Here is a 144179-nt window from a genome sequence, read left to right on the forward strand (position 1 = left end):
TTTTATATATTTATACACACACACACACACACACACACACATTATTGTTCAAAAGTTTGGGGTTAGATTTTTTTATGCTTCTGAAAAAGGTTTCTTAAGCTCATCAAGGCTGCATTTAATAAAAAAAGTAATAAATAAACAGTAATATTAAAAAAAATATTTTAATATATTTGAAACTAATTTAATCCTAAAAATCTTTCTAATATGCTGATATTTTTTTAAACTATGATGCATTTTTTTTTACGTGATTCTTTGATTAATATAAAGTTTAAAGAACAGAATTTATTCAAAATATAATTTATATATAATTAGACAATATATATTTTTTAGATTAAGATTAAGAAATGAAATAGAATTACAGGGCTTAAAGTTCATTATGTCACATGACTGATGGTCAACTTTCCATTCAGTGTACATTAGAGGGGGGCTGCTGGTAATTGAAGGGTAAATATTGAATTTTCCCTTGAAAGAACGGTGAAGCGCAAGAACAGGCTTCACTTCCCGGCACACTCGCACAGACAAACAACCAAGTGGACGCATGTCTACATATGCACACACACATACTCACTCTCTCTCTTATGTTGCTCAAACTGGTTAATTTGAAAACACATTAAATAAGTAATATTCCAAATGGCCAACCTTCTGTCTCCTTTCATGCCTCTCAAATAGAACATTTCTCTTCAAGTGCTTGGCAGAAGCATGTACTGTAACTAATGTGGCTAAATTGCTGCATCCCTTTAGAACAAAAATATTGCATCAGCCACTGTTTCTGTGAACAGGAAAAGTATAATGCAATCCCCAGAAAGAGCTCTGAAAGAGGCGGAGATGTGTCCTAGGCATTCTAGAAATGTCTGAAAAACAGCACTTACCCATGGGCCTCTTGGGTGAACTTTGACCCCAGAGTTTCTTCAACTGGGGGAAAAAAAAAGAACAGCTTATCATAGTAGATAAGAAATTCTGCTTTATTCTTACAATTTTGCTTACTTTAAAGGGCACACGCACAGGTCATGACATGAAAAGAGAGAGAAGTTTATCAGACATGGTTTATTTGTCAAATAGTGTCTTCATGCCAGGAAGAATGAGACATGCACACAAACATTCCCATTACATATTCTTAACTGTCACCATCTTTGGCCCAAACCACATGACTGATATTGATGGCCAACATGAACCAAGTGTATTGAGTGTATGAGGTGGATTTGTGCTGTTTGTGTTGGCCAACTAATAGAAGAAACACATGGACGCCTGCCATGGGTGACTGCAGAGGCAGTAAAAAATTACTCATAATGTTTATTACCCCATGAGACATAATCCAAATGTGCTTTGGAACAAAAAGAAAAGGAACAGAAAATGAAAACTGAGCAAAACGACACTGAAATATTGTGAAATGAGATGAGAAAAATTTTGTTATATATATATATATATATTTCATATTTTCACTTATTTTTTGAAATATGATCACCTGACTGCTTTAAAAAGTGTAAAAAGGCAAAAAAAGAGAGTCGATTACAGGTTTTATGTAGTGCTCTTGGTGGTCTGTGATTGGCTGACTCTGTTGTGTAGCCATGAGTCGTACTCTGCTTTGGGCATCTTTACCACATTCTGCCTCACTATCTGCAAATGACAGGGAGAAAGAGACACACACAGGGAGAAAGATAAAAGAGCACTTCTCATAATTACCAGCCTCTAGCACCCTAACCTCCCAATTCCTGACAATAGCTTATTACACACTGGATAATCCGTCATTATACGGCCCAAATGGCTGGTTGTTACCGGCATCCTGTCTGGACTTGATGTGAGGTCAGCAACATTTTGGCAGTTACAATTAAAGGAGAGGAATAGCTAGGGAAGCTGAGACACCTGAATTCTAAAACTTAAATTATGCACACATTATAATATGGATTAAAGGAAACTCAGCCAACTGTCCACAATGTGTCAGTTAAACTTTAAAAGAATGGTTAAATAAATAAATTGTCACATTTATGTTGTTTTAAGCCTGAACAAAAAAATAAAAGTGACATGAGGGTGAGTAAATAATGACAGGATTTTTGCGTGAAGTATCTCTTTAAATTTTGTGGAAAAACTTCCAAGAAAATAGTCCAAATAATCAGGTAAGCTACTGCTATTGGTAGAGGGCAAAATCATAGTGACGCAGAAACGAAGTTTGTGTGCTAAAGACACTTAATAATTTTGAAGCAAGCCGGTAGTGATATAACACCTCATAAAAATGATTTGATGTATTTATCCTTGACAGGATCATTATCACACTGATAAAAGGCCAAATGAAGTGCCATGCTGATCCGAAAGGAAGTCTTGCCAATGAAACTGCAGTTAATCTGTCAGAGTACGAGACTACTGCACTGAAAGACTAGATAACTGCAGCTGACAGTTCATTAGCTCCTTGTACTCTATTTATACCCGTCATTTTCTAATAAACTCAGTTTCCATGTGTGGCAAGAATTTACGCACAGGAGCTTCTCAGAAACTTATACCAGCCTATGTTGATATATTAAGAACTTTGACATTCAATTAATAACTTAAATCTTTAATTAGATGTAAGACAATTAACTTTTGAACAGTATATCTGTTAAAGGATTAGTTCACTTTCAAATGAAAATTACCCCAAGCTTTACTCACACTCAAGCCATCCTAGGTGTATATGACTTTCTTCTTTCTGATGAACACAATCGGAGAAATATTAATAAATATCCTGACACATCCAAGCTTTATAATGGCAGTGAACGGGACCAACGAGTATGAGCTGAGGAAAGTGTCTCCATCCACATCCATCTATCATAAACATATTCCACATGGCTCCGGGGGGTTAATAAAGGTCTTCTGAAGCGAAGTGATGCGTTTTTGTAAAAAAAAAAAAAATCCATATTTAACAAGTTAATTCACCTAGGATGGCTTGAGGGTGAGTAAAGCTTGGGCTAATTTTCATTTGAAAGTGAACTAATCCTTTAATATACACCACCGTTTAAAAGTTTGGGGACTGTAAGATTTTATAATGTTTTAAAAAAAAAAGTCTCTTACGTCTCTTTAGGCTGCATTCATTTGATCAAAGATACAGTAAAAACTGTAATATTGTTAAATATTATTACAATTGGTTACACTTTATTTTAAGGTGTCCATATTACAGTGTAATTATACATTTAAGTACTGAGTAATAACAATTAACTACATGTACTTACTATAGGGTTAGGATGAGGGTTTGGTTTAGGGCTAATTGCATGTAATTATGCATAATTTATAGTTAATACTACAGTAACTATATGTAAAATTTGTTACAATGACACTAAAGTGTTACATTACAATTTAAAATAACTGTTCTCTGTTTTAAAATGTAATTTATTCCTGTGCATCCTTTGTTCGAAATCCCCCCCTATACCCTCATTCACTATTCCCTACATTACTCCACTAATATAGTTCACTGGAAGGAGCGAATGAAAACGAGTGAGTGAATTCGGACACTGAGTGTGCTGGAAGGGCTGCTGCTTTTACATAGTTTGAGCTTGCGGTTTAATAATCATTTGAAACTTAGCAAACTAGAAGCTCCAGTAGTAATGAAAAGATTTATCTTTTATCTCTGTCATGGAAACTAGCATGTATAAACCTTAATTAAACAATTTAATAATCAATTAAGGAATTTATATCTGTATGATATTATCCTGTACCCACATTGGACCAGCGGTTTGGAAAATGGATGGATGGATGTTTCAGCTGCCAGCGCCATCTTCTGGTCAAACGCGGGAATTCATTCGACACGACCCTCACAGTAGCGTTGAGTGTACATCAGTTGTACACTTATCGTAGTTCACTCGATAACGTCCACTATGGTTTCGGACACCACTACAAATGGCTGTCCCTTCAAATAGTGCCAAACAGTATAGGGGGTGATTTCGGACATAGCCTGGCATGATTATTTTTTTCTGACACAGTGACTATCGTAGCAGATAAAAAAATATTATGTAGTCTGAACCCGGTGTAAAAGTGCTCAGTAACTGAGTCTTGTACCTCTATAGCCACACATAGATCCGGGCAGCACAGCTCCCACAGCTGGAGGGAGTTTAAGATCTTCAGGAAGTTGCGTGGGTGAAGTCGCAGCGTGTGGCATTCTGTAAATCGACTCAGCTTCTCCAGCAAATGTGGCACCCTCCTATCTGAGTGTTTGATGGGGGCTAGATCACTGAGCAACGCTGAGAGCCTTCAGTAGACACACACAAACACACACACACACACACACAAGGACTGTGTTGGTTTAATGTTATTGTAAACAGCAATGTTGAATGCATACACACACACTTGCACCTGCAAGCATCCTGTCGGGTCATTAACGTCAACATTTATCAAACGCCCACACACACACACACACACACACACACACACACACACACACACAGACACACACACAAGCACATTAAGTGGTTTTGCGTCAGTGTTCTCTAGAGGATTGGAACTGATGCAGACCATTAAGCATTCACTGAACACACACGCACCACTGAGTGCTGTATGGATCCTCGGTGCTGTCAGGGATTTTTGAGTCTTGCACTCTTGGAGAGGCCATTGAAGTTATGGAGGTCACAGCAGAAGGGATTCGTTTACCGGACACCATTTTACAAAGAGACCTGTATCTCTGGACCCCAAAATCCCATCTCTTCCTAGAAGAGAGAAAAAGACAAAAGGAGAGATATTCACATATATAATGTTACTATAGCTGAGATAACAATTTTCCTTGTTTTGTTGTGGCTGGATATGCAGTCTTCGAGACTGATTAGTTTTCTTGCTCTTACAACTTACTGTAAAATTTTTAGACTACAGGCACATAGTGCAGGGGTTGGTTTTTATCACTTAATTATTCAATCTTTTTTAGCTTTCTTTGTTCAACTTTTTTGTTAAATGAATGCCACATTAAAACTCTCTTGAATTTTTTCTTTGATTTTGTAACTTTTCAAATGTACAGATTTTATAGTTTTATCCTTATCCCAGATCTGCAATCTTAAAATATGAAAATCCATCATAAAAATATGAACTAATAAATGTTAACATCTATTAAAAATTTAGATGTTTTTGTGTAAAAATGATTTCTATTAATTTATAACGTCATTTTCATCACAACCAATGATTTTTTTTTTTAAATATGAAAATATGAAATATGAAACAGGTGATGTCTGAAGAAAACAAAAGAAAAATCTATGTAAATGTAAAATGTGAACAGAATATTTTTTTATCATGCATAATTTTCAACCATGCTTTAATTTTATTACATTATGTAACCAGTTATTTTAGTATAATTGAGATAATATTATAGTTTTTGTATATATTTTAAATTAGCTTATATTTTTGAATTTTCCATTTTAATTTTAAAGTTTTAGTAATTTTGTTTGTTTTTGTCATTTTTATTAGTTTTTTTTTTTTAATGTCTATATAGTTTTTATTATTTTCATTTCAGTTTTAGATTTAGTTATTTTAGTACATCAAGTTAAACTAAATAAAAATGAGAAATGTTGCTTTGGCAACGAGATGAAATAAATTAAGTACGTTCTAATCTTATTTAATTGTTTTTACTCTGTATGTAACAAGTGTATTTAGGTATTGAAAAATTATTGTATGTATTGTATCTACATCCATTACTGAACATTTTAGAACACAAATGAAATAAACTTACACAGTAAAAAGTGGCAACCTGCAATTATTACTTTAAAGAGCTATTATTGTAACCCATTACAATTAATTTTGTTGGTATAAATTAATGTATTTAGGTTTGATTCAGTGATGTTGAATAATAATTTTGTCTTGACTTCATTTAGATGATACCACTGATACCATAAAGGTGTTAGACAGTTAAAGAAACAAAGATCGCACTTTCACCGGTGTGGTTCCACCATTGAAAAATAACTTACTTGGCACAGTGGTCCAAAGCATCAGATAAATTGAGTGTTAACTCTTCTGCTTTGTCCACAAAAGATGCCGTTATCCCATCCAGCATGGCTTTCTTCTCATGGATGAGTTGGGTAGTGGCAGAGGTTCGCCTCATGGGGGAACTAGTAAAACACAAGGGAGCAATAAAGAGAAATATAATAGTAATTTCATTCTGTACACAACAAAGACGCCTTTACATGGGCTGTACACATGTGACAGACGTACAATGGTGCATTAATGACAACATGAGGATTGAACAGTAAATCTATGGAGCAGTATCATCTGGGATGACACCTCGTCTGCACGCTTTTGCACAAAAGCTTAGACAGGAGATGAGGGAGGAAGACTGTTGCACACTGATCTGTGTTGTTTACTTCCCTCAAACTGTGTCTGTAATCCATAGCATATTAGTAGGTGGAGTTTTTGAGAATAAAGTTCAATGCAAAAGGCCCTCAGCTGTACTAGGGCTTGATATGTGTATGAGTCACAGAGCAAGACCTTGTTTGGAATGAATGAGCCTGATGTTGTTCCAAACCTGTATGAGTTTCTTTCTTCTCTTAAACACAAAAGATAATATTCTGAAGAATGCTGGTAATCAAACAGTTGACGGTAGCCACTGACTTCCAAAGTAGGAAAAATAATACTATGGAAGTGAATGGCTACCATCAACTTTTTGGTTACCATCATTCTTCAAAATATTATCTTTTGTGTTCAGCAGAAAAAAGAAATTCATACAGGTTTGGAACAACATTTATGACAGAATTTAAATTTTTTAACTATCCATTTAAACTCTCATATTTTGTTAAAGGGTTAGTTCACCCAAAAATGAAATTTCTGTCATTAATTATTCACCCTCATGTAGTTCCACACCCGTAAGACCTTCTTTCATCTTTGGAACACAAATTAAGATATTTTTGATGAAATCCGAGGTTTCTAAACAACACATAGGCAGCAACGCCAATGCGCCTTTTGAGGACCAGAAAGGTAGTAAAGACATCGTTACTACAGTAGTTCAACCGTAATGTTATTAAGCGACGAAACTACTTTTTGCATGCAAAAACAAAACAAAAATAACTTTATTCAACAAATTCGTCTCTCCCCTGTCAAACTTGTATGCTATTTTCATTGCAGCACTTCCAGGTTCTATGTCAAAATGCCAGTTCAGTATTGGTCGATTCCTCGGATTTCATCATAAAAATTTGTGTTCTGAAGATGAACAAAGGTCTTACGTGTTTGGGATGACATGAGGGTGAGTAATTAATGACAGAATTTTCATTTTTGGGTGAACTAACTCTTTAAATCTTATTTAAGTAAGTCTGTTTCCATGCTCTTTAACAAAATGGCCTGATCATTTATAGTCATTTCTGGTGTTTCCAATGGTCACAATATCATCCCAGTTCCTAGTAATTCATAACATGGGAATTCTGGGAGCGGCAAACAAACCTCTTCACTTTTTGAGACTCTGTCTTCTCTCCATCTGTGCTTTGCTTGCTCTCAGGATGGACTTTAACTGTATTGCTGTATCATAATGGATACAATGGTCACATGAAATCCCACAATAAACACATCACAGCAATCAGGGGTCATCACATGCCGGTCAGGTGATATGATAACCAACAAAACTACAGACATCAGCCATTACATACAGCTATATTATTATTAAATTAACATTTTAAAAATATTATATTTAAAATTGTTTAAACAAATTAAATGTGACTGGTATCCCTTAATATAGTACAGTCTTATAATAATAGTTGCTAGTTCACCTGTCTGGAGCAGAGGTGAGCTGGTTATCAGAATTACAGCAGGTTTTAAAAACCCTCAGGTACAATTCCTGAAGGAACTTCTGGAGATCTGAAACACACACATATGAACACAATTTATATAATAAATACACGTTTTTCAAAGAGGCAAAACAATATTCCAGTCATGACAATTTAAGTACAAGTCCACCGTATTTCTCTAACTAGAAGGGGCATGGATGTGTAAATGATCCAAGCACGCCCTCTGCTGGACGATTGATATTTCACACACTGAAATTGTGACCCGCCTCTATATGTAAACAGAAGATGACAGCAGAAATTAACATTCAGTCTCTATATTCATCTAATAAGCATTCAAATCGATTTATCACCATGAAAATATCATCTCCCTCAAACACAACACTTCATTAACTGAGACATAACATATAAATCTTGAGTAAAAATGATTTATTATTACATAAAATAAACTAGGATGCTGTTGGAGACAGATGAAAAAAGACATAACTCTTGAATAAATTGGCTGGTTTCATGCCTCATAAATACAAACTATAACGATGTCATTTTCAGTTCTTTGGATTTATTATCTATTAATATTATATAGACTTATTAAATTGGAAGATTAATCATGTCTATGTAAGCTTACATAATAAATAATGAATGTTCACGCTGATTCTTCCCATCACTGATTATTCTCAAATACATTCTCAAGCAGCAGGTTTTATCCCAAAACCAATTAAACCGGTAACAATAAAACTCCAGTAAAGAGGGATATCTTCAGAGTCCAGCTCTTGGATTTCACTCTTAAATCGTTTGGATTAGTCTCTCGCTCGATTAATTGGCATGACCGAAAGAGGCTTTATTAGGCCCTTTGATTCCTTTTACAGGGAACGAAATAAACAGTAATGACTGTGAGAAAACAAAGGCAGTATCGCAGAGCCCAAGCTTTCATCAGGACTCAGTGCTTCACTCTCTGATCTACTCTGTGGGATCTACAGAATCTTCAGGCAAAAATGCAGGACACCTATAGTGTGCATTTGGCCCCTGTCACACGGTGGGGCCCAAACAGCTATGGGAGCAGAAAACAGCATCTGGGGTGCAGCAGATGCGTGCATTTTAAAACCCAGGGAAGGATTCTTCAAAGATTCATTGTCAGTGAGAGAACAGAGAAGAGAGAGAGATTAGCACTCACAAACTATCGAAGAATCACTGGGTATAGAAATGAAGCTATCATCCACACCAAAGAGCTTTCCTTAAAGTGCCCATGTCAAATCTAAAATCCAAATCTGATTTTTTTTGTCTTTCGTTGTCCTGTGAACCAAACAGCACAGCACTGAAGTGTATGGTGATGATGATGATGGCATACGCTGTTGCCATGACAATGTGCTACATGTGATTGTTAGAGCAAGGCAAGTGACAGTTCAGTTGGCAGTGAGATAGAAAAGAGATAACACTCGTTTTGTGCTCCACCCATCTAGAACCAGACATCAGCGAAAGTCACTCAGGCTGTGAATCAATGAGTGTGTTTATCTGTAACAATTTCACAGCAGCTGTGCTGTGTTGTAAATTTCTACAGAATATAATGTCGATTTGTCCCCCAGTTCATAAAAAATGTATTTTGGTTAAAGCACTTGCATGTTTTTTTTATCTAAAAACAATTACTTTTGTTACTTCAGTTGTATATTTGTCTAAATAATACTTTTGAGGTGGAACTACCCGTCTACCGTGAATGAACTACCCGTGAATTACAATTCAAAAGTTTGGGGTCAGTAAGATTTTTTAATGTTTTTGAAAAAAGTCTCTTATATTTATATTTAATTTCTCAATAGAGCTTGTCAACTTAATCAAAATATATCTTTATTCCCGTTCTCAATCTGTCAGAATTGACAATCATAATTCTAACTATCAACTGGAGTTCCACAGGGGTCTATATTGGGCCCAGTTTTCTTTAACATGTACATGTACATGATTTGCCTACTGTGTGTGAACAATGTAACATCTTAATGTATGTCGATTACACAGTTATTTTCACACATGGTAAAACTAAAGAAAAGGTGGTAAACAAGTTGACAGATGTTATGGTAAAGTTTACATCCTGGCTTAACCAATGTTGTTTTTTTTTTGTTTGTTTTTTTAAAAATAGAAATTTTTCTAAGATTATAAATGTGTTTACTGTCACTTTTGATAAATTTAATGTGCCTTTGCTGAATAAGAGTGTTAATTTCTTAAACAACAAAAAAATCTTACTGACCCTAAACTTTTGAACGGTAGACTCTATTGGGTTTATTGAAGATGGGTATTTTATAAACAGCTTAAAGCTGAAACTATCTATTTTATAAGATAAAGTTATTATAACTAGACTCTAGAACAGTTGAATGTATTAAATGTTATGTAACTGTTATGGGCATACTTTTAAAAAAGTTTAATACATTTATTTGTGATGCATGTTTGCATGTTTGTGATGATTTTGAAAACATCCCAAATATTCCTATAAAACAGTCAAACTGTGACATCTTCTTGTATGCCTTAACTGCTTAAAACATCATGGAACTTTGAAGAGCTCATGTAAATCAGAAAGATTCATGATTGAAGGTTGACTATTGTGACCTACATTCTGATGATGAAGAATCAGAATCGGATTCTTGTGCGCTCAGAGTCCTGATGCCCTTGGTGTAAACAGGCTCATCACAGGTGTGCTCTGGAGCCGTTGCCAAAGACAACAAGCTGCCCACTGATGACCCCGTTACTGAGGAGGAAAGCACACTGAGAGTGGAGGTCTTCCAAGTCAGATGACTCCCTGAAGAAACACGGAATGGCTTGGATGTGAGATGCCGTGCCTGTTGAAAAGGGATGGAGAGAAATGAAAACATGTCGAGGCAACATTTCAGCCTAAAATCAAAAGATAATTTTTTTTCTTAAAGAAAGTGAAGCCATTTTCAGGATTATTTCATTTTTTTTTTGCATTATGTCATTTTTTAAGAACATCCCTGACATAGACCCACCCCCAAATTCTCATTACTGTAATGAAAAAAGTAAAATAAATAAATGAAATCTAAAAGAATGTATATATGTATATATATATATATATATATATATATATATATATATATATATATAACATTATTTTGATTTTAAGGTGGAACATGACCTGGATATGTTCTTGGCAGGTTTCATGAGATCATACAAAAAGAAAGAAATTAAACTTTGAAAAAAAAAAAAAAAAAAAAAAGAGAGAAAAGAAATTATGCTCTCTATGTGTATAGTATATGCTCATTAGCCATTTAGCTGACACATTTATTCAAAACAACATACATTATACCTGGAGCAACATTTTGAAATCTATGTTCAGAATAGCATACTACCTAAAGACATTTTAAAATCTCCAATTTACACAATTGTAATTAGATTACAAATTCTTTTTTTCTAAGGTCATGTGACATGAACTGACACTATTACATGTTGTACTAGCTGCTTATACAGTATCTGAATTGAACTTGTTTGACGATTGATGAAATTTGCAATATTGACACATTTATTGAACTAAATTGAGCTGAATAAAAACACTATTATCTTCCGTAGAGCTGCTTTACAGATGAAATTGAATTTGTTTCATAATTGATAAATTTTACAACATTGAAGTGATAGTTCACCCAAAAATGAAAATTTTGTCATCATTTACTCACTCTAATGTTGTTCCAAACCCGACTTTCGTTCATCTTTGGAGTACAAATAAGGAAAAAAAAAAATATATCCATGTTTAATATAGAATAAAAGCCTAAATTAAATCTGTTCAGCATATAAAGCGTCTCTTCAGAAAATTTTGACGAAACAACTCAATACACATGGATTAGTCTTACGATCTCTTTATGAACTTTTTGAAGCTTCAAAGTGGTAGTTGCATAGCTGTCAATGGAGGGACAGAAAGCTCTCAGATTTCATTAAAAAACTTTGTGCTCCAAAGATGAATGAATGTCTTACAGTTTTGGAATGACATGAGGGTGAGTAAATGATGACAGAACTTTAATTTTGGGGGGAACTATTCCTTTAACACTGTTGATTTTCCTATGTGAAGTTGCTTTGAAACAATCTGTATTGTATAAATCACTATGTACATAAATGTGACTTAATAAAAAGTAGAATACTACTGTTTTAAATGTTTCAGTACTATCTTTTTCCACACATTATTTTGCATTATTAGTATAGAGTGTATACCATGCAGCATGCTAGTTTTCCATCGCAAACACACACAAAGTTTCTTGATCAAGGCCACAAATTATGGCGATGGCTCATAGCTCACCACTTGGTTACCAGCTCAGATCTTTAGCCATTAAGACACCCCACATAATTGTGCTAAATGTGTGTTTGAACGAGTTTCTTTCTGCAGACAGTGTAATTAGCCCTTTGCTTATTTACTGTGTCTTCCAGAAAGCAACTAATGTGGCACACTTGTCTAAACCCCACCGGCGTGCTCGAGGAGAACACATCACTTCACAGAGCTCCAGTGGAGCCGGAGAAACTCAAACATTCCAGCGAGAAAGAGCCGATTTGGAAGAGAAAACCTTTGGCGGAGCGATAAACTGCTCCCACTTGGCCTCTATTGCCTTTTCCTTATTCAGCCTCTTTATCGTGGTTCTGCTCCTTCCAGGGTCCCTGAAAGATACAGAGAGAGAGAGAAGGAGAGACGGAGACAGATAAAGAGATGTACAAAATTTCTTGACATATTAATTATTTGCGTGATCTCTCCATAATGTGCTCACCAAACCAGGAGTATTATCAAAATCGTATGTCACCTTGAGAGGACAGAAAGAAATAGAAGGATGGAGCAAAACAAGTGCGCACATCTCAAGCTCTCTCTCCTCCCGGCTTGGGTCTTAACGGCGGCTGATAAAGTTTCATTATTTTTTGTAATATCTGCTCTCTGCCGTGCTGTACCGTTTTCCCATAAAGCTTCACTTTATTGGAAATTGGATTCTGGGATGGTAGGAGCCCCTCCAGGCTCTTCTGGGAGACGTTTCTTACAATCTCTCTCCCTCTTTTTCCATTTGTCTTGGCCTCCCTCTCTCCGTCCTTCACTAGCACCAACCTGTAGCTCCAGGAGATGAAGGATTAAATTCTCTCCTCTGCTCGGTCTCTCTTTTTCCTCCGTATCTCTCTATTTAACACCACCTAAATTCGAAGGTCTCATCATTTCTCCATTAACTCTGATCCTCGTTGTTCCAGTTTGTTGTTGTTCCTGTAAGATCTCATTAGTTGTGATGGCTAAGGCGAGTATCTCTATTCTTATTGATCAAAGTTGAGCTTAGTGATTTAAACAAACCCTTAATAAAATAAATAAATAAATATTTAAGACAACATAAGATGATAAGTCGATATAAGATGACAGTAAACTTCTAGCATCTCTTTGTGGCCACCAGACCCCAGTTTAAAAACTCTCAAGTGAATCTGAACCATATTTCCAACATGCTTGTATCTTCAGATATCATTTAAAATTTAAAACACGAAAGGTAAAAAAAAAAAAAATGGAACAAATCTAATTAGGTCAGGGATGGAAATCCTGAAGACAATGATTAACTTGTTCGGGTGTTTGATTAGGGTTGGAGCTAAACTCTGCAGGGCAGCCGCACTCCAGGACTGAAGCTGCCTATTCCTAAATTAATGACTTCGGGGGACACAATCTGGTTGCCTGTATTAGTGTGGGTCAGTCCACACACACACACTACAATATGTTATACAGAGAACTTCTGCCCAGTCTTCCAGAATCAATGTCACTTTAACAAAGATGCACATATTGTGTTACATTCTCAAGTATTAAACTCAATTTTATGCATGAACAGACAGGTTTGCAATCACTACATGCACATGAAAGCAATTAAACTGAACCAGCATGCACTCTAGAAAGAGGTTACACCTTCCTAACACACACACACACACACACACACAAAAGAGTTCAGGCACACAGTAATAAACAAAACACTAAAGAGTGGAATAAAACATACTCAAAATTGCACTACAATGTACGAAATCCCACACTACCATTTGGTTCCATTTGTTAACATTAGTTAACTACATTAGTTAACATGAACTAACAATGAAAAATACTTCTAAAGCATTTAATAATCATAGTTTATGTTGATTTCAACATTTACTAATACATTATTAAAATCAAAAGTTGTATCTGTTAAAGGGTTAGTTCACCCAAAAATGAAAATTATGTCATTATTTACTCACCCTCATCTTCGGAACACAAATTAAGATATTTTTGATGAAATCTGACTCTGAGAGGTATATGACTCGTTCATAGACAGCAATTTAACCACCACTTTCAAGGTCCAGAAAGGTACTAAAGACATCGTCAAAACAGTCGACGTGACCGCAGTGGTTCAACCTTCATTTTATGAAGCGACGAGAATACTTTTTGAGCGCAAAAACAAAACAAAACAAAAATAACAACTTTATTCAACAATCTCTTCTCTTCCCTGCCATTATCCTTATGCATGTGACGCAGTAAGCACAGTGAAGGCTTCTGTGTTTATGTCCGAATGCCGGCTCAGTATTGGCCAAAGCTGATCACGTGACACATGCGTGTGATGCTGACGCAGGAGCCGGCGTTCTGACGTAGAACCTGGAGGCGCTGAACGTAAACAACATATGAGAATGACACAGAAGAGAGGATATTGTTGAATAAAGTTGTTATTTTTGTTTTGTTTTTGCACACAAAAAGTATCCTCGTCGCTTCATAAAATTAAGATTGAACCACTGCGGTCACGTCGACTGTTTTGACGATGTCTTTAGTACCTTTCTGGACCTTGAAAGTGCTGATTATATTGCTGTCTATGGACAAGTCATATACCTCTCAGATTTCATCAAAAATATCTTAATTTGTGTTCTAAAGATGAACGAAGGTCTTACTGGTGTGGAACGACATGAGGGTGAGTAATTAATGACAGAATTTTCATTTTTGGGTGAACTAACCCTTTAATACTATTTAATGGACCAGAGCTAACATGAACTAACAATGAACAGTTGTATTTTTTATTAATTAATGTTAACAAAGATTAATACATTCTGTAACAAAATGTATTGCTCATTGATAGTTAATGTTAGTCAGTGCATTAATGGGACTTTATTGTAAAGTGTTACCTTTTCTTTTAATGTTTTTTAAAAAAGTCTCTTATTCTCACCAAGGCTACATTTCTTTCATCAAAGAAACTATTAAAAAATTTAAAATAACGGTTTTCTATTTTAATATATATTAAAATGTAATTTATTCCTGTGACGGCAAAGCTGAATTTTCAGCATCATTACTCCAGTCTTCAGTGTCACATGATCATTCAGAAATCATTCTGATATGCTAATTTGATGCCCAATAAAAAATTTTATTATTCTAAATGTTGAAAACAGTTGTGGTCCTTAATATTTTTGTGGAAACTGATACTGATTTATTTTTTTTTTTTTTCAAAGTTAAAAAGAACAGCATTTATTTGAAATAGAAATCTTTTGTAACATTTTGCTGTCTCTTTTAATCAATTTAATTCATCCTTTAATAATCAACGATAAATAATATTGCACGCTTGGTGGACAAGTATATTTAAATTACGCTCTTAAAGAGTCTTGTTGACTATCGGGTTTGAAGCTGTATCACTTTATTAGCAATATTTTCTCAAACACAACTGAAAAAATGGCCGCTGACAAAAAACTGGAAAGTCTATAATGTATTTTGGAATGTCCCAACACATAAAAATCCTCACAAAACACCACTGGTGACCTAGTAGGGAATGCTCTAGGCTAGTAATTTTAAGATTGCAGGTTCAAACCGTGGAACAGGCAGTTCAAGTACTAGAACACAATTGTGCCTTTGAGCAAGGCAAAAGGTAACTTTTGTTCCAGGTTTTTCCAGTGGGGATGCCAATGTAGAAAGTACTCTGGAAGATGCTAAGGATAAAAACACTGCTGTTAAATGATACACTTTTGTAGTTTTTCCATGTTTTTTCCCATTGTCTCCCTCAGGTGTGTCTTATTATCTGGGTAAGCTTATTAGCCCCTGCGTATATATAGCCCTTGTGTTTTTCTTGTTGCTTTGTCAGTTGTTGTATGTTCTGGTAGACTGTTTGCTTTGTTTCTGTTCCCTTGCTCTCTGTTCTACTAGTTATTTGTTTATTTTCATTAGGTCTACTTTAATTAAAACCCTGCAGTTAGATTCTCTCCTCGGTCTGCCTTCTCATGCTCCCCGCTCATTACAATAAAAATGAATCTGACATTTACTTTATAAAAATCTAATTTTTAGAATACTAAAAGGCCTTTTTCTAGCTGAAAAAGTATAAACTATCAATCAGACAACAGAAGCATGTAGACGATTTTAGATTTGATTTTTCGGTAAACCATTTCTTTAGGATTTGGGATCAAACAGACAGTAAAGACATATAGTGTTACAAAAAGTTTCCATTTCAAATAAATGCTGTTCTTTAGACTCCACAAAAATATTAAGCAGCACATCTGTTTTCAAATCTAATAAGAATTTTTTCTTAAGCAGCAAATCAGCATATTAGAATGATTTCTGAAGAATCATGTGACACTGAAGACTGGAGTAATGATGCTGAAAATTCAGCTTTGAAAACAGAAATACATTCAAATATAATGCAATTAATAGCTGTGATCATTTTTCACAAAACTGACCCCAAACTATTGAACGGTAGTCTACATCTGAAATGATGGGCATGGATATGGATTATCATATGGATTAGTTTTACGATCTCTTTATGAACTTTTTGAAGAGTCAAAGTGGTAGTTTCGTAGCTGTTTATGAAGGGACAGAAATCTCTCAGATTTTATTAAAAATATCTTCATTTGTGTTCCAAAGATGAATGAAAGTTTTAAGGGATTTGGAACGACATGAGGGTGAGTGAATGATGACAAAATTTTCATTTTTTGGGTGAACTAACCCTTTAAAGAATGACTTTGTCCTAGAACACAAACTATATTATGTTTTTTTTTTCACTCACTTGGCATCCCAGCAGGAAGTAACAGGTTCAAATCTTCCAGAACGTTCCAGAGTCAGTGCCTCCAGCAGCCAATTCAAACAGCACAACTGATGATACACATACTTGCTAGGGAAAAAAAAGAAAAAAGAAAAAATATATCCTGCACACCATATTTATAAAGTAAAAAAATAACAATAAAAACCACCCCCAGTATGTAAATGCAATTATCCTTCAGGGCGCAACATGTAACCTTGTGTCAACAGCAATGTTCAGCTTTGAAATCCTGTATAATTGCTTAGTTTACAAGTTGATGTACAAAATAAGGCTTAAAACATGCTATTCCACAGAGAGCCTTTCTGACAGCTTTCTTTTCATATTTTTTTTTTTAAACACAATCACATCAGATACAGAATCAAAAGCTTTGTATATCTTGAAAGCCCTCTTGACAGCAAAACAGCAGCAGACTGAGGCGGTCTAGCAAATCTTTCATCCAGCAATTATTTTTTATAAAGAAATCTATATATTTTTATATGTTTGTGTTTCCGTGAGAGTCGGTTGCTTTTGTGAGGACTCCTTTAAGATATCGACAGAGACGTTTCATTTACTTTATTTGTGTCACCTGTGTGAACACACCTATAGGCACTTTGGTGGCATTGTCTGTGGAAACTGTGAAAATCAAATCCAGTGGTAATAGATTCAGTGTTTAATCTCATGTTTTAAGTTGAAAGACAAATCTGAACTAAATAAATAAATAAATAAGAAACAGCGTGAGAAAGATAGAGTTATTTGTTACAAGCTAACATTTCAAGGCCATCTCCATTTATAAATTAATTCCTCTCACTTCCTTTTCAACATGAAGTAGAGGCATCGCTTTGCTTTCTGCTTTCTGTTCAAACATCAAGGTTAAGATGTTTAATCACGCCTCCAATGAATGACATCCACCTACTCACTGTTATCAGACAACAAGCTTCTTGACATCACACAACCTATACAGTTTAGTTTGCCACAAAGTGATACGTGGGTTAAATATCCGGATTAAAAACACAAAGAAGAAGGAACAGGATTGCTATAACGATCATATTCAAGCACTGATGACCAGGCACTTTTTGTCAATAATAAGATCTTCATTCAAAAGTCCCAAAATGATCATTTTTACAGCTGTTACATAATACAACCACAATGAGATGCATTAATACAAGGGTCATAAATAAATAAATAGCCATTAATATATTTTAAATGCATATATGTGGTGTAAAATCTGCATTGTTTTTACTGGTCAAGTCTTTATAAACACTATCAATCAAAGGTTTGGGGTCAGTAAGAACAGCATAGAAATCTTTTGTTACATTGTAAATGTCTTTACAGTCACTTTGATCAATTTAATGCACACTTGCTGTATAAAACTATCAATTTCTTTCGCAAGTGCACTTAGGGCATGTCCGAATCCACTTTTGCTAGTTTAGCGCTGGGAATGGTCGGCGTGCCCGGTGGATGGTCTAAAAGGGTTGTCCCTATTCTCTTAATGAGTAATGGGTGTGTTTTGGGCTAGGGATGCACCGATCCGATACTCAGATCGGGTATCGGCTACGATACTGCCATTTTTGCCGGGTCGGGTATCGGCCGGATGGGACCGATCCAAATCCGATATTGTGCGTATACAAATCTGTGTTATTGTTAAGCCCCACAAAAGGCACAAAAACATTAAAAAGCACCATAAAGTTTCCGTGCACTATATTCCAAGTGTTGAGAAGCCATTCCATAGTTTAATTTGAGGTTCAGATAAATATTTAAGTGTTAAATTAAAGTTCACGTAAATGCCTCCCTCCGCTGCGGCTGTCAGTCATTCTCAATTCAGCATTTAAACTGCGAGTCGCGTTCGGTTACGACAGTCAACACAATGAAACTCTCTCCAAGATGATTCAATGTTTCTATTATTATACTTCATCTGTAGACAAAGATACCGGTAATACAATACGCATCAGTATATCTTCACTTTGTGCTTTTAACTTTTCAATGCTGCGCGCTGCGACTCCATGATGCTTCAAGCGCATCATTCTGCACACGGGATGCGCATAAGCGCTTTGTGCCGCTCTGTATGGGAGCCGTTCATATTATAATACTTTTGCGCAATGAAAGATTGTTAATAGCATTTTTTGTTCTGTCCTATATATCATATGTTGCTGCCTCATTAAAAAAACAAAAAACAAACAAAAAAAAAAAAACTCCGCTATAATTTTTAAAGAAGTTTATTTCATGTATGACTCAAACATTCATGAAAAACAAGCCATGAGTCATGGATGAAGGAGTCAGCTGGACTTCTGTTTATTTTGAATGTCTACCAAGCTAGTGAAGCTTGCACTGTTGCACTGATGCACAATTATTTAATAAATAATTCACTACATTTGTGTCTGTTTGTTATTTTGTTTTACAAAGTTAGGAAAGTAATGTTTAAGTCAAGCCTGATGCCTTGCACAAAAGAATGATCCCAGTTTCTTCCACACAGTGAGGCATACAGTTTATTAGGTAATTTCACACTTTTTTTTATTATTACTTGAATATCGGATTGGTATCGGCCGATACTGAATCCCAGGTATCGGTATCGGAAGCGAAAAAGGCGGATCGGAGCATCCCTATTTTGGGCATAACGTGCAATAAACCAATCAGAGTCTCATCTCCCATTCCCTTTAAAAGCCAGTTGCGCTCACGCCATGGCGGATTCACTATTTACATGGCGGAATTTGCAAGCGGAAAGACTGAACACTTCTCTAGCATGGAATTGGATCTGCTCGTCCGCGAAGTTAAAGTGCACGAGCTGACCATCTACGGGACAAGCCAGATTCCACCAAAGCATTTTTATCTTTATGCACACAATAATAATCTTTTATATTGTAATCCTTTTATTTTTAATATGTGGCATGTTTGTGTGCTGCTGCGCGTCCCTGTGTGTGTAATAAGCAGAGTGTATAGGCGCGTATTACTAACGCGCTCTTTAAATAACAAAATAAATATTGCGGCATTGACTTTAGACCAGGTTTCAGTTGGTCGATGGCGCAGTCGTTTTCAGTTGCCTCAAAATAGCAACACGCCAACAATGCGCCTGAACACACCTCGTTTTCAGACCAGCACGTCCATGGGCGCACAAATGGGCGCAAATGCATTTGCTATTTAAACAACGTGGCACAGGACGTGAAAATGATAACTGCGTCGGGCTGAAACTAGCAAAAAACACTCGCGTTGCGCCTTGCGCCAGGTGTATGAAAGGGCCCCATAAGTGTGTGTGTGAAGTACAATGCCCCACAAAATGTATCTGGACACTTTTAGACACATTTAAAGAGTTTATCAGTGTCATTGCATTAGATAACAAAATATCAAATCAAATGCCATGCCCTATTAAAGCAACTGCTTGGTAAATCATCTTGCACTGTTTATGAATGATATGGACAGCCTTCAGATCCAATAGCCTACACTCCTTCCTACAGGCTGCTTGAGGTAACTACAGTATAAACCCCATCAAAAAATGTTTTTCAAGTGCAGGCAGAAAATGCAAATAGGTTATCAAAGAAGTAATGATGCATCGAAGATGTACTTTCATTCCAGCATGACATTATATTCCATCAAGAGACACTGTAAATGAGCCATGTTTATTTTTTCTTTTCATTTTGCTGCATTAGATCCTTCTAGTCAGAGGGTAATCGCTCTATCCTGCTGGGCGAGACTGATGGTTGAATGAATTTTGTTTTTGTGGAAGCTGAGACCCTCACAGTGAAAACTCTCTCAGATTGCTGTGGCTCATTCCAGTAGAGAAGGGCATTATTTTCCTGTTTTCCTTCTTGTTTAATGAATTTTTTTTTGTCTGTGTGAACAAAATTTTAATGTCAGGGAGTTTATCTGAGGTGATGTGTCAGTATTCAAACCATCCGTGTGGACATGTGACACTCAGAAGTTATAAGGAATGTTTTAATCACATGTAGCCAGATTGTTAAATTATGGCATGAAGTCAGGTACTCAAGCAGCTTATTCTCAACAGGAAAAGACCACCTGACTGGCATGTAAAGTGACCAATTCTAAATCAAAATATGGATTTCTGTAAACTTTTGTAAAGAAGAAAAAAACCCCAGTAGAATAGAGAGTATAAGAAAGTGGTGCTGAGTGGTTTTACCCTGGTAGTAGATGAGGTGGTGTTGAGATCAATGATCTGTAGACAGGAGTAAATGGACGAGCAGCCCGCATTTTCCTCCTGTTGGTTTTCCATTCTGAAGAGGATGTTGCCGCAACATCACACCACCTGACAAAACAGCCGTGTTTGGTTTAGAGGGTGTGGAAAGGAAATATGGTAGATGTATTTGAGTGAAAATGCATCCCAGCTAACAGGAAACATTCTCAAAACTTTGGATAACATTCTGGAAAGGTTCTCTCAAAGTTATGAACAAACATTCTTCTAGTAATGTTAACAGAACATTCTTTTAAAGTTAACTAGTATTTAATAATGTTAGCACAAAAACATTTATACATCGTTCATAGAACGATTTTTTTTTCCCTGAAATGTTTTAGTTGGACGTTCATCTGATGTTCATTTAAATGTTATACTTGTTCTCAGAACATTCTGAAACATTCCCATAATGTTTGCAAAATGATAATATGGAATGTTCCCTTATAACGTTTGCATAACCAAGAAAAAACATTCTTTAAAACATTTTAAAAAAAAACTGGACATTTTAAACATTCAGAGAACATTCAAAAATAACCTTTTTAAAACTAAAATGTTTTTTTTAAGTTTATATAAAGATTTTTAACCGTTTATAATATTTTTATAACATTTTGGGAACATTAGCAAAACATTCTTAGAACATATTTTGTTAGCTGGGATGCCATCATGGTTAAAAAACATACAACTTCATCTGACATCTATGGCAGTTATGCAGCTGTTGGTTAATAATTAGGGTGAATTTATGTAAATTAGATTAGAAATTCATGTCAATGGCAAAACTTTTTGTATTTAATTGTTGTGACAGCATAATAACAATATCAGATATATCAAAGATTTTATCAACATTTTTTCCCACTTTCCTGCAGGCCCAATTTTCCTAAATTCATCCTGCATATATTTATTTATTACACTTGCAAAAATAAAGTTAGATAATCAAAATATCTCTTTTGTAATCATCTCACATCTTACCACCTCTCATCAGTATCACTGTCCTCATCTGAATCGAAGAGAGTGGGAGGTCGTAGTTCAGTGCGTCTCAACTCCTCCCTCCTCTGTCGCTCTCTCCGCTTCTCCTCCTGCGCTTCCTGCTCTTCCTTCAGGAGGAGGTGAAAGTATCCACAACCCTGCTTCACTGCACGAATGTGCTGCCTGTAGAAAAATATTTGGAAGAGCATCTGATTGGTTGAGACCACTAGTGACATGGTTAAATGCTGAAAATCACTGAATGTTTATAAAATATCAAGTTCTGTCATGAAACTCTAGATGGCGTAGGCTGATGGGTCCTTAACGCAAACTGCGGACAATTACATTGTTAACTACGTGGCACAAGCTGATTGGTTCCTGTTGCAGTGGCAGCCAATGAGCTTGCTGCTCAACATAGTTGGTCAGTGTTTGCTGTAACAGTTTCAAAGTTTCTCTGAAACCCTCCACCTTCCCCAGCTCCACCTGTATAGATCTGCTATTGGTAATTTTATTTATGCTATTTTTGCAGCAGCATGTCTTACATGCTCACAGCAGTGTGTTGTGTATGTATTGGCAGTAGCAAGTCTCTGTATTCCGCCAAGACCAAATACATTAACACTGTCATATCTATTACCATGCTAAACTCTTCTGAAAGCTGTCATGATATAAATTCATTTTAATAATCATTTTGAATAAGTTTAAAAGATATAGTCATATTGTGATACTCATTTAATATCATGTATGAAAAAGCAAATCACAAATGAGATCTCTTTAATGCCTCGTTCTCTAGATAATAATTAGGGCTGCACGATATTGGAAAAAACTGACATTGCGATATTTTGTTTTTCTGTGATATATATTGCGATATGAAAAAAAAAAAAATCAACAGATGACTTGAATAGCTCTATTTGGAAAGAATGAATCATTCTAGGATGATTGTGGTGATTTTGTAGGTGAGTGAATATGCACAGAAAATAATGAACAAATTACAAGCATAGATAAATATAATAGAACAAAGATACAAATGAAAGAAACAGTGTTTTATATTTTTCAGGTAAGCCTAACAGTATTCTGGTACAGAAATTGAATAATCAAGTGTAAAATAACACTTCATAGTCTTCACTTTATAAATTAAACATAATTAATCTGTGTCAAAACTACAAAAGTGATTTTTGTCATTCTGTTGTTTGACTAACATTCATGACACAGAAAGCAGCAGGGCTACTGTCACTTTTAAGACTGAATGCGCGGACCCAAAATACTGTTACACATCTGGTTTTCTTTCTCAACAACTGTGTTTACGAGGATTCTCTATGTTTTACGTGTATTATGACCCTTTTTTTGTTGCATGTTTGCGTTTACGTGCATCTGCACGGCTCTGTGTGTGTGTGTGTGCGCGCACGCGAAACAGCCGCATGTTCAGAATATAGATCTCTTTCGCATCTTCGTGCACCAAAATGGTTTAAAATCGCATGAATGTTTAAACTGACACTGTCAAATGATAAACTTTAATTGTATGATGGTCAAACTTCGCAATTAATCTGAGAATCGGGTGGGTTTTGAACCGTGGTGTCTGGTCCGTACGGATTAATGATCCCTATACTTGACATCGCACATCCTGCGATGTGACTATCGTGGATGCGCACATCGCGATTTCGATGCTAAAACAATATATCGTGCAGCCCTAATAATAATGCGATTAAATGGGTAGCTAATGGACACATTTGCTCAAGTCTCTGGACTGTCAGACCCTAGTGATCTAATGTTTTCTCAAGATCTCAAAAAGGTTAAAAGGTTATCTAGCAGATATATAGAGTGCTGCAAGGATGACATTTTTGTAGGCCAAAACCTAGAAACCTAAACCTTTTTTAGTACTTCTGGTTCCATTGTCCAAAAGTTAATGGGTTTTTTGATTGAAGTTTTAGTTAAATGCCTGAATTAAGGTCTTTCTTGTTTTATTCTACCACATAAAATATATCAGTAACAACTCCTGTGATTTTTTTAATGAACAGGTAACATACACTGAACAGGTAAACTATTCTAACTCAAACATACCAACTTGTAGATTTTAAACAAAGACTGAAAAAGCTTACTGATGGTGATACTGAAGTCATGCAACCATAGTGTAGTTGGTTTATAGCCTACATTTAACTTTTAACTGCTTGCGATTGTATTTAAGCTTCAAAATTCATAACAATCCCTGCAGCACTCTATTAACAATAATAAGTTGTTTTTTTTTAAATGACTACATCAGCTACATATTTTATCAAGGCCAAAAGTAGAAATAACAAAATAACTAAAGCAATATTGAACCAAAAAACACTTGAAATGTGTGTGTGACCTCATCCTCTTGCGACTCTTTCATTGAATGCAGCCACAATAATTGCATTTTTCCTTTAAAAAATGCCAGTCTTCATGAGAATGAGTATGAATATTTCAGCACGCTTGGCTAGGGTCGTGTCTGTCATAAATGTCAACCATTTTGTGATGCACAAAAAGAGGAGGAGAGAAAGAGAGTGAGACAGAGACACACAGCTCTCTTGCCTGTGGTGAGACCGTGTTAAATTCCCCACAAACAAAATGCCATTGGTGATGCCTGCCAGGTTTGAAACCATAGCCGCTGGGCAAGACGCATAAGACGCTGAGAGTGGGGTGGAGAGGAAGGACAGATAATAATAGGTCTTGCTGCAAGGACTCACAGTTTAGCATTGAAATTACTGGTTACATATGAATTAATCACAGCTGTGCTGGTGTCATCAGATAAATGAACTCAAACATTATACTAAAATGCCAGTACTGGCATTATGACTTCAGAATTTCATTATTGATAGACTTTTGTGTTCTTTTGTGCAGGTGTTCTTTTTGTGCTAAATTTTAAAGCTTCTGTCAAAATGTTTTGTTTGATTAAATGATCAATGTAAATAAGGATTTCTATGTAGGCACATGACTACAAAAAAGCTATTGAACATTTCCAGCATTATTGCATATAGGACAAAAAGATATTGTTCTTTGAATACACATAAACACCTAGAGGGGCATGTTGTCTATAATGTCTATAATGACAGTGTCTTAATTACTAAATATAAGAAATACTGTATGTATGCTATTTCGGGATTTGTAAAGTCATTAAACAAATCTAAAAAGGCATAATCATATTTTATGAAAACATACATATTCATTATACATACAGTAAGCAATCAAGTGATTTGGCAGCTCTTAACTAGAGCATCTGTGAATGCTGCTTTCTGGAGATAAACTGCACCAGCACATTGATGCAGACATAAACAATAATTATGCACAGTAGGAATCCCAACCTTGTGCGGCATAAATGTTTTCGAAGAACCGTGTCCTCTCTTTTCCGTGACCGAGGACACTTTGGTACCCATTTCTAGGGAAAAAACGAAACAAAAAACAATAAGATTGCTTATAAATTGTTTACAGATACATAAACAGCTCTCAACATAGGGATTGTTATGTCATTGCTTTTTTTTTTTTTTGGCCTAGCCAATATTATCACTGATCCACCACAAAAAAAATAAATAAAAAAAATCCCTTAATCATCCATCACAATGGGTAAAACCAAAGAATATAGTTCTAATGTGCAGCAAAATATTGTTGAGCTTTACAAAACAGAAAATGGCTGTAAGAAAATAGCTAAAGCATTGAAAATTACCATTTCCACCATCAGGGTTATAATTCAACTGTTCCAATCAACTGGAGAAGTGGAGATGTTACAAATCTGCCTAAAAGAGGACATGTGTCTATATTGTCTTAAGGATCTCAGTCTCCAAGGATCACAGCTGGAGAATTGCAAAAATTAATTGAGTCTTGGGGTCAGAAAGCCTCAAAAAATAATATCAAACAGCACTGTCACGTGTAGTCAAACACACATGAGTCAAAGATGAAACTAAGAGCTTTTTGGCAGCAAACACACAAGATGGGTTTTTTTCTGAACACAGGTATAAAAGAGTACCCCAATGCATAATTTTGTGGGCCTATTTTTCTGCTGGAGGTCCTGGACATCTTGTTCAGATACATGGCATCATGTACTCTATTAAATACAAACCGATAAAAACTCAAAACCTGACTGCTTCTGCTAGATGCCATGGCCATCCCAGTCCCCTGACCTAAACCCTATAGAAAATGAGTGGAGTGAACTGAAGAGGAGAAGCACCAACATCGATCTGGGAATCTGAAGGATCTGGAGAGATTCTGTGTGCAGGAATGGTCTCTGATCTCTTGTCAGGTGTTCTCCAAACTCATCAGGCATTATAGGTGAAGACTCAGAGCTGTTATCTTTGCAAAAGGAGGTTGCAAAAAGTATTGAATAAAAGGGTGACAATAATTGTGGCCAACGTGTATTAAAGAAAACATTTATTTTATGAGATCCTATATATAGAGATTCTATGAGATATATATATATATATATATATATATATATATATATATATATAATGTTATATATGTTATATAACAAAAATATAAATGTCATGTCTTTTTCAAAAAACTTTTACATTTGCTGTAATATCTAGACATAATGCTACCTTTATATCTTCATGACTGCTATAAATATACATAAATACACTTTTAAACTTAACTTGAATAAATACACTTAATAAACTTTACCTTGATGATATATTTAAATCAACAAAATTGCCAACAAAAGTTTTCAAATTTTTTTAATTTTCTCATTTTCAATGCATACAAACCTATAATCATTGTGTGTAAGATGTACTGACACAACACTGGCCTGATGGTCCAAAACTCTTTGGCCATTCTTATTGTTTAGCCCTTCTAAAATTAAAATATTTTAGCAACAGCTCATAAATGCAAAATAGGCAAGCAACCATAAAATGAGGGCATGTGCTCTAAAATGACCCCTTGAAGTTAATGTAATGTGACCAGCTAGAGATGGGCACAATTCTCAGAACGTGACATTCCACATCGAACTTGCACCTATTCGCACAGCGAATCAGCTGACTTTAATTAACATGTTTGTTTGCACCTATGCTGTGTGCCGTCTCATACTTTTCACTCAGCTGCAGAAAGAGGACCAGTGTGTGGAGATATAATCATTGGGTATGTGTGAGAGTATGGCTGATAAAGCCTCACACCTCGTTTTCCTGTGAAGAATGTGGAGGGGTTTCGTGAACGAGATTGTCATCAGCTTCAGAGTTCTCCTCCTTTGGTGCCTAATAGAAAAAACACAAGTCATTTCAGGATGATTTTACAGCCAGCACAGTTGCATAGAAATGAGAATTAAAATACAGCCCACAAATCCAAAGATGTGACATTACGACACAAGAGTTCATTACAGACAAAGTGCTTAAAGTTTTTCCTCACTTAGTGATAATGAAGTTCTGAGAAAATTATCTCAGGCTTTGTCAGAGATGTTGTAAAGGGAGTTAGCTGCAGTTTTCCAATTTAATACAAAATCATTCACCACAAATTATATAATAAGCATAACAGCTGAAAAATCAACATTAATTTCAGAATCTTAGGCCCAGTTTCACAGACAGGGCTTAGATTAATTCAGGATTAGGCCTTAGTTCAATTAGGACATTTAAGTAGCTTTTATAAATGTGCCTTAGACAATAACATTACTGCAACAAGCCAATTATGTTTAATAAGCCGACAACGAACGTGGTCATGTAAACGCGGTAACCCGTTTTCTTTTATCGGAGTAAGGTCATAAACGGCTTAAGCATAAACTGGTCGGAACAGGTAGTTTTTTGCCTCTTACCCCAATTTCGTGCTGCATGTAAACGCATTAACCTTATTGAAGTGGGTGATACGTGACAGAAACGCATCCCTAGTGCAGATTTAAACGTATCCAGACAGAGCGAGCGTTTTGCAGGAAAGGAAGAAGGAAATATCACAAACGCAGACTCTTTCAAGACCCAGAAAATTGTAAAAATGTCTTCTCATCTCTCATGCAGCAGAAGTAAAAGTGGTTCAGTCAAAACGCTGCATCTGTAACTGCATGAGAGGATAATACATGAGCCGTAAGTTTCTCGCTAACATATTGCAAGCTTTATTTAACATCACAGCTGACATAACATATGGAATACTCGGAGTCAGATAGGCAAATTATTATTTTTGACATCACTACAGGGAAATAACCCGATTTATTAATAAAGTCATGTAAACGCGGTTTACTTGCGTTGTCAGTTTACTGGTTTGCATGTAAATGGGGAAAACTAGTTATTTCAATAAGCTGATATTTGTGAGTTATCAGCTTACTGGTGTGCATGTAAACATGCATATTTTTCCCAAATATCTTCTTTTTGTGTTCAGCAGAACAAAGATATTTATACAGGTTTGGAACAACTTGAGGGTGAGTAAATGACGACAACTATCCCTTTAAATGAACATCTAACAAAACATTTAAGTTAAAAATAGAATTTTTGCACTAATGTGTTGAGAACATTATTAAAGACCATATAAGTTTGAACAAACTTTTAACTAACTTTGAACGAATGATTAATGTTACTAACTTACTGATGAATGTTTGTTCATAACTTTGAGAGAACCTAGCCAGAACGTTAGCCAAAGTTCTGAGAGCATTTTCTGTTAGCTGGGTTTAAATCTCAGATTTTGACTGTGGTCTCAGACTTTTGGACCCCAGTGAATACTGTGGCATTGTGCTCCCCTTCTCAGTCTCTTTTATCCTATCAAATTCTGTCTATATTATCTCTGGAACAGAAGTAGAAAAAGAGACAGAGTTTAGAGACAGAGGCTGAAAGAACGTGTCCTTTCTCGGGCAGAGGTCTCTGCTCCGGCTGCTCCCTCACTCATGTCCTCCATGCCCTTGTCCACATCCTCCCTCTCCCCTGCTGATAGATGATCTCATTTGCAGTAAATCTGCTTGTGTCTGAGCCAGACATGCCAGAGAGCTCTGCCTCCACTGACGGCATACTGTTCTACCCCTACTGGGCCTAAAGCCACAACATTTGAGCCGCATTTAAACACAGTTTAAGGAACTGTTTCCTTAAATTTTCCTTAAGAGCAAATCAACTTCACACTGACCATGCTTGGTCACTAAAAACAACATAATATGTTCAATAGGACCATAATCAAGAATGGTTTATGGATTATGTTGACACAGTTAATGCAATTTGATATTTAATCTATAGCTTTGTGGAGCGGGATTTTGAACCAATGAGACTATTCATGAGCGCTGCTCATAGTGCAATGTACAAAAAACTCAGATATACATGGAAGAGAGAGTTTTACAGCTTTTATTTATCTTTTTATAATTGGAAGTTGAAGTCCAACAACAAATAATTTGTCTATCCAGCCTGAAAGCCAGAGGGCTGAGGAATCATAACCAATCAGAATATAGGCCTTTTTGATGTACAATATACACCAAAGGTGGGTCGCAAGCTTTATAGGCTTAACTTCTAAAAGAGAGGATGGATCAAGGACGGATTACGGACCATGACGATGGAACCAGAGCCCTTGGGCCTCCAGCTGAGACACTCTATTGCAGCTTTACTGTGGTAGGCCTACAATGATATCTCTTTTAGAAAGTATTACACACAAGGTCATGTTCATTCTCTAATGTTGATTATTCTGATTCAGTTAAATTATTTTGTTTGCATGGTTCATGCAAATAAACGATTCATTGATCAAATAAACGATGGCTCTACAGTGCGTGCGACTAATGATAAAATATTTGGACAGTGCCATGAGTGACCTGACTGAAGCTCATGAATACAACTCCCAAAATGAAATCTACACTGTGCAACTGTTGCATTTAGCATTGCTTGCCTTTAGTCAACAGAGAAAGTGTGAAAAAAAGTTGTGTGCGACAGACTACACTTCATAGACATTGTGTTTTTGTGTATTTATGTTTACAAGGTGACAGGTTAAGATGGGATGCTAATGTTTCTTTGCAGCCTGTGAAATAAAAAACTGACTATCAGAATTAAGGTGTAAGGGCTGTAAATTAATGGGACTTTGGCCAAAATTGCCGTGAAAATTTGAGATGTGAGGGCAAAAATATTCCACTTTGAGTTCTTGTTTTTTATATTTATACATATGATAAAGTTATGCAATATTAAACAAGCAATAATGCTGTTTTTCTCAAATATAAGCACGATTCCAAATTTGATATTGATTTTATACAATACTTCAATACACAAGAAGTTAATATTAGTGACTTACATTTTAGACACAATATTGGTATTTTTGCTCTATTTCACCGACAAAAATAGTTCCAAAGCCAGAGCAGAACTGATGCACATCTCCAAGCAAAACACAGCGGTATTTCGTTGCTGAATAAAAATAATAAATTCAATGTCAATGATTCAATGACCCAAGACAGTGGCTGCATCCAAAATCGCATACTTCCCTACTATATAGTAGGCGAAAAACAGTATGTGACAAAAGAAGTATATTTCTATATGCAAAATTCATGCCACCTCTGAGCTGCATTAAACAGTTTAATGCCACTTCAGATACAGCTTCTTACAATGCAGACGGATTTATTTGAGACTGATTTCATGTATTGGCTCAGCTTTATAAATTAGTATAATTTTGTAAATGGTTTTAGTTGTATTAGCTGTATTTGATTTGTACAGTATGCAGTTCAATGCTGTCACGTTAATTTATATCCATATTGTTTTATGCCAGATAAACAGTTAGCAGTATCTATAGCTAAACATTTATAACGATACTGTCTCTATAGCTTCTTTTTCAAAAGGGTAGCTTTACTGTAGTTGAATTACTCTTAATGAGTAGCTTGTATACTGCCAAACTACAGTCTGAATGCTACACTACACTATAGGAATACTTTAACTTTATGCTTTAAAAACAAAATCATCTCCCTCTAGAATACATCAAAATACTCCTTTAGCAAATACAAACATGCATATGTTTGCTTCATTGCTTTTGAAAAATTAGCACACAGGTGGCAAATAAAAGCACACCACAGGAGCACAAAGGACATTTGTTTAGTCTATCCTTGGAGAAGCCTCACGCTACTCTGTTTCAACGCAAAAGGAATGTGTACAACAACGATTATGCAAGTAGAATGTTAATCAGACCATCTGGAAGAATGGTTTAAGAGCACTGCTGGAGTTGTCTGAAAACGCATGGTGGAAATATCATGACAGCAGCAGCACTACTTATAATCAGATAACAGCATTCCTTGCGTTACCGTTGCCATGCTATCTAATAACAATTCACATCACTGAGAACACTCAAAAGGAACCTGCCTCTACATGCCTAAACATATAATGATAATAAATGCAAAGCTCACAGCTCTAGCACTCATTCGACATTGTACATTCCAATGATGCACTAGGCTCTTTGCAGATCAGCGCGCTTTGCTTTACTGTTTAAGGCATGTAGTTATAGGAAGTGATGGCATTGCTCTGGCCCACTTCACAGGAGGAGTAATTGTGTTTCAAACGACAGGCTCTGCGTCACATTCATTACATCTGCGACGGTTGTGTAAAGCCACTGGGAGAAACACAGAGCCGTGCTGAACTCCTCAGCAGGACTGGAGAGCATCCTTCACTCTTTATAGCTACAAGACTCTATGGAACAGTCTGTCTCAACACAAGAGAAAGGAAGTGGGAAAGGGTGATGCCCTTATCACAGGTGATGCTGTCAGTGTCATTAATTTGCTCTGTATCCATGTCCAATAAGAGTAATTGGAGTACTTTAGGCCGAGGAACAAGACAGATGTGTATGGCCTACAGAAGTAAGGAGAGCTTGGACATTGTGCCATGGGAGAAAAAGTCTACACTAATCACATCAGAGTTAAAAAGGAAGGTAGTTAAGATTAAAAAAGGCTGAAACAGTGGGGAAAAACAGTTGAACTGATTTAACAAAAAGTAACCTAAGATCTGTCATGACAACTCTCTGAGTGTTTGGCATGGTAATGAATATGACAATGTTGATATGTTTGATATTGGTGGCTGGTACAGGACTTGCTACTGCCAATACAAACACGACACACTGCTGTGAGCAAGTAAGACATGCTGCTGCTGTACAATATAGCATACATGAATTACCCGTAGCAGATATATACAGGTGGAGCTGGGGAAGGTGGAGGGTTTCTGAAAAACGCACTGCAACTGCTACAGCAAACGCTGACCAGTATTTGAAGGTTAAGGAGTGAGCTCATTGGCTATTGATACAGCAGGAACGAATCAGCTGTGCCCTAAAGAGAATAATGTGAATGCAAGCAGATTGAGTTAAGGACCTATCAGCCTGCGCCATCTAGAGATTCATGACAGAACTTTGTGTTTACCTAAATAAGCAATTTTCCAAGAAATAATTTGTCCGTCCACACTGAAAGCAAATTTTTCGCCACTAGAAGTCGCCTAAACAAAGGCGTAGCTTGGGTTTGAGCATGGAATCTTGGGAAATGTCATCTTCACCTCACAGTCAGTGGAAAGAATCGGGATGGGACTCGAGCAGAAATCATGTTCATGGATGAGATTATTAACAGTACTGTAGTATGAAGCAGCGCAGGGCCACGTGATGTTGGAGCTGAACGAGGCCGCTGGAGCGAATGCTAATGAGACGAGCGTGACACACGTTTCGCAAGCAGCAGAACTTTTATTATGCCGCAGTCGCCTGCGCCACTTCTTCCGGTCAAGTGTATGAGGTAACACAGCGCTGTTTATCATATTAGATACATTTGACTGTGTTGAAAATGATGTTATAACGTTACTCTGTGCGTTCGCTCAACACACTGCAGTAAGCTAGATCAATTTTAGAATATCACATTAATAATGCTGGGTGGCTTGTGTTGATAAATGACATGCAATTAATTTTAAAGCGTATTGTATGATGGAGAAAAAGCTGCATTACTTAGCTACTTGACAAAGTATTGTTTTTCCCTGAGGCATGGTAAAAGCATGGTACTTTCGGAAAATCAAGAAAACTAGATTTAAACAATAAGACTAAACGTGTTGAGCTATATAACAATAATTCGTTTTCTGTCTATAAATGTAACCAAACAGTTGTTCCCTTCTGTAATAAAACATGTAATATATTAAAGCGCCTTTGGTGTTTCTATGGTTTCTACAAAATAAAAACGGAAACCTAGGGTAACGCAGATATGACGACATTGACAGGCGACTCCCGGACACATCCCATATCCTTGGTTAAAATCGTGATCTTGTCACCAATTATGAGCTATGTCGCGTTTTCTTTTTGACAAAAAAATAAATAAATAAAAAAATACTGACTCTGTTCAGCGTTTTTTTTTTTTTTTTTTTTAAACGGGTGATCATTCGCAGGTTTGGGGTTTAGCGTGTTGCATGTCAACCTTTCTCGCTAGTTACTAACCTATGCCACTCCCACACCATACATGCGTGACGCTTCAAAGTAGCTGGAGCAACTGCACAATTATCCAATTTGCCGGGAAAACCATCCCGTCAGGTCTAAAATATAAACACTTATAATAGGCTTACCATAGTGAATCAGGGAAAGACACATTTTGGAAGAAGGACTGATGATGTATTGACTCATTTAAATTGTGTTAATTTTGAACAAAAAAAGTTACAGCATTTACCTTTAAATTTTACCCTACATTCCACAGTCTTATTAGTATGCTTGTTATGTCTTGCATAAACCGCACTACCTTCTCTTCTTGTCCCAGATAATTCATGATAAGTTTCTTTGGTTTCAGGTGAAGTGACTCCAACACATCCTCATCGCAGCTCTGTCTGACTGAACTGTAGACTCTAGGGGTCAGTGGTTCCTGTCTGCGATGAAATCTCTCCCAAAACATCTCAAATTTATACGGTTTGTCAACCACACATGGTCCAGAATCTAAAGAGACATCGCTCTGAACTGCCATTTTCACTGTTTTAGGTTGAAAGAAGAAGATTCATCAGTCCATCAAAATTATAATGCATTATATACTATACATTTTGCAGTCAGAAATTATTGTTTATATAGCAATGATGCATTAAATTGATCAAAAGTGACAGGAAAGACTTTTACAAAAGATTTCTATTACAAATAAATGCTGTTATTTTAAACTTTCTATTCATCAAAGAAACCTGGGGAAAAAAATGGTTTCCACAAAAATATTAAGCAGTAACTTGTTTTCAACATTGATAATAAAAAGAGCAACCAAATCATCATTTTAGAATGATTTCTGAAGGATCATGTGACACTGAAAACTGGAGTAATAGCTGCTGAAAATTGCCATCACATGAATAAATTAGATTTTAAAATATATTAAAAAGGGAAAAAGCTATTTTAAACTGCGATATTATTTCACAATATTACTGTTTTACTGTATTTTTGATCAAATAAATGCAGCCTTGGTGAATATAAGAGATTTTCATACCTGACCCCAAACTTTTGAACAGTAGTTCAGATATATTTATATATAAAAGCAGCAGCAGTCTTCAACATAAAGCCTTGAGTTGGCAGCCTAATGTTGTCCCTTGGTCTCCAGTGGTAACAAGACAATTTAAAAACCAGTCTGTACCTGTCAGGGCCACAGTTTTTGAAGCCATGCTGGATGGATTATAAGTGCAGATGTGTATTACAGATATTGCTCAGGCCGTATTGCGTAGGTTTAAAATAACAAGCATCTTTTTAGTTCACTGAGTGAAATAGTATTTTATTATATATAAATTTAATTATATTGCACATCAGGTACAGACTCCAATATTCAGAATATTAAACAGAACCTGAACAAAACAATAAAGTGTTGAGCAAATATAATTGTGCAGTCAGCAGTACGCCTCTGCAGTCGGCACTGAGATTAATAAGGGTGAGTTGGCTGCACTGGGCCCATTAAAGAAAGGTCCTCTGTGCACTCGTTCATTCTGAATCCAGAAAATAAAGTTAACAAGCACTTAGACACCTTCACAACCTCTATATAGACACCTCAACACTTTAATAGTTTTTACAACACTATTAACGATCAGTTCAATAAAATCTCTTTGCCTGTCAGAGGCTAAGCAGGACTTCACTCAGGCTCATCAAACAGCTATTTGTTGCTTCCTCTTCAGATCTATAAATATCCTTAATTAGCATCTCCCATAGAGCCCCTGCACCCCTCTGGTAGCAGATTGAACTACCTAGCCATCACTTCATCCCTACATTCTCTTCTGGTAGCATCATGGTTACTGCTTAGTAAGTGCTAAAACACAAAGACGCTATATAAATAGCGTCTGCAATGTCTACTGGCCACATTTGTCTTTGCTTTTACTGTGAAGTGATTCTCTACAGCATCTCTTTTTGTGTAGTCAGTGCATCTTTAATCTGACTGTTGCTGGACCTTCCAAACAAATTCTTCCTTACATCTTTTTTTTGATTTTCTCACTATGGCAGATGCTATCAAGTCACCATCCAGCCCTCAATATTGTCATGAGGTACCATGGAATCCCCTGAGCTACAGATGGCCCAGTGTAATCTTTAACCAGCATTTCGGCTTACCTCCGTTATTGGACCCCCGAGACCTCAGCTGGATCGAAGGCATCTTCAGGAGGCTGGGGACGTCGTCTTGGCCCGGGTACTTGCGCACACCCGTGTTCGCTCCCTTTACTCAGGCCTCAGGACAGCACATCTCTAAGCTGCACAGGGAGATGAGTGGAGGGGTGTCAGAAGTGGCTGGTGAGATTTGCAAGTGGAAAATTAGCTTGGATGTCAATCACTTCGCTCCCTCTGAGATCACGGTCAAAATACAGGATGGATTTTTGGAAATTGCAGGTATGGGTGATAAAGTGTACTATTCAATAGTATGCATTAAAGAGGATATCATTATATAGACATATATATATATATATATATATATATATATATATATATATATATATATATATATATATATATATATACATACATACACACAGGCTTGGGTGGGTTACAAATTACTTCATAAAAAAGTACTCAGTAACGTAATCCAAGTACCACAATATGAAAGTAATGTAATCCGATTACTTTTGGATTACTTCAAGGTCACAGAAAGAAAGAAAGAAAGAAAGAAAGAAAGAAAGAAATTGTGGGGGGGAGTAACAACCTTACTCAGGGTATCCACGGGGCATTAAAAAGCATTAAAAGTCATTAAATGGATTTTGCGAAAATTAAGGCCTTAAATGGCATTAAAAAGCATTACATTTTATTTCTACAGGCATTAACTTTTTTAGATAGTTTTGAAGAAAAATAATACTGCCAGTTTATTTTGAATAAAGCCTAAATAATTAATAACTTTGATTTGCTGTAGCAAAATATGTACATTGGTGTGATACGCACACGGAACCAGTTTGGCAATTGCCTCCGGCCGGTGCAAAATTGCCATAACGCCGGTTTGGACAGCGGCGGGCTGGGACCTGGAGACGGAAGGCTGCATCAGTCAACTTAGTGCCTTTTCAGACCCCTTTTGCAACTTTTTTCTAAGAAAGCGCGTTGTGACGAATATAGCGACTTGTTAACCTGATCTAGCTTCCGAGACGCCCTGGTACTACCGCAGGAGTGAGAGATCTTGCTTTTCTGCCGCAGGCGCACCTCTCTGGTCCAGCAGCGCATTCAGTTGAGGATGTGCGCTCTGTCAGAGAACAAATAAAATAGATACTATTGCTTCTAACCTGAGTGATCATTTTACGTGTACATATAGCCAAAATCACAGCAAATGTCTATCTTATGTGTATGGTGATTTTGTCAGACAACGTCTTGATTATAAATCAGGATTTTAGTGCTGGTTTAACATGTAAGGGCTCGAATTTTACTTTCCCGACTGGACAAGGACCTGATTAAAACGGCAATACAAAACAACAACAACAACAACAACAACAAAACACAGCAACTTGGGAATCACCAAAACGCGAGTGACTGATTTTATTGCATTTAGTGTTATTGGCGATCGATAGTGGATAATAATAGGCTGTATAATATAGGCTACTGACGATAACAAGGTTGTGCTGTTGAGGCTCGCGCACCATCTCGAGGATAAATGGAAACCTGAGCGAAGCGCACACAAAAAGAAACTTGGTTAAACATACTGCGGTAAAAATTCAAAATGTGGAGTTTTTATAACTTGATGCTGGTAAGCAAAACCACACGACCAAGAATGCTATTTTCCTAAATAGGCCACCATCACGATTAAAAACGTGACACTGATTTCATACAACAGTTCAATTAACAGGTAGTTAATATTACACTTACATTTTAGAAGGAACATTGACTGGTTTTGTTCTATTTTATCAGCGAAAATAGTTTCAAACAAAGATCACAGCAGGACCAAAGCGCAACACTCAGCCTTGTTTTCATTACTGAATGATTCAGCGTTTTGAACGAATCGGCCATTTGAATGAATCGTTTGAATGAATGAATCAATGACTCACTCATTAAGACGGTTATTTGCCGCCACCTACTGGTGGTTTAGTTTCATTTTTAAAAGTATCATTTCCCCCCCAACATTTCATATTTGTATTTTCAAAAAATATTTAAAACAATCCCATAACATTATTTAATGCAGTTGTAATCAATCAAAAATATGCAGATTTACATATGTCAAAGCTGCAATATTCTGAAAGGATATTGCTTCAGAACAAATTTATATTTCCACCACAAAAAACAAACAAACAAAAAAAACATTTCCAGACAAGCAACTGTTTTACTCATACAAGTTAATGACCGATTTACGTGTGTCCACATGAAAAGGCTTAATGTCGAGCCCTATATGTAATCTTAATGGGCCGCGTTTCAGTCACCATTTCATATTGAATGACAACAAAAACAGAAAAAATATTCAGATGAAAATTTTATTGGGAATTTGGCTGTATTAAAATATATTATGCGAATACTGTTCGCATTCGCATTCTGTCAAGTGTCAGCCCAACATTTGTTTGCTTCTCTGCTGCTACCCTTTTGCACACATAATATATTATATATATATATATATATATATATATATATATATGGCATTAAAAAAAAAAAAATGCCATTAAAAGGCATTAACCCTGTTACTGTAAATAAATTGCATTTTTAAATTTAATTTTAATTATTTCTTCTCAATTTCTGCAAGTTTTTAAATTTTATCCGTTCCATACTTTTTCGTTCCATATATATACATATATATATATATATATATAGCCTATATATATATGTGTGTGTGTGTGTGTGTGTGTGTATAAAGGGCTATTCAGACATCTAGTGGCTACAGCATGGTATTACAGATTATTGTTTTAGTCCTTTGATAAATAAAGTGTTTTCGTAGCTGGAAGGCAGAGTTTGCACTGTACAACCATGTCGTTTGCATTTTCGTCTTTGAAAACAAAATAGCAGCGAAATTTCCATGAATTGAAAGCGTTTTTCCCCATGGGCAGCATCGTTTCAACTAGCAGCAGTGATTCAATCTGCGTCTGAGGAGATTGTAGACATGTGTTATTTGCGCATGCACCAGCGGGTGGCTCACGTGAATCATCACTGGCAACAGAACCAGGAAATACTGTATAATCAAGCAGCGCTTAATATGGTGTTATTATGGCAAAATAATGATTTATTTAGTTTTAAATGAAACCATTGTAATCCTGATAGTATTCCCCTTTTTTTCAAAATGTAACTGTAATCTGATTACTACGTTTTTTGACGTAACTGTAACGAATTACAGTTACTGGATTACGTAACGCCGTTACAGTTACTCCACAACCCTATATATATATATATATATATATATATATATATATATATGGACAATTCCATGCAAAGGTCATCCTCACAGTGAAAAAAAAAAAAGTTTTTACCAAAAGAACAAAACCCTTTTTAAGTTGTCCATTTAGGTCTGTAATATACTGTATTAATGCTCTAACAGAAATTTTAAGAAAATTGCCTTGTTTATCCACAACATATGAGGTAAGCAACAATGCTTAAATTAAATTTTCAACCAACATTATTTCATGCTTTCAAAAAAGGGATTAAAGACCCCCCTTTTTTAACTTTATTTTAACAGTAAGCATTGTGCAGGGAGATGGAGACATGCCTGAGAAATAAATACACTCATTTTGTCATAACAGCACTGCCTGTTGAATTTACAAGGGCTATAATTAAGAGGTCACGATGCTTCAGTGCTGTTACATCTGTAACGTTTTTAATATTAAGTTTATGTCGTATAACAATTATAAATAAAAATAACTTGAAACTTTATATACAAAGCTAAATTATGTTTATGCTTATTAGGATTAACAAATCATCTCACTACTTTGCTCTGGACAACCATAATAAGCGTTAAGGACGCTTCATAATAAATCATATGCATATGACTTTGCTTATTTATATTGCTGTAATCTGTTTCAGGCTTACCATATATATCAGAACATATCCAGTAATCGCAATCTAATCAAATCAAATCTTTGTGCTTTGTTAGTTTTAATACGAAAAAACGTGTCAACTTTCAAATTCAGTCTACGGCTGCATCCGAAAACCTGCCCTATCAGGCAATGACTTGTAAGGCAGCTTTTGTGCATGAAGGCACCTAACAAAACTGATTTCAGACAGACTTCTGAGGCAGCTTAACAGTTTAATTAATGATCTACCGCAAAATAGCGCGAGCTTTGGTGAGAACTAAACAAATATTTAATTAATACAGTGGTTATATCTCGCTAGAATGACATCAAAATTGCAAAATGTTGGTCAAAAACATACATTTACACACAAACTGACCAGCAAAAGCAACTTTCGGACGCCATCTTTATTTTTCTAGCTCAACTGTCACAGAATGGAAAGCACAGGATTGTGGGATATCAAAGGCAGTGAAGGATACATCTATGCTGCCTTCAAAAATCAATCAGATGAAGGTATCTCAGGAAACAGGAAGTGAGACTAACATTGGATTCTTATGTGCCTTGATGCCTTCCTGCCTTGAAATGTGTCTGAAGAAGGCAGCATTTTCCAGTTTTCAGACGCAGCCTACTTCATATGTACACTTCAGGCAGCTCCATATACCACAATGCAACACGATTGTGACGTCACCGCACATCGCGTTTAATTTACCCCACCACAAACAACTCTATGATATATAATTTTAAAAAATATTTAATACACACACACATATACATAATATAGAATCCTGCATTAAACAATTTCGTAAGGGAAAAAAATAAATAATAAATCAGCTCCATATCGGATTCCAAGTGGTCAATTAGGACGTTCTAATAGAGTACCTCAGACGTGTTTTTGTATGCAAAACCCGGAAGCAAGTTAGCATTTTAGGACTTCCGGTTCCATCGCCCAGAAGTCAATGGGTTTTTTGAATGGGTTTTTGCTAAATCGCCTGAAATAAGGTCTGTGGTTAACAAAGCCTCTAAATATTTTCACATTTTGATCTATGACATAAAACACACCAGTTATAACCTGCTTGTGATTTTTTAAACCTTTATTGTGTCTTAAAAACGGTGGTTGCTAACAAGTTGCTAAAAGGGACTACTTCCTTTGGCGGGGACTTTAGACGTCATCATGACAAACAGGACCGTTTATAGCCTACTGTTAGCTTTTTACATGTGATGACTTTATTTAGGCTTCAAGATGTATAAATGTTGTGTTAACTTGTAAAGATTATCTTGATAGACAAAACGTGTAAGTGTCATAACCCTTTGTTAAACACAGAGCTTATTTTTTGCGATTTTCCAAAAGTCTATGGGAAAAATGCATAGGCTTTCGATTGAGGGAACCCGTGTTCTAAATAGACAAATAGGCCTATTCCAGTTTCACAATGAAAGATGCAATTTCAGCTTTCCAATTAAGTGTGAAATACCAAATTATACATGTAATTAGTCTTCAAAACAGAATAAGCCAGGAAATATTAAACAGTTAATAATTTATTAATAATTTACGAATATTTAATAATTCAGTATTTGTTTAATATATATTTTTTTAAATATTTAATATAATTTACAAAATATTCAATGCACTTCTTTAAGCTAAAGTTATTAACCGCAATAATTTTGTGTTAATATCTTTGATCCAAAGGAAAGCATGAAGAAAGGCAAGATGAGCACGGCTACATTGCTAGATGTTTTACAAGAAAATACAAGTAAGTTTTAACACGAACACTACACTATCTGAACTACTGTTCAAAAGGTTTGGGGCCAGTTTTGAAAGTCTCTTATGTTCACCAAGGCTGCGTTTATTTGATTAAATATACAGTAAAAACGGTAATATTGTGAAATATTATTACATTTCAAAATAACTGTTTTCTATTTTAATATATTTTAAATGTAATTTATTCCTGTGACGACAAAGCTGAATTTTCAGCATTATTACTCTAGTCTTCAGTGTCACATGATCCTCCAGAAATCATTCTGAAACATGTATTATTATTGTTTAATATTTTTGTGGAAACCATGATTGATTTTTTCTGGATTCTTTGATGAATAAAATGTTCAAAAGAACAGCATTTATTTATTAATTTATTTATTTGTAACATTATAAATGTCTTTCCTGTCACTTTTGATCAATTTAATGTGAATTTATTGCTGAATTAAAAAAAAAAAAAAAAAAAAAAACATTTAAACAGTAGTGTAACTCAATGTCTGTTTTATTCTGTTTTAGCATATTTTTCACTGTGCAATTGTGTCAAATTGTCACAAAGCAAATTTATAGATTTTTTTCTCACCACCGCCTATAGACTTCCAGAAGGTGTTGATGCTGAAAATCTCCAGTCGCTTCTGTCCACCGATGGGATCCTTACAGTGGAAGCACCATTACCCAGCATTCCCCTCCCTGCTGATGTCATTATCCCCATCCAGGTATTGACTGGTTCTGACAGCCATTTAATCTTTAATCATACAGTCTGAACTTATTCACTTACTCGAGCTCAAAATTAGGCACTTAGTGTTCTGGGTGGCATACATTGAACTTGTTTATAAGTTATTAAATGTGTCACCATTATATTTAAATGGTGGTTTCTGTCATTCATAGTGAAGTGGCACCGTTTTAGAAAAACTTTTCTAGGTAAATCCAAGGGTGAACACTAGCCATCCATTCTCCAGTACCTAATTGGTCTTGTATAATAGGTAGAGTAACTGTCATAAATGCTGTATTTTAGCCAGTCTAATGTTACAAAGCTGACAGCTATTTGCATTCACAGGGAAAAGTAGGGGGAAAAGGACATCTCAAAATGTATTATTTCAATTATTTTGTTTGTATTATATTAGAATGTGGTCATTCAAAAGAATTTGTCTTGCTTTAAAAACAGCAGATATTGTTTACCCGTTGAATGTCGTTTTCAACTTACGCCAATTTGCAGCACTGTTAAGCTGTGCCGTCATAACAGGCTGCAAAACAAAATGTTTTTTTTTTTTTACATTACAGCAAAAAGGATTTCAGAAATAATTAGAGGTGTACGATTCTACAATACCCCATAAACGTCAAATGCCAAAGTCGAAGTCAGTTTATAAATTAATCACCCTGCATTTCCAATTACCAGGCTCATAATTGTTCTAATAACCAACAAAGAGATTAAAGGCAAGCTCTTATTTTCCCGCAGGGGACGTATGGCCTTTCCTCATAACCCAGAAAATTAATCATTTTTTTGTACAGTGACCCTGGCATTTTAGGGTCTTGATTTGGCATTTAAGCTCTTGACTTCATTTGAAAACTGTTTCACGTTTGGCACAGGTGGAGATGGAGGCACAAACCGTAGGAGAAAAACAACAAGATGCCGACGAGCCTCAAGACGCCACTGAAGCCGAGGCTAAACCGGAATCATCTGAGGGAGAAATTCCCGAACCCTCTGTCTCAACTGAGCATCCTGAGGGCGAACGAGACCAGCAGACTGTGTCTGATGTAGATCCATCTAGTGAACCACAACCCCAGTCCACCACAGAAGCTGCAACAGGTGCCTTTGAGTCTGGAAGTGAGCAGGTTGGTGAACCCAGCGATGGCATAGAGAAGGACAAAGAAGTTGTTTTTCAAGAGGCGGTTGAGGGCATCGAGCAAGACACAGAGGAAGTCCATGAGTCTGCAGACAAGCCTCAGGCTCCAGAGACTCCAGACACCATCACCCCCGAGCAAGGAGAGCAGGCAGAGGTCATGCAGCCTCAGGAACTGGAGGGTGAAGACCCTGCTGTGACAGAAGATGAGCAATCAACCTTGGGGCAAACCCAGGAGGTGTTAAAACCTCAGCTGGAGCTCCAAAAGGAAATGGGTGTAGAGAAAATGTAGGCTACAAAAAAACAACATCCCCAGCTCTTTCCTTAGGCTACATCTACATTAATCCAGATGCGTTTGAAAATGGCATTTTCTCTGTTCACACTCCTGTTTTCAAGTGTTTTCCAAAAGTTTCTCATGCACAGTGAACACAGCAAAATCCCCAGAGTTAAACCAACTCTGCTTAGAGTACATATGGTCCCTCTCTAAATAGTGTTAAAGTAACACTGAAGCAGAGTTAAAGTCAGTTGTAGTTTTTGTTTCTCTCTTTTTTTAAGTGATTCTCCTTGTTAAAAGCAGGCGTTCATCACTAATGCTCAATCATCACTTAATTAATTGCTTAATTATTTCATTAACTTTAACTCTGCTTCAGTGTTACCTTAACACTATTTAGAGAGGGACCATATGTACTCTAAGCAGAGTTGATTTAACTCTGGGGATTTTGCTGTGAACCATTGGAAATGCTAAAATGATCTTACTGCGCATGTATAAAACGTAAAAAGCTCACGGAGATGATACCATACATAAAGTTCTTACGCTATTCTTCTGGCACGATAACTGGAGCATCCAGATCACACTCAATCGCCATTACATATATGGTCTAAAACACGATTTTGCCGCAGGACAGCAAGTACATTTTCTGTCATCTTTGCAGGAATGTAATATGAAGATTGTTCAAAGTAACATTTTTCTTAAGCAACACTGTGAAAGTGAATACAGTAGCACAAAGCAGGCACATACCGGTAAAAACATGGATATCTAACAGAACAATATGCGTCACATGACTAAACATGCATCATCATTTTTGGATACCTCCAGTGTTTTCAAATGTATCACCTTGGGAAATTGTCTTCAATAAGCTTCGTTTTCACAAGACAAAAACATTCAGTGTAAATGGAAGGCCAAGAGGAAAAAAAAATGTTTTCAAATGTATTCAGATTAATGTAGATATAGCCTTAGCCTCTTAATTCCCATAGATGTTTTTGAGTTTACTGTAACAAGCATCCTCTTAGCACTAATAAAGACCTGAGCAAGATTGTGTGAAGCTTCTTGTTGTGCTTTACAAAAACAAGAACGATTAATCAGTGAAAGCTGAGAAATGTTCTAACTTAGGTGACAGACGGAAATCTGTCACATTGGCACCTAGTTGACTTTTTGTTGTGCTTACAGAGATTTTACACAAATTATTTATGCAGTGAATATGGTTGCACATTACATCCCTTGAGTTCTAGTAAATAACTTGGATGGTTATGATGCCAGCTCCTCTTGAGCACGGTTATATTCGTGATTCATTAACCTCAAACCCTGAAAATTAGACAACGAGAGAGCTCAGATCGATTTGACGAGAAAAATCCAATGGGCAAACACATCAGTTAATCAGCAGTGGAGTACCGTTTTCTTCAATATTTTCTCTCCACATCCTTGTGGAGGAGATTGAAAGTGAGCCAAAGCGTTCGGAATAATCTCCACACTAATCTGTCACCCAATTACAGCCACCGTGCAGAGACAACTCCCATGGTGTCGCTCCCATACGCACACAGCCAATCTGCCATCCGAACACCCAGATGTGATAGAGGACAGAGGATTGTGAGACAGAGAGGAACGAAGGAGAGCATGATGCTTAATTTATTACTCGAAAACAACAGAAGGTTATATAAGTGAGATAAGCAAACAGGTGTAAAGCTGTAGGAGAAATAACGTCAGCTGTATCTGTAATGCAGCTCATTTATTAACTTGATAGAGATTTGCAGAGAGGAGTAATAAAAGGCTTGCTTTCGTAAAATTCATTTATTATAAAAACGCATAGCATACATCCCTACACAAAAAGAAAAAAGAACACCCACAAATAAGAAAGAAAGAAGAAGATACAATAAACAGCACTTGAGAAAGAGCGCCAGTATTCAAGCCCGGTTCTCAGAGAAGACCTTCAAATAAATAGTCCAATGTGACAAAAATTCAGATGATTCAAACAGAGCCTCCATTTGAAATCAGCGACAAAACAAATTTAGGTTTAAATGAGGGACAGAAAGTCCAAAACATATAAAAACATTAGCTACGCAAGCTTTATTTCACAATGTGTCTGAATGGGATTTATAACTCAACTCAAGCACACATTGCATCACATCGGCATGGCTGAGCAACAGTTTAAAGAGAAGCTTAACTTACAAATTAGTTCTTGGGATGGGTCAAATGAAAATTAAGAGATTAATTACTTACCCTCATGTCATTTCAAACCTGTATGACTTTCTTCTGGGGAACACAAAAGAAGATATTTTGAAGAATGCTTTGAAGAACTATTTTTTGTCTATAAAACTGGATCCTATTGACATTTACGGTTTGGACAAAAAACACTGTGTTCCACAGAAGAAAGAAAGCCATACAGGTTTGGAACATCATGTAGGTGAATAAGAGATGATTTTTGGGTGAACTATCTATTTAATTGTTGACATTTGAAGGGAACTCTATCGCCCCCTTGAGGACTGAGAAGAATGCATTCTAAGTATATATAATGAGATGTGCCATTGCAATGTTGACCATGTATTCGCATCTACGTATGTGTGTAGAGTATGTTTCCAGGCCTATTTCCAGCTGTAGACTCTTTACTATAGAAATTGAGCCTGTCTCATCCCTTTTTGCACCTTTACCTTCTCACTTGACCGGTAGCTCTATCACATTTATCTTCATTGACATAGTAACTGAAAGCTACTGGTATTTGATCCAACCATTTGATTTATGGACTATTTCTTAGCAGATTAATGACTTTTGGTTTAAGTAATTTTTTGAAACTGATAAAACTAGATTTTAGCACTGGCTTGGAACAAATACCATGGGCATGTGAGCCCCAAGTTCACTCCTGACTCCTGACTTCAAAGACTGGGGCTGAAGCCATGCTGGGTTCCTGCGGTCTGGCGTCAGGGTCTTCCATGGGTTCTGTGGGCATTTCGCTGCTGTAGAGGTAGTACGGAGGGGTCTGTCGGGCTTCAATGATGAGAACACCTTCCGGAGACAGAGATGCGAACACAGTGAGAGGGTCCACATCGGATGGGATTCTGTGAAGGAAGAGAGAGTTCAGAACGATTTGCCAACAGTAGAAATTAAGATTCCAAAACTGGGTTATTGCTGCCATAGAATTTCAGTGAACCATTTTTTCTTAGAGTAATAAACATTTAAATAATCTGAAGAACCTTGGGAACTTTAGGTTCCATGCATGTTAAAGGAATAGTTCACCCAGAAATCACTCAAGTGGGTGAATGCCTTCTGAAGCGAAGCGATGGGTTTTTGTAAAGAAGAATATCAATATTTAAAACTTTATAAACTATAATCACTGGCTTCCGGCAACGGCCGTAAGCGCGTTTGCGAGAGAGTGGAGTTATGGTGGAAGGGTGACCTCTGACCCGAAGTATGACGTAGGACGTAGCTCCTCTTATATTGAAATTCTCCAACATTTTTCATTAAAACTTCTCGCTTTAGACTTCTAACTCGTGACCGGCATTCTGTTTTGCTCTATCCTCTGCACTACCGTGTTCTTCATATCTCACCTAAGCTTACACTACACCTACGTCATACTTCGGGTCAGAGGTCACCCTTCCGCCGAAACTTGACTCTCTTGTGATCGTGCGTACAGCCATTGCTGGAAGCCAGTGATTATAGTTTATAAAGTTTTAAATATGGATATTTTTCTTACAAAAACCCATCGATTCTCTTCATTAACCCATTGGAGTCATATGAATTACTTTTATGATGGATAGGTGCGCTTTTTGGAGCTTCAAAAACTCGGGCACCATTCAATCCCATTACAAAGCAGGGAAGAAAAACTTTTTTGGGTGAACTATCCCTTTAAAGTTCTTCATGGAATCATAGATGCCAATAAAGAACCTTTATTTTTAATAGTGTAAATATCTGACACAGAACGGCCTTTTTTAAAAAAAAATGTGGCTATACATTGAACATATTTGATATCTAAATGCATGCTATATTTTGCACCTTAAAGGATTAGTTCACCCAAAAGCGAAAATTCTGTCATTAATTACTCACCCTAATGTCGTTCCACACCCGTAAGACCTTTGTTCATCTTCGGAACACGAATTAAGATATTTTTTGATGAAATCCGATGGCTCAACAATATCTAGTGATGGGCGATTTCAAAACACTGCTTTGAAGCTTTACGAATCTTTTGTTTCGAATCAGTGGTTTTGATCGCGTATCAAACTGCTAAAGTCATGTGAACTATTGAAATGTGGAAACACTAATGACGTAACAAAGCCTCGTTTACTGAAATCACGTGAATTTGGCGCTCTGAACCACTGATTTGAAACAAAAGATTCGTAAAGCTTCGAAGCAGTGTTTTGAAATCGGCCCATCACTAGATATTGTTGAAAAGTCGTTTTTTTGGGGGGGGTTTTTTGGCGCACAAAAAGTATTCTCGTCGCTTCATAACATTAAGGTTGAACCACTGTAGTCACATGAACTGTTTTAAATATGTCTTTAGTATCTTTCTGGGCATCTGAAAGTGTTAATTATCTTGCTGGCAATGGAGGCCTCACTGAGCCATCGGATTTTATCGAAAATATCTTAATTTGTGCTCAGAAGATGATCTTAAGGGTGTAGAACGACATGAGGGTGAGTAATAAATGACAGAATTGTCATTTTTGGGTGAACTAACCCTTTAAAAAGCTCTTTTGGGTTGTACCTTGCAGTTGCACTCAAACAATAAAGCTTGAAACCAAATGTTACAAATAAGAACTTGACAACGGTCAGTTTAATATTACCATCTACACAGTATTGCCTAAACATAACCCAAACTAATTGAGGTCTGACTCAAGTCTAAAGTTAATATTAAACCCTGAACTATGCCCTTGTATACTCAGTATATTCTCATTTTGGTTTAATTTTCAACAAACTTCATTTTCTCTGTGGCAGCTTGTGGCTAGAAGATAATTCTCAATGCATTTTGTGGTTTTCATTTAAATGTTCTGCCTGCCATCACTTGCAATGAGAAAGAGAGAGAGTGTGAGCGAGGGAGCCCTGCTCCAGGTGCTGGGCTCAGAAATAGAATCTGTTGCCAATTATTACAAATCGCCTCCTGATGCAAAGTTTATCACCAGAAATTTCCATCTACACACTAGTCTAATCATCCAGCAGGCAGATTGACTGCAGCCATTTTAATGAGAGGAGTTCTCACTGTCTGTTTGAATGTGATGCCTTTAAGGCTGGATTACCATAAATTCATATCTGCTCTACAGAGAAAGGGTGGAACTTGTTTTGAACATGAATGAATGGTGATATCATACAAAGCTTCTTCCTGCTGGTCTTCCGCAAACAGAGGTACTTCCTGCTGGTCTTCTACTGTGAAAGTCTAGAGGTGGGGGAAACTTTTAGGGCGGCTTTAAAGTTGAGAGAAGAATGCAGTGTTTGGATAATGCTAGATAAAATAATTTTACTTCACAATAGTGAATTCTCACTATCAGCAATATATTACCAAATGTACTGCAAAAGACAACATTCTAACCTTCCATGTAATGCTTTGCATAGCTAGTACTGAATTTTTAATTTAGCTAGCATACAGTATGCAGAAAAAATTAAATGTAAGGAAGTACAATTAAATGTAAACAAAACTCTAAATACCTCATATAACTACAGTACTGTTTGAAAGTTTGGGGTTGGAAAGGAAATGCTTGCTCCATATGGAATTTAGCTAGAAGAACAATGTATATTTGGATCAGCATTTGACACCTATGAGACTTTAATGCTAAAGTATAGGTAGCTTGATAAGGTTTAGAACAGAGCTTCTGTATTGTTTTTTTTTTTTTAAATGTATCTTGGGAAAGAGAGTGAGAGGACATAACAGAGAGAGAGAGAGAGAGAGAGAGAGATAGAGAGAGTGTCCCTGAGCTTTGTCAGTTATCATGGCCAAATAAGGCTGGAAGGTTCCACACTTGTTGCCAAGCGTCTGCTGAGTTTATGTAAACCTTAGCATGTAACTGACTGCAGTAGCCTGACACTATTCAATTAGCACAACAATGCTACAGCCGTCCTGCGCTGTGACTCAGACACTGCAGCTCTATTACTGAGGAACATGTGCAGAGATTGAGATTTCATTCAATACTAAAAGCTATCAATAAAAAAGCTCAATGTAATTTATGCGTGGCCTGTATCTTCTATAAGTGTGTTGTGTTTTTAGCTTAGCAGAATGCTAATGTTCAACACTGTTGGAATTTCGCACAACCAACACAGGCTGTCAACATCAGATCAAATAAACAGTTTAGACTGGCTGTAGACTTAGTTAACAGCTACTCTCCATATTACTTGTATTTAGATTTCAGTCAAAAACAAACGCACACAAAAACACAGAGAGGAAACTTTCATTATTAATCATACAGTATCATTCGAAAGTTTGGGGTCACTAAGATTTCTTAATATTTTTGAAAAAAGACTTACCAAAGCTGCATTTATTTGATCAAAAACACAGTAAAAACATGAATACTGTGAAATATTATTACAATTTAAAAGAACTGTTTTTTTATTTGAATATATTTTAAAATGTAATATAATTCCTGTGATGCAAAGCTGAATTTTCAGCATCATTACCCCAGTCTTAGTGTCACATGATCCTTCAGAAATCATTCTGACATGCTGATGTGTTGCTCAAGAAACATTTCTTATTTTTATCGATGTTGCTTAATATTTTTGTGGAAGCCATGATACATATTTTCATTTTTACATATTTCAGGATTCTTTGATGAAAAGAAAGTTCAAACGAACAGCAATTATTTGAAATAGAAAACTAACATTATAAAAGTCTGCCACTTCTGATCAATTCACGTGAATAAAAGTGCTAATTTCTTTCAATAAAGAAAAAAGAAATCTTACTGACCCCAAAAATTTTGAACAATAGTGTATATCTTTCATGCTAGAATACTAAAATAGTGCTGGACTTGTTCAATAATTAAACTCTCTTTCTTTCTTAGAGTGTCTTTCTGTGTGTCTCTGTCAGAGAAACAGCATGGCGACGGGAAAAAATCAAATCACGATGTCTCTTAATTACTGCAGGCATCAGAGCCACATGATATGTTGTCTATTTTATCTCTAACTTTGATTCTTTTCCTCTGCCTCTACCATCCAATTTGACTCTCTGAAGAGCGAGAAGAAAGCAGAGAGGTTGGGGCGGGTAGAGGAGTGGGAATGCTTTGTGTCGCTTTAATAACTCCGAGTGACATTCCTCTGGAACTTGCTTCATCATTCTAGAAGGCTCCAAATCAGAAGCCCCCGGAAACTTTTGATACAATCATCATACTTACTGAATTTTCTTTGTGAAGTTTTTGGTAACAATTCCACCCTCGTCTTGCTTTTCCTCATGTTTCCCTGGTGAAAAGACACAAAGACAGTTGTTAACACACAGATCGATGCCTTCAGGAAAGGTGATCGATATGACCATACAACACTTACGAATAAGAGCTTGTAGAGAACTACTTTTGAAAAAAATCAGGTATCAGTGCAAGTGAATCCCAGCACTGGTTGCTCATTTGGCACAGAAGAGTAACCTTTGCCACACTGACATTAAATTACACCCAAACAGGTTTATTAGTCTCAGATTTTCTAGCCATATAAGGTTTTGTTTCTTCACATTTTATAGACAATGTAAATGCAACACTATATGATTTTGTGCTATTTCAAATCAAGAAAGCCTGTTTAAAAGCCTCTTGGCCTCATTCTCTGCAGCTGTTGGTAACTAAATACCAGTCATGCCATACTGTGTCTCGGCGCGGCCTACATATCTACAATAACCGGCTCACATTTGATTCATTATTCTCCTATCAATATGCTCATAATCTGCACGTTCAACAGCTAATATAATTCTAGCCAACAGCAAATGAGAGCAAAATCTATCCATATAAATAGACATTTACCTACTTACATACTCTGCAATGGCCTTTCCCTATTTAACAAAGGTGTTCAAACATGGCTGTGGAATTTGTTTGACAATGCTTTCCTTCAGGACAAAGTTGAACTTAAACGTTTTGCGGATTTTCAAAGTAATCCAAACCTGAGAATGAGTTCTGTGAAAAGGCCTTTGGTAAAACAGAGCGTAGGGTAGTTCACTTTGATATCTCTGTGTGACACTTTTAGAATGAGGTTATGTGACGTTAAGTCTTGCTGTCCCCACCCTCCTCCCACTGTGACTGAGTGACCCAGCTGGAATACCAGCAGTGTTTATAAAAATCCCATCGCACCAGGCCTTTGCTCTCGCCTGAACCCTGAACTTCTGTCCTGCCGTCACAGTCAACAAATGTATTTCTGGAGCAGACAGCAACTGGCCTTTGAATTTTCTGCATTATAAATACTCGATTTCAGTTTTACAAAAGAACTTTAGTCATTAAAGTATGGGACTAATTCAATGTGTTTAATGTGAGTGGTTCTCAAGGGATCTCAGCAGGTGGCTAATTACAAGAGATTTGCTGGTATGTGCAAGTCATGCCAAAGGCCTTCCATTCTCAAACTGCGACAGAGATGTATGAAATAAGCACATGGGGCCCTAAAGGCAAAACCTTAAAACAAAGTTTTGGGAAAATATATAAGATTCTATATTATTTCCAGGTCACTTTCAAGGTTCTTTGCTTCCTTTAATGCTCTTGGGATCATTCTCGAATCAAGCTGGATAACATTATTAACAGGTCTTGTTTGTGCAGCTCAAGAACGACTGATGTTAAAGCAATTAAAAAGGGACATAAAAGATGCTAAAAAATTATGGAATTTAAGTTAATTTTCAATTTAATTGTTATGCTGATAATACACTCTAAAAATGCTGGGTTAAAAATAACCCAAGTTGGGTTAAATATGGACAAACCCAGTGGTGGGTTAAATTTTTGTATTTTATTTAACTCAAATATTGTTTAAAAATGACTATATTACTCGCTTAAAATGAAGCTTAAAGTTGGAAATTAACATTTATTAATATGTTAAATAAACGAACATTTATTAATATGATTAATAAATAATAATTGAATAATAAACATTTATTAAATTGCTTATTAATAAACGTTCACTATTTGATTATTACTGTTGCCTCTAGTAATTATGTGTCTGATGTTTAATTTCCAACCTATTTTGGTTTCATTTTAAGCCAGCCATATAGTCATTTTTAATAAATAAGAGTTACTGATATTTAACCCAACTTGGGTTGTTTTTAACCCAGCATTTAATGACAAATTGTATTAAATTAGAAAAGAAATACAAAAAAGGTGCATTTTCAGTAGTGGTCTGAGAAAAATAAAATTCATACTAAATGATTTATGTGTGCTCTATAAATAAATAAATAAATAAATAAATAAATAGATGGCAGAAAGATTTGTTATGTAATATTTTGTGAGAAGGTGCCCAATGTAGGAATAATGACTTAAAAACGACCAAAAATGCCTTGGTAATATGTTAAAAAAAAAAAAGTTGCATATGTTTCATAGTAATTGGAATGTAGGCTATATGACGAACTTCTTAATGCTCCTTTGTTTTGGATAAAAATGTCTAGTGATAAATTCACAAATTTTAATGATGATATAACATTCCACGTTATTCTATGATTCATTATTATATGCTATATGGTAATGAACTTTGTGTTCTCATAAAAATTCATCCTTCTCAATGAGTGTTTTCTCACCTGACACCTCTACAAAACCGTCTCTAGTTTTGACATTAAGCTCCTCAGGTTTGAAGCTGTGCACGTTCACGCACACTTTCCACGGCTCGTCTGGGTTGGACTGGGGCGCACTGGATCGGCGAGGGCTCTCGCTGTACCTGGAGCTGAAGCCCTGCGGCGAGCCCATGCTCGTCCGCGGGAAGCCCGTACGCAACGAGCCCGACCACGGCGCGTCGAGGCGGGCGCTCAGTCGAGGTCTCGCCCAGCCGGGCCAGTCCATCGATAACTCGTCGGCAAAGGGTGGCAGTCCAAACTCATCGTCCATAAAGCGAGATGCGAGTGACTGTTCCCGGAACGGATCCCGTGGAACCCTCTGTCGGTTGCCCATAGTGTAGTAATCCCCTTCTGCCATTGTGAAACTTGAAAAAAGTGAGTTTACAGAACTTTTATTGTTCAAAAAGTCGCGTTGCTGTCAGATGCCCGAATAGGATAAATTATCAAAAACTGGGGAAAAACAAATTCCGGTTTTTTTTTTCGCAGCAAAAGTACAAAAACTCTCCTGGCGCGTGATTACGCACCTAAGTTTACGCTTACCTCTGTGCTCATGTATGAGTACTAGAAGTTTACTGACGATGGAAGTGCTCTTTCCACTGGTTTATATGTCATTTACCGGTCTATAAAGTCTGGAAAGTGCTCGGCGGTACACGACAGCTGACTGAAGACCCTCCCTATCCAAGTTTAGACCCCGGGCTGTGACTGGCTCCACCGGACAGCGACTGGTCCAATCTCACCCTCCCCCAGATGACTCATTCACTTCATAATAGAAAACTACTCACTCTTCAAGGCCGGAGAGCAGTCACACACTCATATGAAGAACACTAATAATGTTCTAAACACGAAATGTGACGAAATACAACATAGGCATGCGGTATCTCCTTTTCCTTCTTCAGATGAGTCCTTCTTGCATACGTCATGTAGGGGAAACTGGTATGTAAGATGAGCGAGAAAAACATGCACCCAAATTATATTTTAGGATGTCTTCCATCTGTTGAAAAGTATACAGTGGCCTAAAAGCCTTAATTAATATGTATTTAATTTCATTATAAGAAACAAAATATCAACAAGTGACATTTATTTGACTTTTCAAACAGAAAAAAATATCAGTAATAAATTATAGAATCTGTACTATTTACATATCTTTTTATATTTTATGTAAGCAATAAGGTACAAGAGGCTGTGCTGTATCATGGAAAAGTCACGGCTGAAGGGCGTTGTTAGGCACGACGTGAAGCGAAGCACCTGCAACCCCTTCAGCCGTGATTATTAACGATACAGCACTAGCCTTGAGTACCTTATTGCTTTTATAAAAGTTACCACACAATACAAATATTAAAGCCAAAAATATGTATCAATGCAACTTTCATGAAGAACTTTAACTAAAAGCCTTCCTTTCGCCGGAAAAAAATAGTCCCTGTCCGTGAACAGCAACAGAAGTTACATTATTACGCCATTGGATGGTGGCAAAGACTGTCTTTATGAGTGTGTCAGTCAGTAGCGAAGACTTTAACATTGAAAAGACTGAATTGTTGTGAACACAGAACAAGACGCAACTGACAATTGCTTTGACTAGCGCTGTCAGTAACGGGAAAACCCCTTAACTGTTAAAAGGACAAGATAATACATCGGACATTTAAACAGATGTTTTATTATAAACATAGGACTGACCTGAAGGAAAATGCTAAATCTGAATGCAGGTAATAAACTTGCTTACTCAATCTTTTTCTCACAATACTCTTCTACATAATACAGTAAGCTTCAGTGAACAATATCAATTGAGAACATACAGTTTACGATGCTAAGAGTGGTTGCTAATGGTGTTGTGTAGTGATACACAGAACCGTTGGGTGATGCGGTCATAGCCGTGTTTTATCTTGAATAAAACACAGCTATTGACCAATCAGAATCAAGGACAGGAACTAACCGTTTTATAAATATTTTTAAATATTACAGTTTTGAAAGTTTTTGAAAATGTAAAAGATACAAAAGTAGATACTGTATTGTTAGACAAAAACATTTCGAACACTTTATGGTTTTCATAGAAATAGGGCCATATGTGTCATGAAAAAGTGGTCTATGTTAAAGGTGCAGTGTGTAAATTTTAGCGGCATCTAGTGGTGAGGTTGCGAACTGCAACCAACGGCAGTTCACCCCTCCCTTTTGAAACAAAATAGAGAACCTACGGTGGCCGTCTGGCCAACACAAGTCAAATATGTTGTTGTCTGAGACAGCAGAGAGTATGTTAGCCAGTCAAGCAATGAGGTTTCTTTTTACTTCTAACAAAGATCGGTCTCTCCTTCTAATAAACCAGACGACTACTACTACTACTTCTTTGTGTGTATTCAACGTAGTGACGACGCAAGCTGCCTCTAAAAACACGAATGATTTCGAAGAAGAACAACATAGTGATGAAACGCGCTCTGTAGAGTGTTTGTCCGTTTAGGGCTGCTGTAGAAACATTCTGCCGCAAAATGGCGACTTGACATGGAGGGGGGACCCGCGGTGTATGTAGATAGAAAAGGCTCATTCTAAGGTAATAAAAACATAACGGTTCATTATGTAAGGTCTTTATACACCACTTACCCCACCCTCCCTTTTTTTACTATACAAATCGCTAACGCAAGGATATCATGTTAATGATAATATAAAGAGAATGCAATTTTAAAGAAGCAAAATATTGGTTGAATTAGATGAATTATTTATTTAGAACTCTTTGAATATCATTACAGATTCAGACCACAGAGAACTAGTCATTAATTTGAAGAGCAAGGGAGACATTGATATTCTTGTGCACATAGACAACATTGTATATACATTGTAGAAGAGGGTAATATAAGGAATGTTCATAACATAATCTTCAGCCTGACACCCTGCACTGAGGTTTTTTACTTTGCGTTAAAACAAATACACACTTGCTTTATATCTTTACTGCTCATTCTGTGCAAAAATAAATTAATTATTGGTATTACAGGATGTTGCAATCATTTTTAGCATGTTTTGACTTTGATTTTGTAAAATGGGTTGGATTCATGGCAACATTTCAGCATGTTTCTTTTTTAGAAGGAATGCAAATTATGTAAATTTGAAAGCCAGCCTTGTAAACAGTCAGTACCACTACTCCATCTCAATAAATAAAGCCCATGCCTAATATTGCCGCACTAAACGTTTGCATATTTACACAACAGATTTACATAATCATTTACTAAACTCATTTACGGTTTGAGACGAGAGAACATGATGAATTCAAGAAGATAAAACATTTGATACACTTCAAGTTTTCCCCCCTTCATCTACAACTAATTATCTGTACATGTGTCAGAATTCACAACAGTCAGACAGCTAATAATGTACAGTGCATAGAGATCACCATGCCTTCGTTTAACAAGCACTCCAATAGACTTTATGACACAGAAACAAAGAAACTGCCATTATCTGTTGTGATGAAGGTGATGATTTTTATACGCTGTTTCATCAAGCTGTATCACACACCAAATATATATCTTTGATCCTTTCAAAAAATCCTTGATCTAGCCACATGGATTTCTTATGACAGCCGTCTTCATTTAACCCGGTCTGTAATGGTTTCTCTGTTGTTGCACTGATGTGCAACCAATAAATATGGTTTATTAAACATTTGTATTTATAAATACCATCATCATTTACAGTATGTAAAGTGTGTGATTTAATCAGTGCAGGACTGAATGTTTAAACTGGGGGGTCTTGTGGAAAACAAATACAAAATATCAAAACAGTCAAAAATGAATGATATAAACAAAAAAGTTTTCTTACCTTATAAATAATTCAAGTGATCTGAGTAATAAATATTTGTACAGCACTATTTGCATGCCTAACAGAAATAAATCACACATAAAAATAGGCATTAAAAGAATAAATAATTTAAAATATTATACAATTTAACATGACTCATGTTAAAAAAAAAAAAATTACATAATACTACTAATAATAATATGTATACCAGTGCTTTCATTTTAGTCAGTAGAGCAGAAAAAAATGTACCTTTTCTTGAATTTGATGGATAAAAATATCTTCATTGTGTCTCTTGAGGTTTGCAAGATTAATTGTGTAGTTTAACAAATTTGGTAACAGAACGGACAGCTGGACCCTGCAAAACGGGTCCAGTGGAGCATAACTGCTGCATTTTGATTGTCCACCATCATCATCATCATCTCCATCACAGCCAATGACATTTGAATTGTTTTCCAGTTCAACAGAAGATAAATAAAGCTGGCATTTGGGCTGATGGGGTGCGTTTGCCGGTGGGGCCAATTCAGATGGCACATTTTTCAAAGTGAAGGTGTGTGCAACACAGAAGCGGCTGCTCTCAGTAAAAGCTGTTATGGAAGCAATAAATCTTTCACCTCAAGCGCTTTTGACATCCCCTATAAAAAAAGAAAACACTACAAAAATACAATAGATTCAAACATCGGCTTTTACAGTCAAGGTTATGAGCGTCTCGTGAGTGACCCTGCACATGAAGACACTTCCTTTTATCTACTTCGGCTGTTTTGATAACAATATATTCACACCTATGAGCAAAACAAGGTATAGCAGAAACTCACATATTGCAGTGCACATAGTGAAACTTCCAGTCCGGTCCTTCTTACAACAGCAGGCTTTGTGATTGATAGACAAGTTTTTCTTTTCCTTTGAGTGGGATGGATGAAAGCACACAGTTTAGTACACAACAATATGGAAAGCTTCAGTCTTATCTGACACTGAACAGATGATCCTGTCACTGCCTGGTGTTCCACATCCAAGCACAGCATGTTCTCAGTGCTGCACCATTTCATTTCCAGTTACAATAAGATGCAGTCCTGGGCTTGTGTGTAGCTCAGCATTCCCACATCTGGTTCATCCGTAAATTAGCGTCGGGCTTTGCTGTAGCTCACTATTGAGTCATAGCTTCTGCTCCGACTGCGACTGCGTCTGCTATATAAAGAGTTCCACGATGAGCTACGACTGTAGCTCCTGTACGAAGAATACGTGTGACTGCGACTGCGGCTGCGACTCCGTGAACAACTGCGAGTTCGACTGCGACCGAGAGAAAACAGGCGCCAGGACAGGAGGCTGGAGGATCGGCTGCTGACAGAGGGGCTGGGACGGTAGTAAGGGATGGGCCTCTTTCTGGCACTGTGCAGGACAGGAAGGCATGTAGAATGAGAATACAAACAAAGACTTACTAATAAACAATTTTAAATTAGAAAAATCCTGAAAAGATGTCTCTATATATACATATATACAGTTAGGGGTCTTTTTGTCTAACAAAAAAAAGTTTTTTGAAGGAAGTCTCTTATGCTCACAATGTCTGCATTTATTTGATAAAAAATACAATAAAAACAGTAATATTGTGAAATATTATTACAATTTAAAATAAGTGTTTTGTATTTTAATGCACTTTAAAATGCAATTTATTCCTGTGATGACAAAACTGAATTTTCAGCATCATTACTCCAGTCTTCAGTGTCACATGATCCTTCAGAAATCATTCTAATATGCTGATATACTGCTCAAGAAACATTTAACCATATTATCAATGTTGAAAATAGTTGTGCTGCTTAATATTTCTGTGGAAACTGTAATAAATTTTCTGAAAAATCTGTTCAAAAGAACATTTATTTGTTGTAGAAACCTTTTGTAACATTGTAAATGTCTGTCTTAACTAATATATATATAGTCAAACCAAAATTTATTCAGACACTTTGAACATTTCATTCATTAATAGTTTATTCACTATAGTTTAAAAAAAAAATGGTAATAAAATATGACAAGATCTTAGAGTTAAACTGTGTCAGAAAAAAGATTAGTCAGGTTAAAGTGTCTGAATAATTTTTGGTTCCAAATGTTTATCAATTTTACTCGTAGTCAACTGTATGAAGAATTTTTGGGTATATGATGTCACAGTGTCATGGTACTTTATTTTGCTATCCTCACTTGCGATCCTCATCCTGATATTCCCACGGCTTGCTTGCTAATGTTAAATATTTAATATTTTTTGCTAATTTGATAATGCCTTTATCTACCAATTAGAGTGTGCTCTCAGCTCAGTTTATACATTTTACACTGTTTAAATCCATTCTGAAGATTTCTAAAGATTTTCCCCCAGAATCAGCAAAGAAAAGTGTGGGAACAGTATGTAGACTCTGTCTGGGTTAAATGGTCTCCAAAGTAAGATCAGCTTTCTGTTGGATTGTGTTGTAACACTAGTAGTTCTCTAAGAACAGACCTTGTAATTCTACGGGCTTCCAGGTGACTGGGGGAATCTCTTCTTCTCTTCCTCATTGGGGAACAAGGTCTTCTCCTGCTGTGCTTTCTACTCTTGCAGGAACTGCAGTCTCTTTTTCGCTCTCGAAACCTTTTCATCCACACATAAAAGAGATGTGAGCATGTATGTGTTCAAAAACAGATTTCAGCAAAATGCCACAGTAATTGTCCAACAATTATTTTAGATAAAATTACACATCTCCTTTCAGCTAAAAATCACCTGTCTGTTGTGCACCGTGAGTAATTTAGACTGCGGCAACTGCTCACACTAGACAAACTGTCTCTCCGAGAATCCAGCGAATAACTGGATGAACGGGAATATGATCTGTAAATGAGCCGAGGGAGATGATATTGTCAGATACAAACATATGAGTTTGTGACTAAATCAAAAGCTTAAATTCAGAGTTCCTATAATAAACAGCGGCTGTGTGACCCACCTCCTCCCCGAGGACAGGGATCGGCTTCTGGAATAGCGCCCTGAGTATCTGCTTTGGGATGATATGCTTCTGCTGCGGGACCTCGTTCGATCCTGATATCTATTATAAGACGGATTCCTATCGGTGACGAGACCCAGAGGCTGTGTCTTCTCCAAATCAGCGTACCTGCCTGTTTCTTCACTGCAATTATAAGAGGGAAATTATTTTAGAACTTTACTTTATTACTTCACAATATAAGTGACAGGAGATCTGGATCTTTGCAGAGAGAGTCTGCACTTTGTATCAGGGTTATTATAGTTAGCCAGATCTAAAACACAAAATCACTAGTGGGGAAAAAAAAAAAAAAACAACAACAACAAAATGACTAAAACCAAGTAAAATTATAATGATTAAAATCTAATTCAAACTATTAATAAAAACTATAATAGTATCCCAGTGATACTAAAATATAGGCCTGGGACAATAAATCAATGCATCGCGAATTGAGAAGTGACTCTAGGCAATACTGAGATTTTCAGAATGCAACGCGATTCTCTCTCGAATCGATTCTGAGCTTAGTTTTTAACAGTAGATGGCACTGCGTGCTTTAGAAACAGCTGTACTCTGCTTTCTTCCAATTCCTTACACTCACCACTTCAACCTTCTATAAAATAATCATTCATAAAGTTCAAAAAGGTTGAAGCAGAGGGTGTCTGCAGTGGGCTATTTACATTAATCTTATGTCATAAAAGCATTCTGAGGTGCAAGTACATTCTCAGACTCAGCCGAATGCATGAGCACTCTTCAGCGCTCTTCTTCATGAGCATTTGAGTGTGTGGCAGGGTTGCCAGGTTTTCACAACAAAACCTGCCCAATTGCTACTCAAAACTAGCCCAATGGTGTTTCAGGGGGGGTCCCCCAGTAAAAATTTCATTCCGGGGGGTAAAATCCACATTTTTGGCAGAGTTCCCCTGGTAAAATTCGCATTCCAGAGGCTAAATATCATGTTATGTGGGGTTGCTTGCACCCCGCGGACATGAAAAACAACCAAAGGCAGCAGTGTTAAAGTAGCCCAATTCCGCGGGAAACACTGGAGTGCAGTTAAAAACAAGCCTAGAGCGCCATCTGCTGCTCAGAATCAAATAGAGAGAGAATGGCAATGTATTCGGAAAATATCAGAATCGATCCACGAATCGCAATGCATCGATTTATTATCCCAGCCCTACTAAAATAACACTGCTCTATATAACTCTTGTTTTGGCCATTTTATTTTATTTTATTTGAAAAGTCGCTCATCAGTGGTTACATGTTAAGAGTGAAACGGAAGCCGAACCAACAACCAAAATTCTTACATTGGAAAGATATTGTTAATGTACTTGTCATGGTTTAATGGCATGTTAGTGCCATCAAAATACAATTCAGACAGATGTAAAGTTGACAAAACAGCCTCACCCTTTGAGCTTGTTGAAGACAGAGCTGTGTAGGGTATTTTCTCTGAGTACTGGTTTACCCAGAGAGTCATAGCTGGTTAGTGAGTTGCCTGAATCCGAGGCATTGTCCCCATCGGCTAGTCTAAGCTTCTCAGGACATGTTAGATCCTGACAAGAGAACCTTCCATTTCTGGTAACTTTTGACCTTGTGATGCCAGTTTTACTTGACGGTGGAGAGGACGTGTCATTTCCCGAATCGTAATCTGCCTGACCTTTGCCCTTATTGGATATTGAGTCCTGGACGATCATCATTTTGTTTAAACCCTCAACCCCAGGACGTGATGGTGAGACCTGCAAGCAGACAAAGCAAAGTTGTTGTTTTTCTAAAGAAAAACAAGACCATATCATTAATCTGCTACCTGCATGATGCAGTCTGAGTACTCTTTTAAAGGCACATATGTCCCTACAGAGCACAGAGAGGAAATTAATCAAGATTTTTTGGGACAGAAACTAAAAGATTAAAAACCGCCATGCAAATCTGTTACATGCGAGAAATTTGAAAAGAAAGGAGAAGAACAAAGCAAGAACTCTTACAAAAGAAACTAATGAAAAAGAGACTGAAGAGAGAAAATAAACAATGAACCAATGCTAATGAAAAAGGCAAATTAAAGAAACATTCAGATCAAAAAGAGAGAGAAAAGAACCTACATGAATAAACTTCCAGCTACTTTTAAGTCAGAAGAAAGAGAGAGTAAAAGGAAACAGAAATCCCCAATTTGAAAGTTGCTTTCCTTTAAAGAACATTAAACAGACATCACAGAATGGGCTTACGTTAAAAAAAAAAAAAAAAAAATATATATATATATATATATAATCATATGAAAAGGGTTGCAGACAAAAGAAATATCTCCATCACTCTAACTATTTAAAATCCTTGAGAATAACAAAAAGAACATGTTTCAGCTTTAGTCCCCTGTCGGAAGAGATTTTACAGTCCACCAGCGGCCTACAGTAAGTCCCTAAATCTGCGGATAGCATCGACTTACCAATCAAGACTTCCTCCTTAAGTAGGTAAGGTGTAAGAAAAAGGGAAGAGCGGGTGACATAAGTGCATCATTAGAGTGGTAAAGTGCAAGAAAAAGACAATAACCCTCTCTTCTTTGTTGTGCACCTGTAGGTCTTAAATTAGATCTCATTTTCTATTGTGGGACTGAAGGAGTAAATTTAAATAGACTCTACATCCTAAACAGAATCTTTATCCTTTATAAAAAAAAAAAAAAAAAAAATGGAAAGAAGCTGCTAAGTTTCAATAAGATTCTAGTTTGCTAATATGGTTTATGGTGGAATTGGCAAAAGTCTGATATAACCCGGTGGCCATTTGTAATGATCTAGCTAAGTATGAGACTGAAACAATTATATGCAGGTTTATATATTTTATTTTGCAGGGCATCAGCTTTTTGCAAACTTCAGTATATGAAACAAAGCGCACCAGTGCAAAAGCATGTTTTTGGGGGATCCATGTCAGGGCCAACAGAGCAATAAAATTTACCTCAAAAAATATATTTTTCGTGAAAAAGGAGACTTTCGTACAAAGATGTTTATGACAACGTCTATGGAATATTTTCTTCACACTATGGACAATCTTTAAACATGACGTTATGACATTATACAGACTAGGCATTCTCTGGTTCCCCAGGACCATGTTCTTTATGTAATAACATTTTTATTTATTGAATGATGTTTGATATTTCTGGTTGGAGTGGATGCATTTAGAGTGTGGCAGTAGGTTGCGTGTCACTTTTAACAAGTGTAATTACTGAGAGCAGAAAACACTTGAAAACCACTCTCATTAAAAAGTTAATTAACTTAAGTTTAAATTGTGTGTCAAGCATGTGCGCAATATGCAAATCACATGTTGGTTAAAAATTCTAACCACAAAAATAACCTCATTCGAAGGCATTGCTACAATGATGATTACTGTTCTTATTAAAAATGAGATGGCAATGCAATATTAGCCAATTTACAAAACAAAAAAGACTGTAGAAAAACTTGGTATAACTATGGCTATTTTCAGTCCAAATCCTATCCACAGTTATTGTGAAAGAACTAAAAAACAAGCAAACAGTCACATAATAAATGTTTCTCCATGGGGGGAAAGATGTGCACTAGCTGACTTTCAAATGCATTAGTTTAACAGGTAAGTGTAAAACAACATTTCTTGACATCCATTAAGTAAAAAGAAATCAATGGTTTCACAAGGGCCTTTAACAGATCAAGAGTTCGGCATTGTAAGCGCATCAGGTAGCCATCAGAAATACTTACGGTGCTTTCAGAAAAGTGGCAGCAGCACTTAGAGGAGATTTTATTGGTCAGCTTGATTGCCGACCTGCATGCATCGCCTCCATGGACAGCTGATGAATGACCACCGCCTTGGAAACCAGATTTTTCTAAATCTTCATATCTACATACACAAACCACATAAAAACACTGTTAAAGGCCCCTTCACCTCAAGCAGAAATTAAAATATTTATATTCACATTAAATATACATAGTACTGTAAGTTGAACCATTTTAGCTTATCAAGGTGCTCACAGCACCTTTATAATAGCAGCAATAAAATCATAATGTGGGACAGCAAGAGTATAATAGTCATTCTTCAGTTTTTCCATTTAGGCAGTGAAGTGGAAAGGTTAGTCTTCCACAGGTTAACATATGGGACTGTCACTGGGAGCTTTTGTCTCTATCGATGTTATATTTCTGCTGAAATAGCAGTGGCAGAGAGATCCAGCTAATGTCCATTTACTTAAACAATTGGCAACAAGAAGATTTCTATTTTATTTTCTTAGACGATCGTCTAGTTCCTCTGATCTGCATAGGCTTAAGGTGGAATAAAATGGTTTCCTTTGAAAGGACATGCCAATTACACCAGCTCAGGACATAGATTATATGTAATAGGTCTTTGGAAAGTGAATGAGGATTGGGAACTGATGGCCATTGTTCCTGTTGTGTGGTGTGAGTGGGTTCTCTGTGCCTTTTCAGCTCCTGAAACCATTTAAAGCTTCACTGTGCTCGCCTTCTATAATGATTTCGTCCTTTGAATATCCCTACGAAATTCCAAATAATGGAGAGATCAGTTAGGGATTTAAAACCAATCATCTCCAGCTTAAGATTATTTCAATTTGAAATTTGAGCTTGCTCTTCTGCGGTCTCAAAAAAGGCAGAAATTCTGTGATGAATGAATGAGAGTGGCTTTTTTGTATGAAGGACTGATGGAGTAATCAGAGTGATGACACCTGGGAGAGCATTTGAGGCCAATTTAATGCATGAAAAACTCTTTGTCTGTGATTACTCTGATGTGTTCATCTAACTCAAAATGTATTTTTAAAATACAACTTTGACCCAGTACAAAATGGTCTTATTTTACATCTCATAAACTACACTCACTTGCCTAATAAGGAAGCATGTACTCCAACATCCTAACTTGTTTGAGCAATTGTCATAATATCTGTACATGGGCAATCAGCAGGACTGACTTTTATACGCTTTACAGTCAATCTTCACTGACACCTACTATCAAATAAAACAGATTTAAGCCTGAAACTTAATCACTCATCACTATTCCCTACAGTACCTCAACCCCATCACCCCACAACCCACTCCAAAGAGGCACAACTCTCCACTGGGGCGAGATCTCGAATTTCATTCCTTTTCCCAATTCCATTGATCTACACGCCAAATGTTGGACATCAGCTGTGAAAGGCAGATAAAAGAGTTTCCTCTGTGTCACCTCTACCTTTATCAGTCATCGCCACAGTGGCACTGGATGCTGACTGATAAGATAAAAAAACCTGTCTGGCCAGCATGAAGCCATGAATATCTCCAACCCCCAACATTCTCCCAAAAATGCCAACACTTTATTTTTTTGGAATTTTTTAAAAGTTTTGAATAAGAACAATCTAATCCATACAAATATGGGACTTCTTTAATTCTTTAATGTGGAACATTTACTTGGGGAGGCCAGGCTGAAAGATTTCAACCTATGATTTTATTCTATTCTATTCTATTCTATTCTATTCTTACTTGAATTTGTTTTAGATCTTTAGATGTGATGTTATAATGCCACTGATAGACTGGACAACATAGCAGCTGCCCTCGATTTTAAACTCCACCATGGAGTTACACTGAATTTTTAATTTAAATTGGCCTTCTCCCAATTATTCAGTTGTAAGGTCACACCTATACCTGTTTTCCATGCAGGAAGAACTCCTAATTTCAGCTTTCCGGCGCCGGTGTCTGCGATGAGAGTGGCTCCTTGACCTGGAGGATAACCAATAGAGACATACATGCAAGAAATTAATTATCTCACCTGCATTTATGCTATTTGAATTTACATTACTTTCCCTTAACACCTCTTATTTTAATTTATCTTATGGCAGTGATAGAGAAAGAAAGAGAAAGCGATAGAGTAATTACGATGCCATGAGACAATAAAAATACATGACATAACACCCCAGCAAGAGTCAGGGCTTTTTGTGTGAATGTCTCTAAAGTGTTATAATTTAATGTGGCACATGTAAAACAGTGTTAATTGAGTCTGAAATGGAGACAGTTGAGTGCAGATTCACATGAGATTGCTGAGCGAATTCAATTAAAGTTCAAAATTGAATTTAGCTGCCCAACAAACCACACATTACAAAAGAGCAGAGAAGACCATGTTTAATGGATTGAGATTAATTAATACAATACATTTTAAACAGGTAGTTTAATACCTTTTATAGCTAGTACATTCTATTTATGTATTGTTTTCGAGTATGTTTTTTTATATAGCCTATATGTATTACAGTAGTTGCATTACTGATTTTATACTTTAAGGACACTGTGAGGAGAACAGCAATCATAACCCAATGTAATGTGACATATTCCTGAATAAAACAGAATATTCAATGAGAGAAACATTAACATTAATTAACATGATTTTTTCCTGTCCTGTGAAAAGTAAAGCTGTTTCAGGGGTAGAGATTTCGTTTATTTTTTATTTTTTGGAATATAATGTATACTACCATTTAAAAGTTTGCTGTCAGTAAGATTTAAAAAAAAAAAAAAATTAAAACTTTTATTCAGCAAGGATGCATTCATTTGATCAAAAGTGACAGTAAAGACATTAATTATGTTACAAAAAATGTTATGTATCAGTAAAACAGCAATGTTTTCAACATTAATAATAAGAGGAAATTGAGCAACAAAACAGCATATTGAAATGTCATCATGTCAAGGATCATGTGACACTGACTGGAGTAATGATGCTGAAAATTCAACTTTGCATCACAGGAATACATTACATTTTGAAAATATATTTAATTAGAAAACGGTTAATTTAAATTGTAATAATATTTCACAATATTAATTTTTCACTTTATTTTTGATCAAATAAATGCAGTCTTGGTGAGCATAAAAGACTTCTTTCAAAAACATTAAAAAAATTACAAATTATATCAATTTTGAATTTGAGTGCACATAATTATGCACAAAAGACCAGTAACATATTGAAAATGTAAAACGTTTTATTTTAAAACTATTTTTTTGCAAGTAACTGGTTGAAAATGTTCTTTCTGAGCATGAACACTTTTAATAAATAATAAATAACAATATCAGATGGAATAAATCAATTTTTGTAGTTAACATTCCTGACTATTCCCTGATTTGCCCTCAGCATCAGTATAATATAAAATGTAACAAATCAAGTAAAGACAAAGATGAGCTTATGTAAACAGTTTCAGTTTAAGTGCAAATCAGTTACAAAGGACAAAGAATTTAGAGTATTGGGTCGTGAAGCAAAACCACTTGAGAACCATTGATTTAACACACTCACAAAACCTGAAGGTTTTGAGGATCAGAAGCCCAGCGAGGCACTTCTTCCTTGCTGTGTGCGTAGCAGACTAGCGCCGTGAAATTGGTTCATGTTTCTGTCTCTCTGGCTGCTCGCCTGCTTCAGTGAGGAGCTGCTCTCAGACTGCACCAGCCCTCCTTCAGTTCGAGAGACCACACGACAAAAGCAGCCAACAACAGCACTCTCTGAGAGGAGCTGAGGTGCACTACAGAGCGGCTGTCAATACACCGTAATCTAATCTAGAAAATATGACTCTTGTGCATGAAGGGTCATGCAGGTGCTTTATAGTGTAGAATGCATTAAGCCTTTGACACTAAAGGATAAAGCACAGAGGAGCTTGAATATAACTCAATAAACTGTCAGTGCTTGAATACTTTCAACTGAAGTGTAAGCTGATGGGTTTTAAATAATTAAGGCACATTTTGAAATCACCAACCTCTTTTTATGTTTTTTCTCCTCCTTTCTTTTACGTCTGGGACTCGATCCACTGTAAAAGAAAAATAATTGATCGGGTTTAAACTAAAAGGTCGCATAGGAAAGAAAATTCACAAGTGAGATCTTCTTTGCTGTTTCTGCTACACAACAATGAGATTAAATGGAGAGAGCAAATGGAGACTCCTGCTTTAAAGATTTTATTCTGAAAAAAGACCCCAGTACTGTAAGTATAGATTCCTATATTCTTGCTGTATGTCAGTAATAACTTTTTTTTCCTGTCCTAAGGAATTTGAGGAGAAACATCTGAGACAAAGTGGATGCTTAAATAATTCATAACTGAGCTCTCCATTCAAACTCCTGAGCTATGAGTAAGGAACCTCTGAGCAATAAAATTGTCCCCCTGGGGAGCCATAAACTACATAAAGCACTTAACAATAATCAACAGGTATTATGTATATCGTGTGAAAATCACTGTGCCCTTTATTCTAGGAAAGAGTATAAAAACAAGCAAAATATTAAATAAATAAATTTACCTGTGCCTTCCCTTCCTTGAGGCAGACCTAGAGGCAGAGAGGAGATGGCTTTAAAAGCAGTCTTGACAAAACAACCACACCAAATCAGAAAAGCGTACTCAAAGCAAACCTCTAAACATGACCTGATGTGAAAATCAATCACTACCTATGTCGCTTCCTTTTCTTTGAGCTCTTCTTTTTCTTCTTCCTCACAGGTGATGGACTGCAGGAGGGAGATCTGGGAGAGATTAAATATAGCCATGTGTAATTAGCATGTACAACACGTACAAAATTTTGTTTTTACAGTAACGCTTAAAGGAATATTTCCCCATATTAGAAAATCTTGAAATATGTTCCAAAGACTTACATATAGTTGAATACACTTTCAAATAATTTAGAATATGATGCACAAGACGTGTGGATAAGTTTATTATTATTACTCCATCTGTGCTCTATATCAGTTAATTCAGATTATTTTAGGTTTTGAGTGAAGTCCTTTTATGCATCTTCCTATTTGTAAAGTTATTAAATTCCTTATCTTACATTATTTTTTATTCAGCAAAGGCACGTTGAATTGATCAGAAGTGACAGTAAATACATTATTATGTCTTAGACATTATTACAGAAGATTTTTATTTCAAATAAATGCAGTTCTTTTGAATTTTCTATTCATCAAAGAATGCTGAAAAAACATGTATCACAGTTTTCATTAAAATATCATTGATATCTCATGTGATCATTTGTTTTTAGGGCTGACCTGTGTCTCCTCCTCTTCCTCTGTGACTTCTTCTTCTTTTTCTTTGTTTTAGGCACTGGCCGAGAGGAAAGATCGGCATCAAGAGACACACTAGAAAAGCAAAACAATGAGAGAACACATTTTACAGAATCGGTTTATTTTCATTTTATAGGTCATTCAGTGACAATTACTCAAATTAAGAGCTTGATGAATGACCAGTCATACACTGTAAGTATGGTTGTGACAGTGAGGAAATTTGCCCACTGGTTAATTGATGTGTGACAACACCGGTAATACCGGTATCACCGGGAGGGGCGTGGAGAGTTCCCCTCTTTTGCACCTCGCTTTTAAATTGTTAATTTGAGTAAAAAGTCAAATGCACACGGCCACACAGGCATTCTTAATGGTGCGGAGAAGAGTGTGCATTTTCAATTAATTTCTATGGAAGTTGGGCTTCCACAGAATGAACTGAAAACGTTCCGCGCGGCCGCACCAATACAAACTATGAATGCCAAAAGGCTAAAAGTGCTAAAAGTTTAATGCTCTATCGTGTTTAAAAATAATGTACGCCCTACATTTAATCCGACCCTAAACCTAACCAATAGTGTTAACAACAGCAAGTGTGAGATAACAATACATTTGCTGAGGCAACCATGGATTTTAGCTTGCAGCCATATCACCCTGTAGCCCAAGACTGGTTGCCCACTGAAGCTAAGCAGGGCTGAGCCTGGTTAGTACCTGGATGGGAGACCTCCTGGGAAAACTAGGTTGCTGCTGGAAGAGGTGTTAGTGAGGCCAGCAGGGGGTGCTCACCCTGTGGTCTGTGTGGGTCCTAACACCGAAGTATAGTGATGGGGACACTATACTGTCAAAAAGCACCGTCCTTCAGATGAGACGTTAAACCGAGGTCCTGACTCTCTGTGGTTGTTAAAAATCCCAGGATGTCCTTCGAAAAGAGTAGGGATGTAACCCCGACATTCTGGCCACATTTGCCCATTGGCCTCTGTCCATCATGGCCTCCTAATCATCCCCATATACTGATTGGCTTCATCACTCTGTCTCCTCTCTCCACCAATAAGCTGGTGTGTGGTGGGTGTTCTGGCGCAATATGGCTGCCGTCGTATCATCCAGGTGGATGCTGCACATTGGTGGTGGTCGAGGAGATTCCCCCTTCCATATGTAAAGCGCTTTGAGTACCCAGAAAAGCGCTATATAAATGTAAGGAATTATTATTGTTATTATTATTATTATTATTATTATTCTTGCTTCTACAAGTTTTTCAAGTATTTTATCGTGACTCATGCTTCACAGGACTCGTAACTGAGTGCTCTGCATCATAAAAATAATTATTTACCAGCTGAGCGACCGAGCAAGTTTACTACATCAGAAAAGCCATACATATGGAGTTGGTTATGTGATGCAAATCTCAAAATAAATTACTTTACAAATCATGCACTATGATAAAAGTGTTTTGTGGTCATAACATAGCATTGTGAAAGGAATTGTGTGGAAATAAGTCTTTATTGATCAATAATCTGCCCCTGTAATCATAATTTGTGTGAAAAGGAATGCAAGTTGTTGGTGTTTTACTGCCACTAGTGTTAATTTCACCTTAAAACTTCAGTAAATGATTTGCTTTTGGAGTTTTACAAAAATGTAGGTAGAAGTTTTTTGCCTAGTGAGCCTAGGTTGGCAATCTGTCTCCCAAAACAACTCCATTTTCAAGAACAGAAAAGGCACATGGAAAAATAGAGGTTAAAGAGGAAGGATATAAGAGACAGCAATAAGGAGAGAGAGAGAGGGAAAGCAGCACGCTCGGACAGGTAGATGACAGGCAGCTTTTAAAATCAATTTACTTTTAGTGGCAACACTTCTGCAACAACAAAGCAGAAGATCAGAGAGAATGGACGGCATGTCCTGACTGAGTGGGACATGTGCGCCGTTTCAAAAGCACTGAGGTGTCACCTCAAGAGCGTCTTTTAAAGCCAATAATATAAAGGGGAGTGCAAGGAAGGATTTGAAGCTTAACAGAGAGATATAACACTGCATCTACTACTGAGAGTCTTCCTCAGGCAATTCTAATGCAATCATCAACAGGGAGACTATACTTAGACAATGGACATTTATATCACACATTTTCAATGTTTACTAAAGCACAGGGCGCAACTGTTATTATTGTGATTGCAGCAATGACACACCACTCTCATTTCATCAAGACAACAGAGAGGATCCAATCAAAAGTGGGCGTGAAACGCTTTACCGTAACCACTAATACTCTGGATTCAACCAGAAGGGAAGAGGCGAGCTGATCGAGTTAAAGACATTTTCCGAGCTAATTGCAAAGGTTACATTTCCGACCCTCTGAACGAAGAGGATTTATCGAATATAAAGACCGAAAAGCTGGAATGAGCAAACACTATTCCACTGCGCCTATCTTATTTAGCCACATCAAGTAATGTCCTTCCATCACTTTTAATCCTTTGAACACCCCCAAAAATCCATTAGATGCTTCAAACTCCCCAATCTGTACCATTCAAACACTGATAAGGCCCATGGAATGGAACAGCTGACCTCTATAATATTTTCAAAGGCAGATTTTCTGATACTCACCCTATTTATATCAAAGAGACTCATTTTAGCTTGCTATATTAAGCTTAAATTGCTCTGTGACTGAAGGAGCTTTCCTCATAAGAATTAGCACAATGGAAGTAGGAGGGATAAAACACTGAAAATGTTATTGCCTTCATAGAGGTATGTGTATAGTAAATAGCACTTTATACCACAGACTGTCAGAGTGACATGCATCTGACAGGCAGCAATGAAAATATAAAGCGTGGGAGAAGGTATACAGGATATCCATGACAAATACACATGACTGGTGCAGGTTAAAGGCACAGTAGCAGCGGCAATGAGATTTGCTTCTTGCGGCACATCGCTACAGCAGGATAATAATATTTCATAGACACAGGGGAGTGCAGTCCGTGACAGTCGATGAATTACAGACTGTTGTAGCTTTGGCTTTGCCCAGCCAGTCAGTGATTCAATATGAGCACTGAGAGGAAACCATTTAGATGGATCAAAACACAGACGGTGAGCCAGGCAGGCCGTGCAGATGTGCTCGCGGGGGATCGGGCCGCTTACTCGATCTCTGAGGGTGGAAAAGGCTGTTTGGTCTGATATAGTAAGGCAGTTTATCCAGCCATTTCTGCATTAGCAAGTCTGAAACGCATTAGAAGCTGATTAGCAGAAAAGCAAGTGCCATTTCTGCTTAATTAGGAACCTTTGTCTCACATTACACCCTCGGCACAAAGGCACACACACACACAAAGACACATAAACACTACAATAGTCCAAGATTTTTTACAGTTAATCTTGGTCCTGCCTTTTTTGGCAGACTAAATGAGATTTGGTTGGTGCAGTCTTAAACAAAATACAGAGAAGCAATTATGATAAGCAATCACAAGTAACGACAAGTCACAATTAGGGCTGTCAAACCATTTATATTTGATTGTAATCATTTTTCTGTCCTTTTTAAATGTAAATAATATGTAATATACTGTATAAGTGCATATCGATAAATGGATCACAGTGTTATTTAAGTAGGCCTATCATTAAGATACTATTATAGATTTTTTAAAATATTTTTATTTTTTATTTTTGTATTTTCATTTTAGTTCAAGTTTTTTCTGGGATAGTCCCGTATTTCAGCTCTATTTTTAGTGTCCCAACTTATTAAGAAAAATCATGTTTTGTCCTATATTTCATATTTCCTAAAATTTCATTATGACTGATAGAATGAGTAGTAATAGTAGTGTTCGGTCACGCGAGAACAGCCCAATCAAATTTGTCATAGAACAAAATTACCATCCAATCACAATTCGTTATCGATTAACTTGCCGTTAGTGAAGGCAGGATAGGCGGAGAATGACACACACCAGAAGAGCTCTCTCTCTTTCCTTCCGCACGATCCCAGTTCTCTCAGACAGCGCGCAATCAGTTCTCATTGCGCCTGAATGGTCAAATACACACATAGTTGTCAAAAAATGTCCATCGTGTGCAGTTTCTCATGTAAATACAGTCGGTTATGGCTTAAGTGGACGTAAACAGGTGGGTGAAACCCGGATATGTGTCAGTATATTACATCCATGAATTCAGTCTTAATGTTAAACAACAAAATATGCTAAATAAATGTATACATGGTAAATAAACCTACTGCATCTGAAAAACAAGTTTATTTAATTTGTATTTCTATTGTATTTGTCGTATTATTTGTAAATGTCTTTTTTATAAAACAATAATTAATCATGAAATAAAATTTCTCATGTTACAAATAAAATTATCATATTGCCCACCCCTTGCTCACCTGTCCCATATTCCACCATGAGAAATACGGTCACCTTAGAACACACACAAACACAGTTTTATCAAATCATACATCATCAATAGCGGTTCACTTCTGCGATTTAGTACGATTGCGTTCATATCAGCAGTGAACCATACTGGAGTTCACATGAACTGTGCACACCCGAATTCAGAAAAGAGTGTTCACGTCATCCAAACGAATCGAACTCTGATGTCAATCGAACTCAGGTAAGCATCAAAAGTGCTAGTGTGAAAGCACTAGGGGTGGGACAAAATATCGATATGGCAATATATCGTCGTCCTTCTCTGTGCGATATGAGAATCGTATCGCTGCGCCAAATATCAATATAATATTTTAATAAAATAAAGCGCTATAAATAGATTTCTCTGCTCAAAGCATCACTACTTCAAGGCGGCACTCAACACACAAATGAGGGAAACGTGAACATAAGTTAACTAGCCTAAGAAAAAGAGGTTTTTAACAGGATGGCATACAGCAGTGTGAGTACAATAGATGCCCCAGCCTTGTTTAAGTTCAAAGTCTTGACGCACTTTTATACCATTGTTGTGACAAACGTAGACATCTTTGACGTTCTTTACTGAGTGCTTAGATATACATGGGAGTGTTTGAAAGCATATATTAGGGATCCACTGATAGACGCCTGCTTTTGAACGCTCCCGTGTATATCTGTGTAAGCGCTCGGTCAAAAGGGTCTGTTTGCACCTGGTAACTTTCATGCATTTTCTCTGATCGGATAGCTATCCAATCGTGAAAAGACCAGGTTGAAATGCCCTCCGAAACGCATTTGAGATGGATTTAAATCCGATCGCTCAAACCACTTCAGGAGGTGGTCTGGGACGCATTCCAGTCAAAACTGTCTATGCATCAGTCTAAATGCATCTGGTTGTTGAAACCACATATGTAAATTTTACTTCTCCCAAAAATACTAAAACTGAAACATATGAGAGTCAGACATGACAGTGCTACTGCATCACGCATCGCTGCAGATGAACAGCTGAGTATCTCTTCAGCAAGCTGACGCGCAAACTGCCGCATATGAAAGTGAAAGTAAGTCGCAGATGCTTAACACACAATTATCTTCATTAAAAGTAATGAGACCTTACCAGTGCTGTTGCCGCTCTCTCCTATTGCGGTCTTTGATTTTGAAATTAGCTAATGATCAATAAAATGCACCTCATATTTGTTGCTTTCGGTGACGTGAACTCCATTAAATCTGCATATAGCGCGGGAACCGAAGATCGGATTTATCCGTTTTGCGGATAAAGAGAGAAAACCTGCACTTAACCTTTTCAATGGCATTTTGTTTTCATAGTTAGACAGATATCATGATGTATCATTATAGGATTGTCTAGCAATGTATCGATTATCGCAGAATTGCGATATTATCGTTATTGTGAGCCATGTATCGTGATTGTATCATATCGTGAGGTACCCTGCGATTCCCACCCCTAGAAAGCACCCTAAATGAAAATGAGAAATGTTACTTTGCCACCTAGCTTTGGCAACTAGTTGAAGTTGAAGTTTATTATATTGTATTTTATTTCATTTCAATTAACGTTTATTTTATTTCAAGTAACTAAAACATTTTTGGTTTTAGTTGTAGTTAACTACTATAATAACCCTGATGGATTGAGGTCATTTTTTTGTAACAATGCTTGTCTCACTTACATACCAAACTTGGAGCTTGAGCCGAACTTCGGGCTAAAGCCGTCTTTCCGAAGACAGCAAGCCAAGTTCGTTTTATTATTAACCGTCAAGACTGAATGGGCAGGCGAACTCATGAACTGTGATATTTAAACAAAAATTTAATATTGATATTGGTAAACACTACACATATGATAGTGTCACAAATATTGCAGTGCCAGTAACCATCTGGTTAACACTCCATCATGGCAAGTGGCGGTATTGCACAAAATCATGTCAGAGATGATGACAGATGAAAATGAGACACTCTATCCACACCTGAAGTAAGTGTGATTCATTGGCCAAAAAAGGAGAAAATACAAAATAAAGTTAAGAATGAATTTAAAAGATTTAGCATCAGAATAACTTTTTGTTATTTTGTTACAATGTCTATAAATACTGCAATAATATTGTTATTGTGAAATTTTTTGTTCATGATATTTGTGTAGTGAAATATATCATGATATCATGGCAGCCCTAGTTTCAATCAGCTCTGAAATCAAACTGTTGTTAGTAGTAACACTTTTGATGCAACACATTCAGATCCATTGACTAATGTGAATTTCACAGAGATGTATCTAGTTTTGCCCTTTATTTAGCTTATGGGTTTGCTCTCCAGCTTTTAAAGTCTTTCCGTCAGTTTCAGTTGACCTTGAATACACACAGGTAACGAACACACCCCTAATGGCCACAATCACTTCAGCTGTCAGAAGGAACAGCGCGGAGAGGGTCGTCTTGTGAGTTAGACTGAGCACTGACACACTCAGGAGAATAGACAAGGTTAGAGAGTTAAAAGGCTGTCAACATTTATAAATGACATTTCACTGAGGGCTTCAGAACTGTTTACATTCCCAGCAATGCTGTATGTACCTTTCAGCTTTGGATAAAAAAAATGCAACGTTTCCCATAATTAAAATAAAGAGGCTTAAGCTTGTTACAAAAGTTATGAAAAGAAAACTGTGCAAGCAAAAATAAATAAATAAATCACACATAAATCTTTTGACTACTGACACACTCCAAAGGATGTCAAACTTACGGAGTGAAAGAACTGTCAAGACTAATAAAAGACTTTAAATAGAAGGGTCTTCCCAAAGGACAGAAGCCCTCTATTTAAATGTCACTTTATTGAGACTGAAAATGACACTACACAATAAGTCTTTTCACATTTGAGATGTTTCTTTTATTTGGATGAGAAAGCATGTCGAAAATAACTGTTTGTGTACATGATTTAGGATTCTTTGATTGTACAGATGAAGGAAAGCTGTTTGTGGATTTTGTGGTTTAGCTTGATCTGACTTAATCATTATTCGATCTTGCATTGTTTAGCTGCCGTTGTGTGCTTGATTATAAAATCTCAGCTGAAAAAAATGCATTTGCATCTGCTGTTTTCTGGCAGAAAACTGAGCATGAACTCAACTAGAGATTAGCATGTTTAAGATAACACTTGATCTGCCGTCCTTCCTGTTTTACATAATGATGCACTGCTTTTGGTCTGTGTTATCGTGCACACTTTGAAGATATCAGTGGAATTATGCCGTTGAGAATCCAATGCTGAATCAATTCCTTTCATCAGGTGGAGTTTGAATTTTAGTGGATGGGAAGTAAGAGGACCCCATAAAAGACACCCGTGTTAAAAATTCCAGCAACACCTAAATGTTTACACTGTGGCAAGGAGATAAGAATGTTTGTGCCTGCCATGCTTTAAAGTTTGGGGTTTCTAATTCATGCTTACAGAGTGAGGATGAAGCTTAGAAGTGGATTCAGTGCTTCATATTTTCATGTGTTTGATCTTCTCTGGGGTCAAAATAAAATTCACATTTGAATAGCTTTATCTATATAAAGGTTCTATGGTTAAATTGTACAACGTTTTCAACAGCACATGCTGTTTTCAACCACTTCAAAGTTGGTTTAAATCAGCTATTTTACCATCAGAGAGCCTACAAATAGCCTAGTTCTTTTCTATAACAGCAAATACATACTGAAGTGTTTGCTCCTAAGCACTGAAACGTCTTTGATGAATATGTGTGTGTGAGGAACAGGTTTAGAAGGTACAGACCTGCGAGCTCGGCGGTGACTGTGGCGTTTACGTCCTCTGCGTTTTGTGTGTCCATTTTTCTCATGCCTTTTTGCAACAGTGTCTTTCGTTTCCACTTTCTCCTCTTCATCTTTAGGTGCAAGGCTAGCTGCTGTTTCCAATCTGGAAGAACAGAATATCAAAAACTCTTTAGCATCAAATATTTCAAAGTCAACAGGTTGTTAAATCCAAATTAAAATCCAGAAAATAACATGATCTTTTTTTGTGTGTTATCCATTGGTAAAGTTTGGGCAGTTATGTAATGATCTTGAATAATAACGGCTTAATAATAAAACTAAAATACATTGTTCTGAAGGCATAAAAATGCCCATCATTTTGTTATTCAGCTTGTAAGTGCACTCATGTTAGAAGAGCGGGGCTGGGTTTGGTTCTCTGCTGAGAAACATTGAGCATTTTCATGTTTCTCTTCTAGACCTTCATAAATGCAGAGGTCATCTGCTCAGCATTCAAATGAGGTGTCAACAGAGAAGCCTTTATTTACACGCCTCAGTTGAACTGACATTTCTGAAATTATTTGTGCGTATCCCAAGGTTGGCACATGGTTTGGAAACTCAAGACTCCTATGTGCTTGTCTTTCTGTCAGTGGAGGAGAGCAAAAAGTGTGATATGTGTATTCTTCATGATTTGATTTTTAAACCAGAGAAAACTGAAAATTTCACACTCAAGCCATTGCCAGATATATTTTTCATGCAGTTTGATGATTCACTGATTGCACCCGGCAAGGCTGAAAAATTTAATAATTGGTTGACATGAAAACTGAGTAATTCGGTTTGTGTTAGCTGTACAATGTATTGCTTACTAAAAAGTAAACTGTCAGGGTGATCGCTTTCGTATCCATAGGTATTTGTATGTGAAGTGTACATATTTTTGTTCATTTACACACACACGCATTTAAAAACACTTCCATTACTGATCCACATTTGGCCAGTTACCAATGATTTAGTGTTAGCAGTTTTAATTTTTGTAACACTAAAGCTGCAGCTTAACGCTCTTTACTCTATTCACAATCAAAATGTGTCTGATTGAAATGGCACTTGAGAAGAGAGAGACCCAGGTGATTCAGCAAAGACCGTGACATGACACTTGAGCCATTCTTTTCTTGTCATTGACATGTTCCTCACAAACAGTTTGAAAATAAATGCATAAATAAAACTGATTGCTAGAGCTGGGTAAGTAGGCCTGACTTGATCTCCATGGCATAATTACAGATCCACCTCTGGAGTGTGAGAGTGTATGTTGCGTGCATATGTCTGCGTGCGGCCCCGTACATTTGTACATGAATTTGTGTGTCTGAGTGCCTGCATAGTGTGTGTGTGTCTGATTGTAATGAGAAGTTAATCAGTCTTGCAGATTAAACACTGATTGCCTCTCTCTCTCAGCAGCAGGAGGAGGCCTGCCCTCTGCCACCTCTGGATAAGAGAGGGCAAAGCACAATCACATTATTAATGTCAACCTTCCGGCACCGTAGCCCTACAAGGCCCTCCAATGGGCCAGTACGTGATTGGAAAATACACTGCCCTGCTGGGTATAATAAGGAGAGGATTACAGACGGTGAAACAGTGAAAACAAGTTGGTGTGAGGGCAGTTGAATGAGATGTTTATAAGTCTGAGTGTAATCACACGTTATTGGTGGTCAAAAAAAGGTCTGTGATTTTAAAAATTTAATTTTCAAAGTTGATACAAAAAAACATGTCAAATAATAATAATAAAAAAAACCTACTCATGAGAATGTTGTTTAAGCCTCAGGAATAACTAAACTTTACAGGAATTATTACTGGTTGATATAAATGTTGTTCCAGGAACAACGATATTGTTTATCCAGTAACATGTCCCTTGGTGATGAAATCACAATAAGTGTGGTTGAAGCAGAGATGGAAACTCAAGTCTGCGACTTGGATTCGAGTCGCACTTAAGTCACAAAAATAAACGACTTGCGACTTGACTTGGACTCGTGAACTACTAACTCGAGACTTAACTTGGACTTGTGAACCACTAACCCAAGACTTGACTCAAGACTTGACTTGGACTTGAAGACAGAGACTTGTGAAAAATACAAGTCTTTTGGTGTGACATTCCCGATTACGTTCTCTGTTTACTACCCCACATGATGGCATGAAACACCACATTTTACTATCCATTCATTCCCAAATATGTGCTGCTCACAAATCATCTCTAAACACACCAAGCCATCGAGCGCGTGACGCATCTGAAGGCACGCAAATTCATCACCCATTAGAAAACTTGTTAAATTAGAAACAAATAACAATATAGCCAAGCTTTACCTTGCGATAAACTTTGTCATTTCATTTTGAAAAGCAATCAATTAATCCGAAGGGAAGCTACGGTGTTGCACAGCTGCAGAGGCTTGCTTGTGGTCCATTTTCAAGAAGTACATGTCCTTTTCATTTTTTTTTTGCCCAAGTATTTGATAATGCATATAATATAAGATGGAAATGTTGTTTGTTGTTTTGTTTACTGTAACGCTTGGCTATACATAGGTTTTGTTACTGCCGGCGCTCACTGGAAGACTACATTTTCCAGCATTGCTTGAGATCTACAGCAAACTACGGCAACTCATATAGCTCAAAATACACAGCACTTTTTTCCTTGCGTTGGTTCTAAATGGTATAATTTTGTATAAAGTTAGAAAGTAATAGAAATGATTTAAGTAGTATTTTGTGTGCTTTATTAGACAATTTTAAAGTAAAAGTAATCTGTTTTGATATTTAAATACACTGTTAATTACAATAACAACTAGCTGAAAAAATATATTGATAAAAATAGAACAAAGACTTGACTTTAGACTTCACTTGGACCCCTAAAGACTTGAGACTTGACTTGGACCTCAAAGACTTGAGACTTGACTTGGACTTGATTTGGTCCTCAAAGACTTGAGACTTGACTGCAGGGACTTGAACATGTCTGGGTTGAAGGGTCAGAACAATGGACTAAACACAGTTCTGTCAGGAACACAGTGATAACCACGGTAAACAGAACAGAACCAACATAAATGTATTGCAGATATCATTAATGTTACATTAAATTATTGTCATTAAGAACAACATAAATCAAGATAAATGACAGTCTGATTCGAAGAGGAATATCAGAAGGCCAAGTCCTGACTGTGGATGAGAGGAGGAGCTGGGGATGGAGGAGGGTAATTAGCTCCTGAGCAACATGATAATGCCGCTGAAAACACTGAATGGACCTTTATAGGGATGCTGTGATAGGCGTCGTATTCCAATAGGTAGACGTGGATCAGCTGAGAGTCAGCTGATGCGAGCTTGACTCGTGTGACCTGCCAGAACTAATGCTATCAAAGATTAGTGACAAGTAGCATGCAGTTTGGATTGGCGGTATGGTTCTGTTCTGGGCAAGAACTCCCTGCCCATCCATGCAGCCTAGCATGGAAAAGAGCAGGGAGCGCAGTGATAACCCCATAAAAAAAACAGAAGGATGTACCGACAACCACCAACTGACAGTGAAAAATCTGGAGTATCAAGATCCCCCTTGCCCCTTTAAATGCAGTTACCCAGATGAGCTTAGGCAACAAGCATATTGCCAATACCAGAAAAAGCTTAAGCAACAAGCATGTTGCCAATAATAACCAGAAAAGCATTTCAGCATCAGAGCTGCCAGATTAAGCAAGCCAACAACGAAGTCAAGAGGGTACATGCAGGAGGGTGGTTCTTCTTCTGAGCATTCTATAAATTATTTCTATAAATTACATGCCGTCTGGAAATGAAGAAAGTGAAGATTAAATGATCAACATCGATTAAGCTCTGTTTGCTTATGGTTTGTATATCCGCAGTAAAAGTTCCAGTTACTTTTGAGTGACGAATACAGACTACTATCCCCTGCTGGTGTGGACCGTTTCTCTCATTCATGTATTGAATGTGCATGCTTGTTGACTGTAGTCTTGCGCTGTGTTGAGCGCAACTTGACCCAGACGTAGGCAACGTAATGCGACAACACGGATGCTTGTTGCCACTAGTTCTTGATCTTGGCTTGGTGTATCTGAGCTGTTAAGCCACAAACATGTTACCAATAACCATCAGTAGTCTTAGGCAACAAGCATATTGCTGATATTGATATTGCATATTGAACCTAAAAAACCTTGAGGTCAACATGAAATTCAATTTGATCCTGCTTGATGTGACTTACAAGTCTTGTGGTAAACCTTTCATTCGTGCAAGTTGTCTTTTAACAATCTTACTCAAAATGTGAAGATCACTTTCGTTCTGGAATGGCGTTTCTTCTCTTCTCAGTTGCCTACTAGGGCAAAAACATCCTTAACTACTCCCCTGCAACAGACAGACTGCTGAGAGCTAGAGACGAAAAGAGAGCTTCTTGAGAGCTTCATTTGGAAATACGTCAAAAAAACTGAGATAAGGTCGGTGGCAAGTTCCGGTTCACGCAGACTTAAGCAACAAATATGTCGCCAAATACAACCGGATGGCTTAATGCGAAAAGTGTGATGTCAATATGTAGATAGCTTTAAAGGCATAATATATAAGAATTCCAAAAAAAAAAAAAAAATCACCAGAACAATGTTAAATATTTTGTTGACTTGTGTACTTGCATTATCCCAAATATTTCTAACAATGTTTAAATCAAGAGAATTTTTTTCCAGTTAAGTGGTCCGTGTCATAGCGTAGCCTGTCAATGATGTTATATTCTCATTATCTTCAGCTGTTAGTTTAATTCCTGTAGAAACCAAGAAAACACAGAGCTGATAGCCAGGAGCTTAAAACAGCATGTTGGCAATAACCAAACAGGCCTAATGCAACTAGTTGCCTTAAGCAACAAGCATGTTGCTGATATCTAAATAGGCTTAAGCACAGCATGTTGGCAGTGATATTCAGGTAAGCCTAAGCAACAAGCAGGATTCCTATAATAAACAGATAAGCCTTGAGCAACAAGCATGTTTCCAATACAACCAGATAAGTCTTAGCAATAAGCACATTACTGATGCACTATAAGCATGATGCTGATACCCAGATAAGCTTAGTACAGTATGTTGGCAATAATTCAAGAAAGCCTAAAGTAACAAGCATGTTTTCAATAAGCAACAAGCATGGTAAACACTAAGCATGTTGATGATACCCAGATAAGCTTAGCACAGCATTTTGGCAATGATACTGTTTAAGCCAAACATAACAAGCATGTTTCCAATAATAACTATATAGCCTTAAGCAACGCACAACATAAGTAACACACATTGCCATTGTGATCGCATAAGCCTTGCAAGAAGCCAGTTACTGAAAACAACTAGGTAAGTCTTAAGCAACAAGCATGTTGCTGATACCCAGCCAATAACCTGATAGCTTTTGAACAATGAGCATAAAAAAAAAAAAAAAAAAAAAGAAAACTTTAGCTTTGCTTCGTGAAGACATTCAGAGATGAATGGAGGGTGAAATATAGCCAGAAGTGGCACTATGAAGGAGATCTACAGTCCTTCATTCAGGGAGTGTAGATTGAGATGATGCAGTTTTGCCCATGAAATTCACCATCTAATTAGTTCCTAAGCAACTTGATAAAGCTGCTGATAATACTCTGATAATACTATAGGGATACTGTGAGAGTTGTAATAGAAGCTTTCTTTCAATTTTCCACAGACTTCTTTAAAGCCAGACTCTTTCTTACTGGCCATCAGCTAGAGAGACTTGCTGATGAGAGCTTTAAATGAAATTGATTTCCCCATCACTGAATGACTTTTCTCTGATCGGCTTCAGAATTTATGGAAGAACTTCTCCACAGGGAGTCAGATTTATGGAGCGCTGTTTATATCTGTCTCAAACACACCACACACACACACACACACACACCGGTTTGGGCTTGCTAACTTTCAAAGCTGTCTTGAGTGCTTGTAATCCATTACTCTGGAAAGTACAGATCATTTGAAGGGTCTAAATGGAACTATTCAGAGTTCACAGCAGGAAAAAGCTTTCTAGCAAATAACAAGCTGCAGATTTTAGCTGCAGAACATTTAATGTAGAACTGTTAAGACACTTAAGCCTTTCTGTTTGTTAGCAGTTATGGAATGGATACTTCTATGGTTTAGCTTGATTTAAAAAACAAACAAAAAAAACAAAAAAAAAAACAAAAATATATTGTGATTGGGTTTGTGACAATTCACAAAGACAAAAAAAAAAAAAAAAAAGTCCAATAATAAGGAAAATCTGTTTACCACTTTCAAGGTGTAACGTAGGGAAGCGGGACAACAGAGTTGGAGATCCACATGGAGGCTTTATTTACAGAAAGAGCGCAGTCGTACAGGCAGTAGGTCAAACACCAGCAAACAGGAAGGCAAGGCAAAAGAGTAATCCAAAACACAGGCATAGGTCAAGGCAGGCAGCAAACAATCAACAAACAAGGAAACAGTCCAGGGTCAAAACACAGGCTACTCAAGACAAGGCAGGACAAGGAACAAACAAAATGCAAACCAATGGCTAAACAATACTCAGCCCTGTGTGTATGTCTGAGTGCAGCTTATAAAGAGTCACTGATGGGAAACAGGTGAGTGTGTGATTAGTTCCTAGATGGGGAATTGTGAGAAATGGAGTCCATATAACCAAGCTGATGAAGACCCAGATGAAGTGTGCCCACAGATCCAGGGCACATGTAACACAAGGATATGGGCATGATTTATATAAACTTACATAAATTCACATTTGGCCAGTTCCTAATTATTTAGTTTTAGCAATGTTGATTGTTCTAACACTAAAACTGCAGATAAACCAAATGCTCAAGAATTAGGGGTTTGTTCATATGGCATGGACAATATTAAAAGTGGCATTTACCTTAGAAATTACCACTAATAAATATTTTGATGATTAAAAAAGCTTATGACAACCACAAACTTGGGTCTATAAAAAACATTGTTCATATAAATAAATTAGTCAGGGACAAGAAAATAATAACTGACAATCAGGGACTATGAAGTGTTGAAAATGTAGGGCCCTGTCCTGTCTGTGGAGTGTTGTTTGTGCTGTGATATGGAGTCTCAGTGGCAGTCTAATGGCAGCTCTCCAGGTTGTGTTGATGTGTTTCTGTTGTTGAGAATGAGTCACGGCTCCTAGCTCAGGTCTCCTCACAGCCACTGTCATATGACACCGATACTGGTGTGATGGGAGAGAAAGGCAGGGGAAGAAATGGAAGACTGAGAAGGGAGCGTGATCTAGAAAGAGAAGGCAGATGGCCTGGGATGCACACAAACACACAGAAAAAGGTGGGTGGGAGAAATGTCACATCTCCACAAAGACGACAGAGAATTCAGAGGTCTGTTTTAGAAGTTTGTAGCCATGAAGACACACAGGTGCCCAAACACACATATAGGCCCTATTGCCACCAGGTATAGTGATGCAATTTTTGTGATCCCATCACAAGAGGTCTACACAAAATACAAGTAGAAACAGGGTCTAAAACAGGGGTCAGCAACTTTTTTGTCATGAAGTGCCACGTCTTTTACGTCTTACAAACATGCATATGTTTATCTACATTTCACGAACTGGTCAGTGGAGGAGGCTGAATATTTATGAAATATTTGCTAAAAAAAAAAACTGCACATGCGCTGCAGTTTTGTTGGGAATACATGCAATGCACATCAGATTGCAACATTAAGGTTTTATAAAAAGAAGTTTCAAAATGTGAAATTGTATTCATTCATGCATGCAAACATACCTTTCTTTCAAGATAAGATCTAATTGACTTTGAGATATTTTTCAAAATATCTTTAGTGTTCCACAGAAGAAAGAGTAACACTTTATTTCAACGGTTCACTTTAAACATTCTACTAACTATGAGTAACAATGCACCTACATGTCAACTAACTCTCATTAGAGTATTAGTAGACTGTCTGCTTAATATCTGATAACAATTTTAATGCTTCTCCAACAGACATTCTACTGATTATATGTAACTTTACGAGTACATGTCAACTTATTCTATTAACCCTAATCCTAACAGTCTACTCTAATGTATGTTATTTGACATGTAGTTGACAAGTTACTTATAGTTAGTAGAATGTCTAAAGTGGACCATCGAAATAAAGTGTAACCAAAGAAATTCATACAGGTATGGAATAACATGAAGGTAGGGCTGTGACGATAACCGTATTACCGCGGTAATGAGATTCCTACCACAGTGTTGAGGTAAGATACAATTTATACAAAACGAAATTCACTTTAAAGAAAGGCTTACTACAAAACAAAACTTAATGAAGTGGTCAAAATCATGTCTGACCCACTGCATGTCTGCATATTGCACTGCAATATGAAACTAAATAGGCTACATTTTCTTTGACCGTCTGGCTGACGAACTCACTGGCACGTTCTGATGGATTTTTACTCATGACAGCTGAAACAACTTAAAATAGGCCTACTCCGTCATTTTAGACATCATTACAAACTACAAATTGTCTACTTTTATTTGTGTACATTCACAATAAAAACAAAACCTTCTGCTTTTGTAAAATAATAAAAAAAAACACAAAAAAAAACAATGCGCTTTCATCTGTCTCTGAATCTTTCTGAAACGTCTAAAAAATTAACTGAAACTCAGCGAATAATTATCACACAAACATGAAACATACATCTAAAGAAAGCTTGAAATGTCTACTTTTAAATAAAACAATTCACATTTAAAACAAATATTCTCCTGAATTATAATCTGTATGAAACTAAAGAGATGCACAATTTCTCCTGACTCATGTTGCGAATGTTAATGCTGCAGTGGTGTTTCTAATACAACGGCTGAGAGAGTGACGGCAAATTTGGCATATTTCTCTCTTCTGGACAATGTAAGCAATCTTTCTATATGTTTCCTATCTTTTGGAAAGTCGTAGAAATGACATATAATAAATAAAACAAGACTATTCATTCTGTGGAATATTTTTAATCGTTTTCTCAAAGTACTATTGTATAGGTGTAATTTGCGGGTGGGACATGTCCCCACGACCCTACCACTTTTTTGCAACATCTCGCGGCACGCACAGATGTACCTAAAAGAAAGAAACATCCCAATTCGATAAGAAATTTGTTGGTCTGTGTTAAATAAGAGGCGATCTCTCGCTGGAATTGGTTGTTTTTGCCGCTGTTATCAGTTCTCTTGGCGCTCGTGCAAAAGGCACACAAACATGTCCTTGCTCTTGATATACAATCACTGAAGAACACCTTTGGTTTTAATGAGAAAAAAAAAACTATACGAGGACGGAATTTCAACAAGTTTCAACAAGCTTGTGCGTTTATATCCACGGACTGTTACCTCTTACCTGAAAAACAATGTCTAAAGAAATCAGAATCAAGTTTAGCACAACTCACCATAACTAAGCAATGTTGGGGCATGTTGAGCTCAGCTTGTTCTTTCTGTAGCTTTCTTAGGTTGTTATTCTTTGAATAATTTATTGTACAAAAAAAAAAAAGGGTTACAAACAATGACAAAAACTGTTCCATAATTCCTATTAAACTCAAACGATATCGAAAAAAGAACAAAGTTATATAAATAAGTATTATTTTGTGTTATTATTGTTAATATGTTATTGTTAACATGGGGGGGGGGGGGGGGGGGCTACATGAGGGTGACAGAATTGTAATCATTTTTGGTGATCTATCCCTTTAATATGCAGAGACTACAATGAACCTCTTTGTTGGGGAATTTCCTGAAAAGGTTTTGGTTTTGTTCAGAGGTGGGTAGTAACGAAGTACATTTACTTCGTTACATTTACTTAAGTATTTTTTTGGAAAATTTCTACTTTTTAGAGTAGATTTAAATGTGGGTACTTTTACTTTAACTTGAGTACATTTCTAATGAAAAATCTGTACTTTTACTTCGCTACCATGGGGCGATGTTCCTCTCATTACTTTATTTTAATTGCAATACTATACATGTCAAGAAATGCGTAGGTTATTCCAAGCGCGCTGTCTCTTTTTTCATGAACGATGCCCCATTCAGAAATGAATCACTTTTGAGTCAATTCTGTTCAAAGACTTGATCAAACAAGTTGGCAAAACTGTCTAAATTGGTTTGTGAATCAGTTTGAATGATTTGTTCAGTTCCTGCACGCACTGAATCGTCTGAAGCGGTTTCTCACTCGGAGCGATGGATGAAGTGGCAGTGGACCTACAGTCAATTAAAAGCAAATCTGCAAATCCATCCTATTGTTTGTCAGCGATGAAGATCTTTATTAGTTGAACTGCGTATGTAACATGTAAAGAGTTCCTTCTTCTTTCAAATGTAGCTGTATAGGCTATACGTTATTATTATACAAAGAAAAGGACATGCAATGATATTCGGGCTATAGATGCCAGAAATAATGCTCGTCTCTTCTGTGTTTGTTGCAAAGATATAATTATGATAATAATTTAAATATCTGTCTAAATAATAACATGCTATTGTATTGTTGTGTGTACATACATTATATATGTACACACAACAATACAACAATAGGCCTATATATAATTATGCTACAAAGTAACTAGTAACTAGCTACTTGCCTAGTTTTTTCATTGGATACTTTTTTACTCTTACTCAAGTAACTATTAAGATTATTACTTTCACTTTTACTTTGAGTAAATATTTCTATAAGTACTTGTACTTTTACTTAAGTACAGTTTTTGGATACTCTACCCACCTCTGGTTTTGTTTGATTGGCCTGATACAGCAACCAATGGCTTTGGTTTGAGGCGGGATCTGTGCGTCCGCCCATTTTTTGGAAAACAGTCATTATTTTTGAGATTCCGTTGGTTGACACTAGTGGGACAGAAATGACACACTTCTGCTTTAATTACCACTCAAGGAAAGTATGCTGCTGTCCTTCAGTATATAGCTCCAATTAGAACGCTTATGCAATGAAATTTAGAAAAGTATCATGAGTTGACAGCAAAACAGAGAAAAATGAACACATTTTACTAAACACAGGCTTAACCCTTCTTGTCATAACCTAACTCGCTTGGATGCACACACATACATATACAGCGCAGGAGTTTATGTATCTGTGAATATGCATAATTCAAAATACCTGTCGAGTTCTGATAACAAACTGCTTATTGTTTCACTTTCCATTATATCGCTCTTAAAGACACTCATAGTCTGATCTGATTTGTCTGGGAAGAAGTGTTATTTGAGAATGCTGCTAGTTACCATGGCAGCCAGATATGAACAAGTATGAGATGTTTCATGCAAGCTAACTTATGACCCATAATTATATGCCTTAACACACAGACTAATTAGTGCTGTTAACACTCAACAAGAAGACTTGTCACAGACTATAAGAAATGTAGAAAAAAATTCTTCACATTGATACAGATGGATGTTTAATTTTTGGGACATTTAGTGCATATTCTTTCATCCTTGTGTTTCCCTCTTGTGGAAATTACACCCCCACCACACACACACACACACACACACACACACACACACACACAAAAAACACCCTTTAAAATCAGAGCATGTTTTATAGTACTAAAAGCCTCACAGACTACTCCCTAGGCTCTCGGTCTGCAAGAGGACGACAGGAATAAAACGAGACACCATCCTCTCACTGCGGACACATCTGATATACGAGTCCCCAGTCCATCCTGTAGTTCACTGAGGCTATCCAGTACTATTAGGCCTGTCATATCCACACCCAAACAACTGATAATCGCTATCATGAAAAAGGCGGGTGGCAGATCATTTTGAGAGAGAGACATGATTGAGCATGTTAATTAAGGGTGGATACCGATTAACTGACTCCAGAGCTCCATCTATCAAAATGAAAAGTGATTATATTGTTTGTCTAACATTCGGGTTAAAAGGCAACCTCTTTTTATTGTGATATTGATACTAATGATGGGTATGCTTAGGCCAGACATGGCAATTAAACCATGTTTAGGCAAATGGACATGTCGTTTTGAATCAAGACTTGATATTCATCATTTAAAGTTTTCCAAAAATAAGAAGATCCTCTGCATGAAATGTAATCTGATTAATGACCAGAAAGCAAAGGACATTTTATATTGTACATTTTTGCGACTTGCTCCAGTAATCTAAAGCTCTAAAGATAAGTAAACTTGCTGCATCACACTGCTACCAGGTCAAGAACAATGCGAATGGATAATTACACTATGCTAATTATGGATGTTGTATAATACACACACACACACTTGGAACCCTGCATGAGGAACTGATCTCATGTCCCCTTATGAAAGCAATTCTAGGATCTGCATCCCTCCTAGACCCACCCATAGACTGTAAAAAAAGATGGACGACGCACCTTCACTCCCTTCCATTGTAGAAAAGTGAAGCCGCCAATTTCCCAATATGGCGCTGACATCTTGCACTGATTCAGGACCTGAGTCTGCGCAGTAGTGAACTCGGGACCCAAGTCTGCGCAGTAGTGAGTGAGAAGTGGAGGCGCGATATCAAGGCCCCGCCCACACTCCTGCAGAATCGTTGAGTACAGTTTATTGCAGAACAACTTATTATGTCGGTGTGAAATAAACAGCTATGGAAATGTAGTCAAAGCTCCAATCTCCTCCTGAAAATCCTGAAAAAAGTCTGTTGGTGCTTCAGAGACTACTTCCCTCAGAGAAGCTGTCAATCTCAGCAGTCAATCATGACGTCACACTCCCGTTTTCATAGCATCAAATAACTAACTAAAACCAAACTTATTAAAAAAATGAGCACTTGAACTAAAAAACAGCATGATAAAAACTACATAAAATTACAGAAGCCATCTTTAGACAAAAAAATTATTTGAAGTGTAATTTGATTGTTTAGTTTGTCTCGCGTCCCAGAAAGTCTTGGGTATACTTTGTTTTTTTACACATACGCTAGCATAAGCCACAGTTGAATGCACAGCCTTGCAAAGTACACTTCACTTAACTCATACACGTACACAGGTGTTCGATGCATGCACAGTTTTGAGCAATCTCTCGGCCCGAGTTACAACCCATGTAAATATATTTGTATTCTTTCATGCTAGAGTTGTACAAATGAGGGCACTTTCTAACCTCTTCGCACAATCTGTTGTATATATAGGTCTCCTTTACTCCGTTGCTGCATACTCTTCTGATGACGAAATTCGCGTCATGCACACTGTACGCTGACCCTCGCGTACGTGTAAAAAGTGAAGTATACTTTAGGCTTAAGATTACATGGAGAGGATGGGGTTTATGACCTATACTGTGACCAGCCAACTGGGGGTGATCGAAACGTTTTGACTTCACTTTTCAGGACTTGTGCGGCACACTTGGACCCACCTATCAGAATAGTGAATATCAACCTAAAACAAATTAGATTAGCTGTTAGTGTGAACAAACACTGAAAGATAAACATGTAGCTATGTACACCGACAGCATTGCATGTACTATTGAAATTTGCACTTTGACCCAAATAATTTTAGTATATTCATGCCTTCGGCTGTTGATGCAGACCAACGAACACATCCAAAAATGGAATCCACTGTCAGATGCAATTACACATAAATGTGTATGAATATATCACTCACCATCATGTCACTGCAAGTCCAAGTGCTGCATCAAAGTTCTATACTTTCTGTAATTCTTTTGTTAGGCATTGATTTCTATTGTGTACGGCTGAGCTGTTGCTTCTTATTTGATAAAATGGGAAGACAATAACCCCAGCTTAAATTTCTGCAACATGAGGCCTGCTGCCTCCACTGAGAAAATAACCTGCGTGGCATCATGGGAGAAAGAAAATCACAGCACCAGACCTCATTATCTGCCACAGACAATGTCCTCGCTAAATCCCAAACGAGCAAGGGAAGGTAATTGATTTGTAGAGACACTTTCAGAGTGAGGGGGAAAAGGAAAGCGAGTTAGGCAAGTGGGGGTGGGGTGGTGGGGGGTAGTCAGCGAGAAGAAAATCCACAAACAGAATTGGCTGCCCTATTTCCAACTCTGCATGAAGGCTCCGCTGAGCAATACAAGTGGACATGAAGGATTTAAGAACAATCAGACTGATTTAGCAGCGTATTCCAGCCCTCCCATCTCTCTCACATTTGTTCTACTCAGCGGGAGGTACGCAAGAACGACATAACAACAGAAAGTTACAACCTCACTGTGAATGTGAATCTTTTAAATCTCACTGGATTTTTTCTTTCTTCGATCGGAGTACATTTTTACACAGCTTGCATTAGTGTCTAAAACAAAGCTTCTGTAGAACAGATATAGACAGGTATGATGATGAACAGACGGATAGACAGATGGAATGATAAAAAGGTATCATTTCAGAATAATTTTCTTGTCTATATAACAAACAACAGGAAAATGTCCAACCTTCTGGGCAAAAGATGTTCTGCACATATAGCAGGGAAAGTCATTCTGAAGACAAGTGAAGTTAGTTTATTCAATTATTGCTACCTGATGATAAAACGGAGCAACATAATGGTTTGATTAATTTCCTTATCACACCAGGCACAAAGAGTAATTATGGCCCGGTCCACTACTCTACGAGCCACCAATCAATCAATTTAAGCACTCTTCACTCCCTACCGTCCCCTCTGCTCAAACAAAACAAATTACCCCTCTCTTTCTCTCTCTCTCTCTGTCGCACACTCACGCTCTGGAAGACTTTTGCCCTAGGCTGTGGAAATAATGCCAGGCAAACTCCAGATGTTCACACACACACGCACACTGACTCAAGCCAAAGTCTCTATACAACAGCCTAACAATTATTCTTTGGATATGCATTGTGAGAAAAAGGGCACTGTTCACAATGAGCAATCAACAGCTTGCCACTCCAACTTCACCCAGTGTAATGGTGGGTGAAACATGTTAAAGCATATGATAATGACTCAACGGGTGCATTCAGAGCATTTTCTCTTGCCTGATTGGACTCATGTATCTGTATATCCTTAACTGAGACTTGTCTGACATCATGATCAGGGGTGAAATGAGAGTCCTCTGAATTTTGTTCACATTTACATATTCATCTTCTCCACCATGCAATTAGTTTTAAAATGCTACCCTTAAGTCATGCCAGAATCATATTTATGAGTGTACAGTCACTGTTCTACAATAATTACCACTGGGATTTTCTTTGAGCACTGATTAGTTTTATGTGATGTCAATTAAAGAATCATGACAAAAAAGTAGTTGTATTTATCATATTAAGTTGTATTTATGAATGAATGAATGAATGACTAGAATTTAGTTTGTGTAGAACTAATGACAAACTACATTTTCCATTATTCTCATTGGTAGCACAAGAATGATAAATAGAATAAATAGATAAAGCATCAGTTACAGTTAAACACCTACATGCATCCTTTGCTCTTCATCTTGTTGCAGTAAGGCAAAAAAAAAAAAAAAAAAAATGCTTATGGTGTTTGTTAAAAAATGAAAAAGAAATATGACAATGTCTTAACACGTGCATTTTATTCAGACCAAAATCACTTAAATCACTTCCCAGAAGGCAGCATTAGCAGAACTCTCATCATCGCTAACTGGATACAGGTTGTCTCTCTCTCTCTCCCTCTCTATGTTAAACATAACTCTATTTTAGAAGCTCAGTAATGCCTTAGGAGCTTTTGGAATTTGTGGAGTCTGCTGGGAGAGTTTCTGTTTGTCTCTGACCAACCTCTCTATCTCATACTGGCAGATGAGAAGACACGCAGTCTGCACTTGATATCTCCATCGAACACTGTAATAGAAAATATTACAACACTCTCAGAATAGAAATATGATAGAAAAGCCAAGAGAAAGCCAAACATTACAAAGATACTGAGTTTACATTTATGTCACGCTTACTGCAGTTTTTTGTGTTTAAGTATTAAGTATCTAGAAGCACAGCCATTTAACACAGCAGTAATAAATATATTATGATATGGTATATGATTTTTTTAATTGATGAAAGGTCCGGGGATGGTTGTATAAATGAGTACATTACTCTCTGGACACCTTTAGCTCTCCTCTATATCGCCGCTTCCATGTTTCACAGCCCTTGAAACACAGACCTCAAACAATCTCCGCCCCATTTCCCCATTCTCACTGACACTCTTTAAATTCCATTACCTTTACAGTCTCCCATGCATTACAAGCCAATTTACTTCATTTCATTAACCTCTATCAAAAAGCTTTCATGATTACTGGGAGACAGAAAGGGGAGAATGCAGTGTAGGACAAAGAGTTCATCTCCAGGATGAAAATAAATACGCTAATCAAAGGTACTTTTTTCTTACTGCCTTAAGCCAGCAATATGTTCTAGGTTTGCTTTGAGAAATTACTGCCAGTATGGCTAAGAGTGAATTTCACAAAACCTGTTAAAAGTACACCCAGGTAATATTTCACACCAAAATCAAAAAGAAAAAATTATATATTTATACACACATATATATATATATATATATACACACACACATATGTGTATATATATTATACATCGGTAGCCTAATTAAAAAAAAAAACTCATCTACTGTAAAAGACTTAAAAATAGGACAAAGAGTTCATCTCCAGGATGAAAATAAAGATGCTAATCAAAAGATACTTTTTTCTTATTGCCTTAAGCAAAGAAATATGTTCTAGGTTTGTTTTGAAATATAATGGCCAGTATGGCTAAGAGTGAATCCATCAAGGTTTTATTTCACTCCAAAATCAAAAGGAAAAAATTATACATTTATATACACATATATACCAACCCATTCTCACTCACAAAAAAATTAGAAACTGAAGCATGGTCAAGCGCATCACTATAAGATGCTAAAGGTACCACATTAGACACTAGGGCTGTGCAGAAATATCGATACAGCTAACTATCGCGATAGTAGGTTTTCACGATAGTGTATCGATATTCCAACCTCTAGTATCGATATATATATATATATATATATATATATATTAAATAAATCATGTTTTAACGTTATTGTTTATAGCAGAGCCTGCTGTAACGCGAGTTAGGAGGAAAGGCAGCTTGTCTAAAGGCAGTTTTTGGTTTTACACGGGACGCGGCAAGCAGAATCACCGCGCCCACCCGTCCCGCTTTGCATTGTACCGCACAGCATTTTCACCTCTTGTCCCGCACGTCGCATATTGAGAAAATGTCCCACATTTTCATCAGTCTGTTGGTTTTTAATTATCATATTACGAAAACGTGCATGCGTTCTTTTGCTTTTTTAAGAAAGCATTTTATTTATTCTTTTTGCTGCGTAGTTTTTCACCTATATTTAACAGCGCTTCGACATCCCGCCTTACACAAATACAACAGCCGTTTTTTAAATCCTATCCAATGGTTGAAAAGAAAACACGGTCACTAGTAGGTTGTGACGGCTGTCAATCAAAATGTGGAGCAGAGTTGGACTTGGTCAGAACTGTTTCAAAAATAGGGTGACCAGACGTCCCCGTTTTCTGGGGGGAGTCCCAGTTTTTGGTGTTCTGTCTCCAGAAATGTCCCCGTTTTATAGCTCATTCAAAATAACCCACATATACATTGCAAAAAGCCCGATGAGCATACAGCAGCCTGCTGGAAAAATTGTGTAGTGATCATGTTCACCAACAGAGGGGGCTGTGCAGCTACACTTGGTCGCGCGCGCTGGTACTTCATGAGGAACGTAATCTGGATCTGGACCAGAGCAAAGCGCCATTATCATCAAATATCAAAATAAAAATCATTATCGGTTTTAAGGTAGTAACATACTAACTATTCATGTTAAATTAAAGTAATACTGTTTGCATGTTTTATAACAGGGCCTCAACAGGGTGCGAGATTGTTTTGCACAATTTTAAACGTCCACAAAAGTTCCGTAGACACAACGCAGCAATTTCCACACACACGTCTTAACTACATGGTGAAGGTACACTCAGATATGAATAAAAAATAAAATAAAATAAAACACGTACTTTGTGCTTAAAATGAGTCTAAAATGCAAAATAATAGTTAAAAGTTAAATTTCTGTATACAGTAGCTAAAAACAGCTTGTAAAAATTCAAATATTAAATTCAATAATGTTAAAAAATATTTGTTAAATGCCGTTTTATATTCATCTTCTTATATTTTTATATTTTATTGTTATATTTTTGTAATGTAATGTGCTTTTGTAAAGTCATGTTATAACAGGCATATTGTTTTGAACTGCTTTTACAGTGGTTACTATTAATAGTGTAAAAGTTTTTTTTTGGTGAATTGTATTAAAACCAGAGCAAAAATCCTAAGATTTTTAGATAGACATTATATAACAGCTTCAGGTTATGTTTTAGTGTTGGTAACATGTCCCACATTGTCCCACACAAACTTAGTAATCGTTCCACATTTGATTTGTTTGATGGCGGTCACCCTAGTGTTCACTGTTCAGTGACACTGTGCAAAACAAATACCTTTGCTAACAAAATTAAAATTCAAGATTTTTTTCTGCTGAGTTACCAATATAATGTGATATACATACCAGAATACCCCAGGTGGTACACAGCAAGTTGCATATTGTATCGCAATATATCAATATATCATGACTGATATATCGTATCATGACCCATGTATTGTGATATGTATCGTATCGTGAAGACCTTGCCAATACACAGCCCTATTAGACACACAAGAGTCAATGGCATTTCACACTCATTCCTCACACAAAGAAATTTTCAATAAATTGTGACTGCAAATAGTGTAATGTAAATAAAATTATTGTGCTGTTTAAATCATAACCCAACATATACTGTATGTCATTATGACTAAATTATACCCCAGTATTCAATCTTATAACAATAAAATTGCTGTGCCCTTTGTGTCTGTGTATTGACGCCATAGGTTTCTTACTAAAAGCATTTGGTTTCCTAGTCTTATTAGTGATGCTAAAGGCATTTGACCATGCCTTGGATGCCTTGGGAGTGAGAATGGATTGTATATATGGATATATATTATAATATCAGTAGCCTATCTACTGTAAAAAGTATAATAATAATTTAATATAAGATAAAAAATTATAATATATGTTATTGTTATTAATTATTGAATTATATGTAATTATTATTATTATTATTTTAAAATATGATATTTGAGAGATTTACCCATAAAGAAAACTAGCAGTGCTGTAGTGCACTCACTGAGAGAATTGTAATGCCTCTCTTAAGGTCATAATTAACAATGCTAATCTCACCCTCATCAAGAACAGATATGTTTTCGCTTGTTAACAACCAAAGAATGCGTATTAGATCACAATGACTCACAAAGCCCATCAGCTAGTCTGTAAATTACTCTGCAAAATCAAATTTCAGAAAATGAGGCATTCTTTGTTGCGCAATGATAGAGACGACATTTTCCTTATTTAGATTTTCGTGATAAGCCCAATCTCCATGACACTTCCTGTCTGCCTCTTGGGGAGAGAGAAGATGTCTCTCAGTACACAGCTAATAGACAAAGAGAATAAGGGGTCCAATCAGTGGGCACACTGTAGCTAATTACAGTGAAAGGGATGCGTGGAGGACGAAAGAACAAGAGTCAGCTGGGGTTGCTGATTGGAGTGTGGCATTTCAGAGGGAGCAAAGGATCCACCATTAACACATCAGGCATGGTTCACTGCAGCAGATTTAGCTTCTTACAACAGAGGAACTCCATTGAGCGCCAGGCTTAGATGTGGGCCAGTTGCCACTCAGAAGCAGCGGGCCGGGAATTTGATTGAAAAGATAAGAGGGCTGGTCCAAAACCATGGGCTCTTTTTTATACACAAAAGACGACAGATGGCTCGGCTTGAGATGAGAAACTTCTGATTTGTAGTTCTTTTGATTTGGGAAGCTTTTTTTCCATGTTAAGGAGAAGGACAGGAACTTAGCAGGAAGTCTGTACCAAGGAGTCCAATTAATTTTAAGCGTGCTGATTCTAGATGGCTGAGGAGATGAGCAAAAAACCAAATACAAATTCAAGTTAATTGCTTTTCCACCAAGACTGTTACACTGTCTAAAGTCAAGTGTGGTACTTCTTTTCATGTACTAGAAAAGTTGAAATTAATGTTAATGTTCAAATGCCACAAAACAGAAAAATCAAATACTAATATTGTTTAATAGTACATATTGCATTTAAATGATAAAATCCTATTAATTTCTTTATGTGTAAAAGTTAACAAGCACAAAAACTACTAAGTGCAAGTAAGACAAACTATTAAATGAAAGTAAAAAAATAAAAAAATACCACTGAAAGAAGAGTGCAAATTAAAGTGAGTTAGTTAGCGTAGCTGAGGTGAATAAGGAGGCAAACAGAAAAAAGCCATTCAGTCTGTGCTGTCTGATAGGGCTGGCAAATGCAAATAGAGCTTATTATCTTTAAATTACACATGGCTAAAAATAGAACCACTAGCAATGGACCCTGCATGCTCCCTCCTTATGTGGCACTGGCAGAATTTTCAGACACACATCACAAATTCAGAAAATGAGTATTGAAAGAGAATTTATGGTGTGTCATTTTTCAAAAAGGCCATTTAAAAAGGTGGTTCAGTCACAAAAGAAACCTCTAGAAATTAAAAAACCTCTAGAATTATCTCATCGAAAGATACGTTTGTTCTTTGGGACTGTCTGGAAGAACTACCCTGCTAATTCCAGTGGTGTACCAATATATTGAACGTATGAAAAAAAAAACCCTATCCCAGCCAGGGATATGTGGGGAGTACTCTGGGTTCAGGCCCAATTATGAGGTTTGAGCCCTCCCCTTGGATATGCACACTCTTTACTCTATCTATTATATGTAGCACTATGTGTGAACTCATGAAAATCTATAAGTATGCAAACTGGTTGTGCGGTGGTGTCTCATAGACAGAGAAAGGATGACTGTAACAGCGATGAAGCGAACAGCTAACGCATTGTGCAGTGGAGCAGGACTAAGCAGCTTCACACTGAGACTCAAAATGGAAACCACAAATCATTGATTATTTCAGTCCTGACTGAGTCCCTCTCTCTGAGGAGAACGTCATTTGTGGAGGATAGAGTCTGCGTCGTTAAACCAAACCCCACCAGAGCGTCCCTAATTATTTCAGGCTATCAACAATACAACATTTGTAAGTGGGGGGTTCATTATGTTATAGCCCTGGGAGTACAGTTGAAGAAATAAACATAGAACAAACACTACAGCAACCATCTTGTTTATGTAAGTCTCCTTTTGATTATGGTATTAAATTAAAGCATGAATAATTAAGAGAAAACAGACAGATGTGTCCATTTTGAGGAGTAGTAATTGACTTTTTATAATTTCCGAGTCCATCTAGCACAGCAACAGGTGCATGTGATATTTGAATAAAATGATTCAAATTTATGCTAAATCTCAAGAGAAAAGGTATTGCTACCATGTACAATCAAGTCCTCAAGTCTCCAGGATTTATATTTGTACTATTCTTTAGTTTCAGTAATGTGACATTAATGACCATCAGTGGGGCAAAGTAATGTCTGTGAATATGGAATATTTTTTTTCAATGCTGATGGTCATAAACATTACAGAGTAGCAGAATTGTTATGACTGAAACAGTTGAATATTCTCCTAAAAGTTATTTACTTTCCTAAAAGTTCTTCTCCTAAAAGTTATTTAGATGGTAATTTGTAGCTTTAAATGCATCAATCCCTCCCTGAAAGCAAACAAAGACAAACATCCTTTTCTTCCCACTGGCAAGTCGTCCGCATGCGACAGAGACTCGAGAGGTACTGTGGCCCCGACGAGAGCCAGATACGGTAATTAACGTGATGAGAAGCTGAGAGGAGGAAGCAACACTGTGTCATTCCTCAACTCAAGATTCACCCGACTCCACAACCCCCTCCTCTCTGCTGGCCTTTGCTATGCAAAACAGCTCACTGAATAATTCACAAAGCTCACTTTTTTACGAGCAACCAACACACTTCACACAGCACTCTTTACGAAATAATGAAACCGAATAAAATAGTTTTTTCTCTGAAAGACAGATTTTCTGTAGCAAATTTACAGTTCCTCATAAAAGCAAGGGCAGATGAAACATAGTTTTACTTCCATTGCCTTTGGAGGAATTTCACCTATACGACTAGGACTGAACAGTAAATCAGCGCTCTTTGTTAATATTCTATGAAATTTAGGCACCCTACAGTGCTTTTCCTGTTTAATGAATGCATAGTATTCTCATTACTGAATAACTAGGAGGAATGCAGTCTCATATATGTCTCTGGTTTATGTACAGCTTAGCTGCATGCTCCACAAATAAGAACACCACCTAAAGAAGAAAACAAATCAGTGGTTCGTAGTGCCAAAGTCATGTGATTTCAGTAAACGAGGCTTCATTTATGCGATCCGAACCACTGATTCAAAACAAAAGATTCGTAAAGCTTCGAAGCAGCATTTTGAAATCGGCCATCACTAGATATTGTTGAAAAGTCATTATTTTGTTTTTTTTTTGGCACACAAAAAGTATTCTCATCGCTTTATAATATTAAGGTAGAACCATTGTACTCACATGAACTGTTTTAAATATGTCTTTGGCACCTTTCTGGATCTTGAGAGGTTCAGTGACATAGCTGGCATCAGATTTCATCAAAAATATCTTAATTTGTGTTTCGAAGATAAACAAAGGTCTTACGGGTGTAAAACGACATGAGGGTGAGTAATTAATGACATTATTTTCATTTGTGGGCGAACTAACCCTTTAAGCAAGTCCTAGACTAAAATGCATGTTTGAGCTATTTTAAATGAAAGTAACTTGCACTGACATATCTTAAAATGCCAAAGTCAGAGCCATTGTTTTGTCTCAAGATGCACACCAGTAATGTCTTTTTCTAGTGAATGTTTATAAAAGCTACTTAAATGGCCTAATTGAACTAAGACCTAATCCTAGTTTAGGCTAAGCCCTGTCTGTGAAACCGGGCCATAGTGTATCACAATCACATTCTAAAATATCCATTAAAAATCTTACAGCCTAACCTACTGTATGTTTCACCTGCTTTTCAGCCTTACTGAACCACCTCCAAACACACACACGCATTCCTTGGACCTGCTCATTAATTCGATGCACAACGTATCAGCTATGTCCTCTCCACCTGTGCTCTGTTACATGGGCAGATGGAGAGAGGGCCCCTCTCTGAGTAGGACTCATCTGTCTACTTTGTGAGTTACAGTACCCAGCCCCTCTCCGCTCTGCCAGAGACTGAAACCAACCGGCAAACACTGCAAGAGGAGCTATTTTGGAGTTGGATGCTACTGACAGTGGCCCGTGTAATGGCTGCCTGCTGACACCGTTCCGCTTGAAAGGATGGGAGGCTGCTGGGACATGCACAGAAAGCGTACACATGGAGCCAGACCACCAAGCCAAGTCCTTTGGTCTTTTATCTGCTGTTTTCAATTTGTAATTATTGATTTTATTGTAATTGAATACAAATGTTCTATTTGGGAAATCCTATTAAAGGTCTTCTAAACTTTGACAGGGAGTTAAGAAAAGAAATAAAAAGAAGAGAATCACTGACTTGGTGGGAACTGACCCCTATAAGCGTTCTTAATCTGTGAGTCCTCATTAAAGACACTGTGAACTCCCTCCTAACAAGCAGGTGTAGGAAGACCATTATGTGGATGCCCAATAAAAATGCTGTCATCATTTCCACTAACCTTCTATATTATTTAGTACCTCATCACAAAGAGGCTATTTCCATTTTATGTGAGGGAGGTTCATTCAGTTCGCTGAGTCTCCACAAGAATACTCTCTTTCAAGGGCAAGTGGATTATTCTGTTGTTCATAATGTGTCATATAAAGTGCCCTCAAGGACCTACAATTTACAAAACACAGTGACATTCTGTATGTTTAATGACTCATATGCTAAACAAAGAGGTTATTTATAATATGCTACACAGAAAACACTTCGCAAACAGTATGTCACCTTATAACTAAGATTTTAAAAGTAAAACTGAGATCAGAATATTTCTAATTTAAGAATTTCATTATGCTCCAAAGTCAAACAAGGACTCACTAATAATGTGTTCTTGAATTACTACCCAAAAAAAAAAAAAAAAAAAAAAAAAAAGAGTTTTATTTTATTTCAGCATTCAATTGTGGAATAATACTGTTGATCTACTAATATTTAATTGATTGATTGATGTTATTAGTATTAATATCTGGTTTTTAAGCTTAAACCTCTGGTGGTGAGGCAATCAAATGAAGTGAATATCATAAACTTGCATGAGCTTAATTAAGCTCTGTCCATTCAATTTGCAGGCAGCTCAAGGAAATGACCAAATATTGCAACACATGCTTCTCTATGCTTTAATTACATTAAGTGGAAGCTAATGAGAAAAATGGTGGCATTAATATTAGGATTTAATTGCAAATTCTAAGAAGCTAATGAGTAATTGCCTAAATTAGCATATTTTATGTTATTTTTTGTGCAAGTGTAGGCAGATTAAACAAGGTATTTAAATCCTTATGGCTCCATTTATTTGATAATCACAACAGAATTCATTATTAGAAGAAAAGGGTCATTATCATGTAGGAAAGAAATTCTGGAACAATTACAGTTACATTTTAGACAAACTGCAATCTGTATGTTTGATTTCCTGTCCAGAAAATCATAATAAACCATAAAAGATGGAAGAGAGCATCTTTTTTAAAGTGAAAAAAGAATTTTGGTCTCAAAAGAAAACACTCGACTCCAAGTTTGTGACATTACTTTGCCCTGTTCTTGACAGCTACTTTATACCAAGTCATTCAGAGGTGTCAGTCAAATTTGTGCCGTCCTTCTCTCACACATGTCAGCTCTTATATCTTTTCTCTTATGACCCTGATACTTTAAAGTAAAAAGGGAGAGAGGATGAAAGAATAATGACTATGATTAGTCATAAAATTTCTCTACAGGTTTTGACACAAAGAGAAAATTTGATATCAAAGCAAAAGAACTTTTAACATATTGTGGATCAAGAGAACAGCTCTCATAAGAATGAATTCATAGCCAATGTTGAGGACACTAATGTGTTTCCTATATTACTTTGTACACTACGATTAGAAACTCATTGCCACAGACTGAAAAAGGCACAAAAAAAAAGAAAAAAAAAGAGAGAGAAATATTTTATATTGAGGGGATTTAAATAAATAGCATCTGATTTACTCCAAAAGTCACATTATAATGGGGAGGGGAACATCCGTACGCCTTGATCAAAGACAAGTGTCATTACTTCGGTTCTGTGTAATAGGCCTGAATCACTGTAGCACTTCCTTTACAAAATCTTACCTGGAGAATGAGAGCAGAACAAGGTGTTTTTCTCAGTTCTACAAAGCCTTTTTATTTAAAACTTGAACTACCTACTTAATTGCTCACCTATCTACAGGCCTTTCATGTTCTGCATATGAATAGAAAACAAACTGAAATATATATGTGAATGTATTACTTTCTGAACATGGTTCAGAAAGTGTTTGAAGTTAGCCTCTGAAATACTTTCTTCAAAGCCTGCGAAGATACAATCTTTTAATAGCTTAATCTTCACGTGGGAAGAATTAAAATGTTTGTAGAAATTAAAAGAATTTCTTCACATCATTTCGCTCTGGTTTGGAAGTGCACAGAGAGGTTAGCAGAGAGTGTTTAATGAGTAAGAGTAGAACACTTTAAAAAAAAGTCCTCGCTGTGGGAGAAAATATCTCTAATGCACTTCACAATGCGCCACAGCATCGAGAGAAAGACAGCAAACCTGTCAGCTTTGGTTTTTGTAATAACTGCTCAGCTGAATCTGTCGGCTACTGAAATGTCAGTGGCAATATTGCTCATTCTAAGAGACCATCGCAATTTACGGAGCACCTCCCAGACTGCGTCCTCTTTGCGGCTGCCTGGCATGTCTCATGTTACATCTCTTTTGGGCTCAGATGGTTGATGTCTCTTGCAAGTTCTTCCCTTTAAAATGTATAAATTTGATCCTCGAGCTATCATTCACTGATAAATAGATATGATAGAATGTTAATGATCAAAGGGAAGACAGATTTTTCCTAAATTAATGTGAACCTCCCATGCAATATGCAGTAATACTACAGAGAGCCATCTTAAAAAACATCATTATAATTCTGCCCCATTAAACTTTACTGCTCTGTATGGAATCTTGTTTCTGCCATGAAATAAAAATAAAAAAGGTAACTGCAACTTTTTATCTCACAATTCTGACTTTTTTCTCAGAATTGCAAATTATTAAGTCAGAATTGTGATATAAAGTCAGAATTGCGTGATATAAAGTCAGAATTGCATGATATAAAGTCAGAATTGCGTGATATAAAGTCAGAATTGCATGATATAAAGTCAGAATTACATGATATAAAGTCAGAATTGCATGATATAAAGTCAGAATTGCATGATATAAAGTCAGAATTGCGTGATATAAAGTCAGAATTGTATGATATAAAGTCAGAATTACATGATATAAAATCAGAATTGTATGATATAAAGTCATAATTGCGTGATATAAACTCGCAATTGCGAGAAAAAAAAGTCACTTTTTTCAGAATTGTGAGATATAAACTCACAATTGTGTTATAATGTCCAATTTTGAGGGAAAAAAGACTGAGGTTTTCTCACAATTGCATGTTATAAAGTTAGAATTGCGAGATATAAAATCAATTCTGAGAAAAAAGTCATATCTCGCAATTCTGACTTTATAAGATGCAATTGCGAGTTTATATCATGCAATTCTGAGAAAAAAAGTCAGAATTGTGAGATGCAAACTCGCAATTGCAAGAAAAAAAGTCAGAATTGTGAGATAAAAAGTCGCAATTACCTTTTTTATTTTTTTATTTAGTGGCGGAAACAAGCTTCCTGCCTTGACAAAAACATACACTGTAAAAAGAAGAACCAAAACCAAAAAAGCTTTAGAGAACCTATGGAAGCCAACAGAATATCCAGACTCATATTTGTCTATTTTCTTATAGGCTATCCTGAATGCTGAATAAATCATTCCATGACTTACTATCAGAGTACTGCAGACAGCTGAAGCCTGAACATCTGCTCAGCCAGAGGGTGAAGGAAATGTCAACTTAAGGAACACTTGTCCTTGACTGCAAGATTGATCCCTAAATTGAGAGGTGGGAGAGTTCCATTCGCTCGTTATTGCTGTCACTTCCTTGCCATTGTGCAGTGACATCGCCACGGAAACAGTCCCAGCCCAAATGAAGCATCAGTTATGCAAATGGAAGCAATTTTGCGTGAGTGGCAGATCGTCTTCCTGAAATGAGGATGGGCAAGGGATGGAAATGAAAAATGAAGGGGAGGTAGAGAAGAGGAGAGCCAGCCAAGCTTGAAATGATTTAATTTAAGTGATGAAGGTTTGACTTTGACAAGTTTGCATTTTAATAATGGCCTTTGATCACTCCAGGGGTCCAGTGGTGAGGAAAATAGCACTACAGCACGTGAGTATCAGGAGTCGACAAGCTGATAGACAGTAACCTCTGCAATACGTGAGTCACAGCTTGTAGTAAGATGTGCCTGCCTACTCATCTCATGTTCTGTTTGACACTACCTGCTTGACTGATTGTCCAAAGATTGCATGTATTGAGCAAGTTATGTTCAGCATCATCAGTGCAACACAATGAGTAAATAAGGTACGAACAAATCACAGGAGGCATGTAAGTTGGACATATGGCATATTAATTAGCTGGGGAATAATATAACATTTCTTAATGTCATGTATATTTAGCCTTAATACAATTTTATGAACTTCAGAAACATCAACAGAGACTGTGCCAAGCTAATTTCTTGTTTTTTTCTTTTCTTGTGATCAATGCTCAATATATAGGTGACCACATCTTTATATGCATTTTTTTTTTTTAAATTATCAGCACTGGACTGATTAGTCAGATATTACTAGCAGATAATATAAGGGCTTTCATTGCCAGGTAGTTTTTTGAAATAGTATACATCACTACGTTTGGAACGCTGCACAGCCAATCAAATTTAAAGACTAGAATGGTTGTATAAAATGTTTTGATGCAAGATTCACTTCAAGAATATAAAATTGCATTTTTGCAATGAATGCAAAGTTTGGCTTTTTGCTAAAAGACGACAATATGCCTGGAAAAATAATCAGCTTACTGCTGCCTACACATTGAGCATACATTGCCAGTGGAAAAACAGGTTATGTCCTTACATTGACAAGATGCTTAAAAACATTCATTTGCCTGATCTATCTTCCCTGCGATATTTCCTAACAGTCTTTTGATACATTTGTATATGGGCATTAGGGCTGGGCGGTATATCGAGTTTGTACGATATACCGATATATTTTTAATATATGATACGGAATGAAGCGATACCATTTATATCGATATACAGTAGTTTTATACGAGCGCATCTAAAAAACAGTGGTGGACGTCGCAGAGTGCTGCTGTGGGGGAAATGCATAATACAATTTAGCTTAAACATGAGACATGCTTAATATTAAGGGCTTTAAAAATAACTCGTAAGATTAAGATATAGTTAACACGTAGGCCTATCGTTTAAAGCGGCTTGCCCCATCAGATGCTTGGACAGATTCATGTGCTGACAGATGCGCTGTATGCTTTTGTGATGTGGTGTTTTCCTAAGCGCATAACTTACATTTCACAGGTATATTCTCCATCTGTAAATGTGTCACGAATGTGGCTCCTTCGGCCCTTCCTCCGGACCACCGGAGGGAGCCATCACCGGAATACTGATCAGTTCTCATTCGGACTACGTTTCCCATGGGCCCTCATTCCTGGGACTGATTGCACACACACCTGCACCGCATCACACTCACACTATATAAGACACACTCACACACACACACCGTGAAGTCTTGATTTGCTGTGGTGATCATTTCTGAGCGTTTTTCTGTGGACTGTTTACCTGTTACCGATTGGACTGTTTATTCCCTGCGACCCTTTGCTGCCTACCCTGATCTTTGCCTGTTTCCTGGACTGTGATTGTTTGCTGCCTGCCCTGATCCTTGCCTGTACCCTGTTTCTGTTCGTCTGCCGCCTGCCTCGACCATTGTCTGTTACTGTTTATGCCTCTGCCTTTGCCCTGTCTACTCTGTAAGTCCTTTTAATAAACTAGCTGCAAATGGATCCACATTCTGTCGACCCATCATTACAAAATGTTAGAAAGTCATACAAATATTTCCATTTTGCTGTCAGGAGTGGACAAGCCTTCTGCTAGCGAATCTCATTCTCTAAACTTCATAGACTTCCGTGAACGAGCGCCGCCGCGCGCATTTGTGCCAAACAGACGGAGCTCAATAGAATGGGATCGCCATAATTCGGACTAAAATAAAATAAATAAAGTAAATAAAGAATTTGTTTTTCTAAATCCAAATAGAAAAATGTAGAAAATACAGAGATATATACCGTATATCGCCATTTAGCCAAAAAATACCGAGATATGACTTTTTGGCAATATCGCCCAGCCCTAATGGGCATTGTGATTGTAAAGGGAAATATAACTTGCTTATTTAGATACACATTTCTGTGAATCCTGTGCACAACAAATACTGCATGAAAAGTAACAAAATGTGACCCTGGACCACAAAACCAGTCATAAGTCACACGGGTATATTTGTAGCAATAGCCAACAATACATTGTATGGATCAAAATTATCGATTTTTCTTTTATGCCAAAAATCATTAAGATATTGAGTAAAGATCATGTTCCATGAAGATATTTTGTAAATTTCCTACCATGAATATATCAAAAATTTATTTTTGTGAGTGGATATGCATTGCTAAGGACTTCATTTGGACAACTTTAAAGGCGATTTTCTCAATATTTTGATTTTTTTGCACCCTCAGATTCCAGATTTTCAAATAGTTGTATCTCGACCAAATATTGTCCTATCCTAACAAACCATACATCAATGGAAAGCTTATTTATTCAGATGATGTATAAATCTAAATTTAAAAAAATTTACCCTTATGACTGGTTTTGTGGTCCATGGTCACAAATAACAGCAGATGTGACCTCTTAGAAGTTCACCTAGCAAACAAGACCACACATTTTAAACGCTATGGCTACAATACAAGACAATCTATACATGACATTTTCAAATTTGTTAAAACAAATTTGCTGAAAAAGAGCTCCTGTTAAAACTTTATTCAGTATTTTATTCAATGTATATTGGTTTTAGTCAGTCGATTTTCAAGCCATGGCAAAAGTGCACAAGTGGATTTTTACTCATTAAATATGACTGTTAATATTTAATGGAATCAGTATTACTTCTCTAAATGTATGCAGTCCTGTGCCAACACTTTATGGATTATTCATCCTGGTAATATTACTCCAGCATAACCCCAGGTTGTGCCTCGTTCTCATTTTCCTTAATCTCACCAGCTTTTCAGTGATTCAGTGAGATTGTACAGCGCCTCTGTACATAGTTAAAGCTTGTGGACTTCACGAGAGAAGGGCAAGATGAGAGTGAAGCATAAATTTTGAACTAAAACTGTCTTCTATCGTAAATTAAAAAAAGTGGATGGCAGCACATACTCTTGCAAACATCTTTATGTGCACACACAGTTGATACTTTTACATGAATGGTGCTAAATACATTATATACTGATGATTCAGACTTCATTTGGATTTTCTCAGCACGACTGTCAAAGACATGAAATATTCTTAAAGCTTTCTTACTCTAGGTTTTTGCACACTTAGTCCGAAATTTTCGTCTGAAATTTTCGCTAGTTAAAAAATGTACATTTATTCATTTTGCAGAAAAAAACTATGCTTTCACTTCCTTTAATCCCTCCCTATTCTAGCTTATGCTGCTCTAAGCAATGTCTGAATCTTGTATTGTGAGCACGTCGCTTTGGATAAAAAGTGTCTGCAAAATGAATAAATGTAAATGTAAACATTAAAAAGTAAACATGACCTCACATTGTGTTAATCACATTTACACACTGAAACTTACGTCCGTTATAAAAAAAATTCAGATCAGGTTCAATTTTCTGCATTTTTCGCATCCGTAGCAAGCATTTTGAGAGGTGTTTTGACAATTCAGAGCCACCGTACAAGCAAACGGCAAAATCCAGAATGCTGTCTAACAAGTTGATCCACTTACATATATATTGGTGGTCTTCTTTTTAATATGTGGCTCCAGTATCGCTAGCAAAGCATCAAATTGAGTAAACGTTGATTCGCTCTCCTTCCTCTCTACGTGATCTCGGGATTGGATGGACCCAATATTTCCTCTTTCTTTTTCTCTTTTTAAGTAGAGAGAGGACAACAAAATCATCCTCACTGCTTGAAGACTCATTTTGTATTGTTTTGCAAATTTTTTCGCAAGACCTTAACATCAGAAAACCACTTCCTACGACAAGTCGCCAACATAAGTCCTCCATATCAAGACCTCATACTGCATTTCAACATCTCCCTGGTGTTTCACAGCTGTGCCTTTCATCTGCTGCTGACTGAATGTTGGACTCACTTCCGGCTAAATAAAAATGTGTCTCTCCTACCTCTTAGATGATGTGCTGGAATGTAACAGTGGCTACATTTAAAAGGAATTATAGCTGAACCCTGGAGGCCTGGCAACCATATCAGCATTTCTACAGCTCTGCAGCTGTCTCTGAGCCAGAGCTCAGCTCCAGGGGTTACAGTCCCTTCAGAGACTCCACCCACCCAGAGAGAAAGAGAGAGTCAAATGCTCTTCTAAAAAACAAAATAAGCATTGAAATTAGATTCTTTGGAATTTAACAACTCTATTTGTGACCACCACTTCAGCTGATTTAAATCAACTGAACTGGAACTAAACAGAACTGAGAGTTCTGACTGGCTTCTAAATTATGCCCTGACACACACAACCTTTGAACAATGGCATATCCTTGTGCTTTCAGAGCAAAATCAAAAGAAAGTCTTGGTGTACTAGACCTCACTGATGAAAGGTGTTTTCACACGTTTGATTCTGAACCTGGTGCGTTTTATCCCTTAGTTTGGTTTGTTTAGGCGTATGTGAACACAGCAAATCGCACTCGGACCCGCACCTAAACAACCGCTCTGAGACCGCCTGAACGAGGTTGTCTCGGCCCGATTGCAAACGAATTCTGGGACGGTTCGCTTGAGATGTGAAAGCAATCAGACCCAACAAATCAACGGGCCAACAAACCAAACAATATCATACTTCATAACGGGAAATGTGTTATATAAAATGCAGCAGTGTTTGATTCTGTGAGCGAGCATTAGTTACTGAAGTTGAAAACTAAAGAGCTTCTCTGTGCGAGAATGCTGTCCCAACGAAGCCTTGATTCCTGCTCTAGCTGCTTTATAACATTTATATAGTGTTTGCATGTGTCTCGACACAGTTAGCCTAGACAGTGCTGGGAGATCCAGAGAGAGCACGTTTAAATTTACCACAGCATTAGTACTATAATTTAACATCTGGAATGACGGCTACATAGTGTTTGCGTGTGTCTTGACAGTCAAATAAAGCCACAATAAGCTCATGGAACGAACTTGTCAATCATCTTGAATTGATTAATGATGCAGGGGAATTTCTGACCAATAACAGGACAGTTTTACTCGCATGTGATTTGCATAAACAGATTTTAGTACACTTTGAGATGTTGTCTTGTGAAAGCGAACAGAACCAAGAAGAAACTGCAACATTGTAACAAATTAAGTCCCGGCTTCGGAACAAAACAAATGATCTATAGTTGTGAAAACACCCGAAGATCACTAAAATCATTGTCCTTCTGTTCATTTTATCAGCTCAGCAGTAGCCTGAGTGTGGGGCGACTACTTAATAATGGATTGAACCAAGCTACCAGGCCTTACATTGATGTTACATAAAAACAAAGTCTTTCTATATGAGGAACTTGCAGTGCAATAGCAGTTAAATCCATTAGAATTTTGGAATGCTTCTTTCTTTATAATTGCTATGACATTGCACAAGCTGACTGGGTTACGATAATGAACGAAAGGGTAACCACAGTCTTAATTTCATTTCATTTCACCCAGTCAAATCAATACCAGAGGAACGATCATTCTTTGAAACAAGCAACTCAAACTCAATTCCTTCTCAAAGCAAGCATGGACAAACATGGACAAACTTCCCAGAACAGTGTTTTTAAAAAAAAAAAAAAAAAAAAAAAGGCATGAAAATAAGCTTGAATGATAGCAGGTTGATTTGAAAAGCAATTTGAGGATTAAAGATGACAAGCTTGTTTTCATGTTTTCCAGAAAATAAGTCGCACCATGCAGGTCAAAACTGAATTCCTGAGAAAACAGATAAGTTGCACTGTTGTATACATCTTATTGTTATATAAAATGTAATTTATACATTTTTTATCCTTACATTCAGAAATAAATGTAAAATAGCACTATAAAACACAACATTTATACACTATAAACATGTATTTTAGTTCAGCTCACTCCACAAAAAATACTTTAAATTGAACAAGTAAGTATAAAACAAACAAATTAGTTGCATTCATTATAAACAACAATTATTATAAACATCAATTTATTTAAAGCAAAAAAACTGAAACTACCGGTGCGTGGGAAATGCACTATACAAATAAACGTGGGCTCGCAAATAAACCTCTCTAATTCAGCATGAATCCAAATGTGTGTGCTTTTAATTGCATTATATAAGTCACAGCACATTTCAGATGATAAAAAAAACGCAACTTATATCCAGAAAATACAGTATAAAGTATAGTAATTTCTCGTTTTGCATTTGGGTGCAGTTCAATTCCCCGGTTACCCTAATCTCTTTATTCTTCTCCTTGTTAAACTAGCATCTGCTAGGGTAAAGGGTTCTCCCCCTTACCCTTTCTCCCATGGGCCATCTGCTTCCTAACCCACGCAAACACACTTATACTCAGTCCAACTAAAACCCTCTGCATTTTTAATGAGGTTTGCCACTGAGAAGAACAGCTTGCGGGGCTGCAGTGGCCGGGGGCAGGACCCTCTGGCTGCACAAGAGTGAACTCATCTCTCTAGCCTTGCCAGAAAACACTAGGTCTACAGAGGAGGATCAGCAACACCCTTTGTAATTGCCCTGCACTGTGGGCCTCTTTAAAGCTCATTGACACCACGAGAAAAGAGGAGGAATAAGAAAACGAAATATGGTCGATTAAGTAGGGGGGAAAAAAATGTGTAAAGTGAGCTAAGTGTACGCATAGGTGACCAGCATTTTTCAGCTGACATAACCAATAATGATGTTTCTCCAGTCATGCAGCTGATACTACAAGCTAATGGACCTTATGCTCTGTGATTTATTACTGCAAATCGAAAGAAATTATTTTATATCTCAGGCATTTTAACATCTTAAAACGTCTGTGTGTCTTGTCTGAGCCTGGGGTAAACACTGTGAAGATGAACCTGAAAGCTGAATTTGCAGATGGCACCGGTTAAATCAGCGACATTGGTTTGGTTGTAAATGTTGCTGTCGTTACCAGCCTTGTACACATCAACATCAACGTCAGGTGCGCCCTGAAGGGTGAGTAGCTTTATGAATATGTAAATATTCACAGTGAAATAAACAGATAGAGAAGAGGAGACTAATATTGAGAGAGAGAGAGAGAGAGAGAGGAGAGGAGAGGAGAGGAGAGAGGCTAATGAAAAAAAATCTTAATCTTAACATTGTCGCATTTCTGGGAGTACAAAATCTTTTGACTAATTATTATTCATTTATTTTTGCTTTTGCATACCATTTTAAAGATACACCTTTTTGGGGATTGTTTAACCAAAAATGAAAATAGACTGGACTTTCACTATATCTCTAATCTTTTTCACAAGACATTTTTCAAAATATCTTCTTTTATGATTCAGGTCATACAGGTTTGGAACAACATGAGTGAGTAAATGATGACAGAATTTGTATTTTGGGGTGAACTTTAAAAATGTTTTGTCAGGTAACCAAAAAATTCTAAATAACTAGTATTATTATACAAGTCTATAATAATATTTGATTAATATGACTCAGTCAACCTGACTACATTAGATTACACCATCAAAGTCACTTCTAACTATTGACTATTTCTGTTTCAGGTCCAGTACAAAAAGCTTCTTAAAGTAACAATGCCATATTTTCCATTTTTATACACTGCCCGGCCAAAAAAAAAAAGTCGCTCTTTGGATTTTAATAAGCAAATACTTAAGAGTCTATGGATGGATCATTATTACACTGATTATTATTTTTCTAGCATGTTATATGTTTGGCAACGGTTCTTTTAACCCTAAAAATGTGTGTAGCTTTTCATTTCATAAACAATAGTGTAGTAAGACACATCATGGCCATATTCCAGGATGACAATGTCAAGATTCATCAGGCTCAAATTGTGAAAGAATTGTTGGGATGGAGTATGGAGAATCATTTTCACACATGAATTGGCACTGATCTTAACCTCAGTGTAAGTTTTTGGGATGTGCTGTAGGAAACTTTACAGAGTGCTCACCTCTTGCATTGTCAATACAAGATCTTGACCAAAACATGATGCACCTCTCGATGGAAATAAATGTTGTGATGTTATTTCCATCAAGAGGTGCATCAATTTTTGGTCAAGATCTTGTATTGACAATGCAAGAGGTGAGCACTGTGTAAAGTCTACTCCAGCACATCCCAAAGACTTTCAATGAAATTAAGGTCTGGACTCAGAGGTGCCAATTCATGTGTGAAAATGATTCTTCATGCTCTCTGAACCACTCTTTCACAGTTTTAACCCTGGTGAATCTTGACATTGTCATCCTGGAATATGGCCATGATGTGTCTTCCTACATGGTTGTTTAAGAAAAGAAAAGCTACACACTCCATCTTTAAGGGTTAAAAGAACCGTTTCCAAACATATAACATGCTAGAAACATAATAATCACTGTAATAATGATCCATTCATAATTTAAGTATTTGCCTATTAAAATCCAAACCAGCGACTTTTTTTTTGGTCGGGCAGTGTAGAATACAGACAACCAGAAGGCAGTAGTTTTGTGGAATATTTTGACTATTGATCGAATCAAATCTTTGTCCTACTGCAGTATTAAATGTAAGAATATATAAAACTGTGTGAGTAGCAAAATCGCAATACGCCACATTTCGATACACGCTTTCATCAGGTGCCCTGATAAGGAAAAAGTGGACTAAGCACTGTGAAACTCCAGGTTCCTGAGACTGCAAGATGGGATAAACAGTACATGACACATGCACATAAGGAACAAGAGTGAATCATAAATCAGTTACGCACTCCTTACTGGCATAATGAGAGAAGAGTAAGTCTTGATCCTGATTAACAGGAAAGGAAGAAACGGGAAGCAAAACCTTGTTTTTTTTTATTGATATTTTGCTTGTTCTCTCTATTCGACATGCTGCCATGCCTCCTAATTCATGGGTGAAGAAGGCGCTGAGATCATCTTCATGTTCTAACCTAAGGGCATGATGAAGGGCTCTACTCTGACTTGATTCATTAGGACTCTGTGTAGCCTCTCGCTCTGCTGTGCACTTGTGTGTGCACAAGTGAAACTGACTGGCCTCCAGTGAAGGACAGCCAATGATGAAGGGAGAGAATAGGCAGAATTCAGGCTCTCTGTTTGTGTGACACGAAAATGGGACAAAAGTTGCATGAACGCAAGTGAGGGCAACCAAATGAGAGGAGACTTTACCGAGATCCCAATCCAAAACTGATTGTAAGACAATAAAACTGCTACCAAATGAGTACTACATCTAGAAGGAATAAATCTGATACTTCAAATGTCAAGTATTTTTCAAGCTAATAGAATGGCCTTGAGGCTGTTCTGTAACAAAGTGATTGCTAAACATTATTTTAATTCTCAAGATAAAGACTGAGAAAGGACAAAAGAAGCCTCAGGCTAAACAACTCACTTTGTCACGGCTCTCCGTGCGGTGATGCTGGCGACGATGATGCTCTCGGGTCTCGGCATTGCCACGGCTTTGAACGTGCCCTTCCAGAACTTCTCAAAAAGCTGCTTCTCTCCCTGAAGTACACCGGACATGGCGTCTCGATGTTCTGGGGGTGAATACCAAGAAGAACTGGGTCGGTTTTGTGCTGTAGTTTCGATGAATCCTCACACGGTCGGTTGGTGTGTAGGCGGCTGCACGAGGGAGCTGTCCAAGTTCTGAAACCAACGGATTGTTTGAGGGAATGCAGCTTCTTTTCTTAATGTTTCTGTTTCTCTTAAACGTTTTAACTTCTTTTGAGAGTCCGTTTTTACGTTTCCCCCATCACTTCCATGACGACGTTACGGCGACCGTTACAGCGGGCAGCTTCTATTTATTGGCTCGGCGTCCCCTCTCGTGCTTCATTCCTCTCAGCGCTCGCGCTTCCCGCCTTCAAATCAATTTGAGAGTCTGAGCTCGCGACCTAAATCCTTTTCTGCGCTATTCACAATATCCATTAAACTCCTGGCAGTTAGTGAGAAAAGTCCAGTGCCAGCGTATTTCTGTGTGTGTATGTGGACGGAAGAGTTGTGACAATCTCAGCTGATGGTGGCTCGTGCGCGTCGCGATGTGAAGAACTCAGCTGATGGTGGCTCGTTTTTGTTGCGCGCACCTTGTGACGTTAAAGAAGAGGAGACTGGGGGGCTTTAGGTCACGGGGAGCGTGACCATCCCTCCCTGCTTGTTCTCTTTCTCTCTCGCGTTCTCTGACTTGAACAAAAGACTGTGCCTGTTGCCTTAATCAGCATAACAAAAGAGGCAGGGGTCGGCGCAGAGGCAGCAGACGGAGCATGTGTCAGGCACAATACTTCCGAGGCAAAGCATTTCCCCCCATCAGCCCTCGGGGCCTCACAGTAAACCATCCCCCCTCCCTCTTACAACAACCACCTGTCACTGAAACCCCACCTGCACCTACAGAGTGCACAGGTGATAGCAGTACAAACAAAAGCAACAACCCTCCTCATAAAGTGCCTTTGTATCTGTACACTCCTCATATGCATGTCATTCTTTCAGTCTGAAAGACACTGAGTCAAATGTTTGGACAGACCAATTACTTTTTTGGAATAATTGTCAAGTTATCAAAGCTATAACAAACATAAACATTGGAATTATGTATTAAAAAAAAACAAAAAAACCATTATATATCTTACATTTTAGCCCATTAAAAGCATCTGATCTTAAGCATTTACATCAAAAGTTTTTAAGATCATGAGAAAAGAAAAAACAATGAAAATATGAGTAACACTTTATTATATCCTATAACAAAACCATAACTTAACCTTTTTTTGTGTCCTTGGGGGAATACAGACTTATACTGTAAAAGTGACTTATAAAACTCTGGCTTAAACTCAGGCTTAAACTCACAATCTTTATCCAAAAGTAACATGGCAGCATGCTGCGAGAAGACTGATGAAATATTATTTTAATAGGACATACAAACTGTAAAGTTTAAAGGGTTAGTTCACCCCAAAATGAACCTTCTGTCATTAAATACTCACCCTCATGACGTTCCACACCAGTAAAGGTGATGATACACGGGGCAACTTTTTGAGCAATGTGGCTGAGCATGCAATGTTGCCGTCAACTGGTGAGAGACAGGGCAACTAGGGCAACAGCAGTTGGCAGCAACCAATCAGAGAGGAGCAAATCTATTGCCAACCAAATAAATACTTATTAGGCACTCTATTTCAACTTTTCAAATATTTTCTACGTTTTAGAACCGAGTCGATCGCGTCAAAAGCTACTTTCAGGTGCCATACACCCTACAGGCGTGCCATACGCCTCTTTTTGGTATTTAACTGAAAATATTCGATGGCTAAATTACAGCCTACGCACATTAAATTGAACACTTGTTGGTATTTTAAGCATTAAATGAGGTAAATTCCCTGTTTTGGGAATTTTGACACATGACAACTTACCAACGTAAAAAGATATAAGTTCACTCTCCTTTTCTTCACTCCACTGCCGCTTAGAGGCCGCCATCTTGTTTGAATTTTTTCTGAAATCTCCAAGCCAGTCACGTGATCGGCTGCTAGCATTCTGACTGAAGTATCTCAAAAAATTGCCCAAGACCGATCTAAAGTATCCAGATAGAAATGTGTTGCTCATTCTCAATGGGAAAGTGCCCAAGCAACATTGCTCAAAAAGTTGCCCCGTGTATCATCACCTTAAGACTTTCGTTCTTCTTCGGAAGACAAAATTAAGATATATTTGATGACAGAATGCTGTCAGATTTCCTTCCATTGACTGTCTTTGCAACTTCCACTTTGATGCTCCAAAAACTTCATAAAGAGATTGGAAAACTAATCCATGAGTCGAGTGGTTTAGTCCAAATTTTCTGAAGAGAATCGATCGCTTGTTATGATGAAAAGGTTTAATTTAGGCTTTTACTCGCATGTTGATCAGCGAACATAAGCAGAAGCTCAACCTAACCTTCCGAAGAAGAACGAAAGTCTTACGGGTGTGGAACGTCATGAGGGTAATTAATGTGTAATCAATGAGTAATTAATGACAGAAATTTTCATTTTGGGGTTTTATATTCAAAGCATGACATGGGTGTAAAAATAACAAATGTTAAAAATGACATGAAACCTTGCTTTATATTTTTGAATATACTGTAAAGTCATATTTGAATTTATCTGTTGAATATTTATCTATTATACATCTGCATGTGTATATTTTATAGGCCTATTTATACTCTTTAATGATTTAATGATAAATATAAGTTAAAATCATGAGAAACAAAGTGTCCAAACTTTTGACAGGTAGTGCTCAGCCACGTTACTGCTAAAGGTTCCTGTTTAATAATAATTCAAAAACACAATGAAAAAATGAGTAACACTATGACATTCTTTATTAATAACAAAACCACCATGAATAGTTAAAGGGATAGTTCACCCAAAAATTTTCATTTTTGGGTGAACTATCCCTTTGTGTTCAGCAGAACAAAGAAATTCATACAGGTTTGGAACAACTTGAGGGTGAGTAAATGATGACAGAATTTTCATTTTTGGGTGAACTATCCCTTTAACATTTTATTTTGTTTTGTTTTATTTATTTTGTATCCTGGGGTATACAGACTTTCGGTCAAATTTATTTTGAAAAGCAACTACTAAGATCAAGTACACTAAGATCAAGTATGTATTTATCTGTAATACATCTAGCTGTATATTTTATGCCTATATACATTAATGACTTAATGATAGCTTTCATAAAGTGTATATAAAATAGCAGTATATAAAATGAAATTCACACATTTGACAAATTTATCAAAGTGTGATAATAAGTGACATGAATTAAGAGACGTAGCAGAGTGAAAAATATGACTGAGTATGCTGTAAGGAAAAACGATGGCTTTCAAATATTTGCCACACAAGTAAAGCATCCGATCACTCATCATAAGCATATATAATAAGTGTGAAGACACAGGCTGATAAGCTAACTGCCATTCATTAGTTCTGCTTATTTTAACTGCTAACATGAAACTCCATGTGCCTCGCCACCATCCACTCGATTATAAAAGAGAATCACATTGCTGTGATATGAATGAGGATTAAGCTTGGCACGCTTCAGTTGAACCAAATTCAAAGATTAGTTCATCTTAACAACCCATATGTTGTGTTTACTGCTTTTTTTTAACAAGCCTATATGTGCAGATATCAAGTTTGCCATTCGGAGTGTATTGTTTTTTCCCATTTATTCAATTACAGTTGTTCTTAAGTTCTTACATTAGCTTATTTCTGTATAAAATGAGAAATTATATATATATTAGCAGAAAGTTATATACAGTGAATAACTGTAATAGCTCTAACCGTACATTTAATGTAATTTTACAGTAAAATACTGTTAAATTTACAGTTTTTGAAAGTGAAAAGGAACAAGTCATTGTATAATTTACAGTGGAAAACCATAAATTGACATTCCCAGAATTCCCTGCGTGACACTTCACATTTGATATAATTTCGTTAAAATAGCTATGATTTGTTTGAGCTTTTCTTAGTTTTTTCTAATCAGTTATGTTCATTAGGATTTTATGTTACATCTAATGTTGTTAAATTAATGTTTATTGCATTTTTAATGTCGTGTTACCATGATGGTGTTTAGTGTTTGTGTGAATGACACTGTGTGCACCTTCTATATTATATTTACTTTCTCAGCTTGTGGAAAAGTTGCTTGTGATGAGCTTTGATTCATCATGTGACTTTCTCACCTGTTTTTGGTGGTTGTCAGTGTATTATTAAGGTACAAAACAGATATTAATACTTCAATAGTTTGGCACATTAGCATTATATCAGTTAATGAAATACGTTTTTTTTTTTTACAGTAAATCTTAAGTTAAAGGATTAGTTCACCCAAAAATGCAAATTCTGTCATTATTTACTCACCCTCATGTCGTTCCACACCCGTAAGACCTTCATTCATCTTCGGAACACAAATTACGAGCGTGTATCAAACTGCCAAAGTCACGCCCCCCAGTGGTGAACTACTGAAATTTCGAATCACTTATGACGTAACAAAGCCTCTTTTACTGAAATCACGTGACTTTGACAGTTTGATACACGCTCCAAACCACTGATTCAAAACAAAAGATTCGTAAAGCTTCGAAGCTTCATGAAGCAGTGTTTTGAAATCGCCCATCACTAGATATTGTTGAATAAAGTTTTTTTTATAACATTAAGGTCGAACCACTGTAGTCACATGAACTGTTTTAAATACGTCTTTAGTACCTTTCTGGGCATCTGAAAGCGTTAATTATCTTGCTGGCAATGGAGGCCTCACTGAGCCATCGGATTTCATCAAAAATATCTTAATTTGTGTTCTGAAGATGAACGAAGGTCTTACGGGTGTGGAACGACATGAGGGTGAGTAATTAATAACAGAATTTTTATTTTTGGGTGAACTAACACTTTAAATCTGTAAAACCTAAAATGTTGCTACTGCATTTTTTTATGGTACATTTATGATATAAACACAAAATGCTAGCATATGGTGTCTTAAAAGCTTTAAGATACAGTCCAATTGTCAAAAGCAGTTCAATACAAAGCTAATCTGTCCCTTACTAATAAAATGTTTCTTATTGGTTGTTTGATTTTGGAAACTGCAGGAAAATGAATCGAAATTTAATGTGCACTGAATTTAAAACACGTAGCCTATGTTCTCCGTCTTCAAATCATCCTGCATGTACTGTAACCATTTGTTTAACCATATATTTTTTATGTACCAAAATATTATCAAATGGCAAAAGCCAAGGTAACATAATGTTAGAGAGATGACGCTCTTTGCATTTCAAAAACAGTAACTGAGGTCCAGTCATTGTCCATTGTGAGTTGTTTTGAAAAAAATGCTGTTTGTTTGTTTGTTTGTTTTTTCATAAAACTACTTGTGACATCTCATCATATTTTCCTTTCTCATATTAAGGGGCATAGAGTTTTGGCTGTCATAGCATCTCTATTTCCTCCCTGCTATCATGTCCATTACTACAGAAGCCTGGCTCTATTCCTGTCAGCACATGAAACAGAATTGTGGGTAACTGCTCAATCCCGTCAGCTTTTGTTTAATTCCAGTAGTCAACATGTCAAGAGATGGGACGCTTCATACACAGCATAAGGAGGGGGGAAAAGGCTACATAAATCACTGACAGAAACAAACTAGCTTGAAACATCATTCTGGATACAAACTGCCAGGGCAAAATGTTGATTCATATTTAATTTCCTTTGAGTGCATTCCTGCATGAAATATCATCCAAATGCAAATTCATTTTGATAACTTTATACCGATGACTTAGAGAATGGACTGTCATCTCTAGGGGGGAAATAACCCTTTTGTTACTCATTACTAATTACGTGTTGTAAATCTAAATGTAGTCATATTAATTTGATTCATGAGTAATGGAAGTTGTATTGTCAACTTTAAAATAGGTTTAGGATAAAAAGAAAATATAATCTCTCACTAATTCTTGCCTTCACACACACTGTCACATTCCAATATGCAAATGTAAAATATCATATACTCAAAAATAGCACAAGTTTACTGTAAATTAGATTCGATAGTGCTAATTACATACTGTACATAATTAAATCAAAGTGCGCAAAAATACCCAAACCAGCTGCAGTGTCTTTAGCATGTTCTTCAATTACCACATTTCACAGTGATTCACATTCACACACATTTGCACCTCCAGCCTGCTCTATATAAGGACAAATCATCTGGAATCAATAGCCCTTATCCCCTGTCTACCAGTGATCTCTATCATAGTGAACAAATTAAATTGTAGCTAAAGGCAATCAGTTAATGAACCAGCAGTATTGAAGCTCATTCTGTGTCTTTGTGTGTGTGAATGCCACTGGATGACTTTGCATTGAAACTCTGATTAGATTATTCTGGAAGAGCATTATTCTGGAAATATACACAATAAGGTCCATAAGCCTGAGGTCACATTTTTTGAAAATAATTTTAGGAAATCAAATAAATGTAAAATTAATGACATATTTAATATTCTGAAATAAATACTTTCTAGGTCAGTAGTCAAACTAGCAAATTTTTGACATTGACTCCATTGTACCAAAGGTCAAATGTTCTTGCTTTCATTGCAGCAAAAGGAAAGGTAAGGAAATTATCTACACTACAGTTCAAAAGTTTGGGGTTGGTAAGATTTTTTAAATGTTTTTGAAAGAAGTCTCTTCTGCTCACCAATTTGATCAAAAATAATGTAAGTAAAACCAATAATACTGTAAAATATTATTGCAAGTTAAAATTACTGTTGTCTATTTCAATAGATTTTAAAATGTAATTGATTCCTGTGATGACAAAGCTGAATTTTTGGCATCTTTACTCCAGTCTTCAGTCACATGATCCTTCAGAAATCATTCTAATATGCTGATTTGCCACATGGAGTACGTTTATGATGGATGGATGTGGATGGATGCACTTTCATATACGTTGGTCCCACTCACTACCATTATAAAGCTCGGATGCATATTTATTCATATTTCTCCGATTGTGTTCATCAGAAAGAAGAAAGTCATATACACCTATGATGGCTTGAGGGTGAGTAAAGCTTGGGCTAATTTTCATTTGAAAGTGAACTAATCTTTTAAGATTCTTTGAGAAACACTGATCAGGATTCTGTTATGAATAGAAAGTTCAAAAGAACAGTGTTGATTTGAAATCTCAAACAATTTAATGCATCTTTGCTGAATAAAACTCTTCATTTAAAATGAATATATATTACTGACCCCAAACTTTTGAACAGTAGTGCTAAATATTACATAAATAGTTTCAAATCAGCTTTGTACTCAGGCAGCTATGTTAATATTTTCACTAAATGTTCCTATATTCTCCAGTAGTCTCAGACTTTTGGACCCCACAATATATGCACTAAATATACCCCACTTTATTTACATATAACGATTAAGGATAAGTGAAGTTATGTGAAGGCCAAGTATGGTAACTCGGAATTTGTCCTCTGAATTTAACCCAAGTTAGTACACACACATCAGAGAGTAGTGAACACACACCTCAATTGTTCTTAGGCAAATGCAATGCTCAATACAACATTAATGCTCGTTTAAATTTTCATTTGAACATCAAATCTCTTCTCCATACATACAAGAATCAACTGTTACTTCTTAAAGGATTAGTTCACTTTAAAATGAAAATTAGCCCAGGCTTTACTCACCCTCAAGCCATCCTAGGTCTATATGACTTTCTTCTTTCTGATGAATACAGTCGGAGTTATATTAATAAATATCCTGATGCATCCAAGCTTTATAATGGCAGTGAACGGGACCAATGAGTATAAAGCTCAAGAAAGTGCATCCATCCATCATAAACATACTCCACACGGCTCCAGGGGGGTTAATAAAGGCCTTCTGAAGCGAAGCGATGCGTTTGTGTAAGAAAATATCCATATTTAACAAGTCATAAAGTAAAATATCTAGCTTCCGCCAGACCACTTTCCGTATTCAACTGGCGTCGCATCAGTTACGCTTTATTCGTCATTTGAACATGGAAGGTGTAGGACGTAGCGTAAGCATTTTTTTTTTTTCGTAAGTTGAATACGGAAGTGCGGTCTGGATGTACTTTCTTCAGCTCATACTCCTAGGTCCCGTTCACTGCCATTATAAAGCTTGGATGCCTCAGGATATTTATTAATATAACTCAGATTGTGTTCATCAGAAAGAAGAAGGTTGGCTTGAGGGTGAGTAAAGCTTGGGGTAATTTTCATTTTAAAGTGAACTAATCCTTTAAACTGCAGCCTTGCGTAAATGCTTGTTGCAGCAGTTCTTTTACCCAACTGACCAGTTCCATAGAGGGTCACATTTCTCTCACTATGTGCAAAGCCAGCATTATAGTGCAAAAATTGTTATTAAATCATAAGTGGAGGCACTGATGCAAAACTTGCCCAATTCATTTCAGCACAAGCAGGCAATGTCAGCCTCTGGTCACATTTGCAGACATCTAAGTTTTGTCATTAGAAACAGGGCGTTTTTGTGTTTATCCAATTACAAACAGTTGGCATTCGTGTAGCCTATGTCTGTAGAAAAGTGAAAGATTCAATTAGCTAAGTGCTGAATGTGATGTTAGATAGTAGTGTTCCTAATGGATTCTGCGGTATAGAGCATATTGCGGATGATAACTATACAGTTTTGGGGTGGCAAAAAAAATGCTCTGATAAGGATCATTAGGTTTCTGTTGAGAAATATAAATGCCAGTCATTTTTTGTTGATGATCAAGACATGTCTTTCCACTCAGGCTGCGGCTGATTCCCGTATATCACAAACCAGCGTTTAATGAACCCTACAGTTCAGAGCTAGAGATGTTTTCAAAGGTTAACTTCAAGTTAAATAATGCTCTACAGTTTTCGCTTTGCATTTTAATAACAGCTGATTCATTTTAAGTTGCCACAATACATTATTCGCCCTTTAGCAGATGCATTCAAAACCAAAGCCTCTTACACTATAGGGACGATCCTCTAGGAAAAGCATGGAGGTTAAGTGCCTTGTTCAAGGGTACAATGGTGTTAGCGCATGGATGACGCCATCTGGGACCTGAAATTACAACTTGTAACTTAGCAGTCAAGATCTTCAACCACTCAGCTGCTCCATATTTTATGTCATGAGCACAGCAAAACCTGTCACGGCGCTGGTTATTTCCTTTAAAATTTAACTAGACTGCCACCATTCCTCTGTATTGTTGACGTTCTGCATAGTTTTATACATTTTGAGAGGTTTTTGATGACTCAATGAAGTAGTTCCACTATCATTAACTCTGCAATGGCATCTAAGAGAGCAGTCATACAGGGCAAGGGTACAAGGGACACATCCATCCCCTCACATTAACTCAATGCCATTCTTCTCTCACTTCAGGCTAGAAAGAGGAGACCTTTCGAAACAGAGCTGATGAGACATAGCCTAAGGCCGGGGCATAATGTTGATCAATAATGATAGTCGCCATTCCTAGTTAGGTTAATGGAAGCGGTAAATGGTAACTAAAGAGACAGCCTCTCCTCCATGACAGGGTTAGGGTGCTATTTTAAGGCTGTTGTTCTGTCTCTTAGTCACTCCCTTGTCGACAAGAGCACTTAAAGTCATCATTGTGGCTGCCGCTGTGGTTGTAGTAATGTGTGACATTGTTTACTGTTATTCTGGTTTGTTTCTTCCAGTAAATTAGGTTGAATTTAGCAAAATTCTGTTACTGAACACTGTTGCTTCCATCTGTTTATTTATTCATTAACCAGTTTGCTGTTTATTGGACAGTGTGACACCTCTTTCCGTCACAGTTTTCTCTATCTACAGGCTGCAAGCTGCATTTATGTATTATGCATAGATCACAGAATTACTGCAGTGGCTAAGCTGTTTTGCGCAGTTGCTTCACCAAGTGACAGAAAAACATAAAACTATCATACTGCTGCAAGAACTTAAGACAATTCACATAATTATGTGCTTTTAAATGCTTTTATATAAAACTCAATATGCAGTTGAACAGAGGAAATCTTCTAAATCTTCAAAAACGGCAACAGATCAGCAACAGGTTATTATGAATTACAGCTTTTGCTAGCCAACAACAAGGACACTCCATCTAAGTGCACTTCAGCAATATGGAATGTGCTTTAGTGTCACTTATTCATTTTAAAGTTCTATCATTATTATATTCAGTTTTGTATATTGCCAACTATTCTTTTTAATGAACACTAACCCCAAATAATTAAAATACTACACACATTACTGATATTACAGTAATTCTTCCTGCATAGCTGCTTTGAAATGATGCACATTGTGAACAATACAACTAATTTACTTCACCTTACATCCAAACAATGGAGAAGTGCTTGTTTGTGCAGTAGTTACAGAATATCTGTCTTGGCACAAACAATATCTATTGAAGAGGCCATATTATGCCCTTTTTCAAAATCGAATATTTTTGGGGTCTATTCATGCTTGAATTTTGAAATAACACCTTATTTTTCAAATATTTTACATTATTGCAGCACCTTTCTTCCCAGTCTGTCAGTAACACCAAAGTCCCTTTAAGACAAGTCATTTCACTCGGCGGCCATCTTTGAAACACTTCTCGTGCATTCAAGTGCAGCTCCTGTCTCTTTGAATGGGGAAACATCAAATTCTCCAAAGCTGTTTGCCAAGCTTTCGATTAAATTTCATATTTGTAATCACCAATGAAATCTGACAACAACTGTCTCATAAATTTTTTTCTAAACGCTCGAATCATGACAAAAAAAAAAGTATTTTTTAGGCTGGATCAAGCTAATGCACATGCGCATCTCTTGTGCCTCATCTCGGAGGCGTGCGTCTGACTGTTTCTATAGAAACCGGAGCTTCTAACGGCCGCTGCAGTGACGCGATGACTTTACCAGTCAGCGATTGGCTCTCATTTAGAAGGCGGGACTTATTCCGCCATATTGCGCGTTGCACTTTCTCCCATTCAAAACAACACGAGTGACACGTCTTGTGTTAAGTCTTTGGTAACTTCTGGTTTAGTTCTGGTCTCTATGAAGCCCCTTCTTCTGAAAAGCACAATGTGCTCTGATTGGTCGGCTGGACCAGTGTGTTGTGATTGGTCAACCATTTTAAGGGTGTTTCAGAAATGTCACGCCCTTACCATAACTGTTTCAAACCAAGTTTCAACACACTACTAATGCAACCAGGCCTCTATCCCTTTTTTTTATATGCCTTGGGCAGGAATTAAATGAGGAATATTGTAATTTGAGAGTTTTGCGTTTCAGGGAATTCAGAAATAGTGTTTGCTGATATAGAGAATAACTCCCTTTGGAGTGACTTTGTGTTTTGAAACTTTGCAGACTTTTTTCATGCTCAAATAGCAACATTACACACTAACAAAAAAAAAAAAAAAAAAAAAAAAAACATAATAGGTCCTCTTTAAATAACAATGCATGTATTTGTGAGAAAAAGAGATACTGATAAACACTGATTCTGTCTTAGGCCATTATCGGCGTTTGTCGGTTTTGGAATGTCTGAGGAGTGACGTTCTGTATGTTGGCGTTGGTCTGCGTCTGTTGTTGCAGTGTGAATTGGCCTTAAAACTGAAGAAATAAATCATAAGCTGAGTCATAACTGAATTCTAAAAGTCAGTTTTTGATATGTGCTATATGAACAGAACCACAATGGACATAAATGTAACAATGCAACATAAGTGCAGGTTATACTGCTGCTGTCAATCACTAATGTTACTCCTGACAGCCTCTCTCAGCTACAAGAAATAACACAAAATGGGGCTATTGTGCAGCCATAAAGCGAGCAAAAAATGTTTGGCCAAACAGTTTGGAATAAATAATAAATCCTTAAAAAAAATACAAATTCTTATATAAACAATAACATTGTTACTATGGATACAGACATTACTCAAGAGCAAGCAAACGGAATTGTTGTTGGTTACCTGTCCATTCAAGTGGTCATAGCTGGTTAACATGGTCCTGTAAACCCCTGCTGGCAGATGTCGTAACTACACCATTTGGCTTCAAAATGATCTTTCCCTATTGACAGTCATTTAAAAAAATCTGTGCATTCTGAAGAAATTAAAATAAATTCTATGTATTTTTTTAATTTGTCTCTTCCCCATATTGGCTGTCTTTCTCTGGTTTTCTCTGTTGGACGTCTCCAATAGATCCAATTTTTCACCTAAAATCGGTCAGGAAGAGCTCTAGGACTGACCCTCCAGTCCACACTCAGTTAATTTGGTCCTCGACCTCGGGTTCACTCAAACCCACTACTCTCACCACGTGGTTTTAATTTTGTTTTTGTAAAAAGAAACCTCTTAACCACACTGGCTTACCACAGAGCTGTCTCAGCCACTATGGTTTATCCATTTTTTCCAAATCATTAGTATAATTTTCTATGTAATTTTTAATTTGTCTCTTACTCTCGGACTTCCCCATGAGGACATTTAAAAGCATCTGTCCATTGTCATCTATGTCACAGCACAGGATGGTAGCTGGGACTGTTTACGTTTTTGTGGCATCATCATCATCATTATTATTATACAATCAGTGTTGTCATGAAATTTGCCTGCAGCTGTTAAAACAGGGCGATTAGTCACATGGCATTTACAGAGGAGGCGAATTTTTGTTTATCAGTGTTGTTATTGTTAACTAAAAATTGAGTGATAGAAATAAAGCTGACATTAAAAATAAATCTTAGATATATATATATATATATATAAAAAATGATATTAGAACTTAACTTAAAAAAAAATTGAAATGTTTAAAAGCATGAAACGGAAGTTGCAATCGTCTTTTCTTTCCTATTTTGATGTATATCCAAGTGAAATGGTTTCTCGAATGAGAAAAAAACAGAAATGTAGGATACTAGGGAAGGACTTGATTATGTGCATCGGGAATTGATTGGATGGTTGTAGTTTGCTATTGGTCGATCTCATGTGAGTAACAGGTTGTCCCACCCTCACGCCAGTATACACATCAGAGGGAGGGGAAGTTATTTTGAATAAAGATCACAAGAGCGCATGAATTTGAAAAAAAATAAAATAATGATGTGCACAGGTAAAATGATTTATAATAAAATATTCCATTAAAAAAAGATGATTAGGATGTCTTTGACACAGAAGGAGAAACTCACACAGACTCTAAGTCCACATGTTAAAAGGAGAATTCCAATTAACGGTGGAACAAAATCACACACACACACACACACACACACACACACACACACACACACACACACACACACAGACTCTCAAAAAACACTCTGGTCTGTTGAACATTGTTCCGGAACTGGTGTTAATAAGTGAGAAAAATCAATACTGTACCTAATACTGAAACAAAGCTGCCCATGGCCTCACATTGGTCTCACCAAACCTTTAACACTCATTCAGAAAGACATCCAAATACATGCACACAAACGTTTGTAGGCACAACAAAATAACACAATATAACAATTTTATGAAAGATCAATGAATCACGTAAAAAGATAAACAAAAATGTAATTTATCATGTTATGAGCTTTATACTGAATACTTAAAAAAGCTTTCAAATGTTCCAGACTCTGGTGCAGGGGTCAGCTGACCTAGTAGCTAAAATATATCTCCATTTAACCCTTTCTATATAATTCTATCATTGGTGCCAGCTCATTTGGGTGTTTGCAAACAGCGATCATGTTTTGTGGGCGGAGCCTAGCTGGTGGCAGAAAATGACAGTTCTGCAGTAGCAGTCTAAGCCACAGAATAAAGAACAAAAAGGTAATTTTGAGTTTATATCTCACAATTGCAAGTTTATATCTCACAATACTGAGAAGAAAAATCATAATACCGAGATAATAATAACTCTATATTCTGCCTATTTTCCAGATTTTTTTTTCTCAGAATTGTGAAATAAACTCACAATTGTGAGGTAGGCCTATAAAGTCCAAATTGGGAGATATAAACTTGTGAGAAAAAAGTCTGAATTGTGAAATAAAAATGTTTTAGGTTTAAATGTTATCCATGTAAAATGTTATAGGTTTAAAGGGTTAGTTCACCAAAAAAAATTAAAATTTTGTCATTAATTACTCACCCTCATGTCGATCCAAACCCACAAGACCTTCGTTCATCTTCAGAACACAAATTAAGATATTTTTTGATGAATTAAGTTTTTTTTTCTCTCCCATAGAAAGCAATAAAATAACCAAATTCAAGGAACATAGAAGTAGTAAAGACATCATTAAAATAGTCAACGTGACTACAGTGGTGCGCAAAAACAAAACAAAAATAATGGCTTTATTCAACAATTTCTTCTCTACCCTGTCAGTCTCCTATGCAGTTGATGCAGTTCAGCACTTTGGTGTGTACATCCGAGTGCCGGTTCAGTGTTGGCCGACACTGTTCATGTGAGCACCACGATGCATGCGTGTGATGCTGACACAGGAGCCAGCGTTCTGACGTAGAACACGGAAGCTCTGCACTGCATCAACTGCGTAGGAGACTGACAGGGTAGAGAAGAAATTGTTGAATAAAGCCATTATTTTTGTTTTGTTTTTGCGCACAAAAGGATTCTTGTCGCTTTATAACATTAAGGTTGAACCACTGTAGTCACGTTGATTATTTTAAAAATGTCTTTACTACTTTTCTGGACCTTGAATGTGGTAATTTCATTGCTTTCTATGGGAGATTAAAAAAAAAAACCTCTCGGATTTCATCAAAAATATCTTAATTTGTGTTCTGAATATGAACGAAGGTCTTAGGTGAGTAATTAATGGCAGAAATTTCATTTTGGGGTGAACTAACACTTTAAATACTGTATCATGCTGTAACTGTAGGACTAATACATTATGCCCCCTATGAACTGCATATGTGAATATTATATAGACCCGTTGTTTACATCAAATTCATGCTTTAACAGTAGGGTAATCATCGCAGGTTCCATCAGTCCAGTCTGTCCCTTTAATGGCTTGCAATCAAAAATGTCTGTGTTTAGCTTCAAATGGCATCTTCAACCACGGTATTCTGTAAAAATGAAGACCATCTTTTTTGCATTTGAAAATGGTCTATGGCCCATCTCTGTGCCCCTCCATCCAACAATGTTTTAGTTGTTTTCTATCTGTATCCAAAAGGCTTTGATTGAAACAATGGTGTTCGGACAGCAGCAAAGAATGTAAGTACTTTTTTAACTGTATTGTGACACGGGACAAAATTGACAAATATAACAGAACGTCTCTTGGTTCAAGGAACTGTTTGGAAAGTATTACAGTACAGCAGTGGAAGAAATTGCTACAATTTTTACATTTTTGTGCAAAAGAAATAGCAGGACTGCTTGAAAGAGGTCAGAATAACAGTACAACTACCATGTTCGCTGTTCGGAGTGTAATTGTGTTGCTTTTTTGTGTGTGTGTGTGTGTGTGTGTGTGTGTGTGTGTGTGTGTGTGTGTGTGTGTGTGTAGAAGAGTGGTGTAACCTAGTGGTTAAAGATGGCTGGTAACTGAAAGGTTGTAGTATTAAACTTTGTGATCAATTGCCACTTTTCCTTTAACTTAGAAATAGCAATGCTTTTTATATGCTTTTTATTATTTTGTCTACCATTCCTGTTTGGAATCAGAAAGTTATTTGTTTTTTATTTATTTTTTTTTATTCAGCAAGGATGCATTAAAATAATCAAAATGGGCAGTAAGGACTTTTACATTGTAAAAAAAAAAAAAAAAAACTATATTTCAAATATATGCTGTTTATTTATATTCAAAGAATCCTGATACTAAGCAGCACAACTGTTTTCAACATTGATATAATAAGAAATTTTCCTGAGCACCAAATCAGCATATTAGAATGATATCTGAAGGATCATGTGACACTGAAGACTGAAGTAACGATGCTGAAAATGCAGCTTTGCCATCATAAATTATATTCTAAAATATATTAAAATAGAAAACATTGTAATAATCTTTGTGTTCCTGCTATTATAGTAAAATGCAGAGTATTTCTTTAGTAACAGTTTTTTTGGCCTCAGTTATACCTGGAGCATTTCATTTATTTTGGTAACATTTTAGAATACTGTTCCTTCATTAATTAATAACTACACAGGAACACATGAGTAACACAATGTTAACATTCTAGTAACTATTAACTAATGAGAAAATCTGATTAAAGGGGGACTCAGTGATATTTCAAATACACTGTTTGGAAGTTAGTCGGCCGATACCAACAACAAACGTCTAACCAATTAGCATTAGGGGGTGTATGATGGTCGAGGAGAGAGAACAAGCAAGAGGGAGATTTGAAAATAAGAAAGAAAATAAAAACTGCAGAACGAGAGATGGGACAATACAAAAGAGTTCAAAAGAATATCACTGGAATGAAGGTTTATGCCTGGGCAAGCGCTTTAGGACCCGTGTTTATATTAGAAAAGCTTTCCAGTGTTGGAGAGAGCTAAGTGGGAAGGCCTGAAAACAGTTGCGGAGGCTGTTTTGATCCCGCTACTCATGTGAGTAACACTGGGCTTGATTGTCTGGAGCTGCTGTGCTGTTTGCGACTAACAACAAACACTTTGTATTTACTCTCATTCGTTAATCAACTGCGCTTTATTTTTCGTGAAGCATTTTGTGATAAACAGACATTCACTCACATTGCGTGTGTAACAATGGCCAGATAGTGAGAGTTGTGCAGGTAAACTACTGCACACTGATGACCACTAGAGAATGCGGTGTTTAGCGTCATTGTTAGTGCACTCGCCTCGCATACCAGTGGCGATCGGGCTGAGGTTTGAGACCGACTCGGAGCAGGGTGGTTAGGATTGGAGAGTGAGTTTTGGAGGCGGAGCAATGAAGAGAGGGGTAGATTTTTTTTGTGTTGATTTCAAATATCAACAATGTCCAACAGCATTGTTCAAATTCTACTTACAGCAATGAATTAGTAAGTAATAGTGCTCAGTTAAATGAGGTAGTTCAGAGCAAATCAATAAGTACTATTTTTTTCATACCTCCCAGAGAACTACTAAGAGCTACTATAAACAGGCTCATAATTAATGTGAATAATGCATAACGCATAATTAATTCTTCAGTGAAGATCATGGTAACCCACTAGTAATGACTTAAGTATTGCCAAATCCAAGGAATTACTAATTATTTGGATCAGTATTCTAAAGTGAAGCATGAGAAATCCCTAGTTATGACTGAAGTCATTGTAAGCTTTTTATTTTTTTGTAAGGTTTTGGATAGTAATAACTCAAGTGTTACTATATCCTTCTAAAGGAATTACTAATTATTTGGATCAATATTCTAAAGTGAAAAGCATGATAATAACTGAAGCATGATAATAACTATTAATTACCTAATAATAAAGTCATTGCAAGCCAGATTTTGTAAGGATTTGGATAGTAATGACTCAAATGTTACGTCCTTCTAAAGAAATTACTAATTATTTGGAACAATATAAAGTGAAATTCATGGTAAACCACTAGTAATGACCCAAGTATTAACAAATCCTATTACTAGTCATTACTAGGGAGTTATCATGCTTTTCACTTTAAAGTACCGTTCCAAATAATTAGTAATTCCTTCTGAAGGATTTTGAAGGATTATGCATTATTAACATTAATTATGAACCTGTATAGTTCTTAGTTGTCCTCTGTGAGGTATGAAAAAAAAATAGTTACTGATTAGCTAATAGTGAACTACCACATTCAACTGATCGCTATTACTTACCAATTCATTCATCAGAGTTTCTCGTTAATAGTAGTTACTAGAACGTTATTATGCTACTCATTTGTTCCTGTGTAATTATTCATTAATGATGGAATGGAACAGTATTCTCAAGTATGCGATTTTTGTTTCACAACTGAAGGTGTTCCTAACTTTCCATGGCAGTAGTTTTCTTTCTGAGCATACAGTTACTGTTCACAACCCTCTAACTTGCTGGCAATTTTTTTATGCTCTGAACACGAGGAAAGAAGATTTTACCATCTCAAAGTGAAAGCCGTGTGAACATATCCTTACATCAAATGGAATGTTTCATCTGTGGTAGAGCAGATTGGAATCAGCAGTATCTTTCGATACAAGATGTGTGTCCAAGTTCTTAAGTATTATGATGTCATTGGTTGCTATGCGATTAATGACATAGCGACTGCATGAATTATGATTCCCTCATGCTGTTCATTTTAATTGCCTCTTGAATACTGAGATTTAGCTGACAGTTAACTACTGACTAGATGGATAGATAGATAGATAGACAGACAGACAGTAAATAATAAAACAAAATAGACAATAAAATATCAAGCTTGCTCTAGTTTAGCAAACAATATCACTCAAAGCAGTACAACATGACATTTATCTCTCCTGTTCTACAAAACCCTTCACAAACAAACAGCAAAAAGTCCCCAGCCTGCTGTTAGACGGTAGTTGTTGATTCACACCAACTTCATTGAATTAAAGTGCAATTGAATTCAAGGGCTGGGACGGGAGACTTGTTATTTTTCCATACACAAAGGCAATACGATTCTGACAGAGTCTTGGGCTGCTATACATTAAAGTGAATAGCGATCAAATGGAAGAGATGTGTCTTACTCAGGTAAGTGACCATCCTTGCCCAATTAAAGCAGTAGATTTGACACAGGGTTCCTAGGGTGCAAGCACAGTTCACTCAATAAATATTGACCGTTATGTTCTGGGTCTCTCTCTCATTTCTACCCAGTCCAACTTTCTCTTTCTTTCACTCTTTTCCAATCAGTCTTACAGCTGCCTCAGTGACAAGTACACAACTTTGGCCATCTCTAGGGGATAAACCTCACCCCACTTGTGCTTGTTACACAAAGGAAACTGCATTTCTGTTTGTCTTGGAGAAAACGTGACTCAAAGCAACAGAAATAAAGCGGGCAATCTCTTTTTTTTCATAGTGCCAATTTTGTCCTATTGAAAAGCAAACTGAAACAGAGAACTCATTGTGTTTTCTATCCCTCTCTTCATTATTTCAAAAAGAGGCGGAAATGGCTTTTTATTTTCCTTCACTACAAACAGCAAGACAAAAGCAGAATCTTAAATCAGACTAAAGGAGCATGACAAAAGCCTTTGTTTTGCCATCTAAATATGATGCGGATTAAAAAGCAACTTAACAATTGAAAAGGAGTTTGATAAAGGAACAGCTGACCTAAAAATGTAAAATTTTCTTAACATTTACTCACCCTCATGTTGTTTTTCATGTAATGACAGATCTCTTTATTCAAAAAACACACAAAAAACACCATAAATGAATAGTTCAGCCATGAAACTCGATTTACATTCTGATTGGTTTGTTCAATGTAACATTCTAAGGGACCATTCACAGAGAACGCGTTTTTCTATTCCAATGCGCTACTTTTCTATTGTTTTTCTATGTAAACACACGCTAGAAAGACATGTATGACCGTTACGCATCTCGCGTCTCTTGCAGCGTCGTGTTTTTAAGACGCCGTGTCAAGTTAAAAGAATTTCAACTTTTACATGCAGTGCCGCTCATCAATGTCAGTTCCAAAACAATGGACCAATCAAAATAACTCGGAGGCGGGGCAAGCGTTGTGAGCTTCTGTTTACAGTAGCAAGTTGGCGTGGCATCTGTTTTATCCAACATGTCCTCCAACCAATACGCCCATATAGGTCGTTTGTCACTTCCCTGAAATACGACCCATTGAAGCGTTTACTAAAGTTGCGCCCCTATCGACAACAGGACACTTTCATTTTAATGCATGAAATACGACCCATAGGAGTGATTACTAAAGTTGCGCCCCTATCGACAACAGGACACTTTCATTTTAATGCACTGTACCCTTTTATCTGCGTCATATTTCGGGTTTCGCGTAGCTCAATATACAACAATATGCAATCATGTGATCATGCAATCGTGGGTTCGATCCCAGGGAACGCATGTGCTCATAAAGTGTATCTGCACTATAAATCACTAAGGGTAAGTTTAGGGTTGGGGTAGGTGTAGTCGTTAATAAAAATAAAAAAAATAGTTTTGCTAAATGGAAATAGGACAAATGGTGGGTAAGGGACCGTGTAAAAAGTCCACACACTGCATTTAAATGAACATGCATTTTGATTGGTAACGACGGTCATACATCATTTCATGACGACAGACGTAACACGACACTGTCAATATTTTTACACCAGCTAGAGGGCGCGTGACCTTAAATCGTAAATATAGATCGTAATAAGGTGCTTGAAAAAGCAATTTATAGGGTTGTTTTTTGGAGGAGGACAGTCTTGTTTTATTTGTTTGTTATTGCCGTTATTGCATCACGTCTTAAGTGCGTCTCGAGACCCTCGCGTTCTGCGCTGTGCTTTTTTTAAAACCATTCCTAAGCGCCGCGTCTCACGTTTTTAGATGCAAAGATGCGTTCTGTGTGAACAAGCCCTAAGCCAATCGATTCCACGTATTCATTACCATTTCCCTTTATAACCACAATGCATCTATCTCTGTGCGCTATGCAAATTCTTATTCTAGTCCTCCACCTCCCCAGCTCCACCTGCCTAGATCTGCTACGTTTCCTTTTATTTTATGTTCTGAGAATTTAGCAAAAGCAAGTCGTACTAGCTCTGCAGCAGCAACGTAGCAGACCTAGGCCGCCAAAACCAAATATGTAGGGGCCTACATTTAATTTACATTAATAAAATGTTTTACAAACTATCCAGAGAGTTGTCATGACTGAAAAGTAGTTTATCCGTCAAGTACATGTATATGCCCGGTAACTTTGTATGAGAAACAAACCAAAATTTAAGCAATTATTCACTCATAATCTTCCTTCCAGCAAGCTGTTAACTTGAGAAATGTGGCATGTGGATTAAATCAGTGAGCTGACCTTAAGAACTGAATCAGTGAAGAAATTATTCTTTTGAGTTGGTTCTTTTTGATTGACTTGGTTCACTGAGTGATTACATCATGAATCATCATCACATTAATTCACCGACTTAATGATCCAATCACGATGGTTCTTGTCATTGTTTGTAAAGCGACATAAGGTAAATAGTGAATTTTTATTTTTGGGTAAACTATTCATTTAATTAATCTGACTAACAGATTACCAGATAAGTGAAAAGGTCCTGGTATAAACTGGAGTCAGAGCAAAAACACACATCCACTAGGCATTTGCTTTTATTATTAATCATGCAATAAAACCGTTGGCCCTTCAAAGCAGGAATAAATAAGCAGTAAGCATGTGCAAAGACCTGTGGAAAACAAATTACAACCTAAACTCATGGTGCTGGAACTTCACAGCGAGGGCAACACGCTTATCTGTGCATCTTAATTAACAGTTCTGTCATTGTGAGCATCTTTGCACAGTGGAAAGTGGTTTGATCGTATGAAACAAAATATTCTTGGTGGTATCTGTACAGAAAGTTAATTAAATTTTTCTTTATTTATATATTACATTTATTTATGTATTATAGGTGTGGTATTAAACAAATGGGGTCCGCCCAAATATCTGCTTTTAAATGCACATTCTTAACACAATTATGCTTAAGTGGTCATTTTAAATGCGTTAACCATGCCATGACATGGATTTTTTTAATATGTTTAGTCTCTTTGCAAACTCTCCATTACACTGTTATAATGAGGAGGACGTCTTAAGCTGTGAAACTTGCAAGATGTTTTAATGGTACAAAGACCTCTTAAATGTCAAAAGATCAAGGCAAATTTGATTTCTCATGTCACGACCCATTTATAAGCAAATCCAGAGAAAGCATTTTGTGGTTGGGGAGGAAGATATATAGCATAAACTCTGATTCTTTCTTGACCCAAGAAATTATAAAAATGTGCAGCCGAAGCAGAAGTGGTACAGTGAAAATACTGCTTATTTAACATCACATCTCACATAACAAATGGAATACTCAGAGTCAGATACACAAATGATTAGGTTTTGACATGACTACCAGGGAATAACCTGATTTTTGTATTTTTATAAAGTCTTGTAAATGTGTCAGGTTATTGGTTTGCATGTAAACCGGGACAATGGGTTAATTCAATAAGCTGATTTGTGGGAGTTATCAGGATATCAGTGTGTATGTAAACATGCTCAATGGAGACATCAGCGATGTTATTCTAGATCTCATAAAATATTAGCTGTCTATGAAAAATGCTTTATCTTTACAGACAGTGCCTATAATTTGATTTACAGGACGATTTATGATGAATGACATCTTATAGTTTCCAGCAGGAATAAGACCACAACAGACTCCTCTTTTCTCCAGAGGTCATTTTAGAGAAGGACACTGACAACAGAGCTGGCAAAGATAAAAATCAATCAATACTGCAGTATGAAATTATATTCCCCTCCCAGTATAATCCTCCAGGAGACAACAACTCAACCAGGACTGCCGCTAGCCAGAGAGATGATAAAATGCACCATTCTGTCAATTAATATTCAACCTAAAATCTCAGAGTGGTTTCACTTTCAGGGTTTAGGGATGATTCTGTGTGAATGATGTGACAAAACTTGAAATATATAAATATAATTGTCATATTCTTATCTACAAATGAGATTGTGTGCTCTAATAGAATAATTAAATATCTTTACAAATAAATAAATTAAATATCTTTATTAAATAAACAGAGAATATTAAAATTAAAATAAGTAGCTGTACAGATGTAAGCTTCTGAAATTCAGTTCACATGCTCAATGACAAATTTGTTTATATTTGATTATAGACCAAAAAAATTGTCCAGAATAGTAATTTTTTCATCATATTATAAATATATAAATAAGATTTTAAAATAATTAATTAATTGACTTAAAGACTTTATCTCCATAAAGGTTATTTATTGGCATTGATGGTTCCATGAAGAACCTTTAACATCCACGGAACCTTTTAGTGTTGTCAAAAGTACTGACTTTGAGCACTGTTGAACGAATTCGTAAACACCTCTGATTGCACAGTTAAATCAACTCTGCTCAGAGTACATATGGTCCCTCTCTATATAGTGTTAAAGTAACACTGAAGCAGAGTGAAAGGTAATGAGATAATTAAGTGATTAATTAAGTGATGATTGAGCATTAGTGATGAACACCTTCTGTTAACAAGCAGAATCACTGAAGGGAAATACAAAAACTACAACTGACTTCCAGCCAAAGCCTAAGATGAACTCAACTGAAGATAAAAGACATAAAATTTCTCAAGATCTGATTAAACACCTCCACAAACAGCATATTATCTCATTAACTTTAACTCTGCTTCAGTGTTATTTTAACTCTATGTAGAGAGGGACCATATGTTCTCTGATCAGAGTTGATTTAGCTCTGGGGATTTTGCTGTGTGGCCATTGTTTTGACGCGTTCATCAGATATGTCTGTGATTGGCTACAATAATCAACGCTTTAAAAACATGTTGTAAATGGACATCAATGACGCTCTTTTCCGAGCGCTTACACAGATTGTCCGCTGATAGGCGCCTGCTTTCAAATGCTCCCGCTCCCGCTTTCAAAACACATTCAAATTCAAACACTTCCATGTGCTTTCAAACACTCCCCTGTGTTGATCATTGTAGCCAAATCACAGACATATATGTTGAGTGTGTGAGTGCAATGGCCAATCAGAGGTGTTTACGAATCCGCTCAATTTTTAAAATTTCAGTACTGACTTGGTATCGAAGTTGGTACTTTTGACAACACTACTTTCCATTGCACAAAAGGTTCCAAAAATTGATCTCCTATGGCATTGCTGCAAAAACTGTGTTTTGGGACCCTTATTTTTAAAAGTGTATAAAGAAAATCACAGCTTCTCAAAATTGTCTTAGACATTTGCACCCCACTGTTTCATTTATCAAACAAGAAAGAGAGTTAAGTATGAGCTGATTCAAGGGCTCTGATACATTTCAGTTAATTTTTGCCATTTGTGTGTGAATAAAATATCTGTTGTCCTAAAAGAATACAGCTACGAGCTACTCACTAACATCTGAAATGCATAAGACTGTACCTGAAAGAAACTATTCAATAGTGTATATCATTCAGTCACCTTTACGACTGAATGGAAAACCAAGTCATCAAACACTGCATAAACACACCAGCACCCTTCCTCTGCACTGTTTTCCTTAATACGCTTTTGTATCAGCGTGGCATGAACAAACAAAGCGATTTATTTTCCTTCACCATCATATTTCCTCTCAAGCAGACAGCAGCGCTCAGTCTTGTTAATGGTTTTGGTATTTGAGTTTATCTGAGTCTGTTCTGGAGTTATGGCAGAAATGTGTTTCTGGCTTGCTGATTCATATAGATCATGATTGTTGCAGTCATAACATCAGAGGCCAAAGAGCCGCCTTTCGATTCCATCGGCTGGTCACGCTTTATAACCCCTGATTACTCCGTAGCGATCAAATGAATCTCTGTGCATTGAGAACTGTTGCAGGAAACAATGAATCCACTTTACAGCAAACGCTGGTGATGATGTGTTGATGGGAAATCTGTGAGAAATTGCTTACTGGGTGGTTGCTTTGGAAAGTATGAAATACAACTGCACATCCCCACAAATTCCCCTCTGTGTTTGTGCGTTTCCTGTTTCAGAAAGTCATGGTGATTCAATAACTTGAGTATGGTGTTACACTTTATCTGTATTTTAGCTGTGGATATTTAAAATGAATGAAAAACCTCCCAAGACTGTTCTGATGAACTCCATTTCTCACTTCAAAGATCAAATTCAGAACGTCAGACCTGATAATTAATCAAAAACCTTCATTCATAGTCAAACCTTATTGGCTAATGCCCTCAAAATATGTCAATCAAAGATATATTTTATGGAGAAAGGGTATAATAAGAAAAAAATAATAAGAATTTTCACTATTTATGTTATAAACAAACAAAAATGATGTCAAATTTATTATGAAATGTCTTTAAATTGTGGGACAGACCACTGTAGCTGCCTCAGTTACTTTTAGAACAGGAAACAACTTTAGAGGTCATAACTAAAATCATAGATATATTATATATTCAAATATTAAAAATATACACACTATAGTATAAATGCATTATATTTTTACTTAATCTGTTATTGTCATCATTATTTAATATAATAATATGATAAATATTTATATAATAAATCTGTCAAAAAATATTTAGATGCCACTTTCTCAAAAACAAGTTATGACAGTTACCATTTATATGATTATATCTTGAAAACAAATTGGATAATAATAATATTAATAATAATTATTATTTTTATATGAGGAGAAAGCAGAGACGTTCCTTTTTTAGTGCACAAAATTGCTCAAATAAAAATAAAAATGTGTTTTCTGGGTCGAAACAATGCAAAATGATGGAGCAAGTCACATATATCAAACAAGACTGGCAGAAAGTCAAACATTTAGAAGAACAATGACCCAGGCATGAGGCTGTCAGGGAAAATGGGCAGGGTGTGAAAACCAAAGACAAATTCTGCTCTCCACTTGATCGCATTTTAGCGAAACGCGCCTATCCCCCTCCCCCTCCCCCTCTCCAGTAGGTGTTGCATGTAACCTTCAGTCTGTTGGGACAGAGCTGCTTTGTACTAAAGTTCCTCCAGCGTTCCTCTCTGATGCTCATGTTTTTTTATTTTATTTTTATCTGTCTCAGACATATGTCCCTCGTCACTCTGTGTTCTTATCAGTCTTCTCTCAGAGTGAAGCCTTGACCACCCCGAGGGAGGAGATGATCTTTCCACCAAATTCACTCTCTCCACTATAGGCCCTTGTGATCCGGAGAGCTGTCACTCATCTTAACCCAGGTGACCCTTGAAGGGAAGAGGTTGGGATGCTACGGATTACGGTGGGGTCTGTGTGTGTGCGTGTGTGTGTGTGTGTGCGTGTGTTGTTAGCTGTAAAAGTATACCATCATTGTGGGCTGGTGTCTTGTTGTGACAGCTGTCTGTCAAAGATACCATTTTCTCATGCAGATTTACCAGTTATGACCTTGTACACGGATACTGCGATAAAAATTCAACCTGTTATTGCATCTGCCATCCAGACGAAACCTGTCAACTTATACGGAAATCTACTTTACGCTCTCAAAATTGCGAATACACTCGTTTTTTTTTTCATTAAAAGTTTTTACTCCTAAAGAAGCATTTAATATACTTGTATATTTAATATACTTTTAATACATTTAAAATGATGAGAGTAGGCTAATAAAAGCTCTTTTTTTGGACACCTAAAGTAGGTAAACATGTTGAGATCAAATGATCAGCCAAACACTTTAAGCTCTTTTTACTCACAGAATAAATTAATATGACTGAATAGTAACTGCTGGGATACCAGCCAGCACAACAAAAACAAAAATTGAGTGAACCTTTAAAAATATTCTAATTGGAAGCCAAATGTATTTTAATCACCTTACGTCATAGCAGAACCTTTTTAAAGTCAACATGAAACTGTGTTTGCAACCCATTTTACTTACATAATCTAAGTGAAACAGAAATGAATTCAAATGTACCTGATTTTATCCCGACAGGAATTGATTGTGAAACGAATTAAGAAAGTAAACAGGGTGAATTTTGATGTCAACTTTAACTCTTTCCCCGCCACTGACATAATTTTCCGTCATTTATGAGACAACCCTTCCCTGCCATAGACGGAATTTTTACCGGCAATCCATGTTTTCACTGTTATACGGTAGGGGCGCTATTACACACACAATTGCGATAAAAAAAACTCCGAATTGTGAGATAAAAAGTCGCAATTACCTTTTATTTTTATTTGGTGGCGGAAACAGGCTTCCATATGGGGGCCATGAAAGTTTTGTGAAAATGATCAAAAATGCTGGAGGTGGCTGGCAACTTTTTATAAAAAAAGGGAAAGAGTTAAGTTCCCCAAAGAACATCCATGTACTGGTGCTTTGAATCAACTGAAAAACCAATACACTGAGGAATGCGTAACACCAAGTACTTTTTTATTTCCAAAAAAACTATTTTGTCAAGAACTATATAGTAGTTCTATTTAAGAAGCATGATCATTACTGAACATAAGGTGATCAGTAAGCCATCATGTGCTACCAAAATAAAGTGCTATTTTGCCCTTTTATATAAGTGTTTGCACATACAGGTGTAAAGTAGAAGCAGGAGGTGAAACCCCATACTGGTTACCTTCTGCTGAAATTATAACTTAAACAGATTAATTAGTGAACCATGTACAAATACATTTGTGCCGTTCTCGGTTCATTTGCCCTGAAAAAAATAATCTGCAGATTCATTAATGGGGGAAATTACCCAGAGAGCTTCAGAACTACCCATTTAAAACAATGCTTCATCTACTTTCAATTACATATAAAGCGCAGAGGAATACTGAAAAGATCCAGCTGTTGTGCTATTAACGCTGATATGGTCTGAAATGGCCCATTTCTTGTACATACGCATCAAGGATACCTGCCGTACAAGTTTTAAGTTTCATGCATATTTTAATCCATTAAGAGGAAATATGAAACATATGCATATGAATGGAAACACTGATTCATAATAGGATGAATAGCTAGCTTACTAGCTAGCTAGCTAGATAAGGGCTGTCTATGGGCTGTCAACTATTTTAATTAGATCAATTACATGATATGCCAATAATAACTGATGTGGTTACATTGCATCTGGCAGTTTTTTTTAGCATTTCATGACCTGAACATTAGTGATGCCCCCAAAAAAATTCTTACCAAAAACAAAATGAATGATTTCATTCAGCCAAAACAAAATTGCAAATAAAGTTCTGATAATTAAATATGGGCAAATGGGTAACTGAACTCGACATGCTGTTCAGGATGTCACGTTCATGATAAACGTTCATGTTCAAGTTGTAGGCACGTGTTTGTCCTATTTTTTTTTTTTGAACATATTAAAAATAAAATGCATTAATTTGTCCATACCTTTGAAATTGAAGTTGAATATTCCAATCCATTTTTTGCCCGTTTCTTTTGTCAAAAATAAACAACAAAAATAAAGAGAGAAAAGAAGAATCTCTCTAATGCACTTAACAATACAATCCATTTAAGTCATTCATGGTCAAAAAAGTATGTTTGACCTTCTTCACTCACAATTCTGTGTTGAATCGACAACCTAAATACATTATGTGGTGTGAAAGACAATTACATAAATCCAAAAATGGCTCCTTCGGCCAAACATATTTTACATATTGCTACTCTAGCATTATTTTTGGTCAAGGTTATGTGCGTGTACACTGCTGACATGTTTACTTGTAAGCTTATCCATGTTGTGTGCATGAAATAGATGCTGAAAACACATCAATGTTTCAGTCAATGATTTCAGCCTTCCAAAACTATTTTGGTCGAAACCAAAATAATTCTTGATGAACACCTTGTTAAGATGCTGTTTCGAGTTAAAAACAACTGAAAAACATCTAGAGACTCACAGAATGATAGATACCTATACTGAATTTAGATAGATAGCTTGATAGATAGATTCACCATCAAATTCACTGAATAAGGTGTAACACCCTGGACCTCATTTTCTCACATTCTTCTTTGATTTTGAGGTCATTAGCTGTGAATCTAGATGTCTGTTACCTGTCTTGCTCAGCTCGTTGTATTCTTTACCAGTGACCGCATTTCTACACCTCCCCTCCATCCCCTCTCCGACGCTGTACACCACTGCAGAGGAGCGTCGTATTGATCCCTCTACATCTGTTTGCCCTAAATGAAAAGCAGAGAATGGAGAAGGTTGATGAATGTGAAAATGAATGCTGGATGACAGATCGAGTGTCCCCTCACTGTACAGTGCCAAGCAGTTTGCTCTGCTCTCCCAAATGATGGCATTTCATTTAGTCTGGCTCCTGCAAGTGTTGTCACACACAGAGAGTAGTCAATTTCTCTTTAGTTCTTACATCGTCTTGTTCTTTTTCTCTTTTCTCAGAAGACCAATTTACCCTTGTTCCCTTCCTTTCTTTCTGTCTCTTGTTTTTCTGGGATATGTGCGCACTTTATTCTTTCGTATTCCCTCTTTCTCACTTCTCTCATTTCTCACATTCTCTTGAGTCTATGTGCACTGCGGCTGCCTTCTTTAAATGTTAAAGTGGCTCATTCTCTGAATGACCCAGGAAGTTTTACTATGCACAATGGTCTTGAAATGAAAGTATAACATTCAACATCAAGAACATTGCAATAGTTCACCACCAAGATATTGCATCAAACAACGCAAAGAAACAATGCAATGCAATGATGTCAATAGCCGCAGTGGGCCAAATCTTTCTCATTGCTTAACCGTTCCATTCCAAGCCAATTCGGCCTGGCCGGTATAGATATGGTTTCATTTTCCACTGTGGGGCTGATAACAAAGCTCTTGGAATGTAATACAAATGCATCAGTCGTTGTCTTGGTAATGCAAATTCACAGGTTACAGACAATCTGAGATATAAATAAGAGACCGCGTTAAGCATGGAGGCTGATCAGATATTTCTTTTAATTTTATTATTAACTTGCATTAACTTCGCTCAAATAGCGCACTTGGCCAGCTACAGAGAAACTGGCAGCCAGGCAAAAGACAAGAGACCAATCCTGAGTGGCAACGTCACTACACACATTCTACCAGAATTCTGGTCCAAGAATGGTTTGTAATCGTGCCGTGTCAGATCAAATGGAAATATAACTGGAACTGTTCCTTACTGTTAGAACCATTCAGTCCAATGGTGGATAAGTGGGTAATGATGCAATGAAGGCTATACCTGATGTGGTTTCTTTTAAACACATTGTAGAAAAAGCGAATACAACAAACCAAATATATTATATATATATATATATATACGGTCCGATCCAACAGACAAGCTACTGTAGCTCAAATTGCTCAAGAAGTTAATGCTGGTTCTGATAGAAAGGTGTCAGAATAAACAGTGCATTGCAGTTTGTTGCGTATGGGGCTGCATAGCCGCAGACCAGTCAGGGTGCCCATGCTGACCCCTGTCCACCGCCGAAAGCGCCAACAGTGGGCATGTGAGCATCAGAACTGGACCACCTAGCAATGGAAGAAGGTGGCCTGGTCTGATGAATCTCATTTTCTTTTATATCACTCGGATGGCCGGGTGCGTGTGCGTTGCTTACCTGGGGAACACATGGCACCAGGATGTAATATGGAAAGAAGGCAAGCCGGCAGAGGCAGTGTGATGCTTTAGGCAATGTTCTGCTGGGAAACCTTGGGTCCTGCCATCCATGTGGATGTTAGTTTGACATGTACCACCTACCTAAGTATTGTTGCAGACCATGTACACCCTTTCATGGAAACGGTATTCCCTGGTGGCTGTGGCCTCTTTCAGCAGGATAATGCGCCCTGCCACAAAGCAAAAATGGTTCAGGAATGGTTCAAGGAGCACAACAACGAGCTGTTGACTTGGCCTCCAAATTCCCCAGATCTCAATTAAATCAAGCATCTGTGGGATGTGCTGAACAAACAAGTCCGATCAATGGAGGCTCCACCTCGCAACTTACAGGACTTACAGGATCTGCTGCTAACATCTTGGTGCCAGATACCACAGCACACCTTCAGGGGTCTAGTGGAGTCTATGTCTTGACGGGTCAGGGCTGTTTTGGCAGCAAAAGGGGGGGCAACACAAGCAAGAAGGTGGTCATAATGTTATGCCTGATCGGGGGGGGGGGGGGGGGGGGTAGGGGGCGCAGTTCAGCAGACTCAGAAACGGGAGAATGAGACAGGAGATGAGCATTAAGTGAGTCAAGTGCAACATGACTAACACCTGTTTCTGATTGCAGTAATTGGCATGGAGAGACAGCATAAAAGCACACTGACTTTCTGGCAAGGGGAGAGAGACTACGGTGAACTTGTGTCTCATATGGAGCTGGAAAGACGCCAGAGAATGCGTATTTGAGTAAAGCACGAGTGTTGTTTTATTTTGAGAAATGTCATAAAAAAGTTTTGTGAGTTCACCCAGCCGACCGTCTTCTCCTTCTTCCTTCATAACAAACCTTGTTCCAATCATAGCATGAGAATATTCATTGCATTT

General features: G+C 36.8%; 4 protein-coding genes across 6 annotated transcripts; 1 reads left to right on the top strand and 3 right to left on the bottom strand.

Annotated features, from left to right (window-relative positions):
• Positions 1-331: 331 nt before the first annotated feature.
• On the bottom strand, positions 332-20936 carry LOC127512838 (coiled-coil domain-containing protein 60-like). Its single transcript, XM_051894189.1, has 10 exons — positions 20820-20936; positions 16682-16786; positions 12242-12332; positions 10294-10519; positions 7689-7776; positions 7366-7440; positions 5904-6044; positions 4500-4661; positions 4018-4207; positions 332-1614 (listed from the first exon to the last, which is right to left on the bottom strand). The coding sequence occupies exons 1-10, from the start codon at positions 20888-20890 to the stop codon at positions 1516-1518; spliced, it is 1248 nt and encodes a 415-aa protein (XP_051750149.1). The 5' UTR covers positions 20891-20936; the 3' UTR covers positions 332-1515.
• A 14204-nt stretch (positions 20937-35140) lies between these two features.
• On the top strand, positions 35141-43151 carry si:dkey-1k23.3 (heat shock protein 67B1). Its single transcript, XM_051894250.1, has 4 exons — positions 35141-35525; positions 40779-40842; positions 41437-41557; positions 42429-43151. The coding sequence occupies exons 1-4, from the start codon at positions 35141-35143 to the stop codon at positions 42972-42974; spliced, it is 1116 nt and encodes a 371-aa protein (XP_051750210.1). The 3' UTR covers positions 42975-43151.
• A 1581-nt stretch (positions 43152-44732) lies between these two features.
• hspb8 (heat shock protein b8) lies at positions 44733-53340 on the bottom strand. The gene is made up of 3 exons (XM_051894200.1): positions 52612-53340; positions 50258-50321; positions 44733-46009 (listed from the first exon to the last, which is right to left on the bottom strand). The coding sequence occupies exons 1-3, from the start codon at positions 53000-53002 to the stop codon at positions 45808-45810; spliced, it is 657 nt and encodes a 218-aa protein (XP_051750160.1). The 5' UTR covers positions 53003-53340; the 3' UTR covers positions 44733-45807.
• Positions 53341-55328: 1988 nt separating this feature from the next.
• srrm4 (serine/arginine repetitive matrix 4) lies at positions 55329-114073 on the bottom strand. Of its 3 annotated transcripts, XM_051894170.1 has the most exons (13): positions 113216-114063; positions 76469-76609; positions 68367-68456; positions 67776-67847; positions 67631-67657; positions 67099-67149; positions 65018-65092; positions 63098-63236; positions 60798-61126; positions 59367-59546; positions 59150-59254; positions 58892-59020; positions 55329-57798 (listed from the first exon to the last, which is right to left on the bottom strand). In XM_051894170.1, exons 1-13 carry the CDS (start codon positions 113344-113346, stop codon positions 57531-57533), a joined length of 1737 nt encoding a protein of 578 aa, XP_051750130.1. In that variant the 5' UTR covers positions 113347-114063; the 3' UTR covers positions 55329-57530. The 3 variants fall into 3 exon arrangements, with proteins under 3 accessions (XP_051750130.1, XP_051750131.1, XP_051750132.1); XM_051894172.1 differs by lacking the exons at positions 55329-57798; positions 58892-59020; positions 59150-59254; positions 59367-59546 and adding an exon at positions 61822-61837 and having other exon boundaries at positions 60988-61126; positions 113216-114073; XM_051894171.1 differs by lacking the exons at positions 65018-65092; positions 67099-67149; positions 67631-67657; ... (2 more) ...; positions 76469-76609; positions 113216-114063 and adding an exon at positions 61822-61837 and having other exon boundaries at positions 63098-63235.
• Between the last annotated feature and the right edge of the window lie 30106 nt (positions 114074-144179).

This window comes from Ctenopharyngodon idella, chromosome 5 (assembly GCF_019924925.1).
Source record: "Ctenopharyngodon idella isolate HZGC_01 chromosome 5, HZGC01, whole genome shotgun sequence".
In the NCBI taxonomy this organism is placed as follows: domain Eukaryota; kingdom Metazoa; phylum Chordata; class Actinopteri; order Cypriniformes; family Xenocyprididae; genus Ctenopharyngodon; species Ctenopharyngodon idella.

What these genes read in the sequence shown, in the direction of transcription:
- LOC127512838 (XM_051894189.1), bottom strand. Translation starts at nt 20,890, where the DNA reads ATGCGGGCTGCTCGTCCATTTACTCCTGTCTACAGATCATTGATCTCA. An exon ending in AGTTTATCGCTCCGCCAAAG is followed by an intron (nt 10,520 to 12,241) that starts GTTTTCTCTTCC and finishes CCTTTTCAACAG; the next exon opens with GCACGGCATCTCACATCCAA. An exon ending in GCTTTGGACCACTGTGCCAA is followed by an intron (nt 4,662 to 5,903) that starts GTAAGTTATTTT and finishes TCTCTCTTCTAG; the next exon opens with GAAGAGATGGGATTTTGGGG.
- si:dkey-1k23.3 (XM_051894250.1), top strand. Translation starts at nt 35,141, where the DNA reads ATGGCAGATGCTATCAAGTCACCATCCAGCCCTCAATATTGTCATGAG. An exon ending in TGGATTTTTGGAAATTGCAG is followed by an intron (nt 35,526 to 40,778) that starts GTATGGGTGATA and finishes TTTGATCCAAAG; the next exon opens with GAAAGCATGAAGAAAGGCAA. An exon ending in ATGTCATTATCCCCATCCAG is followed by an intron (nt 41,558 to 42,428) that starts GTATTGACTGGT and finishes CGTTTGGCACAG; the next exon opens with GTGGAGATGGAGGCACAAAC.
- hspb8 (XM_051894200.1), bottom strand. Translation starts at nt 53,002, where the DNA reads ATGGCAGAAGGGGATTACTACACTATGGGCAACCGACAGAGGGTTCCA. An exon ending in CGGTTTTGTAGAGGTGTCAG is followed by an intron (nt 50,322 to 52,611) that starts GTGAGAAAACAC and finishes TCTTTTCACCAG; the next exon opens with GGAAACATGAGGAAAAGCAA. An exon ending in AACTTCACAAAGAAAATTCA is followed by an intron (nt 46,010 to 50,257) that starts GTAAGTATGATG and finishes CTTCCTTCACAG; the next exon opens with AATCCCATCCGATGTGGACC.
- srrm4 (XM_051894170.1), bottom strand. Translation starts at nt 113,346, where the DNA reads ATGTCCGGTGTACTTCAGGGAGAGAAGCAGCTTTTTGAGAAGTTCTGG. An exon ending in GAGAAAAAACATAAAAAGAG is followed by an intron (nt 65,093 to 67,098) that starts GTTGGTGATTTC and finishes GTTATCCTCCAG; the next exon opens with GTCAAGGAGCCACTCTCATC. An exon ending in GCCACTTTTCTGAAAGCACC is followed by an intron (nt 61,127 to 63,097) that starts GTAAGTATTTCT and finishes GTCTGCTTGCAG; the next exon opens with GTCTCACCATCACGTCCTGG.